Source organism: Pristiophorus japonicus, chromosome 1 (assembly GCF_044704955.1).
Source record: "Pristiophorus japonicus isolate sPriJap1 chromosome 1, sPriJap1.hap1, whole genome shotgun sequence".
NCBI lineage: Eukaryota > Metazoa > Chordata > Chondrichthyes > Pristiophoridae > Pristiophorus > Pristiophorus japonicus.
Genome location: NC_091977.1, coordinates 2,465,801 through 2,609,979, shown reverse-complemented (window position 1 = coordinate 2,609,979; position 144,179 = coordinate 2,465,801). Strand labels below are relative to the sequence as shown.

The window sequence follows — 144,179 nt, the reverse complement described above, 5'->3', positions numbered from 1 at the left end:
GGAACCAGGATGTTCAGGGCTGGGAACTCAACATCCAGCGATATTCAACATTCAGGAAGGATAGAATAAAAGGAAAAGCAGGTGGGGTAGCATTGCTGGTTAAAGAGGAGATTAATGCAATAGTTAGGAAGGACATTAGCTTGGATGGTGTGGAATCTATACGGGTAGAGCTGCAGAACACCAAAGGGCAAAAAACGTCAGTGGGAGTTGTGTACAGACCTCCAAACAGTAGTAGTGATGTTGGGGAGGGCATCAAACAGGAAATTAGGGGTGCATGCAATAAAGGTGCAGCAGTTATAATGGGTGACTTTAATATGCACATCGATTGGGCTAACCAAACTGGAAGCAATACGGTGGAGGAGGATTTCCTGGAGTGCATAAGGGATGGTTTTCTAGACCAATATGTCGAGGAACCAACTCGGGGGGAGGCCATCTTAGACTGGGTGTTGTGTAATGAGAGAGGATTAATTAGCAATCTCATTGTGCGAGGCCCCTTGGGGAAGAGTGCCCATAATATGGTGGAATTCTGCATTAGGATGGAGAATGAAACAGTTAATTCAGAGACCATGGTCCAGAACTTAAAGAAGGGTAACTTTGAAGGTATGAGGCATGAATTGGCTAGGATAGATTGGCGAATGATACATAGAAACATAGAAACATAGAAAATAGGTGCAGGAGTAGGCCATTCGGCCCTTCTAGCCTGCACCGCCATTCAATGAGTTCATGGCTGAACATTCAACTTCAGTACCCCATTCCTGCTTTCTCGCCATACCCCTTGATCCCCCGAGTAGTAAGGACTTCATCTAACTCCCTTTTGAATATATTTAGTGAATTGGCCTCAACTACTTTCTGTGGTAGAGAATTCCACAGGTTCACCACTCTCTGGGTGAAGAAGTTCCTCCGCATCTCGGTCCTAAATGGCTTACCCCTTATCCTTAGACTGTGACCCCTGGTTCTGGACTTCCCCAACATTGGGAACATTCTTCCTGCATCTAACCTGTCTAACCCCGTCAGAATTTTATATGTTTCTATGAGGTCCCCTCTCATTCTTCTGAACTCCAGTGAATACAAGCCCAGTTGATCCAGTCTTTCTTGATAGGTCAGTCCCGCCATCCCGGGAATCAGTCTGGTGAACCTTCGCTGCACTCCCTCAATAGCAAGAATGTCCTTCCTCAGGTTAGGAGACCAAAACTGTACACAATACTCCAGGTGTGGCCTCACCAATGCCCTGTACAACTGTAGCAACACCTCCCTGCCCCTGTACTCAAATCCCCTTGCTATGAAGGCCAACATGCCATTTGCTTTCTTAACCGCCTGCTGCACCTGCATGCCAACCTTCAATGACTGATGTACCATGACACCCAGGTCTCTTTGCACCTCCCCTTTTCCTAATCTGTCACCATTCAGATAATAGTCTGTCTCTCTGTTTTTACCACCAAAGTGGATAACCTCACATTTATCCACATTATACTTCATCTGCCATGCATTTGCCCACTCACCTAACCTATCCAAGTCGCTCTGCAGCCTCACAGCATCCTCCTCGCAGCTCACACTGCCACCCAACTTGGTGTCATCCGCAAATTTGGAGATACTACATTTAATTCCCTCATCTAAATCATTAATGTACAGTGTAAACAGCTGGGGCCCCAGCACAGAACCTTGCGGTACCCCACTAGTCTTAAGGGGTTGACTGTGGATGGGCAATGGCAGACATTTAGAGACCGCATGGATGAACTACAACAATTGTACATTCCTGTCTGGCGTAAAAATAAAAAAGGGAAGGTGGCTCAACCGTGGTTATCAATTGAAATCAGGGATAATATTAAAGCCAAGGAAGTGGCATACAAATTGGCCAGAAATAGCAGCGAACCCGGGGACTGGGAGAAATTTAGAACTCAGCAGAGGAGGACAAAGGGTTTGATTAGGGCAGGGAAAATGGACTATGAGAAGAAGCTTGCAGGGAACATTAAGACGGATTGCAAAAGTTTCTGCAGATATGTAAAGAGTAAAAGGTTAGTAAAGACAAACGTAGGTCCCCTGCAGTCAGAATCAGGGGAAGTCATAACGGGGAACAGAGAAATGGCGGACCAATTGAACAAGTACTTTGGTTCGGTATTCACTAAGGAGGACACAAACAACCTTCCGGATATAAAAGGGGTCAGAGGGTCTAGTAAGGAGGAGGAACTGAGGGAAATCCTTATTAGTCGGTAAATTGTGTTGGGCAAATTGATGGGATTGAAGGCCGATAAATCCCCAGGGCTTGATTGACTGCATCCCAGAGTACTTAAGGAGGTGGCCTTGGAAATAGCGGATGCATTGACAGTCATTTTCCAACATTCCATTGACTCTGGATCAGTTCCTATGGAGTGGAGGGTAGCCAATGTAACCCCACTTTTTAAAAAAGGAGGGAGAGAGAAAACAGGGAATTATAGACCGGTCAGCCTGACATCGGTAGTGGGTAAAATGATGGAATCAATTATTAAGGATGTCATAGCAGCGCATTTGGAAAGGGGTGACATGATAGGTCCAAGTCAGCATGGATTTGTGAAAGGGAAATCATGTTTGATAAATCTTCTGGAATTTTTTAAGGATATTTCCAGTCGAGTGGGCAAGGGAGAACCAGTTGATGTGGTGTATTTGGACGTTCAGAAGGCTTTCGACAAGGTCCCACACAAGAGATTAATGTGCAAAGTTAAAGCACATGGGATTGGGGGTAGTGTGCTGACGTGGATTGAGAACTGGTTGTCAGACAGGAAGCAAAGAGTAGGAGTAAATTGGTACTTATCAGAATGGCAGGCAGTGACTAGTGGGGTACCACAAGGTTCTGTGCTGGGGCCCCAGCTGTTTACACTGTACATTAATGATTTAGACGAGGGGATTAAATGTAGTATCTCCAAATTTGTGGATGACACTAAGTTGGGTGGCAGTGTGAGCTGCGAGGAGGATGCTATGAGGCTGCAGAGCGACTTGGATAGGTTAGGTGAGTGGGTAAATGCATGGCAGATGAAGTATAGTGTGGATAAATGTGAGGTTATCCACTTTGGTGGTAAAAACAGAGAGACAGACTATTATCTGAATGGTGACAGATTAGGAAAAGGGGAGGTGCAACGAGACCTGGGTGTCATGGTACATCAGTCATTGAAGGTTGGCATGCAGGTACAGCAGGCAGTTAAGAAAGCAAATGGCATATTGGCCTTCATAGCGAGGGGATTTGAGTACAGGGGCAGGGAGGTGTTGCTACAGTTGTACAGGTCCTTGGTGAGGCCACACCTGGAGTATTGTGTACAGTTTTGGTCTCCTAACCTGAGGAAGGACATTCTTGCTATTGAGGGAGTGCAGCGAAGGTTCACCAGACTGATTCCCGGAATGGCGGGACTGACCTATCAAGAAAGACTGGATCAACTGGGCTTGTATTCACTGGAGTTCAGAAGAATGAGAGGGGACCTCAAAGAAACGTTTAAAATTATGATGGGTTCAGACACGTTAGATGCAGGAAGAATGTTCCCAATTTTGGGGAAGTCCAGAACCAGGAGACACAGTCTCAGGATAAGGGGTAAGCCATTTAGGACCGAGATGAGGAGAAACTTCTTCACCCAGAGAGTGGTGAACCTGTGGAATTCTCTACCACAGAAAGTTGTTGAGGCCAATTCACTAAATATATTCAAAAAGGAGTTAGATGAAGTCCTTACTACTCGGGGGATCAAGGGGTATGGCGAGAAAGCAGGAATGGGGTACTGAAGTTGCATGTTCAGCCATGAACTCATTGAATGGCGGTGCAGGCTAGAAGGGCCGAATGGCCTACTCCTGCACCTATTTTCTATGTTTCGATGTTAATGGCACCGTGGCTGGCTCTGTTGCACAGGAGGGCAGGAAAAAGAGTGGGAGAGCGATAGTGATAGGGGATTCAATGGTGAGGGGAATAGATAGGCGTTTCTGCGACCGCAACCGAGACTCCAGGATGGTATGTTGCCTCCCTGGTGCAAGGGTCAAGGATGTCTCGGAGCGGGTGCAGGACATTCTAAAAAGTGAGGGAGAACAGCCAGTTATCGTGGTGCACATTGGTACCAACGACATAGGTAAAAAAAGGGATGAGGTCTTACGAAACGAATTTAAGGAGCTTGGAGCTAAATTAAAAAGTAGGACCTCAAAAGTAGTAATCTTGGGATTGCTACCAGTGCCACGTGCTAGTCAGAGTAGGAATTGCAGGATAGCGCAGATGAATATGTGGCTTGAGCAGTGGTGCAGCAGGGAGGGATTCAAATTCCTGGGGCATTGGAACCGGTTCTGGGGGGGTGGGACCAGTACAAATCGGATGGTCTGCACCTGGGCAGGACCGGAACCAAGGTCCTTGGGGGGGTGTTTGCTAGTGCTGTTGGGGGGGACTTAAACTAATATGGCAGGGGGATGGGAACCAATGCAGGGAGACAGAGGGAAACAAAAAGGAGGCAAAAGCAAAAGACAGAAAGGAGATGAGGAAAAGTGGAGGGCAGAGAAACCCAAGGCAAAGAACAAAAATGGCCACTGTACAGAAAAATTCTAAAAGGACAAAGGGTGTTAAAAAAACAAGCCTGAAGACTTTGTGTCTTAATGCAAGGAGTATCCGCAATAAATTGGATGAATTAACTGTGCAAATAGATGTTAACAAATATGATGTGATTAGGATTACGGAGACGTGGCTCCAGGATGATCAGGGCTGGGAACTCAACATCCAGGGGTATTCAACATTCAGGAAGGATAGAATAAAAGGAAAAGGAGGTGGGGTAGCATTGCTGGTTAAAGAGGAGATTAATGCAATAGTTAGGAAAGACATTAGCTTGGATGATATGGAATCGAGATGGGTAGAGCTGCAGAACAACAAAGGTCAAAAAACGTTAGTGGGAGTTGTTTACAGACCTCCAAACAGTAGTAGTGATGTTGGGGAGGGCATCAAACAGGAAATTAGGGGTGCATGCAATAAAGGTGCAGCAGTTATAATGGGTGACTTTAATATGCACATAGATTGGGCTAACCAAACTGGAAGCAATACGGTGGAGGAGGATTTCCTGGAGTGCATAAGGGATGGTTTTCTAGACCAATATGACGAGGAACCAACTCGGGGGGAGGCCATCTTAGACTGGGTGTTGTGTAATGAGAGAGGATTAATTAACAATCTCATTGTGCGAGGCCCCTTGGGGAAGAGTGCCCATAATATGGTGGAATTCTGCATTAGGATGGAGAATGAAACAGTTAATTCAGAGACCATGGTCCAGAACTTAAAGAAGGGTAACTTTGAAGGTATGAGGCATGAATTGGCTAGGATAGATTGGCGAATGATACTTAAGGGGTTGACTGTGGATGGATAATGGCAGGCATTTAGAGACCGCATGGATGAATTACAACAATTGGACATTCCTGTCTGGCGTAAAAATAAAAAAGGGAAGGTGGCTCAACCGTGGCTATCAAGCGAAATCAGGGATAGTATTAAAGCCAAGGAAGTGGCATACAAATTGACCAGAAATAGCAGCGAACCCGGGGACTGGGAGAAATTTAGAACTCAGCAGAAGAGGACAAAGGGTTTGATTAGGGCAGGGAAAATGGAGTACGAGAAGAAGCTTGCAGGGAACATTAAGGCGGATTGCAAAAGTTTCTATCGATATGTAAAGAGAAAAAGGTTAGTAAAGACAAACGTAGGTCCCCTGCAGTTAGAATCAGGGGAAGTCATAACGGGGAACAAAGAAATGGCAGACCAATTGAACAAGTACTTTGGTTCGGTATTCACTAAGGAGGACACAAACAACCTTCCGGATATAAAAGGGGTCAGAGGGTCTAGTAAGGAGGAGGAACTGAGGGAAATCTTTATTAGTCGGGAAATTGTGTTGGGGAAATTGATGGGACTGTAGGCCGATAAATCCCCAGGGCCTGATGGACTGCATCCCAGAGTACTTAAGGAGGTGGCCTTGGAAATAGCGGATGCATTGACAGTCATTTTCCAACATTCCATTGAGTCTGGATCAGTTCCTATGGAGTGGAGGGTAGCCAATGTAACCCCACTTTTTAAAAAAGGAAGGAGAGAGAAAACAGGGAATTATAGACTGGTCAGCCTGACCTCAGTAGTGGGTAAAATGATGGAATCAATTATTAAGGATGTCATAGCAGCGCATTTGGAAAAAGGTGACATGATAGATTCAAGTCAGCATGGATTTGTGAAAGGGAAATCATGCTTGACAAATCTTCTGGAATTTTTTGAGCATGTTTCCAGTAGAGTGGATAAGGGAGAACCAGTTGATGTGGTGTATTTGGACGTTCAGAAGGCTTTCGACAAGGTCCCACACAAGAGATTAATGTGCAAAGTTAAAGCACATGGGATTGGGGGTAGTGTGCTGACATGGATTGAGAACTGGTTGTCAGACAGGAAGCAAAGAGTAGGAGTAAATGGGTACTTTTCAGAATGGCAGGCAGTGACTAGTGGGGTACCGCAAGGTTCTGTGCTGGGGCCCCAGCTGTTTACATTGTACATTAATGATTTAGATGAGGGGATTAAATGTAGTATCTCCAAATTTGCGGATGACACTAAGTTGGGTGGCAGTGTGAGCTGCGAGGAGGATGCTATGAGGCTGCAGAATGACTTGGATAGGTTAGGTGAGTGGGCAAATGCATGGCAGATGAAGTATAATGTGGATAAATGTGAGGTTATCCACTTTGGTGGTAAAAACAGAGAGACAGACTATTATCTGAATGGTGAGAGATTAGGAAAAGGGGAGGTGCAACGAGACCTGGGTGTCATGGTACATCAGTCATTGAAGGTTGGCATGCAGGTACAGCAGGCGGTTAAGAAAGCAAATGGCATGTTGGCCTTCATAGCGACGGAATTTGAGTACAGGGGCAGGGAGGTGTTACTACAGTTGTACAGGGCCTTGGTGAGGCCACACCTGGAGTATTGTGTACAGTTTTGGTCTCCTAAATTGAGGAAGGACATTCTTGCTATTGAGGGAGTGCAGCGAAGATTCACCAGACTGATTCCCGGAATGGTGGGTCTGACCTATCAAGAAAGACTGGATCAACTGGGCTTGTATTCACTGGAGTTCTGAAGAATGAGAGGGGATCTCATAGAAACGTTTAAAATTCTGACGGGTTTAGACAGGTTAGATACAGGAAGAATGTTCCCAATGTTGGGGAAGTCCAAAACCAGGGGTCACAGTCTAAGGATAATGGGTAAGCCATTTAGGACCAAGATGAGGAGAAACTTCTTCACCCAGAGAGTGGTGAACCTGTGGAATTCTCTACCACAGAAAGTTGTTGAGGCCAATTCACTAAATATATTCAAAAGGGAGTTCGATAAAGTCCTTACTACTTGGGGGATCAAGGGGTATGGTGAGAAAGCAGGAATGGGGTACTGAAGTTGCATGTTCAGCCATGAACTCATTGAATGGCGGTGCAGGCTAGAAGGGCTGAATGGCCTACTCCTGCACCTATTTTCTATGTTTCTATGTTTCTATGTAACCCTGTCATAGTTCTGAGACGGAGGGGAAGGGGTGAGAGCAAAGATGCGGGAAATAGAACGGACAAGGTCGAGGGCCATGTCAATCACGGTGGAGGGGAATCCTCGGTTGAAGAAAAAGGAAGACATGTCAGAGGCACTCGTGTGAAAGGTGGCGTCGTCAGAGCAGGTGCGACGGAGACGGAGAAACTGGGAGAATGGAATGGAGTCCTTACAGGATGCGGGGTGGGAGGAAGTGTAGTCCAGGTAGCTGTGGGAGTCCGTGGGCTTATAGTGGATACTGGTCGATAGCCTATCCCCAGAGATGGAGACAGAGAAGTCGAGGAAGGGAAGGGTGGAAATTGAATGCAAAATGAATAAAATTTTCGAATTCAGGGCGAGAGCAGGAAACAGCACCAATACAGTCATCAATGTGACGGAGAAAGAGGTGAGGGAGGGGACCGGAGTAGGACTGGAACAAAGAATGTTCCACATATCCCATGAAAAGGCAGGCATAGCTAGGACCCATGTGGGTTCCAATAACAACACCTTTAATTTGGAGGAAGTGAGTGGAGTTGAAGGAGAAGTTGTTCAATGTGAGAACAAGTCCAGCCGGGCGGAGGAGGGTGGGGGATGGGGACTGGTTGGGCCTCTGCTCGAGGAAGAAGCGGAGCGCCCTCAGGCCATCCTGGTGGGGGATGGAAGTGTAGAGGGATTGGACGATGGTGAAAAGGAGATGGTTGGGGCTGGGAAACTGGAAACTGTTAAAGTAACAGAGGGCGTCGGAGGAGTCGTGGATGTAGGTGGGAAGATACTGGACAAGGGGAGAAAAAAATAGAGTTGAGATCGGAAGAAATAAGATCCATGGGCCAAGAAGAGGCTGAAATGATGGGTCTACCGGGGCAGTCCTGTTTGTGGATCTTGGGCAGGAGGTAGAAGTGGGCTGTGTGGGGTTGGGGAACTATGAGGTTGGTGGCTGTGGGTGGAAGATCTCCGGAGGAGATGAGATCAGGTACAGTCTGGGAAATGATGACTTGGTGTTCAGTAGTGGGGTCATGGTCCAGGGGGAGGTAGAAGGAGGTGTCAGAGAGTTGGCGATTAGCCTCTGCAAGGCAGAGGTCGGTTCTCCAACAACAAGAGTGCCACCTTTGTCAGCAGGTTTGATGACAAGGTTAGGGTTGGATCTGAGCGAGCGGAGTGCTGCAAGTTCAGAGGGAGGGAGGTTGGAGTGAGTGAGGGGAGCAGAGAGATGAAGATGGTCAATGTTCCATCGGCAGTTTGCAATGAAGAGATGTAGAGAGGGTCAGAGGCCAGAGAGAGGGGTCCAGGCAGAGTGAGAATTTTGAAAACGGGAGAAAGGGTCAGCTGTGCCGGGGGAAGACTCCTGGCCGAAGAGGTGGGCACAGAGATGAAGGCGGCAGAAAAAGAGTTCAGCATCGTGCCAAGCTCGAAATTCATTGAGGTGGGGCTAAAGGGAATGGAGCTCAGACCTTTGCTGAGGACTGATCATTCGGGATCAGAGAGGAGAAGGTCAGAGGGGATAGTGAAAACATGGCAGGGAGTGAGATTGGAAGAATGGATAAGATCAGAGGGAAGTGAAGAGGGAAGAAGGTTCTGGAAGGGCGTAGGTGTCCAAGAGTTGTTGAAGTTTACCATCCTTGACACCTGAAAGGAAGGACAAAAGCTATTTGTTAAAGTGCCGGATGAGACGAAGGATGAAATGGAACTGCGGACCAGGACAGCTGAGAGATCGAGTGAGTCTGTGCTGCTGAAGAGAGCGGTCGACAGTGTACATGTCGCGGTGTATAGTGTTGAGTGTGCGGCGAGAGCAGTAACAGCCATGACTTCATCTCATTTGTAATATTACCTGCATCTGTTATTAAAGGGCCCGCATTAACCGTGACTACCCTGATCTTCAAATATCATTGCAACTTTTTTGTGGTAATCATGATATCCCTCCCAACTTTCTTTTCATATTCCCTTTTTGCAGCTCTTACTATCATTGTCGTAGTGTTGGTCTTTATATCTCTCCCAGTCCCCTGGACCGACACTATTCTTTACACTTCTGTCTGCTCTTTCCTTTGGTTTGATGTTATCTCTCAGCTCTTTTATCAGTCAGGGCTGTTTTATTTATTAAGTAGAGTTCTTGCCACTTACGGTTATATACCGGTTCTGCATTAAACTAAATGATTTTTCAACATCTCCCACTGATCCTCTGTATTATTACCCAATGACAGTTTTGACCAGTTTTCTGTTTTTAGTCACTGCCTTATCCTGTTAAAGGAAATAAGAAATAGGAGCAGGAGTAGGCCATACGGCCCCTCGAGCCTGCTCCGCCATTTAATACAATCATGGCTGATCCGATCATGGACTCAGCTCCACTTCCCTTCCCGCTCCCCATAACCCCTTAACCCTTTATCGGTTAAGAAACTGTCTATCTCTGTCTTAAATTTATTCTGTTGTGTATCTGTAAAGCATGCACTCCCATGTTCCGCCACCAGGGAGCTCATCACCTGAAGTCCCAAGGCATCCCAGCATTCCTTGGGAGCACTGTATATAAGCCGGCCCCTAAGGCCTGTTCCTCACTCTGGAGTGTCTTATTAAAGACTGAGGTCACTGTTACTTTAACCTCCCTGTGTGCAGCCTCATCTGTGTTAGGAACACAATAACTGGCGACGAGAATACGAATCCAACGCAAAGATGCAACAAACTGTGGGCATCCTGGAGAAGTTCTCGGAGGGTGAGGACTGGGAAGCCTATGTCGAATGGCTAGACCAGTACTTGTAGCCAACGAGCTGGACGGAGAAGGAAGTGCTGCAAAAAGGAGAGCGGTCCTCCTCACAGTCTGCGGGGCACCGACCTACAGCCTCATGAAGAATCTTCTGGCTCCGGTGATACCCACAGATAAGTCATATGAGGAGCTGTGTACACTGGTTAGGGAGCATCTTAACCCGAGGGAGAGCGTGTTGATGGTGAGGTATCGTTCTGCATGTGCCAGCGATCTGAAGGTCAGGAAGTGGCGAGCTACATCGCCGAGCTAAGGTGACTTGCAGGACAATGTGAGTTTGATGGCTACCTGGAGCAAATGCTCAGAGACTTTTTTGTACTGGGCATTGGCCACGAGACTATCCTATGAAAACGTTTGACTGTAGAGACACTGACCCTCAGTAAGGCCATTGCGATAGCACAGGCGCTAATGTCCACCAGTGATAACACCAAACAAATCTCTCAGCACACAAGTGCGAGCAATGTTCATAAATTAGCTGGAACTGTGTTTGCGAGCAGAAATGTACAGGGCAGAACCCACAAGTCTGCAACTGCCAGCCGGCCTCAGGTGACCCAGATGACTCAGAATCCCCAACAAAGGATGAATTCAAGGCAATTCACACCTTGTTGGCGTTGTGGAGGCTTCCATTCAGCCGCTTCAAAGGGTATGTTTGCAAGAGCTGTGGAACAATGGGGCACCTCCAACGAGCTTGCAAACGAGCTGCAAACTCTACAAAATCTGCTATCCACCACGTGGCAGAGGAAGATCGGTCCATGGTGGATCAAAGCAATTTCGAGCATCAGAGAGAGGAGGCAGATGCTGAAGTACATGGGGTACACACATTTTCGATGAAATGTCTACCTATAATGCTAAACGTAAAATTGAATGGCTTACCCGTAGCCATGGAACTGGACACTGGCGCTAGCCAATCCATTCGAGTAAAAAGATGTTTGAGAGACTGTGGTGCAACAAGGCATTCAGACCAGCCTTGAGCCCCATCCACACGAAACTGAGAACGTACATCAAAGAGCTTATCACTGTCCTGGGCAGCGCCATGGTCAAGGTCACCTACGAGGGCACGTTGCATAAACTGCCACTCTGGATTGTCCCAGGCGATGGCCCCACACTGCTTGGAAGGAGCTGGCTGGGCAAAATCTGCTGGAACTGGGATGACATCCGAGCACTATCACATGTCAATGAGGCCTCATGTGCCAGGTTCTTAACAAAGTTCCTTCCCTTTTTTGAGCCAGGCGAGCAGTAGCTCACATGATGAGGTAGAGAATGGAAATCGAGCTGGACAGGCTGCAACGCGAGGGCATCATCTCCCCAGTGGAATTCAGTGAGTGGGCCAGCCCGACTGTTCCAGTATTCAAAAGTGATGGCACGGTCAGGATTTGTAGCGATTATAAATTAACTGTTAATCGTTTCTCGCGACAGGACCAATACATGCTACTTAAAGCAGACGACCTATTTGCGACGCTGGCAGGAGGCAAGACGTTCACCAAGCTCGACCTGACTTCGGCCTACATGATGCAGGAGCTGGAGTAGTCTTCGAAGGGTCTCACCTGCATCAACACGCACAAGGGACTGTTCATCGACAACAGATGCCGGTTTGGAATTCGGTCGGCTGCAGTGATCTTCCAGAGAAACATGGAGAGCCTACTCAAGTCGGTACCACACAACATCCTGGTCACGGGTCGGGACACTGCCGAGCACCTACAAAACCTGAAGGTGGTCCTCCAGCGACTGGATCGCGTAGGGCTGCGGCTGAAAAGGTCAAAATGCGTCTTCATGGCAACAGAAGTGGAGTTTTTGGGGAGAAAGATCGCGGCAGACAGCATTCTGCCCACAGACGCCAAGACAGAGGCTATCAGGAATGCGCCCAGGCCACAGAACGTCATGGCTACGGTCGTTCCTGGGACTCCTCAACTATTTTGGTGACTTCCTACCGGGGTTAAGCACCCTCTTAGAGCCCCTACATGTGTTATTGTGCAAAGGTAAGAACTAGGTATGGGGAAAAAAACAAGTAATTGCTTTTGAGAAAGCCAGAAACATTTTATGCTCCAACAAGCTGCTTGTATTGTATAACCCGTGTAATAGACTTGTACTAGCATGTGATGCATCGTCGTACGGAGTCGGGTGTGTATTACAACAAGCTAACGTTGTGGGGAAGTTGCAACCTGTCGCCTATGCTTCCAGGAGCTTGTCTAAGGCCGAGAGGGCCGACAGCATGATTGAGAAAGAGGCATTAATGTGTGTGTTCGGGGTAAAGAAAATGCATCAGTACCTGCATGGCATTAAATTTGAGCTGGAAACCGATCACAAGCCCCTCACATCCCTGTTCGCTGAAAACAAGGGGTTAAATACGAATGCCTCAGCCTGCATACAAAGTAGGGCACATGCGCTATCAGCATATAACTATATCATCCGCCACAGGCCAGGCACCGAGAACTGTGTAGATGCTCTCAGTCGGCTACCATTGCCCACCACGGGGGTGGAAATGGCGCAGCCTGCAAACTTGTTGATGGTCATGGAATTATTTGAAAATGATAAATCACCTGTCACGGCCCGCCAGATTAGGACTTGGACCAGCCAAGATCCTCTGCTGTCCCAAGGAAAAAACTGTGTATTGCATGGGAGCTGGGCCAGCATCCCCGTTGAAATGCAAGAGCTAATCAAGCCATTCCAGCAGCGAAAGGACAAGCTGTCCATTCAGGCAGACTGCCTGTTGTGGGGTAACTGCGTAGTGCTACCCAAAAAAGGCAGGGAGATGTTCATCTCGGATCTCCACAGCACACACCTGGGTATTGTAATGATGAAAGCGATAGCCAGATCCCACGTGTGGTGACCCGGTATAGATTCTGACTTCGAGTCCTGTGTACGCCAATGCAGCGTATGTGCTCAAGTGAGCAACGCGCCCAGAGAGGCACCACTAAGTTTGTGGTCCTGGCCCTCCAGACCATGGTCGAGGATCCATGTCAACTATGCGGGCCTGTTTCTCGATAAAATGTTCCTGGTGGTGGTGGATGCTTTTTCAAAATGGATTGAATGTGAAATAATGTTGGGAAGCACTGCCACCACCACCATTGAAAGCCTGAGGGCCATGTTTGCCACCCACGGCCTGCCTGACATACTGGTCAGTGACAACGGGCCATGTTTCACCAGTGCCAAATTTGAAGAATTTATGACTCGCAATGGGATCAAACATGTCACCTCGGCCCCGTTTAAACCAGCCTCCAATGGGCAGGCAGAGCGGGCAGTACAAACCATCAAACAGAGCCTTAAACGAGTCACAGAAGGCTCACTCCAAACCCGCCTGTCCCGAGTACTGCTCAGCTACCGCACGAGACTCCACTCGCTCACAGGGGTGCCCCCGGCTGAGCTACTCATGAAAAGGACACTTAAAGCCAGACTCTCGCTGGTTCACCCCAACCTGCATGATCAGGTAGAGAGCAGGCGGCAGCAACAAAATGTAAACGATGGTCGCGCCACTGTGTCATGGGAAATTGATCTGAATGACCCTGTATATGTGCTAAACTATGGACATGGTCCCAAGTGGATCGTGGGCACGGTGATAGCTAAAGAAGGGAGTAGGGTGTTTGTAGTCAGACTAGAAAATGGACAAATTTGTAGAAAGCACCTGGACCAAACGAGGCTGCGATTCACAGACTGCCCTGAACAACCCACAGCAGACACCACCTTTTTCGAACCCACAACACAAACCCAAAGGATCAACAACACCATGCCGGACCAGGACATCGAACCCATCACGCCCAACAGCCCAGCAAGGCCAGGCTCACCCAGCAGCCCTGCAGGGCCAACAACACGCCAGCCCAGCGAGGGCACAGCCAACACACCAGAACAGACATTTGTACCGAGGCGGTCCACCAGGGAAAGAAAAGCTCCCGACCGCCTCACCTTGTAAATAGTTTTCACTTTGACTTTGGGGGGAGGGAGTGATGTTGTGTATCTGTAAAGCATGCACTCTCATGTTCCGCCACCAGGGAGCTCATCTCCTGAAGTCCCAAGGGATCCCAGCATCCCTTGGGACCACTGTATATAAGCCGACACCTAAGGCCTGTTCCTCACTCTGGAGTGTCTTAATAAAGACTGAGGTCACTGTTACTTTAACCTCCCTATGTGCAGTCTCATCTGTGTTAGGAACACAATATATTCAATGTCCCAGTTTCCACAGCTCTCTGAGGCAGCAAATTCCACAGATTTACAACCCTCTGAGAGAAGAAATTCCTCCTCATCTCAGTTTAAAATGAGTGGTCTCTTATTCTAAGATTATATCTCCTAGTTCGAGTCTCCCCCATCAGTGGAAACATCCTCTCTGCAACCACCTTGTCAAACCCCCTAATAATCTTATACATTTCGATAAGATCACCTCTCATTCTTCTGAATTCCAATGAATAGAAGCCCAACCTTCTCAACCTTTCCTCATAAGTCAACCCCCTCATCTCCGGAATCAACCTGGTGAACCTTCTCTGAACTGCCTCCAAAGCAAGTATGTCCTTTCGTAAATATGGAAATCAAAACTGCACGCAGTATTTCAGATGTGGTCTCACCCATACCCTGTATAACTGTAGCAAGACTTCCCTGCTTTTATACTCCATCCCCTTTGCAATAAAGGCCAAGATCCCATTGGTCTTCCTGATCACTTGCTGTACCTGCATACTAACCTTTTGTGTTTCATGCACAAGGACCCCCAGGTCGCCCTGTACTCCAGCATTTTGCAATCTTTATCCATTTAAATAATAACTTGCTCTTTGATTTTTTTCTGTCAAAGTGCATGACCTCACACTTTCCAACATTATACTTCATCTGCCAAATTTTTGCCCACTCACTTAGCCTGACTATGTCCTTTTGCAGACATTGCTTTTCCTCTCATCCTTGTATCATCAGCAAACTTGGCTACATTACACTCAGTCCCTTCTTCCAAGTCCTTAATATAGATTGTAAATAGTTGGGGTCCCAGCACTGATCCCTGCGGCACCCCACTAGTTACTGATTGCCAACCCAAGAATGACCCGTTTATCCCGACTCTCTGTTTTCTGTTAGTTAGCCAATCCTCTATCCATATTAATATATTACTCCCAACCCCGTGAACCTTTATCTTGAGCAGTAACCTTTTATGTGGCACCTTGTCAAATGGTGGATTTACCAACATTTAGAATCATAATAACTGTGTTATGTTTCTCCTTTTCAAAGCTGACATTGAATTCCATTGTATTATGGTCATTGTTAGATAAAGGTTCTCTTACTGTTAGATTAATAAGTCTGGTTCATTACTCATTGCTAATGAGTATGTCCTGCCCCCTTTCATTCTAGAACATATTGCTCCAGAAATCTATTTTGAAAGTGCTCAAAACATTCACCTCCTTTCTGACTAGAACTACTCTGCTCTTCCCAACCTTGATGAAAATTAAAGTCTCCTATTAAAGCAGCTCTGCTTTTGCTACAAGCCTCTCCAATCTCTGAATTAATACATTCTGCCACTTCATTGCTGCTATCAGTAAATATCAATGACTTGGACTTGAATGTTGGGGGTATGATTAAGAAGTTTGCAGATGACACTAAAATAGACTGTGTGGTTGATAATGAAGAAGAAAGCTGCAGACTGCAGGAAGATATCAATGTACTGGTCAGTGGGCAGAACAGTGGCAAATGGAATTCAATCCGGAGAAGTGTGAGGTAATGCATTTGGGAAGGTCTAACAAGGCACGGGAATACACATTAAATGGTAGGACACTGAGAAGTGTAGAGGAACAAAGGGACCTAGGAGTGCAGGTCCATAAATCCATAAAGGTAGCAGGCCAGGTAGTTAAGGTGGTTAGGAAGGCATACGGAATACTTGCCTTTATTGGCCGAGGCATGGAATACAAGAGCAGGGAGGTTATGCTTGACCTGTATAAAACACTGGTTAGGCCACAGCTGGAGTACTGCATGCAGTTCTGGTCACCACATGACAGGAAAGATGTGATTGCACTAGAGAGGGTGCAGAGGAAATTTACAAGAATGTTGCCTGGACTGGAGAATTTTGGCTATGAGGAAAGATTGGAGATGCTGGGTCTGTTTTCTTTGGAACATAGGAGGCTGAGGGGAGACCTGATTGAGGTGTATAAAATTATGAGGAGCCTGGATAGAGTGGATAGGAAGGACCTGTTTCCCTTGGCAGAGGGGTCAACAACCAGGGGTCATAGATTTAAAGTAATTGCGGGAAGGTTTAGAGGGGATTTGAGGGGAAATTTCTTCACCCCGAGGGTGGTGGGGGTCTGGAACTCACTGCCTGAAAGGGTGGTAGAGGCAGAAACCCTCACTACATTTAGAAAATTCTTGGAAGTGCATTTAAAGTGCCGTAACCTACAGGGCTACGGACCAAGAGCTGGAAAGTGGGATTAGGCTGAATAGCTCTTGTTCGGCCGGCATGGACACGATGGGCCGAAATGGCCTCCTTCCGAGCTGTAAATTTCTATGATTCTATGATCAGGAGGCCTGTAGACAACTCCCATTGCAGCTTGGTCAATTCTAACCACAGAGTAACCGTGATTGATTTTCCTTATCTATTTCTGCTTTTACTAATGTTTTAATAGTATCTTTAATCGATAAGGCTTCACTTCGCCTCTTCCTGTGTCCCGATCCTTCCTAAAGATGGGAATTACACGTGTAGAATTCTAAGGAATGATTTTCAATCTGGTCAGATTTTTGTAGGTTTTATTTTAAAAATGAAACAGTGGTAAAAAACGGTAAGACCTATATAGAAATAGGCAGGATCCGTAATCCAGTGAATGTTCCCTTCTGGTTATCTCAAAGTCCTGTGAGTGACACACGGAGGTCTTTGCACTGAAGTGATAGATTCTGGTCAGAAGAACGAGGAGAAACAATATAAACTAAAAGGTACAATTCCACAGGGAGTGAATGAACAGAGGGACCTGGGGGTATATGGGCACAAATCATTGAAGGTGGCAAAGTGGTTGAGAAAATGGTTAAGAAAGCTTATGAGATCCTGGGCTTTAGAATTAGAGGCAGAGTGCAAAAGCAAGGACACTATGATATAAAACACCGGTTCGGCCTGTGCTGCAGTATTGTGTCCAATTCTGGGCACCGCACTTGAGGGAGGACGTGAAGGCCTTAGAGAGGGTGCAGAGGAGATTTGAAAATGTTTCCAAGGATGAGGGACTTCAGTTACGTGGGGAGACTGGAGAAGCTGGGGTTGTTCTCCTTGGAGCAGAGAAAGTTGAGAGGAGATTTGATCGAGGTGTTCAAAATCATGAGGGATCCGGACAGAGAGACAGAGAGAGAAACTGTTCCCATTGGTGGAAGGGTCGGGAACCAGAGGACACAGATTTAAGGTGATTGGCAGGAGAACCAAAGGCGAGATGAGGAAAAACGTTTTTACGCAGCGAGTGGTTCGGATCTGGAATGCGCTGCCTGAGAGGGTGGTGGAGGCAGACTCAATCATGGCTTTCAAAAGGGAGTTGGATAAGTAGCTGAAGTTCAACAATTTGCAGGGCTACGGGGAAAGGGCGGGGGAGGGGGACAAGCTGAAGTGATAGTTTTTTATTGGCATAGATCCATTACCTTGGATGCATTCCCGTAAATGGTTAAAAGAATGAAGTCCAAAGGAAAGGGAAATGTATTAGAAACATAGAAAATAGGTGCAGGGGTAGGCCATCCGGCCCTTCGAGCCTGCACCACCATTCAATAAGATCATGGCTGATCATTCCCTCAGTACCCCTTTCCTGCTTTCTCTCCATACCCTTGATACCTTTAGCCGTAAGGGCCACATCTAACTCCCTCTTGAATATATCCAATGAACCGGCATCAACAACTATCTGTGGCAGGGAATTCCACAGGTTAACAACTCTCTGAGTGAAGAAGTTTCTTCTCATCTCAGTCCTACATGGCTTACGCCTTATTCTTCGACTGTTTCCCAGAGTTCTGGACTTCCCCAACATCGGAAACATTCTTCCTGCATCTAACCTGTCCAGTCCTGTCAGAATTTTATTTGTTTCTATGAGATCCCCTCTCATCCTTCTAAACTCCAGTGACTACAGGTCCAATCGATCCAGTCTCTCCTCATATGTCAGTCCAGCCATCCCGGGAATCAGTCTGGTGAACCTTCGCTGCACTCCCTCAATAGCAAGAACGTCCTTCCTCAGATTAGGAGACCAAAATTGAACACAATATTCCAGGTGAGGCCTCACCAAGGCCCTGTACAACTGCAGTAAGACCTCTCTGCTCCTATTCTCAAATCCTCTAGCTATGAAGGCCAACATGCCATTTGCCTTCTTCACCACCTGCTGTACCTGCATGCCACCCTTCAATGACTGATGTACCATGACACCCAGGTCTCGTTGCACCTCCTCTTTTCCGAATCTGTCACCATTCAGATAATATTCTGTCTTCCTGTTTTTGCCACCAAAGTGGATAACCTCACATTTATCCACATAATACTGCATTTGCCATGTATTTGCCCACTCACCTAACCTGTCCAATCACCCTGCAGCCTCTTAGCATCCTCCTCACAGCTCACACCGCCACCCAGCTTAGTGTCATCTGCAAACTTGGAGATATTACATTAAATTCCTTCCTCTAAATCATTGATGTATATTGTAAATAGCTGGGGTCCCAGCACTGAGCCCATTGGTCACTGCCTGCCATTCTGAAAAGGATGCATTTATTCCGACTCTCTGCTTCCTGACTGCCAACCAGTTTTCTATCCACTTCAGTACATTACCCCCAATACCATGCGCTTTGATTTTGCACAACAATCTCTTGTGTGGGACCTTGTCAAAAGCCTTTTGAAAGTCAAAATACACCACATCTACTGGTTCTCCCTTGTCCACTCTACCAGTTACATCCTCAAAAAATTCTAGACAATTTGTCAAGCATGATTTCCTTTTCATAAATCCATGCTGACTTGGACCGATCCTGTCACTGCTTTCCAAATGCGCTGCTATTTCATCTTTAATAATTGATTCCAATCATTTTCCCCACCACCGATATCAGGCTAACCGTTCTATAATTCCCTGTTTTCTCTCTCTCCTTTTTAAAAAGTGGTATTACATTAGCTATCCTCCAGTCCATAGGAACTGATCCTGAGTTCAGGAGTCCGAGAAACGACCGCAGCTCCGTCACGTTCTGTGGTCTCGGTGTGTTCTTGATTGCCTCCGTCTTCGAATCGGTGGGCCTGATGCCGTCCGCCGCGATTCTTCTCCCCAGGAACTCCACTTCACGCACTTGGGAAACACACTTCGAGTATTTTAGCCTGAGCCCCACACGATTAAGCCGACTAAGAACCTCCTCCAGGTTCTGCAGGTGCTCGACGGTGTCCTGACCTGTAACCAAGATGTTGTCCTGGAAAACCATGGTGCACGGGACCGACTTCAGCAAGCTTTCCATGTTCCCCTGGAATATCACCATGGCCGATCGAATCCCAAACGGGCGTGTATTGTAAATGAAGAGACCTTTGTGCGTGTTGATGCAGGTGAGGCCCTTCGATGATTCCTTCAGCTGCTGTGTCATGTAGGCCGAGTTCAAGTCCAGCTTCGTGAACGTTTTTCCTCCTGCCAGCGTCGCAAATAGGTCGTCTGTCTTTGGTAGTGGGTATTGATCCTGCAGGGAGAAATGATTGATTTGTAAACACCACAGATTCTGACGGTGCCGTCTTCCTTGAGAACTAGAACAATCGGACTGGCCCACTCATTGAATTCGATCGGCGAAATGATGCCCTCTCGTTGCAGCCTGTCCAGCTTGATCTCCAGCCTCTCTCCCATCATGTATGCCTTGTGATGGATGGTTCACGCCCCCGGAATCAAGTGGATCTGCACTTTCGCTTCTTGGTACTTCTCGCTGGTTCGAACAGCGAGGGGAACTTGTTTTGGACCTGGGCATATGAAGTGTCATCGATGGACGAGAGCGCTCGGACGTCGTCCCAGTTCCAGCGTATCTTTCCCAGCGAGCTCCTGCCGAACAGCATGGGGCCATCGCCCGGTACCACCCAGAGTGATAAATTGTGCACCACTCCATCGTTGGAGACCTTTACAGTAGCACTGCCAATTACGGGAATCAGTTCCTTTCTGTACAAACTCAGTTTAGTACGAATGGGAGTCAGGACTGGCCTTGAGGCCTTTCAATTTATCGAAAGTCTTTTTACTCATTGTGGATTGGCTGTGACATCGGCCGGTCGGTAGGCCCTGTGAGGTCATCGAGTCGGTAGGCCCTGTGAGATCTGCGAGTCGGTAGGCCCTGTGAGGTCAGTGAGTCGGTAGGCCCTGTGAGGTCGGTGAGTCGGTAGGCCCTGTGAGGTCGGTGAGTCGGTAGGCCCTGTGAGGTCAGTGAGTCGGTAGGCCCTGTGAGGTCGGTGAGTCGGTAGGCCCTGTGAGATCTGCGAGTCGGTAGGCCCTGTGAGGTCAGTGAGTCGGTAGGCCCTGTGAGGTCAGTGAGTCGGTAGGCCCTGTGAGGTCGGTGAGTCGGTAGGCCCTGTGAGGTCGGTGAGTCGGTAGGCCCTGTGAGGTCGGTGAGTCGGTAGGCCCTGTGAGGTCAGCGAGTCGGTAGGCCCTGTGAGGTCGGTGAGTCGGTAGGCCCTGTGAGGGCGGTGAGTCGGTAGGCCCTGTGAGGTCAGTGAGTCGGTAGGCCCTGTGAGGTCGGTGAGTCAGTAGGCCCTGTGAGGTCGGTGAGTCGGTAGGCCCTGTGAGGTCGGTGAGTCGGTAGGCCCTGTGAGGTCGGTGAGTCGGTAGGCCCTGTGAGGTCGGTGAGTCGGTAGGCCCTGTGAGGTCAGTGAGTCGGTAGGCCCTGTGAGGTCGGTGAGTCGGTAGGCCCTGTGAGGTCAGTGAGTCGGTAGGCCCTGTGAGGTCAGTGGGTCGGTAGGCCCTGTGAGGTCAGTGAGTCGGTAGGCCCTGTGAGGTCAGTGAGTCGGTAGGCCCTGTGAGGTCAGTGAGTCAGTAGGCCCTGTGAGGTCGGTGAGTCGGTAGGCCCTGTGAGGTCAGTGAGTCGGTAGGCCCTGTGAGGTCAGTGAGTCGGTAGGCCCTGTGAGGTCAGTGAGTCGGTAGGCCCTGTGAGGTCGGTGAGTCGGTAGGCCCTGTGAGGTCGGTGAGTCGGTAGGCCCTGTGAGGTCCGTGAGTCGGTAGGCCCTGTGAGGTCATCGAGTCGGTAGGCCCTGTGAGGTCAGTGAGTCGGTAGGCCCTGTGAGGTCAGTGAGTCGGTAGGCCCTGTGAGGTCCGTGAGTCGGTAGGCCCTGTGAAGTCGGTGAGTCGGTAGGCCCTGTGAGGTCGGTGAGTCGGTAGGCCCTGTGAGGTCGGTGAGTCGGTAGGCCCTGTGAGGTCGGTGAGTCGGTAGGCCCTGTGAGGTCATCGAGTCGGTAGGTCCTGTGAGGTCGGTGAGTCGGTAGGCCCTGTGAGGTCGGTGAGTCGGTAGGCCCTGTGAGGTCAGTGAGTCGGTAGGCCCTGTGAGGTCGGTGAGTCGGTAGGCCCTGTGAGATCTGCGAGTCGGTAGGCCCTGTGAGGTCAGTGAGTCGGTAGGCCCTGTGAGGTCAGTGAGTCGGTAGGCCCTGTGAGGTCGGTGAGTCGGTAGGCCCTGTGAGGTCGGTGAGTCGGTAGGCCCTGTGAGGTCGGTGAGTCGGTAGGCCCTGTGAGGTCAGCGAGTCGGTAGGCCCTGTGAGGTCGGTGAGTCGGTAGGCCCTGTGAGGTCGGTGAGTCGGTAGGCCCTGTGAGGTCAGCGAGTCGGTAGGCCCTGTGAGGTCGGTGAGTCGGTAGGCCCTGTGAGGTCGGTGAGTCGGTAGGCCCTGTGAGGTCAGTGAGTCGGTAGGCCCTGTGAGGGCGGTGAGTCAGTAGGCCCTGTGAGGTCGGTGAGTCGGTAGGCCCTGTGAGGTCAGTGAGTCGGTAGGCCCTGTGAGGTCAGTGAGTCGGTAGGCCCTGTGAGGTCAGTGAGTCGGTAGGCCCTGTGAGGTCCGTGAGTCGGTAGGCCCTGTGAGGTCATCGAGTCGGTAGGCCCTGTGAGGTCAGTGAGTCGGTAGGCCCTGTGAGGTCAGTGAGTCGGTAGGCCCTGTGAGGTCCGTGAGTCGGTAGGCCCTGTGAAGTCGGTGAGTCGGTAGGCCCTGTGAGGTCGGTGAGTCGGTAGGCCCTGTGAGGTCGGTGAGTCGGTAGGCCCTGTGAGGTCGGTGAGTCGGTAGGCCCTGTGAGGTCGGTGAGTCGGTAGGCCCTGTGAGGTCGGTGAGTCGGTAGGCCCTGTGAGGTCATCGAGTCGGTAGGTCCTGTGAGGTCGGTGAGTCGGTAGGCCCTGTGAGGTCGGTGAGTCGGTAGGCCCTGTGAGGTCAGTGAGTCGGTAGGCCCTGTGAGGTCGGTGAGTCGGTAGGCCCTGTGAGGTCGGTGAGTCGGTAGGCCCTGTGAGGTCATCGAGTCGGTAGGTCCTGTGAGGTCGGTGAGTCGGTAGGCCCTGTGAGGTCGGCGAGTCGGTAGGCCCTGTGAGGTCATCGAGTCGGTAGGCCCTGTGAGGTCATCGAGTCGGTAGGCCCTGTGAGGTCGGTGAGTCGGTAGGCCCTGTGAGGTCAGTGAGTCGGTAGGCCCTGTGAGGTCGGTGAGTCGGTAGGCCCTGTGAGGTCAGCGAGTCGGTGGCCCTGTGAGGTCAGCGAGTTGGGAGTTCAGAGGCCTTGGAGGTCGGTGAGGTGAGTTGGTAAGTAGCTCTCTTTCTCTATTTCTTTTTAAGTAGATTTTAAACTAGATAAGTCGAACTAGAGGGATGGCAGTGCAGCTCAGTCCCGTGCAGTGCACATCCTGCAGCATGTGGGCAGTCCTAGATACTTTGCACAGCCTAGACAACCATGTGTGCAGGAGGTGTCTCCAGCTTCAACTGCTCGAACTCTGCATTTTGGAGGCTGAGAGCTACGTGGATAGAACGTTTCAGGAGGTGGTCACCCCGCAACTTAAAGGTGTGCAGGTAGAGGGGACCACCAGACATAGTAAGTGTGCTAGGCAGGTAGGACAGGAGTCCTCCCGTGACTCTATCTCGCTTTCAAACCAATATTCACTTCTGAGTATCGGCAAGGATGATGGTGCCTCTGGGGAGTGCAGCCAGAGCCCATTCCAAGGCACCACGGGTGGCTCAGCTGTACAGGGGGGAGGAACAAAGAACAAAAGAGCCCTAGTGATAGGGGATTCTATAGTTCGGGGAACAGACAGGCGTTTCCCCCGGATAGTTTTGTGCCTCCCTGGTGCCAGGGTTAAGGATATCACAGAGTGGACGCAGGGTATCCTGGGGGATGGAGGTTGGTAAACAGCTCGAGGTCGTGGTCCATATCGGGACCAACGACATAGGTAAATGAGGGATGAGGTCCTACAGGAAGAATTCAGGGAGCTAGGAAGAAAATTAAAGGGTAGGACCTGAAAGGTAGTAATCTCCGGGTTACTCCCGGTGCCACGTGCTGATGGGTATAAGAATAGAAGGATAGAGAGGATTGACACGTGGCTGGAAGGTTGGTGTAGGAGGGAAGGCTTTGAATTCTTGAGGTATTGGGACCGCTTCTGGGAGAGATGGGACTGTACAAACCGGACGGGTTGCACCTCAACAGCACCGGGACCAATATCCTCGCAGGGAGTTTTGCTCGTGCTGTGGGGAGAGTTTAAACTAGCTTGGCAGGGGGATGGGAACTTGAGAACAAATTCAAAAGGGAATGAAGTTAAGCAGAAATTGGATATCAAGAATCGAGAAAGCGAATGTGTAAGACTGCGGAAACAGGGCTTAGTAAGTAGTAAGCAAGGAGGTCTTCCTGTGCTGTGCTGAATAGTATAATGGCTTAATGCAAGGAATATGGTGAATAAGGCAGATGAGCTAAGAGCACAGGTAGATAATTGGGAGTATGACACTATAGCCATTACAGAAACATGGCTGAAAGAGGGGCAGGTTTGGCAGATCAATATTCCTGGCTATAGGATTTTTAGACAAGAGAGAAAGATGTGTAAAAAAGTGGGGGGGGTTCATGGTACTGATTAAAGAAACTATTACAGCGATGAGGAGGGATGATATGTTCGAGGAATCATCAAATGAGGCCATATGCATTGAATTGAAAAATAAAAAAGGGGGCGATCACACGGCTGGGTGTGTAGTATAGACCCCCAAACAGTGGGAGGGAGATAGAGGAGCAAATATGTAGGCAAATTGCTGTGAAGTCTAAAAACCACAGGGTAGTAATAGTAGGGGTTTTAACTATCCAGATATTGATTGGGACAAATTTAGTGTGAATTGTGAACGGTATAGAGGGTGCGGAATTCTTGAAATGCATTCAAGAGAACTTTTTTAGTCAGTATGTAGCAAGCCGAACACGGGAGGGGGTGGTCTTGGATTTAGTTTTGGGGAATGAAGCCGGGCAGGTTGAAGGGGTATTAGTGGGGGAGCACTTGGTGCCAGTGACCATAATTCAGTCAGGTTCAAGTTGGTTATGGATAAGGACAAGGATAGGCCTGGAATAAAAGTTCCAAATTGGGGAAAAGCTAATTTTACCAAGTTAAGGAGTGATTTGGCCACAGTGGACTGGAAACAGCTACCTGTGGGAAAATCAATGTCGGAACAGTGGGAGACATTCAAGGAGGAGATCCGGAAGGCTCAGGCCAAACATGTGCCCGAAAAGAGAAAGGCTGGTAAAAATAATTCTAGAGCCCCCTGGATGTCTGGGACTTAGAGGGGAGGATTAAGAAAAAAAAGGACGCTTATGTCATATACCAACGGCTAAATACTATAGATTCTTTAGAGGAATATAGAAAGTTAAAAGGCAAAATTAAAAAGGATATTAGGAATGCTAAGAGAGAGCACGAGAAATTCTTGGACAGTAAAATTAAGGAAAATCCTAAGATGTTCTATAAATATATTAAGAGTATGAGGGTAACTAAAGAAAGGGTAGGGCCTATTAGAGACCATGCTGGGTAATCTTTGTGTGGAGGTGGAAGATGTTGGCAGGGTTCTTAATGAAAACTTTGCATCTGTTATCACAAAGGAAAATGGTTTTCAGTATATGGGGTGTCGCAGTTGTGTGAGGCGGACTGTTTGGGCTGGGCGCTCTTTGTCTTTCCATCATTGTTCATAGGTTGATTTATAATATTTAGGGCTGCTGACCAAGGGCCGTGCGGCTCTTTGTCGGCCGGCACGGACACGGTGGGCCGAAATGGCGCGATAAATTTCTATGTTTTGATGTTTCTAAAGGGGCAATGCAGATACTGCTTACGAGGAGGAGTGTGATATTCTGGATGAAATAACTATCGTGAGAGAGGAAATGTTAAGGGGTTTAGCAGCTTCGAAAGTAGATAAGTCCCCAGGCCCGGGTGAAATGCATCCCAGGCTTTTGAGCGAAGTAAAAGAGGAAACAGCAGAGGCCTTTCCATCATTTTCCAGTCCTCTTTGGCTATGGGCATGGTGCCGGAGGATTGGAGGACAGGTAATGTAGTACCCTTGTTTAAGAAGGGAGAAAGGGATAGGCCGAGTAATTACAGGCCTGTCAGCCTAACCTCAGTGGTGGGACAATTATTGGAAAAAATCTTGAAAGACAGGATAAATCTGCATTTGGATAGGCAAGGATTAATAAGGGACAGTCAGCACGGATTTGTTAAGGGAAGATCGTGTTTGACTAAACTGATTGAATTTTTTGAGGAGGTAACCAAGCGGGTCAATGAGGGTAGTGCGCACGATGTAGTATATATGGACTTTAGCAAGGCTTTTGATAAGGTCCCACATGGTAGACTGGTCATGAAGATTAAAGCCCTTGGGATAAAGGGCAAAGTGACAAGTTGGATCCAAAAGTGGCTTGGAGGTAGGAAAAAAAGGTAATGATTGATGGGTGTTTTTGCGATTGGAAGGAAGTTTCCAGTGGAGTTCCGCAGGGCTCAGTACTGGGTCCCTTGCTTTTTGTGGTACATATCAATGATTTAGATTTGAATATAGGGAGTATGATTAAGAAGTTTGCAGACGACACAAAAATTGGCTGTGTGGTTGATAATGAAGTGGAAAGTCATGGGCTGCAGGAGGATATCAATCGACTGGTCAGGTGGGCAGAGCAGTGGCAAACATAATTTCATTCATAGAAGTGTGAGGTAATACACTTTGGGAGGGCTAATAAGGAAAGGGTATACACATTAAGTGGGAGGCCACTTAATAGTGTAGATGAACAAATGGACCTTGGAGTGCTTGTCCACAGATCCCCGAAAGTAGCAGGCCAGGTGGATAAGGTAGTTAAGAAGGCATACGGAATGCTTGCCTTTATTGGCCGAGGCATAGAATACAAGAGCAGGGAGGTTATGCTTAAATTATATAATAATTCCGTTAGGCCATAGCTGAAGTACTGCATGCAGTTTTGGTTGCTGTATTATAGGAGGGACGTGATTGCACTAGAGAGGGTGCAGAGGAGATTTACTAGGATGCTGCCGGGAATGGAGAATCTTAGTTATGAGGACAGATTGGATAGGCTGGGTTTGTTCTGATTCGAACAGAGGAGGTTGAGAGGAGACCTCATCGAGGTATACAAAATATTGAGGGGCCTGGACATAGTGGATAGTAACGGTCTATTCGATTGGTGGAGGGGGCTATTACAAGGAGGCATAGTTTTAAGGTGGTTGAGAGGGGATTTGAGGGGGCGCTTCTTTACACAGAGGGTTGTAGGGATCTGGAACTCACTGCCTGGAAGAGTGGTGGATGCAGAAACCTTCACCACTTTTAAGAGATGGTTGGATGGGCAATTAAAGTGCAGTAACCTGCAGGGTTACAGACCTAGAGCTGGTAATTGGGATTAGACTGGATGACCACTTGTTGCACGGTGCAGATATAATGGTAAGTACTGCAGGGAATCGAATACGGCCAGGGTGATCTCCTGGACTAGTTTCGATCAACTGGATGGGCCGGAGAGGAATTTTCGAAGGTTTTTTTCTCCCTAAATTGGCCTGGGTTTTTATCTGGTTTTTGCCTCTCCCAGGGGATCACATGGCTCCGGTTGGGGTGGAGTGTAGAATGTTTCAGTATAAGGAATGTCGCAGTTGTGTGAGGCGGACTGGTTGGGCTGGGTGCTCTTTGCCTTTCCGCCATTGTTTATAGGTTTATATGTAACCTTCAGGGCTGCTGACCGAGGGCCGTGTGGCTCTTTGTCGGCCGGCGCGGACACAATGGGCCAGAATGGCCTCATTCTGCGCTGTACATTTCTATGTTTCGAGGTTTCTTTATTTCTAACCCTTTATTTCCTTATCGCTCAAAAATTTGTCGATCTCCGACTTAAATTTATTCAATGACCCACCCTACACAGGTGAATTCCACAGAGTTACAACCATCTGAGAGAAGAAAATCCTCCTCAACTCAGTTTTAAATGGGTGAACCCTTATTCTGAGACAATGTCCCCTAGTTTTAGTTCCACTATGAGTGGAAATATCCTCTCTGCATCCACCTTGTCGAGCCCCCTCATTATATGATATGTTCCAATAAGAACACCTCTCATTGTTCTGAACTCCAATGTTTATCAGCACAAGCTACCCAACCTATCTCCATAAGTCAACTCCCTCATCTCCGGAGTGAACCGAGTGAACCTTCTCTGAAAAGCCTCCAATGCAAGTATATCCTTCCTTAAATACGGGACCAAAACTGTATGCACTACTCCAGGTATAGCCTCACCAATACCCTGTACAGTTGTAGCAGGACTGCTCTGCTTTTGCAATAAAGGCCAACATTCCATTTGCCTTCCTGATTATTACTGTACCAGCAAACCAACTTGTGTGTTTGATGCCAATTATATCATATTCATTAATTGCTGCCTGTGCAGTTAATTCGTCCACCTTATTACGAATACTCCTCGCATTGAGGCACAGAGCCTTCAGGCTTGTCTTTTTAACACACTTTGCCCCTTTAGAATTTTGCTGTAATGTGGCCCTTTTTGATTTTTCCTTGAATTTCTCTGCCCTCCACTTTTCTTTCTATCTTTTGCTTCTGTCCCCATTCTACTTCCCTCTGTCACTAAGGAGGACACAAACAACCTTCCGGATATAAAAGGGGTCAGAGGGTCTAGTAAGAAGGAGGAACTGAGGAAAATCCTTATTAGTCGGGAGATTGTGTTGGGGAAATTGATGGGATTGAAGGCCGATAAATCCCCAGGGCCTGATGGACTGCATCCCAGAGTACTTAAGGAGGTGGCCTTGGAAATAGTGGATGCATTGACAGTCATTTTCCAACATTCCATAGACTCTGGATCAGTTCCTATGGAGTGGAGGGTAGTCAATGTAACCCCACTTTTTAAAAAAGGAGGGAGAGAGAAAACAGGGAATTATAGACCGGTCAGCCTGACCTCAGTAGTGGGTAAAATGATGGAATCAATTATGAAAGATGTCATAACAGCGCATTTGGAAAGAGGTGACATGATAGGTCCAAGTCAGCATGGATTTGTGAAAGGGAAATCATGCTTGACAAATCTTCTGGAATTTTTTGAGGATGTTTCCAGTAGAGTGGACAAGGGAGAACCAGTTGATGTGGTGTATTTGGATTTTCAGAGGCTTTCGACAAGTTCCCACACAAGAGATTAATGTGCAAAGTTAAACATGGGATTGGGGGCAGTGTGCTGATGTGGATTGAGAACTGGTTGTCAGACAGGAAGCAAAGAGTAGGAGTAAACGGGTACTTTTCAGAATGGCAGGCAGTGACTAGTGGGGTACTGCAAGGTTCTGTGCTGGGGCCCCAGCTGTTTACATTATAAATTAATGATTTAGACGAGGGGATTAAATGTAGTATCTCCAAATTTGGGGATGACACTAAGTTGGGTGGCAGTGTGAGCTGCGAGGAGGATGCTATGAGGCTGCAGAGTGACTTGGATAGGTTAGGTGAGTGGGGAAATGCATGGCAGATGAAGTATAATGTGGATAAATGTGAGGTTATCCACTTTGGTGGTAAAAACAGAGAGACAGACTATTATCTGAATGGTGACAGATTAGGAAAAGGGGAGGTGCAGCGAGACCTGGTTGTCATGGTACATCAGTCATTGAAGGTTGGCATGCAGGTACAGCAGGCGGTTAAGAAAGCAAATGGCATGTTGGCCTTCATAGCGAGGGGATTTGAGTACGGGGCAGGGAGGTGTTGCTACACTTGTACAGGGCCTTGGTGAGGCCACACCTGGAGTATTGTGTACAGATTTGGTCTCCTAACTTGAGGAAGGACATTCTTGCTATTGAGGGAGTGCAGCGAAGGTTCACCAGACAGATTCCCGGGATGGCGGGACTGACATATCAAGAAAGATTGGATCAATTTGGCTTGTATTCACTGGAGTTCAGAAGAATGAGAGGGGATCTCATAGAAACGTTTAAAATTCTGACGGGTTTAGACAGGTTAGATGCAGGAAGAATGTTCCCAATGTTGGGGAAGTCCAGAACCAGGGGTCACAGTCTAAGGATAAGCGGTAAGCCATTTAGGACCGAGATGAGGAGAAACTTCTTCAACTAGAGAGTGGTGAACCTGTGGAATTCTCTACCACAGAAAGTTGTTGAGGCCAATTCACTAAATATATTTAAAAAGGAGTTAGATGTTGTCCTTACTACTAGGGGGATCAAGGGAAATGGCGAGAAAGCAGGAATGAGGTACTGAAGTTGCATGTTCAGCCATGAACTCATTGAATGGCTGTGCAGGCTCGAAGCGCCGAATGGCCTACTCCTGCACCTATATTCTATGTTTCTATGTCTCCCTGCATAGATTCTTATCCGCCTGCCATATTAGTTTAACCCCTCCCCAACAGCACTAGCAAACACTCCCCCGAGGACATTGGTTCCGGTCCTGCCCAGGTGCAGACCGTCCAGTTTGTACTGGTCCCACCTCCCGCAGAACCGGTTCCAATGTCCCAGGAATTTGAATCCCTCCCTTCTGCACCAGTCCTCAAGTCACGTATTCATCTGAGCTCTCCTGCGATTCCTACTTTGACTATCACGTGGCACTGGTAGCAATCCTGGGATTATTAACTTTGAGGTCCTACTTTTTAACTTAGCTCCTAGCTCCATAAATTCAGCTTGTAGGACCTCATCCCATTTTTTACCTATATCGTTGGTACCCATATGCACCACGACAACTGGCTGTTCACCCTCCCCCTTCAAAATGTCGTGCACCTGCTCCGAGGTCATCCTTGACCCTTGCACCAGGGAGGCAACATACCATCCTGGAATCTCGATTGCGGCCGCAGAAACGTCTATCTATTCCCGTTACAATCGAATCACCTACCACTATAGCTCTCCCACTCTTTTTCCTGCCCTCCTGTGCAGCAGAGCCACTCATGGTGCCATGAACTTGGCTGTTGCTGCTCTCCCCTGATGAGTCATTCCCCCTCAACAGTACCCAAAGCGGTGTATCTGTTTTGCAGGAGGATGACCGCAGGGGACCCCTGCGCTACCTTCCTTCCACTGCTCTTCCTGTTGGTCACCCATTCCCTATCTGGCTGTATACCCTGCAGTGTGGCCAACTCACTAAATGTTCTAAAGGTCCTACATAAAAGGTTACTGCGCACGATAAAAGTTCACGGGGTTGGGGTAATGTATTAGCATGGATAATGGTTTGGCTAACTAACAGAAAACAGAGAGTCGTGATAAATGGATCATTTTCCGGTTGGCAAACCATGACTAGTGCGGTGCCGCAGGGATCTGTGCTGGGTCCTCAACTATTTACAATCTATATTAATGACTTGTATGAGTGGACTGATTGTAATATAGCCAAGTTTCCTGATTAAACAAAAATGGGTGGGATTGCAAATTGTGAGGAGGACACAAAAAATCCGCAAAGGGATAAAGACAGGCTGAGTGAGTGGGCAACAATTTGGCAGCTGGAGAATAATGTGGGACAATGTGAGGTATAAAAAAATAGAGAAACAGAGAAACATAGAAAATAGGTGCAGGAGTAGGCCATCCGGCCCTTCGAGCCTGCACCGCCATTCAATAAGATCATTGCTGATCATTCCCTCAGTACCCCTTTCCTGCTTTCTCTCCATACCCCTTGATCAATTTAGCCGTAAGGGACATATCTAACTCCCTCTTGAATATATCCAATGAACTGACATCGACAACTCTCTGCGGCAGGGAATTCCACAGTTTAACAACTCTCGGAGTGAAAAAGTTTCTCCTCATCTCAGTCCGAAATGGCCTACTCCTTATCCTAAGACTGTGTCCCCTGGTTCTGGACTTCTCCAACATCGGGAACATTCTTCCCACATCTAACCTGTCCCGTCTCGTCAGAATCTTATACGTTTCTATGAGATCCCCTCTCCCTAACCCGAACCCTAACCCTAACCCTCTTCTAAACTCCAGTGTATAAAGGCCCAGTTGATCCAGTCTCTCCTCATATGTCAGTCCAGCTATCCCTGGAATCAGTTTGGTGAACCTTTGCTGCACTCCCTCAATAGCAAGAACATCCTTCCTCAGATTAGGAGACCAAAACTGAACACAATATTCCATGTGAGGCCTCACCAAGGCCCTGTATAATTGTAGTAAGACCTCCCTGCTCCTATACTCAAATCCCCTAGCTATGAAGGCCAACATGCCATTTGCTTTCTTCACCGCCTGCTGTACCTGTATGCCAACTTTCAATGACTGATGTACCATGACAACTAGGTCTTGTTGCACCTCCCCTTTTCCTAATCTACCGCCATTCAGATAATATTCTGCCTTCATGTTTTTGCCCCCAAAGTGGATAACCTCACATTTATCCACATTATACTGCATCTGCCATGCATTTGCCCACTCACCTAACCTGTCCAAGTCACCCTGCAGCCTCTTCGCGTCCTCCTCACAGCTCACACTGCCACCCAGCTTAGTGCCATCTGCAAACTTGGAGATATTACACTCAATAACTTCATCTAAATCAATAATGTATATTGTAAAGAGCTGGGGTCCCAGCATTGAGCCCAGCGGCACCCCACTAGTCACTGCCTCCCATTCTGAAAAGAATCCATTAATCCCGACTCTCTGCTTCCTGTCTGCCAACCAGTTCTCGAACCATGCCAATACACTACCCCCAATCCGATGTGCTTGGATTTTGCACACCAATCACTTATGTGGGACCTTGTCAAAGTGCTTTTGAAAGTCTAAATACACCACATCAACTGGTTCTCCCTTGTCCACTCTACAAGTTACATCCTCAAAAAATTCCAGAAGATATGTCAAGCATGATTTCCCTTTCATAAATCCATGCTGACTTGGACCGATCCTGTCACTGCTTTCCAAATGTGCTGCTATTTCATCCTTAATAATTGATTCCAATATGTTCCCCACTACTGGTGTCAGGCTAACCGGTTTATAATTACCTGATTTCTCTCTGTCTCCTTTTTTAAAAGGTGGTGCTACATTAGCTACCCTCCAGTCCATAGGAACTGATCCAGAGTCAATAGACTGTTGGAAAATGATCACCAATGCATCCACTATTTCTCGGGACACTTCCTTAAGTACTCTGGGATGCAGACTATCAGGCCCTGGGGATTTATCGGCCTTCAATCCCATCAATTTCCCTAACATAATTTCCTGACGAATAAGGATTTCTTTCAGTTCCTCCTTCTCACTAGACCCTCGGTCTCTCGTATTTCCGGAAGGTTATTTGTGTCTTCCTTAGTGAAGACAGAACCAAAGTATTTGTTCAATTGGTCTGCCATTTCTTTGTTCCCCATTATAAATTCGCCTGAATCTGACTGCAAGGGACCTACGTTTGTCTTCACTATTCGTTTTCTCTTCGCATACCTACACAAGCTTTTGCAGTCAGTTTTTATGTTCCCTGCAAGCTTACTCTCAAACTCTATTTTCCACCTCCAAATTAAGTACTCCCAGAGCACTTAAGGAAATGGCCCTAGAAATAGTGGATGCATTGGTAATCATTTTCCAACAGTCTCTCGACTCTGGATCAGTTCCTATGGACTGGAGGGTAGCTAATGTAACACCACTTTTTAAAAAAGGAGGGAGAGAGAAAACGGGTAATTATAGACTGGTTAGTCTGACATCAGTAGTGGGGAAAATGTTGGAATCTATTATTAAGGATGAAGTAGCAGCGCATTTGGAAAGTGGTGATAGGATCGGTCCAAGTCAGCATGGATTTATGAAAGGGAAATCAAGGGAGAACCAGTGGATGTGGTGTATTTGGACTTTCAAAAGGCCTTTGACAAGGTCCCACATAAGCGATTGCTGTACAAGTTCAAGGCACATGGTATTGGGGGTAATGTACTGGCAGGGATAGAGAATTGGTTGGCATACAGGAAGCAGAGAGTCGGGATAAACGGTTCCTTTTCGGAATGGGAGGCATTAACTAGTGGAGTACCGCAGGGCTCAGCGCTGGGACCCCAGCTCTTCACAATATACTTTCATGATTTGGATGAAAGAATTGAGATATCTCAAAGTTTGCAGATGATACGAAATTGGGTGTCGGTGTGAGCTGTGAGGAGGATGCTAAGATGTTGCAGGGTGACTTGGACAGGTTAGGAGAGTGGGCAAATGTATGGCAGATGCAGTATAATGTGGATAAATGTGAGGTTATCCACTTTGGGGGCAAAAACACGAAGGCAGAATATTATCTGAATGGCGGCAGATTAGGAAAAAGGGAGTTGCAACGAGACCTGGGTGTCATGGTACATCAGTCATTGAAAGTTGGCATGCAGGTACAGCAGGCGGTGAAGAAGACAAATGGCATGTTGGCCTTCATAGCGAGGAGATTTGAGTATAGGAGCAGGGAGGTCTTACTGCAGTTGTACAGGGCCTTGGTGAGGCCTCACCTGGAATATTGTGTTCAGTTTTGGTCTCCTAATCTGAGGATGGATGTTCTTGCTATTGATGGAGTGCAGCGAAGGTTCACCAGACTGATTCCCAGGGATGGCTGGACTGACATATGAGGAGAGACTGGATACTGGGCGTTTATACATTGGAGTTTAGAAGGATGAGAGTGGATCTCATAGAAACGTATAAGATTCTGACGGGACGGGACAGGTTAGATGCGGGAAGAATGTTCCCAATGTTGTGGAAGTCCAGAACCAGGGGACACAGTCTTAGGATAAGGGGTAGGCCATTTAGGACTGAGATGAGGAGAAACTTCTTCACTCAGAGAGTTGTAAACCTGTGGAATTCCCTGCCGCAGAGAGTCGTTGATGCCAGTTCATTGGATATATTCAAGAGGGAGTTAGATGTTGCCCTTACGGCTAAATTGATCAAGGGGTATGGAGTGAAAGCGGGAAAGGGGTACTGAGGTGAATGATCGGCCATGATCATATTGAATGGTGGTGCAGGCTCGAAGGGCCGAATGGCCTACTCCTGCACCTATTTTCTATGTTTCTATGTAAACCCTTTGTCCTACTCAGGTTTGCTGCTTTTTCTGGCCAATTTATATGCCTCTTCTTTGGATTTAACACTATCCCTAATTTCCCTTGTTAGCCACGGTTGAGCCACCTTCCCCATTTTATTTTGACTCCAGATAAGGATGTACAATTGTTGAAGTACAAACATGTGATCGTGAAATGTTTACCATTGCCTATCCACCATCAACCCTTTAGGTACCATTTGCCAGTCCATTCCAGCCAATTCACGTCTCATACCATCGAAGTTACCTTTCCTTAACTTCAGGACCCTAGTCTCTGAATTAACTGTGTCACTCTCCATCCTAATAAAGAATTCTACCATATTATGATCGCTCATTCCCAAGGGGCCTCGCACAACAAGATTGCTAATTAGTCCTTTCTCATTACACATCACCCAGTCTAGGATGGCCAGCTCTCTAGTTGGTTCCACGACATATTGGTCCAGAAAACCATCCCTAATACACTCCAGGAAATCCTCCTCCATCGTATTGCTACCAGTTTGGTTAGCCCAATCTATATGTCGATTAAAGTGGCCTATGATAACTGCTGTACCTTTATTGCCCATCCCTAATTTCTTGTTTGATGCTGTCCCCAACCTCACTACTACAGTTTGGTGGTCTGTACACAGCTCCCACTAGCATTTCCTGCCCTTTGGTATTCTGTAGCTCCACCCATATAGATTCCACATCATCCAGGCTAATGTCCTTCCATACTATTGCGTTAATCTCCTCTTTACCCAGCAATGCCACCCCGCCTCCTTTTCCTTTTTGTGTATCCTTCCTGAATATTGAATGCAACTTGATGTTGCGTTCCCAGCCTTGGTCACCCTGGAGCCATGTCTTCGTAATCCCAGTTACATCATATCCGTTAACAGCTATCTGCGCAGTTAATTCAGCCTCAATGCGAGGAGTATTCGGAATAAGGTGGACGAATTAACTGCGCAGACAGCAGTTAACGGATATGATGTAATTGGCATCACGGAGACATGGCTCCAGAGTGACCAAGGCTGGGAACTCAACATCCAGAGGTATTCAACATTTAGGAAGGATAGGCAGAGAGGAAAAGGAGGCGGGGTGGCATTGCTGGTTAAAGAGGAAATTAATGCAATAGTAAGGAAGGACATTAGCCTGGATGATGTGGAATCGGTATGGGTGGAGCTGCGGAATACCAAAGGGCAGAAAACGCTAGTGGGAGTTGTGTACAGACACCAAACAGTAGTAGTGAGGTTGGGGACAGCATCAAACAAGAAATAAGGGATGTGTGCAATAAAGGTACAGCAGTTATCATGGGCAACTTTAATCTACATATTGATTGGGCTAACCAAACTGGTAGCAATGCGGTGGAGGAGGATTGCCTGGAGTGTATTAGGGATGGTTTTCTAGACCAATATGTCGAGGAACCAACGAGAGAGCAGGGTGATGTGTAATGAGAAGGGACTAATTAGCAATCTTGTTTAATGAGGCCCCTTGGGGAAGAGTGACCATAATATGGTAAAATTCTTTATTAAGATGGAGAGTGACACAGTTAATTCGGAAACTAGGGTCCTGAACTTAATAAAAGGTTACTTCGACAGTATGAGGCTTCAATTGGCTTGAATAGATTGGTAAATGATACTTAAAGGGTTGACGGTGGATAGGCAATGGCAAACATTTAAAGATCACATGGTTGAACTTCAACAATTGTACATCTCTGTCTGGAGTAAAAAATAAAACGGGGAAGGTGGCTCAACCGTGACTAACAAGAGAAATTAAGGATAGTGTTAAAGCCAAGGAAGAGGCATATAAATTGGCTGGAGAAAGCAACAAACCTGAGGACTGGGAGAAATTTAGAATTCAACAGAGGAAGACTAAGGGTTGAATTAAGAGGGGGAAAATAGAGTACGAGAGGAAGCTTGCAGGGAACATAAAAGCTGACTGCAAAAGCTTCTATAAATATGTGAAGAGAAAAAGATTAGTGAAGACAAACATAGGTCCCTTGCAGTCGGATTCAGGGGAATTTATAATGGGGAACAAAGAAATGGCAGACCAATTGAACAAAGGGTTCTTTCTTCACGAAGGAAGACACAAATAACCTTCCGAATGTACTAGGGGACAGTGGGTCTAGTGAGAAGGAGGAACCGAAGGATATCCATATTAGGCGGGAAATTGTGTTCGGGAAATTGATGGGATTGAAGGCCGATAAATCCCCGGGGCCTGATAGTCTGCATCCCAGAGTACTTAGGGAAGTCGCCCTAGAAATAGTGGATGCATTGGTGATCATTTTCCAACATTCTATCGACTCTGGATCAGTTCCTATGGACTGGAGTGTAGCTAATGTAACACCACTTTTTAAAAAAGGAGGGAGAGAGAAAACGGTTAATTATAGACCAGTTAGCCTGACATCAGTAGTGGGAAAAATGTTGGAATCAATCATTAAGGATGAAATAGCAGTGCATTTGGAAAGCAGTGACAGGATCGGTCCAAGTCAGCATGGATTTACGAAAGGGAAATCATGCTTGACAAATCATATGGAATTTTTTGAGGATGTAACTAGCAGAGTGGACAAGGGAGAACCAGTGGATGTGGTGTATTTGGACTTTCAAAAGGCTTTTGACAAGGTTCCGCACAAGAGATTGGTGTGCAAAATCAAAGTGCCTGCTATTGGGTGTAATGTACTGACGTGGGTAGAGAACTAGTTGGCAGACAGGAAGCAGAGAGTCGGGATAAACGGATCCTTTTCAGAATGGCAGGCAGTGACTAGTGGAGTGCCACAGGGCTCAGTGCTGGGACACCAGCTCTTTACAATATACATTAACGATTTAGATGAAGGAATTGAGTATAATATTCTAAGTTTGCGGATGACACTAAGCTGGGTGGCGGTGTGAGCTGTGAGGAGGACGCTAAAAGGTTTCAGGGTGAATTGGACAGGTTAGGCGAGTGGGCAAATGCATGAGAAATGCAGTATAATGTGGATAAATGTGAGGTTATCCACTTTGGGGGTAAAAACATGAAGGCAGAATATTATCTGAATGACGGCAGATTAGGAAAATGGGAGGTGCAATGAGACCTTACTTGAATCTATTTTCCCAGTCCACTTTAGCCAACTCTGCCCTCATACCTTTGTTTTCTCCTTTATTTAAGTTTAGGACACTGGTTTGAGAACCAACTTTCTCATCCTCCCAACAGAATGTGAAATTCAACCACGTTATGGTCATTCATTCCACATCTAAGATAGCCTGCTCCATGGTTGGTTCCGCAACATGCCGTTCAAGGAAACTATCCAAGATACACTCTATCAACTCTTCCTCAAGGCTACCCTGGCCAATTTGCTTTGTCCAATTAATATGAAGGTTAAAATCGCCCATGATTATTTCCGTTCCTTTATTACAAGCCTCCATCTGCCACCATCTTATTGAATGCAGAGCAGGCTCGAGGGGCTCAATGGACTACCCCTGCTCCATTTATTATGCTCTTATGTTATAGTCGGACAAGCTCGAGAAAATCATGCAATCTGTTTTTCGTATTTTGTTAATAAATGTTATTAGAGTCGATGTTAATCTCCAAAGGGCCACAGCTGTTTCAAAAACGCAATTATACGTTTCTCGTGTGAGGAGTTTTTTCTGTCAGGTTTAGTTAGGAAATATCAGGTTCATTGCACAATCAGGATGTGTTACTGTTGGAGATTCGTCGGGGCAATAATGGAGGGTGAAACATTCGGCAATATTCCATGTGAGTGTTAATAGCCAATTGTCCAGGGGAATTAGCTCAAATGGTAGAGCGCTTGCTTTGCATGTGAGCGGTAGCGGGATCAATGCCTGCATTCTCCACTATTCTTTTAAAGACAAACGTCGGTCCCCTGCAGTCAGAATCAGGGGAAGTCATAACGGGGAACAAAGAAATGGCAGACCAATTGAACAAGTACTTTGGTTCGGTATTCACTAAGGAGGACACAAACAACCTTCCAGACATAAAAGGTGTCAGAGGGCCGAGTAAGGAGGGGGAACTGAGGGAAATCTTTATTAGTCGGGAAATTGTGTTGGGGAAATTGATGGGATTGAAGGCCGATAAATCCCCAGGGCCTGATGGACTGCATCCCAGAGTACTTAAGGAGGTGGCCTTGGAAATAGCGGATGCATTGACAGTCATTTTTCAACATTCCATTGACTCTGGATCAGTTCCTATGGAGTGGAGTGTAGCCAATGTAACCCCACTTTTTAAAAAAGGAGGGAGAGAGAAAACAGGGAATTATAGACCGGTCAGCCTGACCTCCGTAGTGGGTAAAATTATGGAATCAATTATTAAGGATGTCATAGCAGTGCATCTGGAAAATGGTGACATGATAGGTCCAAGTCAGCATGGATTTGTGAAAGGGAAATCATGCTTGACAAATCTTCTGGAATTTTTTGAGGATGTTTCCAGTAAAGTGGACAAAGGAGAACGAGTTGATGTGGTATATTTGGACTTTCAGAAGGCTTTCGACAAGGTCCCACACAGGAGATTAATGTGCAAAGTTAAAGCACATGGGATTGGGGGTAGTGTGCTGACGTGGATTGAGAACTGGTTGTCAGACAGGAAGCAAAGAGTAGGAGTAAACGGGTACTTTTCAGAATGGCAGGCAGTGACTAGTGGGGTGCCGCAAGGTTCTGTGCTGGGGCCCCAGCTGTTTACATTGTACATTAATGATTTAGACGAGGGGATTAAATGTAGTATCTCCAAATTTGCAGATGACACTAAGTCGGGTGGCAGTGTGAGCTGCGAGGAGGATGCTATTAGGCTGCAGAGTGACTTGGATAGGTTAGGTGAGTGGGCAAATGCATGGCAGATGAAGTATAATGTGGATAAATGTGAGGTTATCCACTTTGGTGGTAAAAACAGAGAGACAGACTATTATCTGAATGGTGACAGAATAGGAAAAGGGAAGGTGCAACGAGACCTAGTTGTCATGGTACATCAGTCATTGAAGGTTGGCATGCAGGTACAGCAGGCGGTTAAGAAAGCAAATGGCATGTTGGCCTTCATAGCGAGGGGATTTGAATACAGGGGCAGGGAGGTGTTGCTACAGTTGTACAGAGCCTTGGTGAGGCCACACCTGGAGTATTGTGTACAGTTTTGGTCTCCTAACTTGAGGAAGGACATTCTTGCTATTGAGGGAGTGCAGCGAAGATTCACCAGACTCATTCCCGGGATGGCGGAACTGACCTATCAAGAAAGACTGGATCAACTGGGCTTGTATTCACTGGAGTTCAGAAGAATGAGAGGGGACCTCATGGAAACGTTTAAAATTCTGACGGGTTTAGACAGGTTAGATGCAGGAAGAATGGTCCCAATGTTGGGGAAGTCCAGAACCAGGGGTCACAGTCTGAGGATAAGGGGTAAGCCATTTAGGACCGAGATGAGGAGAAACTTCTTCACCCAGAGAGTGGTGAACCTGTGGAATTCTCTACCACAGAAAGTAGTTGAGGCCAATTCACTAAATATATTCAAAAGGGAGTTAGATGAAGTCCTTACTACTCGGGGGATCAAGGGTTATGGCGAGAAAGCAGGAATGGGGTATTGAAGTTTCATGTTCAGCCATGAACTCATTGAATGGTGGTGCAGGCTAGAAGGGCTGAATGGCCTACTCCTGCACCTATTTTCTATGTTTCTATGTTTCTATGACAGTGGAGGCAACAAAACTAATATATTAGCGACTATTAGCAAGGTCATGGGAACTCTCTCAGATTGTGCAGGTCATCTTGTTCCTTGTTAACAGTAAACTTCAGGCTAAATTGATTCGCAGTTAAACATTCAAGATGGCCTTTATGTCAAGGTGTGCAGGTTTGGAGAAAAGGGACTTCACTTCTGTGTAGATTCTGGGCAAAGGCTCACACATCGCATGCTACCTCACCATGTTGGTATGACACGCTTTGCCTTCAACAACTCAATCCTGGCTGTCTCTTATTAATCCTTCTGAACCACAGGAGCAGATTTAAATTCTCATCTTAAAAAAACATAGAATGGATATTGTCTTTGGAAGGAAAACACTTGATTATCCGAATGATTGTTCTGTAAAATATTTTTAATTATTAAACCAGACACTAGCATTAACATTGTTTCCAACATTTGTTGGGACGTGTTGAGAATGTAAAGCTGAACTAACATGCATTCAGTCTAAACATCAACCCACACAAGCCTCAAGCCTTTAGTGCTCTCAGTTATCTCTTAGGTTTAACACCATTTTTTCATTGAAGTGCTCCCAAAACAACTTTCCATGGGAACAAATGCGCTTGTAGAACTGCAGCCTAATTGAATATTAAAAAGTGTTTCCCTCCCGCCCTGGTCTTGTTCAGCTTTAATCAGACAGACACTCATTCACATCAACATTTCCAGTTCAGGCCCGGCTTGTTGGGTTACATCTCCACAGTTCAACTTTGTCACCATTACTGCCGATAACGTGAAACATTAGGAATGGTTTACCTGAAAAGGATCAACAAGGTATTCGCTGTCCAGAGATCGGGATCATTTTGTTTACAGAACAATTAACCAAATAATAAATATATTCCAACTCTCACCCAGTGCCCAGTGCTTTCCCCTCAGCCCCAGGGTCCTGATCTGCCTGGGCCGGGCCTGGAGGTGCAGCACAACACAGCGTTAATGTAGATGATGCGGATGTTAATGTTTAGGTTTCCATTATATCTCCAGGTGGATATCCACAACATATCTTGTAGGATATCCTCTATATCTCCTGTAGCATGTCGACTATATCTTCTGTAGGATACCCAATAAGACTGCAGTGCGATATCCACCATATCTCATGGAGGATATCCTCGATATTTCCTGCAGGGTGCCCACTATATCTCCTGTAGGATATCCTCGATATTTCCTGCAGGATATCCACTATATCTCCTGTAGGATATCCTCGATATTTCCTGCAGGGTACCCACTATATCTCCTGTAGGATATCCTCGATATTTCCTGCAGGATACCCACTATATCTCCTGTAGGATATCCTCGATATTTCCTGCAGGATACCCACTATATCTCCTGTAGGTTATCCTCGATATTTCCTGCAGGATACCCACTATATCTCCTGTAGGATATCCTCGATATTTCCTGCAGGATATCCATTATATCTCCTGTAGGATATCCTCGATATTTCCTGCAGGATACCCACTATATCTCCTGTAGGATATCCTCGATATTTCCTGCAGGATACCCACTATATCTCCTGTAGGATATCCTCGATATTTCCTGCAGGATACCCACTATATCTCCTGTAGGATATCCTCGATATTTCCTGCAGGATACCCATTATATCTCCTGTAGGATATCCTCGATATTTCCTGCAGGATACCCACTATATCTCCTGTAGAATATCCTCGATATTTCCTGCAGGATTCCCACTATATCTCCTGTAGGATATCCTCGATATTTCCTGCAGGGTACCCACTATATCTCCTGTAGGATATCCTCGATATTTCCTGCAGGATACCCACTATATCTCCTGTAGGATATCCTCGATATTTCCTGCAGGGTGCCCACTATATTTCCTGCACGGTACCCATTATATCTCCTGTAGGATATCCTCGATATTTTCTGCAGGGTACCCACTATATCTCCTGCAGGGTACCCACTATATCTCCTGTAGGATATCCTCGATATTTCCTGCAGGGTACCCACTATATCTCCTGTAGGATATCCTCGATATTTCCTGCAGGATACCCACTATATCTCCTGTAGGATATCCTCGATATTTCCTGCAGGATACCCACTATATCTCCTGTAGGATATCCTCGATATTTCCTGCAGGATACCCACTATATCTCCTGTAGGATATCCTCGATATTTCCTGCAGGATACCCACTATATCTCCTGTAGGATATCCTCGATATTTCCTGCAGGATACCCACTATATCTCCTGTAGGATATCCTCGATATTTCCTGCAGGATACCCACAATATCTCCTGTAGGATATCCTCGATATTTCCTGCAGGATACCCACTATATCTCCTGTAGGATATCCTCGATATTTCCTGCAGGATACCCACTATATCTCCTGTAGGATATCCTCGATATTTCCTGCAGGATACCCATTATATCTCCTGTAGGATATCCTCGATATTTCCTGCAGGATACCCACTATATCTCCTGTAGGATATCCTCGATATTTCCTGCAGGATACCCACTATATCTCCTGTAGGATATCCTCGATATTTCCTGCAGGATACCCACTATATCTCCTGTAGGATATCCTCAATATTTCCTGCAGGGTACCCAATATATTTCCTGCACGGTACCCATTATATCTCCTGTAGGATATCCTCGATATTTTCTGCAGGGTACCCACTGTATCTCCTGTAGGATATCCTCGATATTTCCTGCAGGGTACCCACTGTATCTCCTGTAGGATATCCTGGATATTTCCTGCAGGGTACCCACTATATCTCCTGTAGGATATCCTGGATATTTCCTGCAGGGTACCCACTATATCTCCTGTAGGATATCCTCGATATTTCCTGCAGGGTACCCACTATATCTCCTGTAGGATATCCTCGATATTTCCTGCAGGGTACCCACTATATCTCCTGTAGGATATCCTCGATATTTCCTGCAGGATACCCACTATATCTCCTGTAGGATATCCTCGATATTTCCTGCAGGATACCCACTATATCTCCTGTAGGATATCCTCGATATTTCCTGCAGGATACCCACTATATCTCCTGTAGGATATCCTCGATATTTCCTGCAGGGTACCCACTATATCTCCTGTAGGATATCCTCGATATTTCCTGCAGGATACCCACTATATCTCCTGTAGGATATCCTCGATATTTCCTGCAGGATACCCACTATATCTCCTGTAGAATATCCTCGATATTTCCTGCAGTATACCCACTATATCTCCTGCAGGATATGCTCGATATTTCCTGCAGGATACCCACTATATCTCCTGTAGGATATCCTCGATATTTCCTGCAGTATACCCACTATATCTCCTGTAGGATATCCTCGATATTTCCTGCAGGATACCCACTATATCTCCTGTAGGATATCCTCGATATTTCCTGCAGGATACCCACAATATCTCCTGTAGGATATCCTCGATATTTCCTGCAGGATACCCACTATATCTCTTGTAGGATATCCTCGATATTTCCTGCAGGATACCCACTATATCTCCTGTAGGATATCCTCGATATTTCCTGCAGGATACCCACTATATCTCCTGTAGGATATCCTCGATATTTCCTGTAGGATACCCACTATATCTCCTGTAGGATATCCTCGATATTTCCTGCAGGATACCCACTATATCTCCTGTAGGATATCCTCGATATTTCCTGCAGGATACCCACTATATCTCCTGTAGGATATCCTCGATATTTCCTGCAGGATACCCACTATATCTCCTGTAGGATATCCTCGATATTTCCTGCAGGGTACCCACTATATCTCCTGTAGGATATCCTCGATATTTCCTGCAGGGTACCCACTATATCTCCTGTAGGATATCCTCGATATTTCCTGCAGGGTACCCACTATATCTCCTGTAGGATATCCTCGATATTTCCTGCAGGGTACCCACTATATCTCCTGTAGGATATCCTCGATATTTCCTGCAGGGTACCCACTATATCTCCTGTAGGATATCCTCGATATTTCCTGCAGGGTACCCACTATATCTCCTGTAGGATATCCTCGATATTTCCTGCAGGGTACCCACTATATCTCCTGTAGGATATCCTCGATATTTCCTGCAGGATACCCACTATATCTCCTGTAGGATATCCTCGATATTTCCTGCAGGATACCCACTATATCTCCTGTAGGATATCCTCGATATTTCCTGCAGGATACCCACTATATCTCCTGTAGGATATCCTCGATATTTCCTGCAGGATACCCATTATATCTCCTGTAGGATATCCTCGATATTTCCTGCAGGATACCCACTATATCTCCTGTAGGATATCCTCGATATTTCCTGCAGGATACCCACTATATCTCCTGTAGGATATCCTCGATATTTCCTGCAGGGTACCCACTATATTTCCTGCACGGTACCCATTATATCTCCTGCAGGATATCCTCGATATTTTCTGCAGGATACCCACTATATCACCTGTAGGATATCCTCGATATTTCCTGCAGGGTACCCACTGTATCTCCTGGAGGATATCCTGGATATTTCCTGCAGGGTACCCACTATATCTCCTGTAGGATATCCTGGATATTTCCTGCAGGGTACCCACTATATCTCCTGTAGGATATCCTCGATATTTCCTGCAGGGTACCCACTATATTTCCTGCACGGAACCCATTATATCTCCTGCAGGATATCCTCGATATTTTCTGCAGGGTACCCACTGTATCTCCTGTAGGATATCCTCGATATTTCCTGCAGGGTACCCACTATATCTCCTGTAGGATATCCTGGATATTTCCTGCAGGGTACCCACTATATCTCCTGTAGGATATCCTCGATATTTCCTGCAGGGTAACCACTATATCTCCTGTAGGATATCCTCGATATTTCCTGCAGGGTACCCACTATATCTCCTGTAGGATATCCTCGATATTTCCTGCAGGGTACCCACTATATCTCCTGTAGGATATCCTCGATATTTCCTGCAGGATACCCACTATATCTCCTGTAGGATATCCTCGATATTTCCTGCAGGATACCCACTATATCTCCTGTAGGATATCCTCGATATTTCCTGCAGGATACCCACTATATCTCCTGTAGGATATCCTCGATATTTCCTGCAGGATACCCACTATATCTCCTGTAGGATATCCTCGATATTTCCTGCAGGATACCCACTATATCTCCTGTAGGATATCCTCGATATTTCCTGCAGGATACCCACTATATCTCCTGTAGGATATCCTCGATATTTCCTGCAGGATACCCACTATATCTCCTGTAGGATATCCTCGATATTTCCTGCAGGATACCCACTATATCTCCTGTAGGATATCCTCGATATTTCCTGCAGGATACCCACTATATCTCCTGTAGGATATCCTCGATATTTCCTGCAGGATACCCACTATATCTCCTGTAGGATATCCTCGATATTTCCTGCAGGATACCCACTATATCTCCTGTAGGATATCCTCGATATTTCCTGCAGTATACCCACTATATCTCCTGTAGGATATCCTCGATATTTCCTGCAGTATACCCACTATATCTCCTGTAGGATATCCTCGATATTTCCTGCAGGATACCCACTATATCTCCTGTAGGATATCCTCGATATTTCCTGCAGGATACCCACTATATCTCCTGTAGGATATCCTCGATATTTCCTGCAGGGTACCCACTATATCTCCTGTAGGATATCCTCGATATTTCCTGCAGGATACCCACTATATCTCCTGTAGGATATCCTCGATATTTCCTGCAGGATACCCACTATATCTCCTGTAGGATATCCTCGATATTTCCTGCAGGATACCCACTATATCTCCTGTAGGATATCCTCGATATTTCCTGCAGGATACCCACTATATCTCCTGTAGGATATCCTCGATATTTCCTGCAGGATACCCACTATATCTCCTGTAGGATATCCTCGATATTTCCTGCAGGATACCCACTATATCTCCTGTAGGATATCCTCGATATTTCCTGCAGGATACCCACTATATCTCTTGTAGGATATCCTCGATATTTCCTGCAGGATACCCACTATATCTCCTGTAGGATATCCTCGATATTTCCTGCAGGATACCCACTATATCTCCTGTAGGATATCCTCGATATTTCCTGCAGGATACCCACTATATCTCCTCTAGGATATCCTCGATATTTCCTGCAGGATACCCACTATATCTCCTGTAGGATATCCTCGATATTTCCTGCAGGATACCCACTATATCTCCTGTAGGATATCCTTGATATTTCCTGCAGGGTACCCACTATATCTCCTGTAGGATATCCTCGATATTTCCTGCAGGGTACCCACTATATCTCCTGTAGGATATCCTCGATATTTCCTGCAGGTTACCCACTATATCTCCTGTAGGATATCCTCGATATTTCCTGCAGGGTACCCACTATATCTCCTGTAGGATATCCTCGATATTTCCTGCAGGGTACCCACTATATCTCCTGTAGGATATCCTCGATATTTCCTGCAGGGTACCCACTATATCTCCTGTAGGATATCCTCGATATTTCCTGCAGGGTACCCACTATATCACCTGTAGGATATCCTCGATATTTCCTGCAGGGTACCCACTATATCTCCTGTAGGATATCCTCGATATTTCCTGCAGGGTACCCACTATATCTCCTGTAGGATATCCTCGATATTTCCTGCAGGGTACCCACTATATCTCCTGTAGGATATCCTCGATATTTCCTGCAGGGTACCCACTATATCTCCTGTAGGATATACTCGATATTTCCTGCAGGGTACCCACTATATCTCCTGTAGGATATCCTCGATATTTCCTGCAGGGTACCCACTATATCTCCTGTAGGATATCCTCGATATTTCCTGCAGGGTACCCACTATATCTCCTGTAGGATATCCTCGATATTTCCTGCAGGGTACCCACTATATCTCCTGTAGGATATGCTCGATATTTCCTGCAGGATACCCACTATATCTCCTGTAGGATATCCTCGATATTTCCTGCAGGATACCCACTATATCTCCTGTAGGATATGCTCGATATTTCCTGCAGGATACCCACTATATCTCCTGTAGGATATCGTCGATATTTCCTGCAGGGTACCCACTATATCTCCTGTAGGATATCCTCGATATTTCCTGCAGGATACCCACTATATCTCCTGTAGGATATCCATTACCTCTCAGAACTCTGAAATGATTCTAAACACTAGAATACTTTGCACAGTCTGAACTACTGACCACACCACTTCATACTTTACAGGACCAGAAGGAAGGGCAGAATTTTCCACAGCAGTTAAACATTAGCAGGACTGACACTGGAACAGTCCATTGCTTACCCAGTGCCAGGTTGAGTGGCACTTATGTAAAGCGTGGTCGACAGGATCTGCCATGGGACCTGGTGTTGGACCTCCTCCTTACTGTGCTGGGTTACGGGGATTGGTGCAGGCCACCAGCTGAGCCAAGCTGCTCCCCTTAGCCACTCGACCACTTCTTGGGTGAACAAACCGCTATCTGCCGCTGCCCTCGACTGCCGCTGCAAATCACCTGGCCTCACTTCTGGGAAGGGGAAGGGTCAATGACATCAACCAGCCGACGGGAAATGATCCTGCAGCCAGCTTTTTGCTGGGTACCAGAGCTGTATATGCTGTGCCGAGCGCGAGTGAGGACATACATAAGTGAGGCTGGGAGGGGTCCTGAGGAACACCATCCGATTGTCTAGACAAGGGATGTCGCCATCTTAGTGCAGGCGGGAGACCAGCTGCTTTAGGCGGTGTGTTAGGGAACACCATCCTTTCCAGAGGATCCTGACAGATCGCCACTCCCCTCCCAGGGAGCCCTGTGTAGACAGTGTGTGAGTGAGTGTGATAATATTCACCATGAGGGAGAGTGGCTCGGACACAATGGGCCTGAAATTCCGGCCTCCCTGGGTCCAGATGGAATGTGCATGGACCCGCCAACGCCTTTAAAAAGCCAGTTTTTGGGGTGTGCTGTGCATCACTGAAAACTGGCTTTTCCGATCTGTCAAAGATTTCTCCATATGGATTCTCCATATCCCGGGGAGAAGAACATTTGTGTGGGTGAGATTGGGGCATTTGCCCAAATCATGCCCAGTGAATGTCCTTCAAACTCTTACACCAGGTAAAAGCAGGTCGAGAGATTATTTTTACCAGCAGAAGAGTTTTAAAACATATGAAAAATAAATTTAAATAGATATTTTTACAGTAAAAACCCTATCCACTGAGCTACATTTATTTTAAACCCTATTAAAACATGTTAAAAATATACCAAAATATATTTTTTCCCAAAACATTTAATTAACTTTAATTTCAATTCATTTTCAATATGTGAGGTGTTTTTTAATTTATTATATTGTGTTTTATTTTTTAGGGGGTTATTCTCATTGATAATAATGGGACACATAAAAGCGAGGTTCCCATTATTATCAATGAGAATACTGCAGAGTGATTGGTGGCCCAGGCCCATGTGACTCCAGCTTTACTGTATGTATGGGGAAGTCACTTTCCCGGACGCTACACATGAAATGAAGGCCTCAGACGGGAATCGAAGGCGTCTCCGGGACCACCAGGTGTTTTTGTAAAAAATGTTCCAGTCGGAGGCGTTTGTCGGAAGGTGCCTCCAACCGGAATTCCCCCCGCGACCCCCCCATTATCAGGCAGCATTGAGTTCTGAGGCTGGAAAGTCTCCACTGCTTCTTATCGTTTAATGAATTTTACAATTACAAGAAAGGGATATTTCACCACATTCCTAAACTGCTCCCGGAACTTAGTCTGTGTCACGGCATAAATACCAGTGTTTGTGCAACAACTCAGCTGCTGCAGCATGAATCCTATTTCATCGACAAACAGAGGTATACCTACATGACGTGTAATCCAACCAATCCGGTTTGCCACAACAACCAGCATATACACTGTCCATAACAGTATGAAATTCCCCGAGATAACAAACAGTGAAATGATGGATTTCATGCGACTCTCCATCTCGGGGTCTCTGGGACTCTCCCCACTGCTGTGACCACGGAGTCTCCTGCGGGCTCTACTGGCCTCTAAAATGTGTCTGACGGTGAGAGCATTGAGCAGCAGGATCAGAACAAATGGGACACATGGGGTTAGAATATAATGAAGGAGCTCGAATGCTGCCCAGCCCAGTGATGTATAATTAGTGATTTTGATATCACAAAACCAGGGTTTGTTGCTAAGCACATACCGACTTGTGAACATAAAATACCAGGGTATGTTCTTTAAACAGCTCAGCACAGTCACTGTTCCCAGAACCACAGCCGCCATTCTCTCGGTGCAATATTTAGTTTTCAGCTTTTGGCAACAAATGGCCACAAATCGATCAAAAGTGAAAGTGACGGTGAACCAGACAGAACAGTCTGTGGCTGCATAAAGCAGGGCGGCGTGGATATTACACAGGGGGATGGACCGGATGAAAAGAAACTGTTCCATATAACGAATCGGAATGTGCCTCAGTATCAGATCCAGGATCACGACCAGTAGATCCGCTGTTGCCATGGCCACCAGGTAGCGAGTGACACATTTGGAGAGTCCGCACTTTCCCCGGGACAGGATCACTATCGTCACTAGGTTCACTGTGAGGAAAGCAAATAACCAGGTAAATTAAACATCCGGCTGGGAGCAAGAGCAGAAGATTGATGGAATTCGGTCTGCAATCTGCAAATCATTAGCGACATGAAATGACATAATCTAATTCTAATACCTGAGGAACTGAATACAGGGTTTATTGCAATAATAATAAGGAATCAATAAATGAAATGGGGATCGAGACAACATGAAATTAACAGATGTTTGATCAATGAGAGATTAAATGATAGATCTAACTTTAGCCCAGCAGGCAACAACACCGCCCAAGGTAACAGGGACACAAGGGTCAAGAACCTCTGAGGAAGCCTCCGTGTGGCGGGATCAGTCAGCACCGAGAGCGATGCGATTCGCTTCTGTACCACTGTGTTGGCGGAGGGGGAGGGCGGGGGGGACCTGATTGAATTCTTGCTCCTGCTGAGGATATGGATTCTAATTAGAACTGAAAATGAGTGCAACAGAAATTAACATCTACTGCAATTTTGGCATGCAATAATTACAGGTCGTTCTACTTATAATGTATGAAGCTAATATGACGATGTTAAGGCATTAAATACAAGAGTACAATCGTTAGAAAGATAACTGGGCTGTAGTAAGTCTTTTGACCAATGAGCTTTCCATCTTTTTGTTGAAATTGTCGCTCATTGAAAGTAAGAATGTCCGAATAACAGAGCAAAGAATGGACTCTGAATAAAATAAATAGTTATCATTGACCAGGGAATGTCCAACTAAATGCGTTTTTTAGCATCGAAATCGGACAAATTATTCCACAAGTAAAGTGCTGCCAAATGTTTCTGTAAAGTATCTGAACACAAACGGATATGATTTATTCTTGCTTTCTTTCACATGTTGGTTTTCAACTTGTGCATATTATATTAGATGGAAAAATATCAAAGGATTGTGTTATCATGAATACTTCAGTTACAATCACTGGCATTCTTCATGCTGAATTAAAGCAGGGTACAATAGAGAATTACTCCGATTCTCACTGAGAGACCCACTGAGCTGTGGCAGATCTGCATGAGATTCAGTTGTAAACTCAAAACAAAGATTGCAAATAAATGTCTTGAAATCTGGCTCAATGAGCATTTTGTGAGAATGAAAATGATCCTGATAAATCTGGTCCAACCATCAGAAGCAGTGCAGTAATGCAACACTGGAGAATGTGTAAAATGAGGCACTGGCTGGAACTGAATGATTAGAAACATGGAACCACAGAAATTAGGAGCAGTGGTAGGACATTCGGCCCTTCGAGTCTGCACCGCCATTCAATATAATCATGGCTGATCCTCTATCTCAACACCATACCCCGTGTTTTCCCCGTAGCCCTGGATGTCTTTTATAGAAACAGAGAAAATAGGAGAAACATAGAAAACAGGAGATATTTCAGCCATTTAAAAATGTGTATATGATCTGTCAGGTTTGATCTTCAGACTTTGTGTAAGTAAACACGGCGAGCATTCGGTGCAAACAACAGAAACATACTGCGGATGATCAACGTCTGAAATAAATATAGAAAATCCGAGAGATAATCAACAGGTCAGGCAGCATCGGAGGAGAGAGAAACACAGTGACCGCTTCAGGTCAAAGACCTGTCGCCATTTGGTGACGTCCCTAAACTTAGAAATCCTTCTTCTGATATAATACAAATGAGCAGTGCAGCGAGCATTCTGAAATTCCGTAAATAAAGTGTCCTATCCGATACCTTTGCTTGAGCTGAACAGAGAACATTTTAAACTTAATGGCAGAATACAAATTACTGAATCAATAGCCGACAGCACGCCGATGACTGTGAATGACAACGAGAGAAATAAAGTTAAAATGATTTACAGAATGAATAGCCATATAAAGGGACTTCGCCACAACACCAACAACAGGGAGGGACCAGGGACACTAACAGTGAGGTACCAGGGACACTAACAGCGAGGTACCAGATACACTAACAGCGAGGTACCAGGGACACTAACAGTGAGGTACCAGAGACACTAACAGTGAGGTACCAGGGACACTAACAGCGAGGTACCAGGGACATGAACAGTGAGGTACCAGGGATAATAACAGTGAGGTACCAGGGACACTAACAGCGAAGAACCAGATACACTAACAGTGAGGTACCAGATACACTAACAGTGAGGTACCAGATACACGAACAGTGAGGTACCAGATACACTAACAGTGAGGTACCAGATACACTAACAGTGAGGTACCAGATACACTAACAGTGAGGTACCAGGGACACTAACAACGAGGTACCAGATACACTAACAGTGAGGTACCAGATACACTAACAGTCAGGTACCAGGGACACTAACAGTGAGGTACCAGGGACATGAACAGTGAGGTTCCAGATACACTAACAGTGAGGTACCAGGGACACTAACAGTGAGGTACCAGATAAACTAACAGCGAGGTACAAGATACACTAACAGTGAGGTACCAGGGACACTAACAGTGAGGTACCAGGGAGGTACCAGGGACACTAACAGTGAGGTACCAGGGACACTAACAGTGAGCTACCAGGGACATGAACAGTGAGGTACCAGATACACTAACAGTGAGGTACCAGGGACACTAACAGTGAGGTACCAGATACACTAACAGCGAGGTACCAGATACACTAACAGTGAGGTACCAGGGACACTAACAGTGAGGTACCAGATACACTAACAGTGAGCTACCAGGGACACTAACAGTGAGGTACCAGATACACTAACAGTGAGGTACCAGATACACTAACAGTGAGGTACCAGGGACACTAACAGTGAGGTACCAGGGACACTAACAGTGAGGTACCAGGGACACTAACAGTGAGGTACCAGATACACTAACAGCTAGGTACCAGGGACACTAACAGTGAGGTACCAGAGACACTAACAGTGAGGTACCAGATACACTAACAGCAAGGTACCAGGGACACTAATAGCGAGATACCAGGGGCACTAACAGTGAGGTTCCAGATACACTAACAGTGAGGTACCAGGGACACTAACAGTGAGGTACCAGGGACATTAACAGTGAGGTACCAGATACACTAACAGCTAGGTACCAGGGACACTAACAGTGAGGTACCAGGGACACTAACAGTGAGGTACCAGATACACTAACAGCGAGGTACCAGGGACACAAACAGCGAGGTACCGGGGACACTAACAGTGAGGTACCAGGGACACTAACAGTGAGGTACCAGATACACCAACAGTGAGGTACCAGATACACTAACAGTGAGGTACCAGATACACTAACAGTGAGGTACCAGACACACTAACAGTGAGGTACCAGACACACAACAGTGAGGTACCAGATACACTAACAGTGAGGTACCAGATACACTAACAGTGAGGTACCAGATAAACTAACAATGAGGTACCAGGGACACTAACAACTAGGTACCAGATACACTAACAGTTAGGTACCAGGGACACTAACAGTGAGTTACCAAATACACTAACAGCGAGGTACCAGATACACGAACAGTGAGGTACCAGATACACTAACAGTGAGGTAACAGGGACACTAACAGTGAGGTACCAGATACACTAACAGCGAGGTACCAGATACACTAACAGTGAGGTAACAGGGACACTAACAGTGAGGTACCAGATACACTAACAGTGAGGTACCAGATACACTAACAGTGAGGTACCAGATACACTAACAGTGAGGTACCAGATACACTAACAGTGAGGTACCCGATACACTAACAGTGAGGTACCAGATACACTAACAGCGAAGTACCAGATACACTAACAGTGAGGTAACAGGGACACTAACAGTGAGGTACCAGATACAGTAACAGTGAGGTACCAGATACACTAACAGTGAGGTACCAGGGACACTAACAGTGAGGTACCAGATACACTAACAGTGAGGTACCAGATACACTAACAGTGAGGTACCAGGGACACTACCAGTGAGGTACCAGATACACTAACAGCGAAGTACCAGATACACTAACAGTGAGGTACCAGGGACACTAACAGTGAGGTACCAGGGACACTAAAAGTGAGGTACCAGATACACTAACAGTGAGGTACCAGATACACTAACAGTGAGGTACCAGATACACTAACAGTGAAGTACCAGATACACTAACAGCGAGGTACCAGGGACACTAAAAGTGAGGTACCAGATACACTAACAGCAAGGTACCAGGGACACTAACAGCGAGGTACCAGATACACTAACAGTGAGGTACCAGGTACACTAACAGTGAGGTACCAGGGACAATAACAGTGAGGTACAAGGACACTAACAGTGAGGTACCAGATACACTAACAGTGAGGTACCCGATACACTAACAGTGAGGTACCAGATACACTAACAGCGAAGTACCAGATACACTAACAGTGAGGTAACAGGGACACTAACAGTGAGGTACCAGATACACTAACAGTGAGGTACCAGATACACTAACAGTGAGGTACAAGGGACACTAACAGTGAGGTACCAGATACACGAACAGTGAGGTACCAGATACACTAACAGTGAGGTAACAGGGACACTAACAGTGAGGTACCAGATACACTAACAGTGAGGTACCAGATACACTAACAGTGAGGTACCAGGGACACTAACAGTGAGGTACCAGGGACACTAAAAGTGAGGTACCAGATAAACTAACAGCGAGGTACCAGATACACTAACAGTGAGATACCAGATACACTAACAGTGAGGTACCAGATACACTAACAGTGAGCTTCCAGATACACTAACAGTGAGGTACCAGATACACTAACAGTGAGGTACCAGATAAACTAACAGTGAGGTACCAGAGACACTAACACTGAGGTACCAGATACACTAACAGCGAGGTACCAGGGACACTAATAGCGAGATACCAGGGGCACTAACAGTGAGGTTCCAGATACACTAACAGTGAGGTACCAGGGACACTAACAGTGAGGTACCAGGGACATTAACAGTGAGGTACCAGATACACTAACAGTGAGGTACCAGATACACTAACAGTGAGGTACCAGACACACTAACAGTGAGGTACCAGACACACTAACAGTGAGGTACCAGATACACTAACAGTGAGGTACCAGATACACTAACAGTGAGGTACCAGATACACTAACAATGAGGTACCAGATACACTAACAGTGAGGTACCAGATACACTAACAGTGAGGTACCAGATACACTAACAATGAGGTACCAGGGACACTAACAACTAGGTACCAGATACACTAACAGTGAGGTACCAGATACACTAACAGTTAGGTACCAGGGACACTAACAGTGAGTTACCAAATACACTAACAGCGAGGTACCAGATACACGAACAGTGAGGTACCAGATACACTAACAGTGAGGTAACAGGGACACTAACAGTGAGGTACCAGATACACTAACAGTGAGGTACCAGACACACTAACAGTGAGGTACCAGACACACTAACAGTGAGGTACCAGATACACTAACAGTGAGGTACCAGATACACTAACAGTGAGGTACCAGATACACTAACAATGAGGTACCAGGGACACTAACAACTAGGTACCAGATACACTAACAGTTAGGTACCAGGGACACTAACAGTGAGTTACCAAATACACTAACAGCGAGGTACCAGATACACGAACAGTGAGGTACCAGATACACTAACAGTGAGGTAACAGGGACACTAACAGTGAGGTACCAGATACACTAACAGCGAGGTACCAGATACACTAACAGTGAGGTAACAGGGACACTAACAGTGAGGTACCAGATACACTAACAGTGAGGTACCAGATACACTAACAGTGAGGTAACAGGGACACTAACAGTGAGGTACCAGATACACTAACAGTGAGGTACCCGATACACTAACAGTGAGGTACCAGATACACTAACAGTGAGGTACCAGATACACTAACAGTGAGGTACCCGATACACTAACAGTGAGGTACCAGATACACTAACAGCGAAGTACCAGATACACTAACAGTGAGGTAACAGGGACACTAACAGTGAGGTACCAGATACACTAACAGTGAGGTACCAGATACACTAACAGTGAGGTACCAGGGACACTAACAGTGAGGTACCAGATACACTAACAGTGAGGTACCAGATACACTAACAGTGAGGTACCAGGGACACTACCAGTGAGGTACCAGATACACTAACAGCGAAGTACCAGATACACTAACAGTGAGGTACCAGGGACACTAACAGTGAGGTACCAGGGACACTAAAAGTGAGGTACCAGATACACTAACAGTGAGGTACCAGATACACTAACAGTGAGGTACCAGATACACTAACAGTGAAGTACCAGATACACTAACAGCGAGGTACCAGGGACACTAAAAGTGAGGTACCAGATACACTAACAGCAAGGTACCAGGGACACTAACAGCGAGGTACCAGATACACTAACAGCGAGGTACCAGGGACACTAACAGTGAGGTACCAGGTACACTAACAGTGAGGTACCAGGGACAATAACAGTGAGGTACAAGGACACTAACAGTGAGGTACCAGATACACTAACAGTGAGGTACCCGATACACTAACAGTGAGGTACCAGATACACTAACAGCGAAGTACCAGATACACTAACAGTGAGGTAACAGGGACACTAACAGTGAGGTACCAGATACACTAACAGTGAGGTACCAGATACACTAACAGTGAGGTACAAGGGACACTAACAGTGAGGTACCAGGGACACTAACAGTGAGGTACCAGATAAACTAACAGCGAGGTACCAGATACACTAACAGTGAGATACCAGATACACTAACAGTGAGGTACCAGATACACTAACAGTGAGCTTCCAGATACACTAACAGTGAGGTACCAGATACACTAACAGTGAGGTACCAGATAAACTAACAGTGAGGTACCAGAGACACTAACAGTGAGGTACCAGATACACTAACAGCGAGGTACCAGGGACACTAATAGCGAGATACCAGGGGCACTAACAGTGAGGTTCCAGATACACTAACAGTGAGGTACCAGGGACACTAACAGTGAGGTACCAGGGACATTAACAGTGAGGTACCAGATACACTAACAGTGAGGTACCAGATACACTAACAGTGAGGTACCAGACACACTAACAGTGAGGTACCAGACACACTAACAGTGAGGTACCAGATACACTAACAGTGAGGTACCAGATACACTAACAGTGAGGTACCAGATACACTAACAATGAGGTACCAGATACACTAACAGTGAGGTACCAGATACACTAACAGTGAGGTACCAGATACACTAACAATGAGGTACCAGGGACACTAACAACTAGGTACCAGATACACTAACAGTGAGGTACCAGATACACTAACAGTTAGGTACCAGGGACACTAACAGTGAGTTACCAAATACACTAACAGCGAGGTACCAGATACACGAACAGTGAGGTACCAGATACACTAACAGTGAGGTAACAGGGACACTAACAGTGAGGTACCAGATACACTAACAGTGAGGTACCAGACACACTAACAGTGAGGTACCAGACACACTAACAGTGAGGTACCAGATACACTAACAGTGAGGTACCAGATACACTAACAGTGAGGTACCAGATACACTAACAATGAGGTACCAGGGACACTAACAACTAGGTACCAGATACACTAACAGTTAGGTACCAGGGACACTAACAGTGAGTTACCAAATACACTAACAGCGAGGTACCAGATACACGAACAGTGAGGTACCAGATACACTAACAGTGAGGTAACAGGGACACTAACAGTGAGGTACCAGATACACTAACAGCGAGGTACCAGATACACTAACAGTGAGGTAACAGGGACACTAACAGTGAGGTACCAGATACACTAACAGTGAGGTACCAGATACACTAACAGTGAGGTAACAGGGACACTAACAGTGAGGTACCAGATACACTAACAGTGAGGTACCCGATACACTAACAGTGAGGTACCAGATACACTAACAGTGAGGTACCAGATACACTAACAGTGAGGTACCCGATACACTAACAGTGAGGTACCAGATACACTAACAGCGAAGTACCAGATACACTAACAGTGAGGTAACAGGGACACTAACAGTGAGGTACCAGATACACTAACAGTGAGGTACCAGATACACTAACAGTGAGGTACCAGGGACACTAACAGTGAGGTACCAGATACACTAACAGTGAGGTACCAGATACACTAACAGTGAGGTACCAGGGACACTACCAGTGAGGTACCAGATACACTAACAGCGAAGTACCAGATACACTAACAGTGAGGTACCAGGGACACTAACAGTGAGGTACCAGGGACACTAAAAGTGAGGTACCAGATACACTAACAGTGAGGTACCAGATACACTAACAGTGAGGTACCAGATACACTAACAGTGAAGTACCAGATACACTAACAGCGAGGTACCAGGGACACTAAAAGTGAGGTACCAGATACACTAACAGCAAGGTACCAGGGACACTAACAGCGAGGTACCAGATACACTAACAGCGAGGTACCAGGGACACTAACAGTGAGGTACCAGGTACACTAACAGTGAGGTACCAGGGACAATAACAGTGAGGTACAAGGACACTAACAGTGAGGTACCAGATACACTAACAGTGAGGTACCCGATACACTAACAGTGAGGTACCAGATACACTAACAGCGAAGTACCAGATACACTAACAGTGAGGTAACAGGGACACTAACAGTGAGGTACCAGATACACTAACAGTGAGGTACCAGATACACTAACAGTGAGGTACAAGGGACACTAACAGTGAGGTACCAGATACACGAACAGTGAGGTACCAGATACACTAACAGTGAGGTAACAGGGACACTAACAGTGAGGTACCAGATACACTAACAGTGAGGTACCAGATACACTAACAGTGAGGTACCAGGGACACTAACAGTGAGGTACCAGGGACACTAACAGTGAGGTACCAGATAAACTAACAGCGAGGTACCAGATACACTAACAGTGAGATACCAGATACACTAACAGTGAGGTACCAGATACACTAACAGTGAGCTTCCAGATACACTAACAGTGAGGTACCAGATACACTAACAGTGAGGTACCAGATAAACTAACAGTGAGGTACCAGAGACACTAACAGTGAGGTACCAGATACACTAACAGCGAGGTACCAGGGACACTAATAGCGAGATACCAGGGGCACTAACAGTGAGGTTCCAGATACACTAACAGTGAGGTGGCAGGGACACTAACAGTGAGGTACCAGGGACATTAACAGTGAGGTACCAGATACACTAACAGCTAGGTACCAGGGACACTAACAGTGAGGTACCAGGGACACTAACAGTGAGGTACCAGATACACTAACAGCGAGGTACCAGGGACACAAACAGCGAGGTACCGGGGACACTAACAGTGAGGTACCAGGGACACTAACAGTGAGGTACCAGATACACTAACAGTGAGGTACCAGATACACTAACAGTGAGGTACCAGATACACTAACAGTGAGGTACCAGATACACTAACAGTGAGGTACCAGATACACTAACAGTGAGGTACCAGACACACTAACAGTGAGGTACCAGACACACTAACAGTGAGGTACCAGATACACTAACAGTGAGGTACCAGATACACTAACAGTGAGGTACCAGATACACTAACAGTGAGGTACCAGATACACTAACAGTGAGGTACCAGACACACTAACAGTGAGGTACCAGACACACTAACAGTGAGGTACCAGATACACTAACAGTGAGGTACCAGATACACTAACAGTGAGGTACCAGATACACTAACAATGAGGTACCAGATACACTAACAGTGAGGTACCAGATACACTAACAGTGAGGTACCAGATACACTAACAGTGAGGTACCAGATACACTAACAGTGAGGTACCAGATACACTAACAGTGAGGTACCAGACACACTAACAGTGAGGTACCAGACACACTAACAGTGAGGTACCAGATACACTAACAGTGAGGTACCAGATACACTAACAGTGAGGTACCAGATACACTAACAATGAGGTACCAGGGACACTAACAACTAGGTACCAGATACACTAACAGTGAGGTACCAGATACACTAACAGTTAGGTACCAGGGACACTAACAGTGAGTTACCAAATACACTAACAGCGAGGTACCAGATACACGAACAGTGAGGTACCAGATACACTAACAGTGAGGTAACAGGGACACTAACAGTGAGGTACCAGATACACTAACAGCGAGGTACCAGATACACTAACAGTGAGGTAACAGGGACACTAACAGTGAGGTACCAGATACACTAACAGTGAGGTACCAGATACACTAACAGTGAGGTAACAGGGACACTAACAGTGAGGTACCAGATACACTAACAGTGAGGTACCCGATACACTAACAGTGAGGTACCAGATACACTAACAGTGAGGTACCAGATACACTAACAGTGAGGTACCCGATACACTAACAGTGAGGTACCAGATACACTAACAGCGAAGTACCAGATACACTAACAGTGAGGTAACAGGGACACTAACAGTGAGGTACCAGATACACTAACAGTGAGGTACCAGATACACTAACAGTGAGGTACCAGGGACACTAACAGTGAGGTACCAGATACACTAACAGTGAGGTACCAGATACACTAACAGTGAGGTACCAGGGACACTACCAGTGAGGTACCAGATACACTAACAGCGAAGTACCAGATACACTAACAGTGAGGTACCAGGGACACTAACAGTGAGGTACCAGGGACACTAAAAGTGAGGTACCAGATACACTAACAGTGAGGTGCCAGATACACTAACAGTGAGGTACCAGATACACTAACAGTGAAGTACCAGATACACTAACAGCGAGGTACCAGGGACACTAAAAGTGAGGTACCAGATACACTAACAGCAAGGTACCAGGGACACTAACAGCGAGGTACCAGATACACTAACAGCGAGGTACCAGGGACACTAACAGTGAGGTACCAGGTACACTAACAGTGAGGTACCAGGGACAATAACAGTGAGGTACCAGAGACACTAACAGTGAGGTACCAGATACACTAACAGTGAGGTACCCGATACACTAACAGTGAGGTACCAGATACACTAACAGCGAAGTACCAGATACACTAACAGTGAGGTAACAGGGACACTAACAGTGAGGTACCAGATACACTAACAGTGAGGTACCAGATACACTAACAGTGAGGTACAAGGGACACTAACAGTGAGGTACCAGATACACGAACAGTGAGGTACCAGATACACTAACAGTGAGGTACCAGATACACTAACAGTGAGGTACCAGGGACACTAACAGTGAGGTACCAGGGACACTAACAGTGAGGTACCAGATAAACTAACAGCGAGGTACCAGATACACTAACAGTGAGATACCAGATACACTAACAGTGAGGTACCAGATACACTAACAGTGAGCTTCCAGATACACTCACAGTGAGGTACCAGATACACTAACAGTGAGGTACCAGATAAACTAACAGCGAGGTACCAGATACACTAACAGTGAGGTACCAGGGACACGAACAGTGAGGTACCAGGGACACTAACAGTGAGGTACCAGGGACATGAACAGTGAGGTACCAGATACACTAACAGTGAGGTACCAGATACACTAACAGTGAGGTACCAGGGACACTAACAGTGAGGTACCAGATAAACTAACAGCGAGGTACCAGATACACTAACAGTGAGGTACCAGGGACACTAACAGTGAGGTACCAGGGACACTAACAGTGAGGTACCAGATACACTAACAACGAGGTACGAGATACACTAACAGTGAGGTACCAGATACACTAACAGTGAGGTACCAGGGACACTAACAGTGAGGTACCAGGGACATGAACAGTGAGGTACCAGATACACTAACAGTGAGGTACCAGATACACGAACAGCGAAGTACCAGGGACACGAACAGTGAGATACCAGATACACTAACAGTGAGGTACCAGGGACACTAACAGTGACGTACCAGGGAGGTACCAGGGACACTAACAGTGAGGTACCAGGGACACTAACAGTGAGGTTCCAGATGCACTAACAGTGAGGTACCAGGGACACTAACAGTGAGGTACCAGATACACTAACAGTGAGCTACCAGGGACACTAACAGTGAGGTACCAGATACACTAACAGTGAGGTACCAGGGACACTAACAGTGACGTACCAGGGAGGTACCAGGGACACTAACAGTGAGGTACCAGGGACACTAACAGTGAGGTTCCAGATGCACTAACAGTGAGGTACCAGGGACACTAACAGTGAGGTACCAGATACACTAACAGTGAGCTACCAGGGACACTAACAGTGAGGTACCAGATACACTAACAGTGAGGTACCAGATACACTAACAGTGAGGTACCAGGGACACTAACAGTGAGGTACCAGATACACTAACAGTGCGGTACCAGGGACACGAACAGTGAGGTACCAGGGACACTAACAGTGAGGTACCAGGGACATGAACAGTGAGGTACCAGATACACTAACAGTGAGGTACCAGGGACACTAACAGTGAGGTACCAGATAAACTAACAGCGAGGTACCAGATACACTAACAGTGACGTACCAGGGACACTAACAGTGAGGTACCAGATACACTAACAGTGAGGTACCAGATACACTAACAATGAGGTACCAGGGACACTAACAACTAGGTACCAGATACACTAACAGTGAGTTACCAGATACACTAACAGTTAGGTACCAGGGACACTAACAGTGAGGTACCAGATACACTAACAGCGAGGTACCAGATACACGAACAGTGAGGTACCAGATACACTAACAGTGAGGTAACAGGGACATTATCAGTGAGGTACCAGATACACTAACAGAGAGGTACCAGATACACTAACAGTGAGGTACCAGATACACTAACAGTGAGGTACCAGATACACTAACAGCGAAGTACCAGATACACTAACAGTGAGGTAACAGGGACACTAACAGTGAGGTACCAGATACACTAACAGTGAGGTACCAGATACACTAACAGTGAGGTACCAGGTACACTAACAGTGAGGTACCAGGGACACTAACAGCGAGGTACCAGGGACACAAACAGTGAGGTACCAGATACACTAACAGTGAAGTACCAGATACACTAACAGCGAGGTACCAGGGACACTAAAAGTGAGGTACCAGATACACTAACAGCAAGGTACCAGGGACACTAACAGCGAGGTACCAGGGACACTAACAGTGAGGTACCAGATACACTAACAACGAGGAACGAGATACACTAACAGTGAGGTACCAGATACACTAACAGTGAGGTACCAGGGACACTAACAGTGAGGTACCAGATAAACTAACAGCGAGGTACCAGATACACTAACAGTGAGGTACCAGGGACACTAACAGTGAGGTACCAGGGACACTAACAGTGAGGTACCAGATACACTAACAACGAGGTACGAGATACACTAACAGTGAGGTACCAGATACACTAACAGTGAGGTACCAGGGACACTAACAGTGAGGTACCAGGGACATGAACAGTGAGGTACCAGATACACTAACAGTGAGGTACCAGATACACGAACAGCGAAGTACCAGGGACACGAACAGTGAGATACCAGATACACTAACAGTGAGGTACCAGGGACACTAACAGTGACGTACCAGGGAGGTACCAGGGACACTAACAGTGAGGTACCAGGGACACTAACAGTGAGGTACCAGATGCACTAACAGTGAGGTACCAGGGACACTAGCAGTGAGGTACCAGATACACTAACAGCGAGGTACCAGATACACTAACAGTGAGGTACCAGATACACTAACAGTGAGGTACCAGATACACTAACAGTGAGGTACCAGGGACACTAACAACGAGGTACCAGATACACTAACAGTGAGGTACCAGATACACTAACAGTGAGGTACCAGGGACACTAACAGGGAGGTACCAGGGACATGAAGAGTGAGGTTCCAGATACATTAACAGTGAGGTACCAGGGACACTAACAGTGAGGTACCAGATAAACTAACAGCGAGGTACCAGATACACTAACAGTGAGGTACCAGGGACACTAACAGTGAGGTACCAGGGAGGTACCAGGGACACTAACAGTGAGGTACCAGGGACACTAACAGTGAGGTACCAGGGACATGAACAGTGAGGTACCAGATACACTAACAGTGAGGTACCAGGGACACTAACAGTGAGGTACCAGATACACTAACAGCGAGGTACCAGATACACTAACAGTGAGGTACCAGGGACACTAACAGTGAGGTACCAGATACACTAACAGTGAGCTACCAGGGACACTAACAGTGAGGTACCAGATACACTAACAGTGAGGTACCAGATACACTAACAGTGAGGTACCAGGGACACTAACAGTGAGGTACCAGATACACTAACAGTGCGGTACCAGGGACACGAACAGTGAGGTACCAGGGACACTAACAGTGAGGTACCAGGGACATGAACAGTGAGGTACCAGATACACTAACAGTGAGGTACCAGGGACACTAACAGTGAGGTACCAGATAAACTAACAGCGAGGTACCAGATACACTAACAGTGAGGTACCAGGGACACTAACAGTGAGGTACCAGATACACTAACAGTGAGGTACCAGATACACTAACAATGAGGTACCAGGGACACTAACAACTAGGTACCAGATACACTAACAGTGAGGTACCAGATACACTAACAGTTAGGTACCAGGGACACTAACAGTGAGGTACCAGATACACTAACAGCGAGGTACCAGATACACGAACAGTGAGGTACCAGATACACTAACAGTGAGGTAACAGGGACACTAACAGTGAGGTACCAGATACACTAACAGAGAGGTACCAGATACACTAACAGTGAGGTACCAGATACACTAACAGTGAGGTACCAGATACACTAACAGCGAAGTACCAGATACACTAACAGTGAGGTAACAGGGACACTAACAGTGAGGTACCAGATACACTAACAGTGAGGTACCAGATACACTAACAGTGAGGTACCAGGGACACTAACAGTGAGGTACCAGGGACACTAACAGCGAGGTACCAGGGACACAAACAGTGAGGTACCAGATACACTAACAGTGAAGTACCAGATACACTAACAGCGAGGTACCAGGGACACTAAAAGTGAGGTACCAGATACACTAACAGCAAGGTACCAGGGACACTAACAGCGAGGTACCAGATACACTAACAGCGAGGTACCAGGGACACGAACAGTGAGGTACCAGGGACATTAACAGTGAGGTACCAGATACACTAACAGCTAGGTACCAGGGACACTAAAAGTGAGGTACCAGATACACTAACAGCGAGGTACCAGGGACACAAACAGCGAGGTACCGGGGACACTAAAAGTGAGGTACCAGGGACACTAACAGTGAGGTACCAGGGAGGTACCAGGGACACTAACAGTGAGGTACCAGGGACACTAACAGTGAGGTACCAGGGACATGAACAGTGAGGTACCAGATACACTAACAGTGAGGTACCAGATACACTAACAGTGAGGTACCAGGGACACTAACAGTGAGGTACCAGGGACATGAACAGTGAGGTTCCAGATACACTAACAGTGAGGTACCAGGGACACTAACAGTGAGGTACCAGATAAACTAACAGCGAGGTACCAGATACACGAACAGTGAGGTACCAGGGACACTAAAAGTGAGGTACCAGGGAGGTACCAGGGACACTAACAGTGAGGTACCAGGGACACTAACAGTGAGGTACCAGGAACATGAACAGTGAGGTACCAGATACACTAACAGTGAGGTACCAGGGACACTAACAGTGAGGTACCAGATACACTAACAGCGAGGTACCAGATACACTAACAGTGAGGTACCAGGGACACTAACAGTGAGGTACCAGATACATTAACAGTGAGCTACCAGGGACACTAACAGTGAGGTACCAGATACACTAACAGTGAGGTACCAGATACACTAACAGTGAGGTACCAGGGACACTAACAGTGAGGTACCAGATACACTAACAGCTAGGTCCCAGGGACACTAACAGTGAGGTACCAGAGACACTAACAGTGAGGTACCAGATACACTAACAGCGAGGTACCAGGGACACTAATAGCGAGATACCAGGGGCAATGACAGTGAGGTTCCAGATACACTAACAGTGAGGTACCAGGGACACTAACAGTGAGGTACCAGGGACATTAACAGTGAGGTACCAGATACACTAACAGCTAGGTACCAGGGACACGAACAGTGAGGTACCAGGGACACTAACAGTGAGGTACCAGATACTCTAACAGCGAGGTACCAGGGACACAAACAGCGAGGTACCGGGGACACTAACAGTGAGGTACCAGGGACACTAACAGTGAGGTACCAGATACACTAACAGTGAGGTACCAGATACACTAACAGTGGGGTACCAGATACACTAACAGTGAGGTACCAGATACACTAACAGCGAAGTACCAGATACACTAATAGTGAGGTACCAGATACACTAACAGTGAGGTACCAGATACACTAACAGCGAGGTACCAGGGACACGAACAGTGAGATACCAGATACACTAACAGTGAGGTACCAGATACACTAACAGTGAGGTACCAGGGATACTAACAGTGAGGTACCAGGGAGGTACCAGGGACACTAACAGTGAGGTACCAGGGACACTAACAGTGAGGTACCAGGGACATGAACAGTGAGGTACCAGATACACCAACAGTGAGGTACCAGGGACACTAATAGTGAGGTACCAGATACACGAACAGTGAGATACCAGATACACTAACAGTGAGGTACGAGATACACTAACAGTGAGGTACCAGATACACTAACAGTGAGGTACCAGATACACTAACGGTGAGGTACGAGGGACACTAACAACGAGGTACCAGATACACTAACAGTGAGGTACCAGATACACTAACAGTCAGGTACCAGGGACACTAACAGTGAGGTACCAGGGACATGAACAGTGAGGTTCCAGATACACTAACAGTGAGGTACCAGGGACACTAACAGTGAGGTACCAGATAAACTAACAGCGAGGTACCAGATACACTAACAGTGAGGTACCAGGGACACTAACAGTGAGGTACCAGGGAGGTACCAGGGACACTAACAGTGAGGTACCAGGGACACTAACAGTGAGGTACCAGGGACATGAACAGTGAGGTACCAGATACACTAACAGTGAGGTACCAGGAACACTAACAGTGAGGTACCAGATACACTAACAGCGAGGTACCAGATACACTAACAGTGAGGTACCAGGGACACTAACAGTGAGGTACCAGGGAGGTACCAGGGACACTAACAGTGAGGTACCAGGGACACTAACAGTGAGGTACCAGGGACATGAACAGTGAGGTACCAGATACACTAACAGTGAGGTACCAGGAACACTAACAGTGAGGTACCAGATACACTAACAGCGAGGTACCAGATACACTAACAGTGAGGTACCAGGGACACTAACAGTGAGGTACCAGATACACTAACAGTGAGCTACCAGGGACACTAACAGTGAGGTACCAGATACACTAACAGTGAGGTACCAGATACACTAACAGCGAGGTACCAGGGACACTAATAGCGAGATACCAGGGGCACTAACAGTGAGGTTCCAGATACACTAACAGTGAGGTACCAGATACACGAACAGTGAGGTACCAGGGACATTAACAGTGAGGTACCAGATACACTAACAGCTAGGTACCAGGGACACTAACAGTGAGGTACCAGGGACACTAACAGTGAGGTACCAGATACACTAACAGCGAGGTACCAGGGACACAAACAGCGAGGTACCGGGGACACTAACAGTGAGGTACCAGGGACACTAACAGTGAGGTACCAGATACACTAACAGTGAGGTACCAGATACACTAACAGCGAAGTACCAGATACACTAATAATGAGGTATCAGATACACTAACAGTGAGGTACCAGATACACTAACAGTAAGGTTCCAGATACACTAACAGTGAGGTACCAGATACACTAACAGTGAGGTACCAGGGACACTAACAACGAGGTACGAGATACACTAACAGTGAGGTACAAGATACACTAACAGTGAGGTACCAGGGACATGAACAGTGAGGTACCAGATACACTAACAGTGAGGTACCAGGGACACGAACAGTGAGATACCAGATACACTAACAGTGAGGTACCAGATACACTAACAGTGAGGTTCCAGATACACTAACAGTGAGGTACCAGATACACTAACAGTGAGGTACCAGATAAACTAACAGCGAGGTACCAGATACACTAACAGTGAGGTACCAGGGACACGAACAGTGAGGTACCAGGGACACTAACAGTGAGGTACCAGGGACATGAACAGTGAGGTACCAGATACACTAACAGTGAGGTACCAGGGACACTAACAGTGAGGTACCAGGGACATGAACAGTGAGGTACCAGATACACTAACAGTGAGGTTCCAGGGACACTACCAGTGAGGTACCAGGGACACGAACAGTGAGATACCAGATACACTAACAGTGAGGTACCAGATACACTAACAGTGAGGTTCCAGATACACTAACAATGAGGTACCAGATACACTAACAGTGAGGTACCAGATAAACTAACAGCGAGGTACCAGATACACTAACAGTGAGGTACCAGGGACACGAACAGTGAGGTACCAGGGACACTAACAGTGAATACCAGGGACATGAACAGTGAGGTACCAGATACACTAAAAGTGAGGTACCAGGGACACTAACAGTGAGGTACCAGATAAACGAACAGCGAGGTACCAGATACACTAACAGTGAGGTACCAGGGACACGAACAGTGAGGTACCAGGGACACTAACAGTGAGGTACCAGGGACATGAACAGTGAGGTACCAGATACACTAACAATGAGGTACCAGATACACTAACAGTGAGGTACCAGATAAACTAACAGCGAGGTACCAGATACACTAACAGTGAGGTACCAGGGACACGAACAGTGAGGTACCAGGGACACTAACAGTGAATACCAGGGACATGAACAGTGAGGTACCAGATACACTAAAAGTTAGGTACCAGGGACACTAACAGTGAGGTACCAGATAAACGAACAGCGAGGTACCAGATACACTAACAGTGAGGTACCAGGGACACTAACAGTGAGGTACCAGGGACACTAACAGTGAGGAACCAGATACACTAACAACGAGGTACGAGATACACTAACAGTGAGGTACCAGACACACTAACAGTGAGGTACCAGGGACACTAACAGTGAGGTACCAGGGACATGAACAGTGAGGTACCAGATACACTAACAGCGAGGTACCAGATACACTAACAGTGAGGTACCAGGGACACGAACAGTGAGATACCAGATACACTAACAGTGAGGTACCAGATACACTAACAGTGAGGTTCCAGATACACTAACAATGAGGTACCAGATACACTAACAGTGAGGTACCAGATAAACTAACAGCGAGGTACCAGATACACTAACAGTGAGGTACCAGGGACACGAACAGTGAGGTACCAGGGACACTAACAGTGAATACCAGGGACATGAACAGTGAGGTACCAGATACACTAAAAGTGAGGTACCAGGGACACTAACAGTGAGGTACCAGATAAACGAACAGCGAGGTACCAGATACACTAACAGTGAGGTACCAGGGACACTAACAGTGAGGTACCAGGGACACTAACAGTGAGGAACCAGATACACTAACAACGAGGTACGAGATACACTAACAGTGAGGTACCAGACACACTAACAGTGAGGTACCAGGGACACTAACAGTGAGGTACCAGGGACATGAACAGTGAGGTACCAGATACACTAACAGTGAGGTACCAGATACACTAACAGCGAGGTACCAGGTACACGAACAGTGAGATACCAGATACACTAACAGTGAGGTACCAGATACACTAACAGTGAGGTTCCAGATACACTAACAGTGAGGTACCAGATACACTAACAGTGAGGTACCAGATAAACTAACAGTGAGGTACCAGATGCACTAACAGTGAGGTACCAGATACACTAACAATGAGGTACCAGGGACACTAACAACTAGGTACCAGATACACTAACAGTGAGGTACCAGATACACCAACAGTTAGGTACCAGGGACACGAACAGTGAGGTACCAGATACATTAACAGCGAGGTACCAGATACACGAACAGTGAGGTACCAGATACACTAACAGTGAGGTACCAGATACACTAACAGTGAGGTACCAGGGACACTAAAAGTGAGGTACCTGATACACTAACAGTGAGGTACCAGATACACTAACAGCGAAGTACCAGATACACTAACAGTGAGGTACCAGGGACACTAACAGCGAGGTACCAGATACACTAACAGCAAGGTACCAGGGACACTAACAGCGAGGTACCAGATACACTAACAGCGAGGTACCAGGGACACTAACAGTGAGGTACCAGGTACACTAACAGTGAGGTACCAGGGACAATAACAGTGAGGTACCAGGGACACTAACAGTGAGGTACCAGATACACTAACAGCGAGGTACCAGGGACACTAACAGCGAGGTACCAGATACACTAACAGCGAGGTACCAGGGACACTAACAGTGAGGTACCAGATACACTAACAGTGAGGTACCAGGGACACTAACAGTGAGGTACCAGATACACTAACAGTTAGGTACCAGGGACACTAACAGTGAGGTACCAGGGACACTAACAGTGAGGTACCAGATACACTAACAGCGAAGTACCAGATACACTAACAGTGAGGTACCAGATACACTAACAGTGAGGTACCAGATACACTAAGAGTGAGGTACCAGGGACACTAACAGCGAGGTACCAGATACACTAACTGTGAGGTACCAGGGACACTAACAGTGAGGTACCAGATACTCTCACAGTGAGGTACCAGGGACACTAACAGTGAGGTACCAGATACATTAACAGTGAGGTACCAGATACATAACAGTGAGGTACCAGGGACACTAACAGTGAGGTACCAGGGACACGAACAGTGAGGTACCAGATACACTAACAGTGAGGTACCAGATACACTAACAGTGAGGTACCAGATACACTAACAGCGAAGTCCCAGAGACACTAACAGTGAGGTACCAGATACACTAACAGTGAGGTACCAGGGACACGAACAGTGAGGTGCCAGATACACTAACAGCGAGGTACCAGAGACACTAACAGTGAGGTACCAGATACACTAACAGCGAGGTACCAGATACACTAACAGTGAGGTACCAGATACACTAACAGCGAGGTACCAGGGACACTAAAAGTGAGGTACCAGGGACACTAACAGTGAGGTACCAGATACACTAACAGTGAGGTAACAGATACACGAAAAGCGAAGTACCAGATACACTAACAGTGAGGTACCAGGGACACTAACAGCGAGGTACCAGATACACTAAAAGTGAGGTACCAGATACACTAACAGCGAGGTACCAGGGACACAAAAAGTGAGGTACCAGATACACTAACAGTGAGGTACCAGATACACTAACAGTGAGGTACCAGATACACTAACAGCTAGGTACCAGATATACTAACAGCGAGGTACCAGGGACACTAAAAGTGAGGTACCAGGGACACTAACAGTGAGGTACCAGATACACTAACAGTGAGGTAACAGATACACGAAAAGCGAAGTACCAGATACACTAACAGTGAGGTACCAGGGACACTAACAGCGAGGTACCAGATACACTAAAAGTGAGGTACCAGATACACTAACAGCGAGGTACCAGGGACACTAAAAGTGAGGTACCAGATACACTAACAGTGAGGTACCAGATACACTAACAGTGAGGTACCAGATACACTAACAGCTAGGTACCAGATATACTAACAGCGAGGTACCAGGGACACTAAAAGTGAGGTACCAGGGACACTAACAGTGAGGTACCAGATACACTAACAGTGAGGTAACAGATACACGAAAAGCGAAGTACCAGATACACTAACAGTGAGGTACCAGGGACACTAACAGCGAGGTACCAGATACACTAAAAGTGAGGTACCAGATACACTAACAGCGAGGTACCAGGGACACTAAAAGTGAGGTACCAGATACACTAACAGTGAGGTACCAGATACACTAACAGTGAGGTTCAGATACACTAACAGCGAAGTACCTGATACACTAACAGTGAAGTACCAGGGACACTAACAGTGAGGTACCAGATACACTAAGAGTGAGGTACCAGGGACACTAACAGCGAGGTACCAGATACACTAACTGTGAGGTACCAGGGACACTAACAGTGAGGTACCAGATACTCTCACAGTGAGGTACCAGGGACACTAACAGTGAGGTACCAGATACATTAACAGTGAGGTACCAGATACATAACAGTGAGGTACCAGGGACACTAACAGTGAGGTACCAGGGACACGAACAGTGAGGTACCAGATACACTAACAGTGAGGTACCAGATACACTAACAGTGAGGTACCAGATACACTAACAGCGAAGTCCCAGAGACACTAACAGTGAGGTACCAGATACACTAACAGTGAGGTACCAGGGACACGAACAGTGAGGTGCCAGATACACTAACAGCGAGGTACCAGAGACACTAACAGTGAGGTACCAGATACACTAACAGCGAGGTACCAGATACACTAACAGTGAGGTACCAGATACACTAACAGCGAGGTACCAGGGACACTAAAAGTGAGGTACCAGATACACTAACAGTGAGGTAACAGATACACGAAAAGCGAAGTACCAGATACACTAACAGTGAGGTACCAGGGACACTAACAGCGAGGTACCAGATACACTAAAAGTGAGGTACCAGATACACTAACAGCGAGGTAACAGGGACACTAAAAGTGAGGTACCAGATACACTAACAGTGAGGTACCAGATACACTAACAGTGAGGTTCAGATACACTAACAGCGAAGTACCTGATACACTAACAGTGAAGTACCAGGGACACTAACAGTGAGGTACCAGATACACTAACAGTGAGGTACCAGATACACTAACAGTGAGGTACCAGGGACACTAACAGTGAGGTACCAGATAAACTAACAGCGAAGTACCAGATACACTAACAGTGAGGTACCAGGGACACTAACAGTGATGTACCAGATACACTAACAGTGAGGTACCAGATAAACTAACAGCGAAGTACCAGATAAACTAACAGTGAGGTACCAGATACACGAACAGCGAGGTACCAGGGACACTAACAGCGAGGTACCAGATACACTAACAGTGAGGTACCAGGGACACTAACAGTGAGGTACCAGATACACTAACAGTTAGGTACCAGGGACACTAACAGTGAGGTACCAGGGACACTAACAGTGAGGTACCAGATACACGAACAGCGAGGTACCAGGGACACTAACAGCGAGGTACCGGGGACACTAACAGTGAGGTACCAGATACACTAACAGTGAGGTACCAGATATACTTACAGTGAGGTACCAGATACACTGCCAGTGAGGTACCAGGCACACTAACAGTGAGGTACCAGATACACTAACAGCGAGGTACCAGGGACACGAACAGTGAGGTACCAGATACACTAACAGTGAGGTACCAGATACACTAACAGTGAGGTACCAGGGAAACTAACAGTGAGGTACCAGATACACTAGCAGTGAGGTACCAGGGACACTAAAAGTGAGGTACCAGGGACACTAACAGTGAGGTACCAGATACACTAACAGTGAGGTAACAGATACACGAAAAGCGAAGTACCAGATACACTAACAGTGAGGTACCAGGGACACTAACAGCGAGGTACCAGATACACTAAAAGTGAGGTACCAGATACACTAACAGCGAGGTACCAGGGACACAAAAAGTGAGGTACCAGATACACTAACAGTGAGGTACCAGATACACTAACAGCTAGGTACCAGATATACTAACAGCGAGGTACCAGGGACACTAAAAGTGAGGTACCAGGGACACTAACAGTGAGGTACCAGATACACTAACAGTGAGGTAACAGATACACGAAAAGCGAAGTACCAGATACACTAACAGTGAGGTACCAGGGACACTAACAGCGAGGTACCAGATACACTAAAAGTGAGGTACCAGATACACTAACAGCGAGGTACCAGGGACACTAAAAGTGAGGTACCAGATACACTAACAGTGAGGTACCAGATACACTAACAGTGAGGTTCAGATACACTAACAGCGAAGTACCTGATACACTAACAGTGAAGTACCAGGGACACTAACAGTGAGGTACCAGATACACTAACAGTGAGGTACCAGATACACTAACAGTGAGGTACCAGATACACTAACAGTGAGGTACCAGGGAAACTAACAGTGAGGTACCAGATACACTAGCAGTGAGGTACCAGGGACACTAAAAGTGAGGTACCAGGGACACTAACAGTGAGGTACCAGATACACTAACAGTGAGGTAACAGATACACGAAAAGCGAAGTACCAGATACACTAACAGTGAGGTACCAGGGACACTAACAGCGAGGTACCAGATACACTAAAAGTGAGGTACCAGATACACTAACAGCGAGGTACCAGGGACACAAAAAGTGAGGTACCAGATACACTAACAGTGAGGTACCAGATACACTAACAGCTAGGTACCAGATATACTAACAGCGAGGTACCAGGGACACTAAAAGTGAGGTACCAGGGACACTAACAGTGAGGTACCAGATACACTAACAGTGAGGTAACAGATACACGAAAAGCGAAGTACCAGATACACTAACAGTGAGGTACCAGGGACACTAACAGCGAGGTACCAGATACACTAAAAGTGAGGTACCAGATACACTAACAGCGAGGTACCAGGGACACTAAAAGTGAGGTACCAGATACACTAACAGTGAGGTACCAGATACACTAACAGTGAGGTACCAGATACACTAACAGCTAGGTACCAGATATACTAACAGCGAGGTACCAGGGACACTAAAAGTGAGGTACCAGGGACACTAACAGTGAGGTACCAGATACACTAACAGTGAGGTAACAGATACATGAAAAGCGAAGTACCAGATACACTAACAGTGAGGTACCAGGGACACTAACAGCGAGGTACCAGATACACTAAAAGTGAGGTACCAGATACACGAACAGCGAGGTACCAGGGACACTAAAAGTGAGGTACCAGATACACTAACAGTGAGGTACCAGATACACTAACAGTGAGGTTCAGATACACTAACAGCGAAGTACCTGATACACTAACAGTGAAGTACCAGGGACACTAACAGTGAGGTACCAGATACACTAAGAGTGAGGTACCAGGGACACTAACAGCGAGGTACCAGATACACTAACTGTGAGGTACCAGGGACACTAACAGTGAGGTACCAGATACTCTCACAGTGAGGTACCAGGGACACTAACAGTGAGGTACCAGATACATTAACAGTGAGGTACCAGATACATAACAGTGAGGTACCAGGGACACTAACAGTGAGGTACCAGGGACACGAACAGTGAGGTACCAGATACACTAACAGTGAGGTACCAGATACACTAACAGTGAGGTACCAGATACACTAACAGCGAAGTCCCAGAGACACTAACAGTGAGGTACCAGATACACTAACAGTGAGGTACCAGGGACACGAACAGTGAGGTGCCAGATACACTAACAGCGAGGTACCAGAGACACTAACAGTGAGGTACCAGATACACTAACAGCGAGGTACCAGATACACTAACAGTGAGGTACCAGATACACTAACAGCGAGGTACCAGGGACACTAAAAGTGAGGTACCAGGGACACTAACAGTGAGGTACCAGATACACTAACAGTGAGGTAACAGATACACGAAAAGCGAAGTACCAGATACACTAACAGTGAGGTACCAGGGACACTAACAGCGAGGTACCAGATACACTAAAAGTGAGGTACCAGATACACTAACAGCGAGGTACCAGGGACACAAAAAGTGAGGTACCAGATACACTAACAGTGAGGTACCAGATACACTAACAGTGAGGTACCAGATACACTAACAGCTAGGTACCAGATATACTAACAGCGAGGTACCAGGGACACTAAAAGTGAGGTACCAGGGACACTAACAGTGAGGTACCAGATACACTAACAGTGAGGTAACAGATACACGAAAAGCGAAGTACCAGATACACTAACAGTGAGGTACCAGGGACACTAACAGCGAGGTACCAGATACACTAAAAGTGAGGTACCAGATACACTAACAGCGAGGTACCAGGGACACTAAAAGTGAGGTACCAGATACACTAACAGTGAGGTACCAGATACACTAACAGTGAGGTACCAGATACACTAACAGCTAGGTACCAGATATACTAACAGCGAGGTACCAGGGACACTAAAAGTGAGGTACCAGGGACACTAACAGTGAGGTACCAGATACACTAACAGTGAGGTAACAGATACACGAAAAGCGAAGTACCAGATACACTAACAGTGAGGTACCAGGGACACTAACAGCGAGGTACCAGATACACTAAAAGTGAGGTACCAGATACACTAACAGCGAGGTACCAGGGACACTAAAAGTGAGGTACCAGATACACTAACAGTGAGGTACCAGATACACTAACAGTGAGGTTCAGATACACTAACAGCGAAGTACCTGATACACTAACAGTGAAGTACCAGGGACACTAACAGTGAGGTACCAGATACACTAAGAGTGAGGTACCAGGGACACTAACAGCGAGGTACCAGATACACTAACTGTGAGGTACCAGGGACACTAACAGTGAGGTACCAGATACTCTCACAGTGAGGTACCAGGGACACTAACAGTGAGGTACCAGATACATTAACAGTGAGGTACCAGATACATAACAGTGAGGTACCAGGGACACTAACAGTGAGGTACCAGGGACACGAACAGTGAGGTACCAGATACACTAACAGTGAGGTACCAGATACACTAACAGTGAGGTACCAGATACACTAACAGCGAAGTCCCAGAGACACTAACAGTGAGGTACCAGATACACTAACAGTGAGGTACCAGGGACACGAACAGTGAGGTGCCAGATACACTAACAGCGAGGTACCAGAGACACTAACAGTGAGGTACCAGATACACTAACAGCGAGGTACCAGATACACTAACAGTGAGGTACCAGATACACTAACAGCGAGGTACCAGGGACACTAAAAGTGAGGTACCAGGGACACTAACAGTGAGGTACCAGATACACTAACAGCGAGGTACCAGGGACACAAAAAGTGAGGTACCAGATACACTAACAGTGAGGTACCAGATACACTAACAGTGAGGTACCAGATACACTAACAGCTAGGTACCAGATATACTAACAGCGAGGTACCAGGGACACTAAAAGTGAGGTACCAGGGACACTAACAGTGAGGTACCAGATACACTAACAGTGAGGTAACAGATACACGAAAAGCGAAGTACCAGATACACTAACAGTGAGGTACCAGGGACACTAACAGCGAGGTACCAGATACACTAAAAGTGAGGTACCAGATACACTAACAGCGAGGTAACAGGGACACTAAAAGTGAGGTACCAGATACACTAACAGTGAGGTACCAGATACACTAACAGTGAGGTTCAGATACACTAACAGCGAAGTACCTGATACACTAACAGTGAAGTACCAGGGACACTAACAGTGAGGTACCAGATACACTAACAGTGAGGTACCAGATACACTAACAGTGAGGTACCAGGGACACTAACAGTGAGGTACCAGATAAACTAACAGCGAAGTACCAGATACACTAACAGTGAGGTACCAGGGACACTAACAGTGATGTACCAGATACACTAACAGTGAGGTACCAGATAAACTAACAGCGAAGTACCAGATAAACTAACAGTGAGGTACCAGATACACGAACAGCGAGGTACCAGGGACACTAACAGCGAGGTACCAGATACACTAACAGTGAGGTACCAGGGACACTAACAGTGAGGTACCAGATACACTAACAGTTAGGTACCAGGGACACTAACAGTGAGGTACCAGGGACACTAACAGTGAGGTACCAGATACACGAACAGCGAGGTACCAGGGACACTAACAGCGAGGTACCGGGGACACTAACAGTGAGGTACCAGATACACTAACAGTGAGGTACCAGATACACTTACAGTGAGGTACCAGATACACTGCCAGTGAGGTACCAGGCACACTAACAGTGAGGTACCAGATACACTAACAGCGAGGTACCAGGGACACGAACAGTGAGGTACCAGATACACTAACAGTGAGGTACCAGATACACTAACAGTGAGGTACCAGGGAAACTAACAGTGAGGTACCAGATACACTAGCAGTGAGGTACCAGGGACACTAAAAGTGAGGTACCAGGGACACTAACAGTGAGGTACCAGATACACTAAAAGTGAGGTACCAGATACACTAACAGCGAGGTACCAGGGACACAAAAAGTGAGGTACCAGATACACTAACAGTGAGGTACCAGATACACTAACAGCTAGGTACCAGATATACTAACAGCGAGGTACCAGGGACACTAAAAGTGAGGTACCAGGGACACTAACAGTGAGGTACCAGATACACTAACAGTGAGGTAACAGATACACGAAAAGCGAAGTACCAGATACACTAACAGTGAGGTACCAGGGACACTAACAGCGAGGTACCAGATACACTAAAAGTGAGGTACCAGATACACTAACAGCGAGGTACCAGGGACACTAAAAGTGAGGTACCAGATACACTAACAGTGAGGTACCAGATACACTAACAGTGAGGTTCAGATACACTAACAGCGAAGTACCTGATACACTAACAGTGAAGTACCAGGGACACTAACAGTGAGGTACCAGATACACTAACAGTGAGGTACCAGATACACTAACAGTGAGGTACCAGATACACTAACAGTGAGGTACCAGGGAAACTAACAGTGAGGTACCAGATACACTAGCAGTGAGGTACCAGGGACACTAAAAGTGAGGTACCAGGGACACTAACAGTGAGGTACCAGATACACTAACAGTGAGGTAACAGATACACGAAAAGCGAAGTACCAGATACACTAACAGTGAGGTACCAGGGACACTAACAGCGAGGTACCAGATACACTAAAAGTGAGGTACCAGATACACTAACAGCGAGGTACCAGGGACACAAAAAGTGAGGTACCAGATACACTAACAGTGAGGTACCAGATACACTAACAGCTAGGTACCAGATATACTAACAGCGAGGTACCAGGGACACTAAAAGTGAGGTACCAGGGACACTAACAGTGAGGTACCAGATACACTAACAGTGAGGTAACAGATACACGAAAAGCGAAGTACCAGATACACTAACAGTGAGGTACCAGGGACACTAACAGCGAGGTACCAGATACACTAAAAGTGAGGTACCAGATACACTAACAGCGAGGTACCAGGGACACTAAAAGTGAGGTACCAGATACACTAACAGTGAGGTACCAGATACACTAACAGTGAGGTACCAGATACACTAACAGCTAGGTACCAGATATACTAACAGCGAGGTACCAGGGACACTAAAAGTGAGGTACCAGGGACACTAACAGTGAGGTACCAGATACACTAACAGTGAGGTAACAGATACATGAAAAGCGAAGTACCAGATACACTAACAGTGAGGTACCAGGGACACTAACAGCGAGGTACCAGATACACTAAAAGTGAGGTACCAGATACACGAACAGCGAGGTACCAGGGACACTAAAAGTGAGGTACCAGATACACTAACAGTGAGGTACCAGATACACTAACAGCGAGGTACCAGATGCACGAATAGTGAGGTACCAGGTACACTAACAGAGAGGAACCTGATACACTAACAGTGAGGTACCAGGGACACGAACAGTGAGGTACCAGATACACTAACAATGAGGTACCAGATACACTAACAGTGAGGTACCAGATATACTAACAGCGAGGAATCAGATACACTAACAGTGAGGTACCAGATACACTAACAGTGAAGAACCAGATACACTAACAGTGAGGTACCAGGGACACTAACAGTGAGGTACCAAATACACTAACAGCGAAGTACCAGATACACTAACAGTGAGGTACCAGGGTCACTAACAGTGAGGTACCAGATACACTAACAGTGAGGTACCAGATACACTAACAGTGAGGTACCAGAGACACTAACAGTGAGGTCCCAGATACACTAACAGTGAGGTACAAGATACACTAACAGTGAGGTACCAGGGTCACTAACAGTGAGGTACCAGATACACTAACAGTGAGGTACCAGATACACTAACAGTGAGGTACCAGATACACTAACAGTGAGGTACCAGATACACTAACAGCGAGGTACAGATACACTAACAGCGAGTTAACAGATACACTAACAGCGAGGTACCAGATACACTAACAGCGAGGTACCAGGGACACTAACAGTGAGGTACCAGATACACTAACAGTGAGGTACCAGGGACACTAACAGTGAGGTACCAGGGACACTAACTGCGATGTACCAGATACACTAACAGTGAGGTACCAGATACACTAACAGTGAGGTACCAGATACACTAACAGCGAGGTCCTCGATACACTAACAGTGAGGTACCAGATACACTAACAGTGAGGTACCAGGGACACTAACAGTGAGGTACCAGATACACTAACAGTGAGGTACCAGATACACTAACAGTGAGGTACCAGATACACTAACAGCGAGGAACCAGATACACTAACAGTGAGGTACCAGATACACTAACAGTGAGGTACCAGATACACTAACAGTGAGGTACCAGGGACACTAACAGTGAGGTCCCAGATACACTAACAGCGAGGTACCAGATACACTAACAGTGAGGTACCAGATACACTAACAGTGAGGTACCAGATACACTAACAGCGAGTAACCAGATACACTAACAGTGTGGTACCAGGGACACTAAAAGTGAGGTACCAGATACACTAACAGTGTGGTACCAGATCCACTAACAGTGAGGTACCAGGGACACTAAAAGTGAGGTACCAGGGACACTAACAGCGAGGTACCAGATACACTAACAGTGAGGTACCAGATACACTAACAGCGAGGTACCAGATACAGTAACAGTGAGATACCAGATACACTAACAGCGATGTACCAGGGACACTAACAGCGAGGTACCAGATACACTAACAGTGAGGTACCAGATACACTAACAGTGAGGTACCAGGGACACTAACAGTGAGGTACCAGATAAACTAACAGCGAGGTACCAGATACACTCACAGTGAGGTGCCAGATACACTAACAGCGAGGTACCATATACAATAACAGTGAGGTACCAGATACACTAACAGTGTGGTACCAGATACACTAACAGCGAGGTACGAGGGACACTAACAGTGAGATGCCAGATACACTTACAGCGAGGTACGAGGGAGACTAATAGTGAGGTGCCAGATACACTAACAGCGAGGTACCAGGGACACTACAAATGAGGTACCAGGGACACTAACAGTGAGGTACCAGGGACACTAACAGTGAGGTACCAGGGACACGAACAGCGAGGTACCAGATACACTAACAGTGAGGTACCAGGGGCACTAACAGTGAGGTACCAGATACACTAACAGTGAGGTACCAGATACACTAACAGCCAGGTACAGATACACTAACAGCGAGGTACCAGATACACTAACAGTGAGGTACCAGATACACTAACAGTGAGGTACCAGATACACTAACAGTGTGGTACCAGGGACACTAACAGCGAAGTACCAGATACACTAACAGTGAGGTACCAGATACACTAACAGTGAGATACCAGATACACTAACAGTGAGGTACCAGATACACTAACAGTGAGGTACCAGATACACTAACAGTGAGGTACCAGATACACTAACAGTGAGGTACCAGGGACACTAACAGTGAGGTACCAGATACATTAACAGTGAGGTACCAGATACACTAACAGTGAGGTACCAGATACACTAACAGTGAGGTACCAGATACCCTAACAACGAGGAACCAGATACACTAACAGCGAGGTACCAGATACACTAACAGTGAGGTACCAGATACACTAACAGTGAGGAACCAGGGACACTAACAGTGAGGTACCAGATACACTAACAGTGAGGTACCAGATACACTAACAGTGAGGTACCAGAGACACTAACAGTGAGGTACCAGATACACTAACAATGAGGTACCAGATACACTAACAGTGAGGTACCAGATATACTAACAGCGAGGAATCAGATACACTAACAGTGAGGTACCAGATACACTAACAGTGAGGAACCAGATACACTAACAGTGAGGTACCAGGGACACTAACAGTGAGGTACCAGATACACTAACAGCGAAGTACCAGATACACTAACAGTGAGGTACCAGGGTCACTAACAGTGAGGTACCAGATACACTAACAGTGAGGTACCAGATACACTAACAGTGAGGTACCAGGGACACTAACAGTGAGGTCCCAGATACACTAACAGTGAGGTACAAGATACACTAACAGTGAGGTACCAGGGACACTAACAGCGAGGTACCAGATACACTAACAGTGAGGTACCAGATACACTAACAGTGAGGTACCAGATACACTAACAGCGAGGTACAGATACACTAACAGCGAGTTAACAGATACACTAACAGCGAGGTACCAGATACACTAACAGCGAGGTACCAGGGACACTAACAGTGAGGTACCAGATACACTAACAGTGAGGTACCAGGGACACTAACAGTGAGGTACCAGGGACACTAACTGCGATGTACCAGATACACTAACAGTGAGGTACCAGATACACTAACAGTGAGGTACCAGATACACTAACAGCGAGGTCCTCGATACACTAACAGTGAGGTACCAGATACACTAACAGTGAGGTACCAGGGACACTAACAGTGAGGTACCAGATACACTAACAGTGAGGTACCAGATACACTAACAGTGAGGTACCAGATACACTAACAGCGAGGAACCAGATACACTAACAGTGAGGTACCAGATACACTAACAGTGAGGTACCAGATACACTAACAGTGAGGTACCAGATACACTAACAGTGAGGTACCAGGGACACTAACAGCGAGGTACCAGATACACTAACAGCGAGGAACCAGATACACTAACAGTGAGGTACCAGATACACTAACAGTGAGGAACCAGATACACTAACAGTGAGGTACCAGATACACTAACAGTGAGGTACCAGATACACTAACAGTGAGGTACCAGGGACACTAAAAGTGAGGTACCAGGGACACTAACAGCGAGGTACCAGATACACTAACAGTGAGGTACCAGATACACTAACAGCGAGGTACCAGATACAGTAACAGTGAGATACCAGATACACTAACAGCGATGTACCAGGGACACTAACAGCGAGGTACCAGATACACTAACAGTGAGGTACCAGATACACTAACAGTGAGGTACCAGGGACACTAACAGTGAGGTACCAGATAAACTAACAGCGAGGTACCAGATACACTCACAGTGAGGTGCCAGATACACTAACAGCGAGGTACCATATACAATAACAGTGAGGTACCAGATACACTAACAGTGTGGTACCAGATACACTAACAGCGAGGTACGAGGGACACTAACAGTGAGATGCCAGATACACTAACAGCGAGGTACGAGGGAGACTAATAGTGAGGTGCCAGATACACTAACAGCGAGGTACCAGGGACACTACAAATGAGGTACCAGGGACACTAACAGTGAGGTACCAGGGACACTAACAGTGAGGTACCAGGGACACGAACAGCGAGGTACCAGATACACTAACAGTGAGGTACCAGGGGCACTAACAGTGAGGTACCAGATACACTAACAGTGAGGTACCAGATACACTAACAGTGAGGCACCAGATACACTAACAGTGAGGCACCAGATACACTAACAGTGAGGTACCAGATACACTAACAGCCAGGTACAGATACACTAACAGCGAGGTACCAGATACACTAACAGTGAGGTACCAGATACACTAACAGTGAGGTACCAGATACACTAACAGTGTGGTACCAGGGACACTAACAGCGAAGTACCAGATGCACTAACAGTGAGGTACCAGATACACTAACAGTGAGGTACCAGATACACTATCAGCGAGGTACCAGATACACTAACAGTGAGATACCAGATACACTAACAGTGAGGTACCAGATACACTAACAGTGAGGTACCAGATACACTAACAGTGAGGTACCAGATACACTAACAGTGAGGTACCAGGGACACTAACAGTGAGGTACCAGATACATTAACAGTGAGGTACCAGATACACTAACAGTGAGGTACCAGATACACTAACAGTGAGGTACCAGATACCCTAACAACGAGGAACCAGATACACTAACAGCGAGGTACCAGATACACTAACAGTGAGGTACCAGATACACTAACAGTGAGGAACCAGGGACACTAACAGTGAGGTACCAGATACACTAACAGTGAGGTACCAGATACACTAACAGTGAGGTACCAGAGACACTAACAGTGAGGTACCAGATACACTAACAACGAGGAACCAAATACACTAACAGCGAGGTACCAGATACACTGAAAGTGAGGTACCAGATACACTAACAGTGAGGTACAAGATACACTAACAGTGAGGTACCAGATACACTAACAGTGAGGTACCAGATACACTAACAGCGAGGTACCTGATACACTAACAGCGAGGTACCAGATACACAAACAGTGAGGTACCAGGGACACTAACAGCGAGGTACCAGATACACTAACAGTGAGGTACCAGGGACACTAACAGCGAGGTACCAGGGACACTAACAGCGAGGTACCAGATACACTAACAGTGAGGTACCAGATACACTAACAGTGAGGTACCAGGGACACTAACAGCGAGGTACCAGATACACTAACAGTGAGGTACCAGGGACAGTAACAGCGAGGTACCAGTTACACTAACAGCGAGGTACCAGATACACTAACAGTGAGGTACCAGGGACACTAACAGTGTGGTCCCAGATACACTAACAGTGAGGTACAAGATACACTAACAGTGAGGTACCAGGGACACTAACAGCGAGGTACCAGATACACTAACAGTGAGGTACCAGGGGCACTAACAGTGAGGTACCAGATACACTAACAGTGAGGTACCAGATACACTAACAGTGAGGTACCAGATACACTAACAGCGAGGTACAGATACACTAACAGCGAGTTAACAGATACACTAACAGCGAGGTACCAGATACACTAACAGCGAGGTACCAGGGACACTAACAGTGAGGTACCAGATACACTAACAGTGAGGTACCAGGGACACTAACAGTGAGGTACCAGGGACACTAACTGCGATGTACCAGATACACTAACACTGAGGTACCAGATGCACTAACAGTGAGGTAACAGATACACTAACAGCGAGGTCCTAGATACACTAACAGTGAGGTACCAGATACACTAACAGTGAGGTACCAGGGACACTAACAGTGAGGTACCAGATACACTAACAGTGAGGTACCAGATACACTAACAGTGAGGTACCAGATACACTAACAGCGAGGAACAAGATACACTAACAGTGAGGTACCAGATACACTAACAGTGAGGTACCAGATACACTAACAGTGAGGTACCAGGGACACTAACAGTGAGGTCCCAGATACACTAACAGCGAGGTACCAGATACACTAACAGTGAGGTACCAGATACACTAACAGTGACGTACCAGATACACTAACCGCGAGGAACCAGATACACTAACAGTGTGGTACCAGGGACACTAAAAGTGAGGTACCAGATACACTAACAGTGTGGTACCAGATACACTAACAGTGAGGTTCCAGGGACACTAAAAGTGAGGTACCAGGGACACTAACAGCGAGGTACCAGATACACTAACAGTGAGGTACCAGATACACTAACAGCGAGGTACCAGATACACTAACAGTGAGATACCAGATACACTAACAGCGATGTACCAGGGACACTAACAGCGAGGTACCAGATACACTAACAGTGAGGTACCAGATACACTAACAGTGAGGTACCAGGGACACTAACAGTGAGGTACCAGATAAACTAACAGCGAGGTACCAGATACACTCACAGTGAGGTACCAGATACACTAACAGCGAGGGACCATATACAATAACAGTGAGGTACCAGATGCACTAACAGTGTGGTACCAGATACACTAACAGCGAGGTACGAGGGACACTAACAGTGAGATGCCAGATACACTAACAGCGAGGTACGAGGGACACTAACAGTGAGGTGCCAGATACACTAACAGCGAGGTACCAGGGACACTACAAATGAGGTACCAGGGACACTAACAGTGAGGTACCAGGGACACTAACAGTGAGGTACCAGGGACACGAACAGCGAGGTACCAGATACACTAACAGTGAGGTACCAGGGGCACTAACAGTGAGGTGCCAGATACACTAACAGCGAGGTACCAGGGTCACTACAAATGAGGTACCAGGGACACTAACAGTGAGGTACCAGGAACACTAACAGTGAGGTACCAGGGACACGAACAGCGAGGTACCAGATACACTAACAGTGAGGTACCAGGGACACTAACTGCGATGTACCAGATACACTAACAGCGAGTTAACAGATACACTAACAGCGAGGTACCAGATACACTAACAGCGAGGTACCAGGGACACTAACAGTGAGGTACCAGATACACTAACAGTGAGGTACCAGGGACACTAACTGCGATGTACCAGATACACTAACAGTGAGGTACCAGATACACTAACAGTGAGGTACCAGATACACTAACAGCGAGGTCCTAGATACACTAACAGTGAGGTACCAGATACACTAACAGTGAGGTACCAGGGACACTAACAGTGAGGTACCAGATACACTAACAGTGAGGTACCAGATACACTAACAGTGAGGTACCAGATACACTAACAGCGAGGAACCAGATACACTAACAGTGAGGTACCAGATACACTAACAGTGAGGTACCAGATACACTAACAGTGAGGTACCAGGGACACTAACAGTGAGGTCCCAGATACACTAACAGCGAGGTACCAGATACACTAACAGTGAGGTACCAGATACACTAACAGTGAGGTACCAGATACACTAACAGCGAGGAACCAGATACACTAACAGTGTGGTACCAGGGACACTAACAGTGGGGTACCAGATACACTAACAGTGAGGTACCAGGGACACTAAAAGTGAGGTACCAGGGACACTAACAGCGAGGTACCAGATACACTAACAGTGAGGTACCAGATACACTAACAGCGAGGTACCAGATACACTAACAGTGAGATACCAGATACACTAACAGCGATGTACCAGGGACACTAACAGCGAGGTACCAGATACACTAACAGTGAGGTACCAGATACACTAACAGTGAGGTACCAGGGACACTAACAGTGAGGTACCAGATAAACTAACAGCGAGGTACCAGATACACTCACAGTGAGGTACCAGATACACTATGTAGTGGAGGGTAGCCAATGTAACCCCACTTTTTAAAAAAGGAGGGAGAGAGAAAACAGGGAATTATAGACCGGTCAGCCTTACCTCAGTAGTGGGTAAAATGATGGAATCAATTATTAAGGATGTCATAGCAGTGCATCTGGAAAATGGTGACATGATAGGTCCAAGTCAGCATGGATTTGTGAAAGGGAAATCATGCTTGACAAATCTTCTGGAATTTTTTGAGGATGTTTCCAGTAAAGTGGACAAAGGAGAACCAGTTGATGTGGTATATTTGGACTTTCAGAAGGCTTTCGACAAGGTCCCACACAAGAGATTAATGTGCAAAGTTAAAGCACATGGGATTGGGGGTAATGTGCTGACGTGGATTGAGAACTGGTTGTCAGACAGGAAGCAAAGAGTAGGAGTAAACGGGTACTTTTCAGAATGGCAGGCAGTGACTAGTGGAGTGCCGCAAGGTTCTGTGCTGGGGCCCCAGCTGTTTACATTGTACATTAATGATTTAGACGAGGGGATTAAATGCAGTATCTCCAAATTTGCGGATGACACTAAGTTGGGTGGCAGTGTGAGCTGCGCGGAGGATGCTATTAGGCTGCAGAGTGACTTGGATAGGTTAGGTGAGTGGGCAAATGCATGGCAGATGAAGTATAATGTGGATAAATGTGAGGTTATCCACTTTGGTGGTAAAAACAGAGAGACAGACTATTACCTGAATGGTGACAGATTAGGAAAAGGGAAGGTGCAACGAGACCTGGGTGTCATGGTACATCAGTCATTGAAGGTTGGCATGCAGGTACAGCAGGCGGTTAAGAAAGCAAATGGCATGTTGGCCTTCATAGCGAGGGGATTTGAATACAGGGGCAGGGAGGTGTTGCTACAGTTGTACAGGGCCTTGGTGAGGCCACACCTGGAGTATTGTGTACAGTTTTGGTCTCCTAACTTGAGGAAGGACATTCTTGCTATTGAGGGAGTGCAGCGAAGGTTCACCAGACTGATTCCCGGGATGGCGGGACTGACCTATCAAGAAAGATTGGATCAATTGGGCTTGTATTCACTGGAGTTCAGAAGAATGAGAGGGGACCTCATAGAAACGTTTAAAATTCTGACGGGTTTAGACAGGTTAGATGCAGAAAGAATGTTCCCAATGTTGGGGAAGTCCAGAACCAGGGGTCACAGTCTGAGGATAAGGGGTAAGCCATTTAGGACCGAGATGAGGAGAAACTTCTTCACCCAGAGAGTGGTGAACCTGTGGAATTCTCTACCACAGAAAGTAGTTGAGGCCAATTCACTAAATATATTCAAAAGGGAGTTAGATGAAGTCCTTACTACTCGGGGGATCAAGGGTTATGGCGAGAAAGCAGGAAGGGGGTACTGAAGTTTCATGTTCAGCCATGAACTCATTGAATGGCGGTGCAGGCTAGAAGGGCTGAATGGCCTGCTCCTGCACCTATTTTCTATGTTTCTATGTTTCTAACAGCGAGGTACCATATACAATAACAGTGAGGTACCAGATACACTAACAGTGTGGTACCAGATACACTAACAGCGAGGTACGAGGGACACTAACAGTGAGATGCCAGATACACTAACAGCGAGGTACGAGGGAAACTAACAGTGAGGTGCCAGATCACTAACAGCGAGGTACCAGGGACACTACAAATGAGGTACCAGGGACACTAACAGTGAGGTACCAGGGACACTAACAGTGAGGTACCAGGGACACGAACAGCGAGGTACCAGATACACTAACAGTGAGGTACCAGGGGCACTAACAGTGAGGTACCAGATACACTAACAGTGAGGTACCAGATACACTAACAGAGAGGCACCAGATACACTAACAGTGAGGTACCAGATACACTAACAGCCGGGTACAGATACACTAACAGCGAGGTAACAGATACACTAACAGCGAGGTACCAGATACACTAACAGTGAGGTACCAGATACACTAACAGTTTGGTACCAGGGACACTAACAGCGAAGTACCAGATACACTAACAGTGAGGTACCAGATACACTAACAGTGAGGTACCAGATACACTAACAGCGAGGTACCAGATACACTAACAGTGAGGTACCAGATACACTAACAGTGAGGTACCAGATACACTAACAGTGAGGTACCAGATACACTAACAGTGAGGTACCAGATACACTAACAGCGAGGTACCAGATACACTAACAGTGAGGTACCAGGGACACTAACAGTGAGGTACCAGATACACTAACAGTGAGGTACCAGGGACACTAACAGCGAGGTACCAGTTACACTAACAGTGAGGTACCAGATACACTAACAGTGAGGTACCAGGGACACTAACAGCGAGGTACCAGATACACTAACAGTGAGGTACCAGGGACAGTAACAGCGAGGTACCAGTTACACTAACAGCGAGGTACCAGATACACTAACAGTGAGGTACCAGGGACACGAACAGCGAGGTACCAGATACACTAACAGTGAGGTACCAGGGACACTAACAGCGAGGTACCAGTTACACTAACAGCGAGGTACCAGATACACTAACAGTGAGGTACCAGGGACACTAACAGCGAGGTACCAGTTACACTAACAGTGAGGTACCAGATACACTAACAGTGAGGTACCAGATACACTAACAGCGAGGTACCAGATGCACTAATAGTGAGGTACCAGATACACTAACAGAGAGGAACCTGATACACTAACAGTGAGGTACCAGGGACACTAACAGTGAGGTACCAGATACACTAACAGTGAGGTACCAGATACACTAACAGTGAGGTACCAGATACACTAACAGCGAGGAACCAGATACACTAACAGTGAGGTACCAGGGACACTAACAGTGAGGTACCAGATATACTAACAGCGAAGTACCAGATACACTAACAGTGAGGTACCAGATACACTAACAGTGAGGTACCAGGGACACTAACAGTGAGGTACCAGATATACTAACAGCGAAGTACCAGATACACTAACAGTGAGGTACCAGGGTCACTAACAGTGAGGTACCAGATACACTAACAGTGAGGTACCAGATACACTAACAGTGTGGTACCAGATACACTAACAGTGAGGTACGAGGGACACTAACAGTGAGATGCCAGATACACTAACAGCGAGGTACGAGGGACACTAACAGTGAGGTGCCAGATACACTAACAGCGAGGTACCAGGGTCACTACAAATGAGGTACCAGGGACACTAACAGTGAGGTACCAGGAACACTAACAGTGAGGTACCAGGGACACGAACAGCGAGGTACCAGATACACTAACAGTGAGGTACCAGGGACACTAACAGTGAGGTACCAGATACATTAACAGTGAGGTACCAGATACACTAACAGTGAGGTACCAGATACACTAACAGTGAGGTACCAGATATACTAACAGCGAGGTACCAGATACACTAACAGTGAGATACCAGGGACACTTACAGTGAGGTACCAGATACACTAACAGTGAGGTACCAGGGACACTAACAGCGAGGTACCAGTTACACTAACAGTGAGGTACCAGATACACTAACAGTGAGGTACCAGGGACACTAACAGCGAGGTACCAGATACACTAACAGTGAGGTACCAGGGACAGTAACAGCGAGGTACCAGTTACACTAACAGCGAGGTACCAGATACACTAACAGTGAGGTACCAGGGACACGAACAGCGAGGTACCAGATACACTAACAGTGAGGTACCAGGGACACTAACAGCGAGGTACCAGTTACACTAACAGCGAGGTACCAGATACACTAACATTGAGGTACCAGGGACACTAACAGCGAGGTACCAGTTACACTAACAGTGAGGTACCAGATACACTAACAGTGAGGTACCAGATACACTAAACGCGAGGTACCAGATGCACTAATAGTGAGGTACCAGATACACTAACAGTGAGGTACCAGGGACACTAACAGTGAGGTACCAGATACACTAACAGTGAGGTACCAGATACACTAACAGTGAGGTACCAGATACACTAACAGCGAGGAACCAGATACACTAACAGTGAGGTACCAGATACACTAACAGTGAGGTACCAGATACACTAACAGTGAGGTACCAGGGACACTAACAGTGAGGTCCCAGATACACTAACAGCGAGGTACCAGATACACTAACAGTGAGGTACCAGATACACTAACAGTGAGGTACCAGATACACTAACAGCGAGGAACCAGATACACTAACAGTGTGGTACCAGGGACACTAACAGTGTGGTACCAGATACACTAACAGTGAGGTACCAGGGACACTAAAAGTGAGGTACCAGGGACACTAACAGCGAGGTACCAGATACACTAACAGCGAGGTACCAGATACACTAACAGTGAGATACCAGATACACTAACAGCGATGTACCAGGGACACTAACAGCGAGGTACCAGATACACTAACAGTGAGGTACCAGATACACTAACAGTGAGGTACCAGGGACACTAACAGTGAGGTACCAGATAAACTAACAGCGAGGTACCAGATACACTCACAGTGAGGTACCAGATACACTATGTAGTGGAGGGTAGCCAATGTAACCCCACTTTTTAAAAAAGGAGGGAGAGAGAAAACAGGGAATTATAGACCGGTCAGCCTTACCTCAGTAGTGGGTAAAATGATGGAATCAATTATTAAGGATGTCATAGCAGTGCATCTGGAAAATGGTGACATGATAGGTCCAAGTCAGCATGGATTTGTGAAAGGGAAATCATGCTTGACAAATCTTCTGGAATTTTTTGAGGATGTTTCCAGTAAAGTGGACAAAGGAGAACCAGTTGATGTGGTATATTTGGACTTTCAGAAGGCTTTCGACAAGGTCCCACACAAGAGATTAATGTGCAAAGTTAAAGCACATGGGATTGGGGGTAATGTGCTGACGTGGATTGAGAACTGGTTGTCAGACAGGAAGCAAAGAGTAGGAGTAAACGGGTACTTTTCAGAATGGCAGGCAGTGACTAGTGGAGTGCCGCAAGGTTCTGTGCTGGGGCCCCAGCTGTTTACATTGTACATTAATGATTTAGACGAGGGGATTAAATGCAGTATCTCCAAATTTGCGGATGACACTAAGTTGGGTGGCAGTGTGAGCTGCGCGGAGGATGCTATTAGGCTGCAGAGTGACTTGGATAGGTTAGGTGAGTGGGCAAATGCATGGCAGATGAAGTATAATGTGGATAAATGTGAGGTTATCCACTTTGGTGGTAAAAACAGAGAGACAGACTATTACCTGAATGGTGACAGATTAGGAAAAGGGAAGGTGCAACGAGACCTGGGTGTCATGGTACATCAGTCATTGAAGGTTGGCATGCAGGTACAGCAGGCGGTTAAGAAAGCAAATGGCATGTTGGCCTTCATAGCGAGGGGATTTGAATACAGGGGCAGGGAGGTGTTGCTACAGTTGTACAGGGCCTTGGTGAGGCCACACCTGGAGTATTGTGTACAGTTTTGGTCTCCTAACTTGAGGAAGGACATTCTTGCTATTGAGGGAGTGCAGCGAAGGTTCACCAGACTGATTCCCGGGATGGCGGGACTGACCTATCAAGAAAGATTGGATCAATTGGGCTTGTATTCACTGGAGTTCAGAAGAATGAGAGGGGACCTCATAGAAACGTTTAAAATTCTGACGGGTTTAGACAGGTTAGATGCAGAAAGAATGTTCCCAATGTTGGGGAAGTCCAGAACCAGGGGTCACAGTCTGAGGATAAGGGGTAAGCCATTTAGGACCGAGATGAGGAGAAACTTCTTCACCCAGAGAGTGGTGAACCTGTGGAATTCTCTACCACAGAAAGTAGTTGAGGCCAATTCACTAAATATATTCAAAAGGGAGTTAGATGAAGTCCTTACTACTCGGGGGATCAAGGGTTATGGCGAGAAAGCAGGAAGGGGGTACTGAAGTTTCATGTTCAGCCATGAACTCATTGAATGGCGGTGCAGGCTAGAAGGGCTGAATGGCCTGCTCCTGCACCTATTTTCTATGTTTCTATGTTTCTAACAGCGAGGTACCATATACAATAACAGTGAGGTACCAGATACACTAACAGTGTGGTACCAGATACACTAACAGCGAGGTACGAGGGACACTAACAGTGAGATGCCAGATACACTAACAGCGAGGTACGAGGGAAACTAACAGTGAGGTGCCAGATACACTAACAGCGAGGTACCAGGGACACTACAAATGAGGTACCAGGGACACTAACAGTGAGGTACCAGGGACACTAACAGTGAGGTACCAGGGACACGAACAGCGAGGTACCAGATACACTAACAGTGAGGTACCAGGGGCACTAACAGTGAGGTACCAGATACACTAACAGTGAGGTACCAGATACACTAACAGAGAGGCACCAGATACACTAACAGTGAGGTACCAGATACACTAACAGCCGGGTACAGATACACTAACAGCGAGGTAACAGATACACTAACAGCGAGGTACCAGATACACTAACAGTGAGGTACCAGATACACTAACAGTTTGGTACCAGGGACACTAACAGCGAAGTACCAGATACACTAACAGTGAGGTACCAGATACACTAACAGTGAGGTACCAGATACACTAACAGCGAGGTACCAGATACACTAACAGTGAGGTACCAGATACACTAACAGTGAGGTACCAGATACACTAACAGTGAGGTACCAGATACACTAACAGTGAGGTACCAGATACATTAACAGTGAGGTACCAGATACACTAACAGTGAGGTACCAGATACACTAACAGTGAGGTACCAGATACACTAACAGCGAGGTACCAGATACACTAACAGTGAGGTACCAGGGACACTAACAGTGAGGTACCAGATACACTAACAGTGAGGTACCAGGGACACTAACAGCGAGGTACCAGTTACACTAACAGTGAGGTACCAGATACACTAACAGTGAGGTACCAGGGACACTAACAGCGAGGTACCAGATACACTAACAGTGAGGTACCAGGGACAGTAACAGCGAGGTACCAGTTACACTAACAGCGAGGTACCAGATACACTAACAGTGAGGTACCAGGGACACGAACAGCGAGGTACCAGATACACTAACAGTGAGGTACCAGGGACACTAACAGCGAGGTACCAGTTACACTAACAGCGAGGTACCAGATACACTAACAGTGAGGTACCAGGGACACTAACAGCGAGGTACCAGTTACACTAACAGTGAGGTACCAGATACACTAACAGTGAGGTACCAGATACACTAACAGCGAGGTACCAGATGCACTAATAGTGAGGTACCAGATACACTAACAGAGAGGAACCTGATACACTAACAGTGAGGTACCAGGGACACTAACAGTGAGGTACCAGATACACTAACAGTGAGGTACCAGATACACTAACAGTGAGGTACCAGATACACTAACAGCGAGGAACCAGATACACTAACAGTGAGGTACCAGGGACACTAACAGTGAGGTACCAGATATACTAACAGCGAAGTACCAGATACACTAACAGTGAGGTACCAGATACACTAACAGTGAGGTACCAGGGACACTAACAGTGAGGTACCAGATATACTAACAGCGAAGTACCAGATACACTAACAGTGAGGTACCAGGGTCACTAACAGTGAGGTACCAGATACACTAACAGTGAGGTACCAGATACACTAACAGTGTGGTACCAGATACACTAACAGTGAGGTACGAGGGACACTAACAGTGAGATGCCAGATACACTAACAGCGAGGTACGAGGGACACTAACAGTGAGGTGCCAGATACACTAACAGCGAGGTACCAGGGTCACTACAAATGAGGTACCAGGGACACTAACAGTGAGGTACCAGGAACACTAACAGTGAGGTACCAGGGACACGAACAGCGAGGTACCAGATACACTAACAGTGAGGTACCAGGGACACTAACAGTGAGGTACCAGATACATTAACAGTGAGGTACCAGATACACTAACAGTGAGGTACCAGATACACTAACAGTGAGGTACCAGATATACTAACAGCGAGGTACCAGATACACTAACAGTGAGGTACCAGGGACACTTACAGTGAGGTACCAGATACACTAACAGTGAGGTACCAGGGACACTAACAGCGAGGTACCAGTTACACTAACAGTGAGGTACCAGATACACTAACAGTGAGGTACCAGGGACACTAACAGCGAGGTACCAGATACACTAACAGTGAGGTACCAGGGACAGTAACAGCGAGGTACCAGTTACACTAACAGCGAGGTACCAGATACACTAACAGTGAGGTACCAGGGACACGAACAGCGAGGTACCAGATACACTAACAGTGAGGTACCAGGGACACTAACAGCGAGGTACCAGTTACACTAACAGCGAGGTACCAGATACACTAACATTGAGGTACCAGGGACACTAACAGCGAGGTACCAGTTACACTAACAGTGAGGTACCAGATACACTAACAGTGAGGTACCAGATACACTAACAGCGAGGTACCAGATGCACTAATAGTGAGGTACCAGATACACTAACAGAGAGGAACCTGATACACTAACAGTGAGGTACCAGGGACACTAACAGTGAGGTACCAGATACACTAACAGTGAGGTACCAGATACACTAACAGTGAGGTACCAGATACACTAACAGCGAGGAACCAGATACACTAACAGTGAGGTACCAGATACACTAACAGTGAGGTACCAGATACACTAACAGTGAGGTACCAGGGACACTAACAGTGAGGTACCAGATATACTAACAGCGAAGTACCAGATACACTAACAGTGAGGTACCAGGGTCACTAACAGTGAGGTACCAGATACACTAACAGTGAGGTACCAGATACACTAACAGTGAGGTACCAGGGACACTAACAGTGAGGTCCCAGATACACTAACAGTGAGGTACAAGATACACTAACAGTGAGGTACCAGGGACACTAACAGCGAGGTACCAGATACACTAACAGTGAGGTACCAGGGGCACTAACAGTGAGGTACCAGATACACTAACAGTGAGGTACCAGATACACTAACAGTGAGGTACCAGATACACTAACAGCGAGGTACAGATACACTAACAGCGAGTTAACAGATACACTAACAGCGAGGTACCAGATACACTAACAGCGAGGTACCAGGGTCACTAACAGTGAGGTACCAGATACACTAACAGTGAGGTACCAGGGACACTAACAGTGAGGTACCAGGGACACTAACTGCGATGTACCAGATACACTAACAGTGAGGTACCAGATACACTAACAGTGAGGTACCAGATACACTAACAGCGAGGTCCTAGATACACTAACAGTGAGGTACCAGATACACTAACAGTGAGGTACCAGGGACACTAACAGTGAGGTACCAGATGCACTAACAGTGAGGTACCAGATACACTAACAGCGAGGAACCAGATACACTAACAGTGAGGTACCAGATACACAAACAGTGAGGTACCAGATACACTAACAGTGAGGTACCAGGGACACTAACAGTGAGGTCCCAGATACACTAACAGTGAGGTACCAGATACACTAACAGTGAGGTACCAGGGACACTAACAGTGAGGTCCCAGATGCACTAACAGCGAGGTACCAGATACACAACAGTGAGGTACCAGGAACACTAACAGTGAGGTACCAGATATTCTAACAGCGAGGTACCAGGGACACGAACAGTGAAGTACCAGAGACACTAACAGTGAGGTACCAGCGGCACAATCAGCGAGGTACCAGATACACTAACAGTGAGGTACCAGGGACACTAACAGCAAGGTACCAGAGACACTAACAGTGAGATACCAGGGACACTAACAGTGAGGTACCAGATATTCTAACAGCGAGGTACCAGAGACACTAACAGTGAGGCACCATAGAAACATAGAAACATAGAAAATAGGTGCAGGAGTAGGCCATTCGGCCCTTCTAGCCTGCACCGCCATTCAATGAGTTCATGGCTGAACATGCAACTTCAGTACCCCATTCCTGCTTTCTCACCATACCCCTTGATTCCCCTCGTAGTCAGGACTTCATCTAACTCCTTTTTGAATATATTTAGTGAATTGGCCTCAACAACTTTCTGTGGTCGAGAATTCCACCGGTTCACCACTCTCTGGGTGAAGAGATTCCTCCTCATCTCGGTCCTAAATGGCTTCCCCCTTATCCTTAGACTGTGTCCCCTGGTTCTGGACTTCCCCAACATTGGGAACATTCTTCCTGCATCTAACCTGTCTAACCCCGTCAGAATTTTAAACGTTTCTATGAGGTCCCCTCTCATTCTTCTGAACTCCAGTGAATACAAGCCCAGTTGATCCAGTCTTTCTTGATAGGTCAGTCCCGCCATCCCGGGAATCAGTCTGGTGGACCTTCGCTGCACTCCCTCAATAGCAAGAATGTCCTTCCTCAGGTTAGGAGACCAAAACTGTACACAATACTCCAGGTGTGGCCTCACCAAGGCCCTGTACAATTGTAGCAACACCTCCCTGCCCTTGTACTCAAATCCCCTCGCTATGAAGGCCAACATGCCATTTGCTTTCTTAACCGCCTGCTGTACCTGCATGCCAACCTTCAATGACTGATGTACCATGACACCCAGGTCTCTTTGCACCTGCCCTTTTCCTAATCTGTCACCATTCAGATAATAGTCTGTCTCTCTGTTTTTACCACCAAAGTGGATAACCTCACATTTATCCACATTATACTTCATCTGCCATGCATTTGCCCACTCACCTAATCTATCCAAGTCGCTCTGCAGCCTCATAGAATCCTCCTTGCAGCTCACACTGACTCCCAACTTAGTGTCATCCGCAAATTTGGAGATACTACATTTAATCCACTTGTCTAAATCATTAATGTACAGTGTAAACAGCTGGGGCCCCAGCACAGAACCTTGCGGTACCCCACTAGTCACTGCCTGCCATTCTGAAAAGTCCTCATTTACTCCTACTCTTTGCTTCCTGTCTGACAACCAGTTCTCAATCCATGTCAGCACACTACCCCCAATCCCATGTGCTTTAACTTTGCACATTAATCTCTTGTGTGGGACCTTGTCGAAAGCCTTCTGAAAGTCCAAATATACCACATCAACTGGTTCTCTCTTGTCCACTCTACTGGAAACATCCTCAAAAAATTCCAGAAGATTTGTCAAGCATGATTTCCCTTTCACAAATCCATGCTGACTTGGACCTATCATATTACCTCTTTCCAAATGCACTGCTATGACATCCTTAATAATTGATTCCATCATTTTACCCACTACCGATGTCAGGCTGACCGGTCTGTAATTCCCTGTTTTCTCTCTCCCTCCTTTTTTAAAAAGTGGGGTTACATTGGCTACCCTCCACTCCATAGGAACTGATCCAGAGTCAATGGAATGTTGGAAAATGACTGTCAATGCATCCACTATTTCCAAGGCCACCTCCTTAAGTACTCTGGGATGCAGTCCATCAGGCCCTGGGGATTTATCGGCCTTCAATCCCATCAATTTCCCCAACACAATTTCCCGACTAATAAGGATTTCCCTCAGTTCCTCCTCCTTTCTAGACCCTCCGACCCCTTTTATATCCGGAAGGTTGTTTGTGTCCTCCTCAGTGAATACCGAACCAAAGTACTTGTTCAATTGGTCCGCCATTTCTTTGTTCCCCGTTATGACTTCCCCTGATTCTGACTGCAGGGGACCTACGTTTGTCTTTACTAACCTTTTTCTCTTTACATATCTATAGAAACTTTTGCAATCCGTCTTAATGTTCCCTGCAAGCTTCTTCTCGTACTCCATTTTCCCTGCCCTAATCAAACCCTTTGTCCTCCTCTGCTGAGTTCTAAATTTCTCCCAGTCCCCGGGTTCTCTGCTATTTCTGGCCAATTTGTATGCCACTTCCTTGGCTTTAATGCTATCCCTGATTTTCCTTGATAGCCACGGTTGAGCCACCTTCCCTTTTTTATTTTTACGACAGACAGGAATGTACAATTGTTGTAGTTCATCCATGCGGTCTCTAAATGTCTGCCATTGCCCATCCACAGTCAACCCCTTCAGTATCATTCGCCAATCTATCCTAGCCAATTCACGCCTCATACCTTCAAATTTACCCTTCTTTAAGTTCTGGACCATGGTCTCTGAATTAACTGTTTCATTCTCCATCCTAATGCAGAATTCCACCATATTATGGTCACTCTTCCCCAAGGGGCCTCGCACAACGGATTGCTAATTAATCCTCTCTCATTACACAACACCCAGTCTAAGATGGCCTCCCCCCTAGTTGGTTCCTCGACATATTGGTCTAAAAAACCTTCCCTTATGCACTCCAGGAAATCCTCCTCTACCGTATTGCTTCCAGTTTGGTTAACCCAATCTATGTGCATATTAAAGTCACCCATTATAACTGCTGCACCTTTATTGCACGCACCCCTAATTTCATGTTTGATGCCCTCCCCAACATCACTACTACTGTTTGGAGGTCTGTACACAACTCCCACTAACGTTTTTTGTCCTTTGGTATTCTGCAGCTCTACCCATATAGATTCCACATCATCCAAGCTAATGTCCTTCCGAACTATTGCCTTAATTTGCTCCTTAACCAGCAATGCTACCCCACCTCCTTTTCCTTTTATTCTATCTTTCCTGAATGTTGAATACCCCTGGATGTTGAGTTCCCAGCCCTGATCATCCTGGAGCCACATCTCCGTAATCCCAATCACATCATATTTTTTAACATCTATTTGCACAGTTAATTCATCCACTTTATTGCGGATACTCCTTGCATTAAGACACAAAGCCTTCAGGCTTGTTCTTTTAACACCCTTTGTCCTTTTAGAATTTTGCTGTACAGTGGCCCTTTTTGTTCTTTGCCTTGGGTTTCTCTGCCCTCCAATTTTCCTCATCTCCTTTCTGTCTTTTGCTTTTGCCTCCTTTTTGTTTCTCTCTGTCTCCCTGCATTGGTTCCCATCCCCCTGCCATATCAGTTTAAATACTCCCCAACAGCACTAGTAAACACTCCCCCTGGGACATTGGTTCTGGTCCTGCCCAGGTGCAGACCGTCCGGTTTGTACTGGTCCCACCTCCCCCAGAACCGGTTCCAATGCCCCATGAATTTGAATCCCTCCCTGTTGCACCACTGCTCAAGCCACGTATTCATCTGAGCTATCCTGCGATTCCTACTCTGACTGTCACGTGGCACTGGTAGCAATCCCAAGATTACTACTTTTGAGGTCCTACTTTTTAATTTAGCTCCTACCTCCTTAAATTCGTTTCGTAGGACCTCATCCCTTTTTTTACCTATGTCGTTGGTACCAATGTGCACCACGACAACTGGCTGTTCTCCCTCCCTTTTTAGAATGTCCTGCACCCGCTCCGAGACATCCTTGACCCTTGCACCAGGGAGGCAACATACCATCCTGGAGTCTCGGTTGCGGCCGCAGAAACGCCTATCTATTCCCCTCACCATTGAATCCCCAATCACTATTGCTCACCCACTCTTTTTCCTGCCCTCCTGTGCAGCAGAGCCAGCCATGGTGCCATGAACTTGGCTGCTGCTGCCCTCCCCTGATGAGTCATCCCGCTCAACAGTACCCAAAGCAGTGTATCTGTTTTGCAGGGGGTTGACCACAGGGGACTCCTGCACTACCTTCCTTGCACTGCTCTTCCTGTTGGTCTTCCATTCCCTATCTGGCTGTGGACCCTTTCCCTGCGGTACGACCAACTCGCTACACGTGATACTCACGTCATTCTCAGCATCGTGGATGCTCCAGAGTGAATCCACCCTCAGCTCCAACTCCGCAACGCGGTCTGTCAGGAGCTGGAGGCGGATACACTTCCCGCACACGTAATCGTCAGGGACACTGGAAGTGTCCCTGAGTTCCCACATGGTACAGGAGGAGCATAACACCCGACCGAGCTCTCCTGCCATGACTTAACCCTTATATACACTTAAATTGGCAACAACAATATTAAAAGTTACTCACTGATATAGAAGAGAAAAAAGAAAAACTACTCACCAATCACCAGCCAATCACTTACCCTCTTGGCTGTGACGTCACCTTTTGATTTCTTTCTACTTCTTTTTTGCCTTCTCCCTGTAGCTGCACAAGTCCCGCCTTTTATAGGCCTCTCCACGCACCTCCTCGACTCTGCTCCCAACTGCCGCCGATGCTAGCCCCGGACTCCCTGCTCTGCCTTTTATAGGCCTCACCCCGCACCTCCTCGACGCTGCTCCCGACTGCCGCCGACACCAGATACACTAACAGCGAGATACCAGTTACACTAACAGCGAGGTACAAGGGACACTAACAGCGAGGTACCAGATACACTAACAGTGAGGTACCAGATACACTAACAGTGAGGTACCAGGGACACTAACAGCGAGGTACCAGATACACTAACAGTGAGGTACCAGGGACACTAACAGCGAGGTACCAGATACACTAACAGTGAGGTACCAGATACACTAACAGTGAGGTACAAGGGACACTAACAGCGAGATACCAGTTACACTAACAGCGAGGTACAAGGGACACTAACAGCGAGATACCAGATACACTAACAGCGAGGTACCAGGGACACTAACAGCGAGGTACCAGATACACTAACAGTGAGGTACCAGATACACTAACAGTGAGGTACCAGATACACTAACAGCGAGGTACCAGATACACTAACATCGAGGTAAGAGATACACTAACAGCGAGGTATAAGGGACACTAACAGTGAGGTACCAGATACACTTACATCGAGGTACCAGTGTGAATGTTTGACAATGTATAGAGACAGTGAAATTGAACAAAGGATTCATGGCGGAATAGCTTTAACAATGTCAGACTGCAAATGTTACAACATTGATACAACTAACAGACTGACTCAAGGTCTTGCTAAGTCACACCAGTAAACTTGAAACAATAACCAGAGTGAGAAAGGCTTTGAAAGGCTCTTTGTGTAAAAACAGCCCATACTGATGTCGGCTCATGAGTGGACAAAGGGAAGGAGGGATCAAAGGGGATAGGCTGAACTGAATGTCACTCTAATTGTATCTTGTACTGAAAATGTATAACCGTTGCGACTTTACAATGTAACGGCACTTGTCCGAGGGAAGTGGGCGCACTCTGAGGGAGAGCATTCCTTCTTTCGGATAAGTCCCAGCCGGTGAAACAAAAGAATAAAGACTGCTTTGTTATAAGCTTCTTTGGTGTTCGCCTCATTGTATTCGCTGAAACAGATTGAGGGAAAAGAATCCAGAATCAACATTTGGTGTCAGAAGTGGGATCTCAATGGACGACTGCTGAAAAGTTGAGAATTAAGAGCCAGACTAGCCTTGGACGAGACGGGAGGAAAGTGGCCACTGGAGTGAGTATACTTTAAATACCACTGCAGTTTCCTTCAGTTTCAAAAGTCTGAGGAAAGTTTGGCCACTCGCTGGATCTCAGGTAGTGTCTGAACGAGATCCAGGACAATCTGGCGAATACATTTTAAACTTAGAATAGGGAAGGTTAGGGAAATCGCGCAGCGACACGAACCGGGCGGCGACTCGGAAGGATAGGTTAGAATGGGTAAATCTGGAACCTTGAACAAATTAATCGCGCGGTGACGCGAACAGGAAAACCGGACGGCGACTCGGAAGGATGAACAATCGCGCGGCGACGTGAACCGCGGAGGTTAGGGAATTACGTAAAATTAAGCCTCGGGGCGACGAGGGACTGTGTAAATTTAAAATTGTACTTATTCCAGGTACGGCGTCGATCTTGTATATCACTTGGTCCGCCTAGGCTCTGGATAAGATAACTTATTCCACCGCGGGGCGATGTTGGGACAATCGGGGCTAATTAGGACCTTGATCCTACGCGGGGTGACGCGAGGATGGGTAATTTAGATAAAACGACGAATTCTCTGAAAGGTCATGGATCCAAAAATAAAGCCGGCCAAAACAATTAACAGGAAAGAAGAGGTACTTTTGTGAACGTCTGTTTTAAATGAGAAGTGCTTGTGTGATTTTGACTGTGGATAAGAAAGCCTGTTTGGGAAACCGGGGAGTTGTGGTTGTTTTAGCATCACCCACTTTTTCAAACAGAATGAAAGTTTTTCTTAACCCTTCGTAGTGTTGTCCTGTATGTGGGAAGTTTTAAGAGTGTGAACCTCATTGAATTACATATATTCGGATGATAAGTTACGGAGCTAGGAAATGCACAAAGGATAGGTTTGTTGAGTAAAAGATAAAAAAATACATGGTCCCGGTGGTTGAAAAAAAAAGAATGTATTTGACATTCTCACTTACTTGTCGAAAGAAAATGCAATGATTGATGACATTGGGTTGAAAGACATAAATTTAGTCTCGGAATGAGATAAAGAATGCCTTTTAAAAAAAAAAGCTTCTAAGCTCAAAAAAAGTTTTAACTAAAGATTGAAATTACAAAGTTTGAATTGGGATTTTGAGAAATTCAGAGAAGGCACAGCAAAATACTGAGGTGGATTCAAAAAAAAAATTATTATATTAAATCTGCAGTTTAGAAGAGACAGTATAACACGACCTTGAGGCTGGAACAATTGAGATAATGAAAAGCAGCCCTCAGCCTATGTGCCAGACTTCCCTCTAGTTATGGAAAAGACGAAAAAAAAGACGCAACCTTGAAAGAAAACAAATTTAATGAATTTGAAAGAAAAAGTGTCTTCGAATGTCTGAGGTTTTAAATTAACAAATTTACCAAGACCCGAGCCCTCTGTGTAAAATACAAAACCTAATTTGAAGAAAAGAGATCTTAAAAGAAAAAAAAAACGTAACCTACTAAATAGGTGCTGAAAGGAAAAAAAATGTTCTGAGATTTTAAATTATAAGAAAGTTCCACTGCAGTTTGAAAAGATGCATCACTTCTGTCAAGTTGGCAGGAAAATACCATTAAATTAGGATTCTCATTGACAGAAGGAGGACATGTTAAAATCGTAGACGTCTTAAAGAAAGAGTGCACGCACGAGAAATGTACTAAGAGTTCCACTCGGACCTCTGAAAAAGGTATCGACAGACTACGTAGTCAAATGGTTGGCTTTGCATTGACCGAGGCTGATGACGAAATTGAATTTCAGTAAACAAATAGCTATTAAAATGTGTGGTCTCGTTTTAAATTATTAAAAAAAAATCTTTGGCAAGTACTCGAATTAGGAGTTAAAAAAATTGGAGTTTAATCTAAATGCTCCCTTTCCTGATGAGAAGACTTTTATTATGACGGCTTTACTAATGATTTCTGCTGTTTAACGGATTCCTAATTTCTCAGCAAGTTTTGAAGGCACAAAGACTTTTTTTTCAGATGATTATGTGAAGTTACGTAATGACATCAGGTCTTCTTACAAACCTGTAAAGGAGTTAACCCTTTCCATTGACAGCCGTTTTATACTGAACATTATTAATTTGGATTTCTTAATAGAAAAAAGACTCACCTAACAGAGGAAACAAAAATAAAAACAGAACTAGCTTATGTAATAATACTTGCCTGATAAATACTCAAACAAAACAAATTGAAGAGCTAAAAGGCTAAGATAAATAGCTGAAAGAGATCCACAAACCCAACCTAACCCTGACCTCCGATTTCACGGAGTGACCTCGACATGCATGAGTCAAACTAAAAAAACCTTGCAAAAGATAAGTTAGCCTCAGAAAAACCAATGCCAACTATCCAAGATGTCATTAAAGCACAGGAGGACGCTCCTGAAAAAGATAAACTGTTGTGGAAAGATTATGGATGTACTTATGACAATGTCTCTAAACTCTGGACCACTCCCGCGGAACAGACTTGCATGTCTGACGAGTTGGCCTTATGGGTTATTGAATGTATGCACTTTGCTACTCATTGTGGAGCAAGGACAACAAGTGACACGCTTTTGGCCACTTGGTGGCACCCTAGACTCCAGGCTCTGGCCCAGAACATCAGTAGTCGCTGCCTTGTTTGCCAACAGCATAATCCATGGAAGGGAGTCCCCTGTGATTGGGGTAAGACGCCCCTACCAGAAGGTCCCTTTGAGACCTTGCAGTTGGACTACATTGAGTTGCAAAGAGTTCAGTGTTACAAATATGTGTTAGTAATAGTAGATGTGTTCAGCAAATGGATTGAAGCTTACCCTACCCTGGACAATAAGGCTCAAACTGTTGTTAAGGTGTTAATGAGGGAAATTGTTCCTAGATATGGTATCCCAGCTCGACTGAGTTCCGATAATGGCCCTCACTTTATTGGCCAAGTTAACAAAGAATTCTGTTCCCAGATGCGCATTAACCAGCAGCTGCATTGTGCCTACCGACCCCAAGCTGCGGGATTAGTTGAACGTGCTAATCAACTCGTAAAACCAAGCTTGCAAAACTGGTAGCATCAACCGGACTCAATTGGCTTAAACTCCTTCCCATAGCCCTATTCCAGATCCGAACCACTCCCACCGGTAAGGCTAGAAATTGACCCCCGCTGAGGTCATTTATGGTAGGCCCCTTAGGACCCCCTGGAATCAGAATGTTCCCTCCACTGTCCAGTTCCACCACATGACTGAGGAAATGACCACCTATGTTCTTTCCCTGACTCAGGCTCTGCAAATAGCCCACAACCAGGTCCGAGATGCTCACCTCGACCTCCCAGTTTTACCCAAATCATCCCTCGTGGCACCAGGGAAGTACGTCCTGATGGATTCGGAAGGGATTAGAGCCACGATGGGAGGGGCCTTTTCAGGTGTTACTTACTACCCCCACTGCAGCTAAGGTTGAGGGGAGAAGTGCCTGGGTTCACCTGCACCACTGCAAGCTCACCACCCTCTAAAAAACCTATTTTACTGGTTATTCTAACTCCTGTTTCTGTTCCAGACTTCCTCTTCTCCATAGCTGAATAAAGTTCTTTCTAGGAGCGTCCTGACTAGCCGAATGGGTCCAGAGGAGAACAGTTTGAACTCCTACCCGTAGTGATAGACAACCAGCTACACCGACGGTGACCTGAGAAGAGAGGCGAGAAAACGGAACTCTTTGAATCAGCAAAATATTCGGACTATTTATCCTTGTCCATAGAGACGCTACAAGAAACATTTTGTTCCCGAGTAATAAGATGAAACTGTGTCTGTGTGCCACAGACTGTATAGTAGCTTTGGTGTACGACAGGTGTGGTGCATGGGAGGGGAAACTGAAGCGAGATCTCCATGTAAACACCTTTTTGTACATGTCTTATGTTTATGCGTGAAATGGGAACTTTTCTAGATGCTGGATGTGTTCACATATTCCAAAACATTCCAAAGGGGGAATTCCTTTACGCCCCGTTCCACTGACCCTAACTGAGACTGTCAGGTGGCTTCTGAGCTAGACTAGCATGAGAGGAGGGGGGCCAATACGAAAGATGAAAGGCGGGTCAAGATGTTGGTCTGGGACCAACCAGACTTTCAGCTGCGAGGCGGCCTGCCCTTCGGAGCTTTCCCCCAACTGTGAAAGAGATAATAATGATACTTGCTTCTCACGTATCCCTCTTGCTTTCAAAGATTGCAATCTAACAGGTATCGTCAGAGGGATCACGGAGGGCAGGAGGAGCATCATACCATTACCATGTGGACAATCACGGGGACGTCACTAAGTGGGAGAGTGCTGGGTACCCCATTAGTCAAACGTTCCAGGGATGGTACCAGCCACCCTACCACCGTAAAAAGGAACCCCCATTCTTAGTCCTGACCAATACCTCGGGGATCGGGAGGCCAACCGGGGCCATATGTTTAACCCGAAATGACACCAGTAGCAAGGGACATGTCATAGGGTACAGCGATTGCCCACCCAACCTCAACATCACAACAGGTGCACGAGTCACTATCCTCTCTCACCTTCCGAATAGCACAGGTGGAGGTCTGTGGGCCCAGTCTTGGGACCCCAACACAATATACATAGAGGCAGCGTATAACGGCACGTATTTTGTGTGCGGGCATAGGGTATATCCCTGGTTGCCTAAGCGATGGACAGGGTCCTGCTATCTGGGATATGTGGTGCCATTTGTGCGGCAAACACATACCCTGGCGGAAGTACATGCCTCCAGCCGACACAGGCGAGCCCTCACCCCCGATGAAAGATTCTTTGGGATCATGATGTTCCCATTCAGGATAGGTCGCACCATGGATGAAGTACAGAACCTAGAGAGGGTATTGGAACAGATAGCTAACTATACTGCCGAAGCTCTGGAGGACATCATGGCCGAAATGGTAGCAATAAGGACCGTAGCATTACAAAACCGAATGGCCCTCGATTATCTGTTAGCTGAGAAAGGGGGATCGTGTGCCCTGATAGGATCTGAATGCTGCACTTACATCCCCGATAATTCAGAAAACATAACCAATCTCGCAGATCACATAAGAAGAGAGGTAACGAAGTTATCCACGCCAGCAGGAGGATCTAGCTGGTTTGATTGGCTATTAGGTGGATCTTGGGGATCCTATCTAATGCATGGGGCAATTATTCTCATCGTAGAAATAATTACTGTTGCTTGATTATTGGTTGCTTTAACCTTTGTTGTAAAGTCATGATGGCAAGGTTAGCAAACCCTCTTGTGGCCAGGGGCTCCCGGGTTATGATCCAGCAAACTAAAGACCGACTCGACAAGGAGGATCAGGAAAGATAGTGCGAACGGCTGAATGCGATACTCCTGGAATAGTCACCAGGGTTATCATGGAAATTTAAAAGGGGGATATGTGAACGTTTGAAAATGTATAGGGACAGTGAAATTGAACAAAGGATTCATGGAGGAATAGCTTTAAGAATGTCAGACTGCAAATGTTACAACATTGATACAACTAACAGGCTGACTCAAGGTCTTGCTAAGTCACACCAGTAAACTTGAAACAATAACCAGGGTGACAAAGGCTCTGTGTAAAAACAGGCCATACAGCTGTCGGCTCATGAGTGGATAAAGGGAAGGAGGGATCAAAGGGAATAGGCTGAACTGAATGTCACTCTAATTGTATCTTGTACTGAAAATGTCTAACCATTGCGACTTTACAATGTAACGGCACTTGTCCGAGGGAAGTGGGCACACTCTGAGGGAGAGCATTCCTTCTTTCGGATAAGTCCCGGCCGGTGAAACAAAAGAATAAAGACTGCTTTGTTATAAGCTTCTTTGGTGTTCGCCTCATTGTATTCGCTGAAACAGATTGAGGGAAAAGAATTCAGAATCAACACCAGGGACTCTAACAGTGAGGTACCAGATACACTAACAGTGAGGTACCAGATACACAAACAGCGAGGTACCAGATACACTAACAGTGAGGTACCAGATACACTAACAGCGAGGTACCAGATACACGAACAGTGAGGTACCAGGGACACTAACAGTGAGGTACCAGGGACACTAACAGTGAGGTATCAGGGACACTAACAGCGAGGTACCAGGGACACTAACAGCGAGGTACCAGGGACACTAACAGTGAGGTACCAGATACACTAACAGTGAGGTATCAGGGACACTAACAGCGAGGTAACAGGGACACTAACAGCGAGGTACCAGATACACTAACATCGAGGTAAGAGATACACTAACAGCGAGGTACCAGGGACACTAAAAGTGAGGTACCAGATACACTAACAGTGAGGTACCAGATACACTAACAGTGAGGTACCAGATACACTAACAGTGAGGTATCAGATACATTAACAGTGAGGTACCAGATACACTAACAGTGAGGTACCAGGGACACTAACAGTGAGGTACCAGGGACACTAACAGTGATGTACCAGATACACTAACAGCGAGGTACCAGGGACACTAACAGTGAGGTACCAGATACACTAACAGTGAGGTACCAGATACACAAACAGCGAGGTACCAGATACACTAAAAGTGAGGTACCAGATACACTAACAGCGAGGTACCAGATACACTAACAGTGAGGTATCAGGGACACTAACAGCGAGGTACCAGGGACACTAACAGCGAGGTACCAGGGACACTAACAGTGAGGTACCAGATACACTAACAGTGAGGTATCAGGGACACTAACAGCGAGGTACCGTATACACTAACATCGAGGTAAGAGATACACTAACAGCGAGGTACCAGGGACACTAAAAGTGAGGTACCAGATACACTAACAGTGAGGTACCAGATACACTAACAGTGAGGTACCAGATACACTAACAGTGAGGTACCAGGGACACTAACAGTGAGGTACCAGGGACACTAACAGTGATGTACCAGATACACTAACAGCGAGGTACCAGGGACACTAACAGTGAGGTACCAGATACACTAACAGTGAGGTACCATGGACACTAACAGTGAGGTACCAGGGACACTAACAGGAAGGTACCAGAGACACTAACAGTGAGGTCCCAGGGACACTAACAGCGAGGTACCAGGGACACTAACAGCGAGGTACCAGATACACTAACAGCGAGGTACCAGGGACACTAACAGCGAGATACCAGATACACTAACAGCAAGGTGCCAGATACACTAACAGCGATGTACCAGGTACACTAACAGTGAGATACCAGAAACACTTACAGTGAGGTACGAGATAAACTAACATCGAGGTACCAGGGACAATAACATCGAGGTTCCACGGACAATAACAGCGAGGTACCAGGGACACTAACAGCGAAGTACCAGATACATGAACAGTGAGGTACTAGATACACTAACAGTTAGGTACCAGATACACTAACAGTGAGGTACCAGATACACTAACAGCGAGGTACCAGGGACACTAACAGTGAGGTACCAGGGACACTAACAGCGAGGTACCAGATACACTAACAGTGAGGTACCTGATACACCAACAGTGAGGTCCCAGGGACACCAACAGTGAGGTACGAGATACACTAACAGCAAGGTACGAGATACACTAACAGCGAGGTACCAGGGACGCTAACAGCGAGGTACCAGGGACACTAACAGTGAGGTACCAGGGACACTAACAGTGAGGTACCAGGGACACTAACAGTGAGGTACCAGATACACTAACAGCGAGGTACTGGGGACACTAACAGCGAGGTACCAGATACACTAAAAGCGAGATAACAGTGTAGTGTAACAAAATTTGCAGATGACACAAAGATTAGAGGGAAAGCGGGTTGTGTCGAGGACACAGAAATGCGGCAAAGATATTTAGATAGATTAAGCGAATGGGCTAAGGTTTGGCAGATGGAATACAATATCGGAAACTGTGAGGTCATCCACCTTGGAAATAAAAATAGTAAAAGGGAATATTATTTGAATGGGGAGAAATTACAACATGCTGAGATGCAGAGGGACCTGGGGGTCCTTGTGCATGAATCCCAAAAAGTTATTTTGCAGGTGCAGCAGGTAATCAGGAAGGTGAATGGAATGTTGGCCTTCATTGCGAGAGGGATGGAGTACAAAAGCAGGGAGGTCCTGCTGCAACTGTACAGGGTATTGGTGGGGCCGCACCTGGAGTACTGCGTGCAGTTTTGGTCACCTTACTTAAGGAAGGATATACTAGCTATGGAGGCGGTACATAAACGATTCACGAGGCTGATTCTGGAGATGAGGGGGTTACCTTATGATGATAGATTGAGTAGACTGGGACTTTATTCGTTGGAGGTCAGAAGGATGAGGGGTGATCTTATAGAAACTTTTACAAAAATGAAAGGGATAGACAAGATAGAGGCAGAGAGGTTGTTTCCACCGGTCGGAGAGACTAGAACTCGGGGGCACAGCCTCAAAAAACGGGGGAGCCAATTTAAAACCAAGTTGAGAAGGAATTTCTTCTCCCAGTGGGTGGTGAATCTGTGGAATTCTCGGCCCAAGGAAGCAGTTGAGGCTAGCTCATTGAATGTATTCAAATCACAGATAGATAGATTTTTAACCAATAAGGGAATTACGGGTTATGGGGAGCGGGCGGGTAAGTGGAGCTGAGTCCACGGCCAGATCAGCCATGATCTTTTTGAATGGCGGAGCTGGTTCGAGGGGCTAGATTGCCTACTCCTGTTCCTAATTCTTATGTTCTTATGTTCTTATGTTCTAACAGTGAGGTACCAGATGCACAAACAGCGAGGAACCAGGGACACTAACAGCGAGGAACCAGGGACACCAACAGCGAGGTAAAAGATACACTAACAGTGAGGTACCAGATACACTAACAGCGAGGTACCAGGGGCACTAACAGCGAGGTACCAGATACACTAACAGTGAGGTACCAGATACACTAACAGTGAGGTACCAGATACACTAACAGTGAGGTATCAGATACATTAACAGTGAGGTACCAGATACACTAACAGTGAGGTACCAGGGACACTAACAGTGAGGTACCAGGGACACTAACAGTGATGTACCAGATACACTAACAGCGAAGTACCAGGGACACTAACAGTGAGGTACCAGATACACTAACAGTGAGGTACCAGATACACAAACAGCGAGGTACCAGATACACTAAAAGTGAGGTACCAGATACACTAACAGCGAGGTACCAGATACACTAACAGTGAGGTATCAGGGACACTAACAGCGAGTTACCAGGGACACTAACAGCGAGGTACCAGGGACACTAACAGTGAGGTACCAGATACACTAACAGTGAGGTATCAGGGACACTAACAGCGAGGTACCGTATACACTAACATCGAGGTAAGAGATACACTAACAGCGAGGTACCAGGGACACTAAAAGTGAGGTACCAGATACACTAACAGTGAGGTACCAGATACACTAACAGTGAGGTACCAGATACACTAACAGGGAGGTGCCAGATACACTAACAGTGAGGTACCAGATACACTAACAGTGAGGTACCAGGGACACTAACAGTGAGGTACCAGGGACACTAACAGTGATGTACCAGATACACTAACAGCGAGGTACCAGGGACACTAACAGTGAGGTACCAGATACACTAACAGTGAGGTACCATGGACACTAACAGTGAGGTACCAGGGACACTAACAGGAAGGTACCAGAGACACTAACAGTGAGGTCCCAGGGACACTAACAGCGAGGTACCAGGGACACTAACAGCGAGGTACCAGATACACTAACAGCGAGGTACCAGGGACACTAACAGCGAGATACCAGATACACTAACAGCAAGGTGCCAGATACACTAACAGCGATGTACCAGGTACACTAACAGTGAGATACCAGAAACACTTACAGTGAGGTACGAGATAAACTAACATCGAGGTACCAGGGACAATAACATCGAGGTTCCACGGACAATAACAGCGAGGTACCAGGGACACTAACAGCGAAGTACCAGATACATGAACAGTGAGGTACTAGATACACTAACAGTTAGGTACCAGATACACTAACAGTGAGGTACCAGATACACTAACAGCGAGGTACCAGGGACACTAACAGTGAGGTACCAGGGACACTAACAGCGAGGTACCAGATACACTAACAGTGAGGTACCAGATACACCAACAATGAGGTCCCAGGGACACTAACAGTGAGGTACGAGATACACTAACAGCAAGGTACGAGATACACTAACAGCGAGGTACCAGGGACGCTAACAGCGAGGTACCAGGGACACTAACAGTGAGGTACCAGGGACACTAACAGTGAGGTACCAGGGACACTAACAGTGAGGTACCAGATACACTAACAGCGAGGTACTGGGGACACTAACAGCGAGGTACCAGATACACTAAAAGCGAGATAACAGTGTAGTGTAACAAAATTTGCAGATGACACAAAGATTAGAGGGAAAGCGGGTTGTGTCGAGGACACAGAAATGCGGCAAAGATATTTAGATAGATTAAGCGAATGGGCTAAGGTTTGGCAGATGGAATACAATATCGGAAACTGTGAGGTCATCCACCTTGGAAATAAAAATAGTAAAAGGGAATATTATTTGAATGGGGAGAAATTACAACATGCTGAGATGCAGAGGGACCTGGGGGTCCTTGTGCATGAATCCCAAAAAGTTATTTTGCAGGTGCAGCAGGTAATCAGGAAGGTGAATGGAATGTTGGCCTTCATTGCGAGAGGGATGGAGTACAAAAGCAGGGAGGTCCTGCTGCAACTGTACAGGGTATTGGTGGGGCCGCACCTGGAGTACTGCGTGCAGTTTTGGTCACCTTACTTAAGGAAGGATATACTAGCTATGGAGGCGGTACAGAAACGATTCACGAGGCTGATTCTGGAGATGAGGGGGTTACCTTATGATGATAGATTGAGTAGACTGGGACTTTATTCGTTGGAGGTCAGAAGGATGAGGGGTGATCTTATAGAAACTTTTAAAAAAATGAAAGGGATAGACAAGATAGAGGCAGAGAGGTTGTTTCCACCGGTCGGAGAGACTAGAACTCTGGGGCACAGCCTCAAAAAACGGGGGAGCCAATTTAAAACCAAGTTGAGAAGGAATTTCTTCTCCCAGTGGGTGGTGAATCTGTGGAATTCTCGGCCCAAGGAAGCAGTTGAGGCTAGCTCATTGAATGTATTCAAATCACAGATAGATAGATTTTTAACCAATAAGGGAATTACGGGTTATGGGGAGCGGGCGGGTAAGTGGAGCTGAGTCCACGGCCAGATCAGCCATGATCTTTTTGAATGGCGGAGCTGGTTCGAGGGGCTAGATTGCCTACTCCTGTTCCTAATTCTTATGTTCTTATGTTCTTATGTTCTAACAGTGAGGTACCAGATGCACAAACAGCGAGGAACCAGGGACACTAACAGCGAGGAACCAGGGACACCAACAGCGAGGTAAAAGATACACTAACAGTGAGGTACCAGATACACTAACAGCGAGGTACCAGGGGCACTAACAGCGAGGTACCAGATACACTAACAGTGAGGTACCAGATACACTAACAGCGAGGAACCAGGGACACTAATATCGAGGTACCAGATACACTAACAGTGAGGTACGAGGGACACTAGCTGCGAGGTACCAGGGACACTAACAGCGAGGTACCAGGGACACTAACAGCGAGGAACCAGATTCACTAACAGTGAGGTACGAGGGACACTAGCTGCGAGGTACCAGGAACACTAACAGCGAGGTACAAGGGACACTAGCTGCGAGGTACCAGATACACTAACAGTGAGGTACCAGGGACACTAACAGCGAGGTACCAGGGACACTAACAGCGATGTACCGGGGACACTAACAGCGAGGTACCAGATACACTAACAGTGAGGTACCAGGGACACTAACAGCGAGGTATCAGATACACTTGCAGCGAGGTACCAGATACACTAACAGTGAGGGACCAGATACACTAACAGCGAGGTACCAGATACACTAACAGTGAGGTACCAGGGACACTAATAATGAGGTACCAGGGACACTAACAGCAAGGTACCAGGGACACTAACAGCGAGATACCAGGGACACAAACAGCGATGTACCGGGGACACTAACAGCGAGGTACCAGATACACTAACAGTGAGGTACCAGGGACACTAACAGCGAGGTATCAGATACACTTGCAGCGAGGTACCAGATACACTAACAGTGAGGTACCAGATACACTAACAGCGAGGTACCAGGGACACTAACAACGAGGTATCAGATACACTAACAGTGAGGTACCAGGGACACTAATAATGAGGTACCAGGGACACTAACAGCAAGGTACCAGGGACAATAACAGTGAGGTAACAGGGACACTAACAGTGAGGTACTGGATATGCTGACAGTGAGATACCAGATACACTAACAGCGAGGTACCAGGGACACTAACAGCAGCGAGGTTGTGGGAGGTGGGTAAATGACACTAATAGTCATACAGGGAAATGCGAATTACAGGATTAATTGCTGGATCCGAATTCCAAGAGGAATCCCAACAACAGTGAAGGAGGGATAGTAAATGACAAAAACAGTAATGCTGTGAAATTTAATTGATAGAATGAAAGCTGGATACAGAGACTAACCAGGGACACCAACAACACCGAGGATGTGCCAGTATTTTTAAACAACAACACGTGTATTCGCAAAATGCAACAACTTGACAGGCAGAATACCATGAATAACTGATTATTCCCTGGTATATCGCAAGAATGATATTGGACTGAAACATGGTTGATATAATTAATAACTGAAAATAGCTACTTACTAGGAACACCAGCAGCAGCGAGTAGAGGATAGTAAATATATTGTATTTCAAACAGTGCTATTCTTATCTTCGCTTCAAGAAGCCATCTATCAAGAATGAATTGCAAATCATCAGTAATGGGAGGCGGTGGTGGGGCGGGAGGCACAACCATGACTACCCTTCTGTGAGTCACTTCTGGTATCTGTGCTGGAGGCAACGCGCTGATTGTGTGAGGTGAAACATTGAAGGGAGGTCCTTCCATAGAGCAGAGGGAAATCCCCGAATGACATCATTAGGCGTCACTGTAACTGACATTAATTACAGTCATTGAACAAACAGACTAATTGAACCATTGTCACCACAGTACTTTACTGCAACTTCATCTAGCTCACCGTATTGTACACAGTTTTACATTAAAAGTGAGATAATATGTGATTCTTCACCCACCCATAAAATACGGAGGACAGAGAGAACAGAATTTATATTCCTGTATTGAATTAAAACTGAGAATAAAAGATGAGAAAGTGACAGAAACAAAGGGAGGGATAAAAGATGAAAAGACGGATTGCAGCAATCTTGTTCTCTGATGCATTGGATCCCAGGCCATCAGGCTAAACACAATCCCAATCAATAAATGTTCCCAAATGGCATCTGAGAGATGATCGCTGTAATGGGATCAATGGGACTTGCGTACATGACACAGATCCAGCCTCAATCCAGGAATTCCATTCCTAAGGCCCGCTAGATTATAGTGCTTCCACTTCAGTCTCGGAATTTCATTCCCGGGACATTCTATATTGTCTGACACTCGAACAAGAACAACAGGTTATTTGTGAAGAATGACCTTACCCAGTCAAGCGTCTCATTTATCGAGGGGAGGAATAATAAAAGGAGCAAAGGTTTTATCCCATGGAATCAAAGGAAATTGCTTAAAATATTAACCATTGAGATAAATACCGTGTAAATATCTCAATACTCCATGAAACGCTCTCAAAACATTGAAGTCTCACCTAATCGTAATCTTATTCTGAGAACCATATCTAGCAGTCAACATTCTGGATTCTCCCAACACCATCCCAGTCTAGGTCCTCTTCCACCGCCCCAGGGAAGTTGGGTCACATTTTTGTGCAGTCGGAAAGGATTGGCTCTGAGATTCCAAACATTGACTCTGGACCACATGAGTTCTTATGGAATTAGGTCAAACAATTAGGACAAGGAAACCCCATGCTGTTTACCACATATCGCCCTCCCTCAGTTGAGGAATCAGCACTCCTCCATGTTGAACAACACTTGGAAGAAGAATTGAGAGTAGCAACGTCAGAGAATGTACCCTGAGTTGCAGATTTCAATGTCCATCGCCAAGACTGGCTCAGTAGATCCACTACTGACAGAGCCAGCCGAGTCCTGAAGGACATAGCTGCCAGACTAGGCATGCAGCACATGGTGAGAGAACCAACACCAGGGGAACACATACTTGAACTCATCCTCCCCAGTCTACCTCTAGCAGACATTATTGGTATGTTGGTGTCATTGGTAAGGCCAGCATTTATTGCCCAACCATAACTGACCTTGCATCACTGCAGTCCATGTGTTGAAGGTTCACTCACAATGCTGTAAAGGATGGAGTTCCAGGATTTAGACCGAGCAGCGATGAAAGAACGTCGATATATTTCCAAGTCTGGATGGTGTGTAACATCGAGGGGAACTGGCAGGTGGTGGTGTTCCCATGTGCCTGCTCCCCTTGTCCATCTAGATGGTAGAATTTGAGTATTTGGGAGGTGCTGCCAAAGAAGCATTGGTGAGTTGTCACAGTGCGCCTTATAGATGGTCTACACTACAGCCACGGTGCGACAGTGGTGGAGGGAGTGAATGATTAAGGGGTTGGATGGGATACAAATCATGCGGGCTGCTTTGTCCTTGATGGTGTTGAGCTTCTTGAGTGTTTTTGGTGCTGCACTCATCCAGGCAATTGGAGCATATTCCATCACACTCCTGACATGTGCCTTGTAGATGGAGGAAAGCCTTGGGGATTCGAGAGTGATGCAGAATAATCTGCATCTGATGTGTTCCTATTACCAAGGTTTGGTTCATCCAGTTAAGTTTCTGGTCAATGGTAACCCCCAGGATGTCGACGATTGGGGGATTCAGCGATGGAAAGCCCGTTGAATATCAGTGGGAGGTGGTTAGACTCTCGCTTGTTGGAGATGGTCATTGCCTGGCACTTGTGTGGTGTGAATATAACTTGCCACTTTACAGCCCGAGCTTGAATGTTGTCCACGTCTTGCTGCATGTGGCATGGACTGCATCATTTTCGGAGGAGTTGCGAACGGAACTGAACATTGTGCAATCATACCCACTTGTGACATTATGATGGAGGGAGGGTCATTGATGAAGCAGCTGAAGATGGTTGAGCTTAGGACACTGCCCTGAGGAACTCCTGCAATGATGTCCTGGGGCTGTGATAATTGACCTACAACCACCACAACCATCTTCCTTTGTTCTAGCTGTGACTCCAGCCAATGGAGAGTTTCCCCCCTGATTCCCATTGACTTCAATTTTACTAGGGCTGCTTGGTGCCACACTCAGTCAAATGCTGCCTTGATGTCAAGGGCAGTCACTCTCACCTTACCTCTGGAATTCAGCTCTTTAGTCCATGTTTGGACCAAGCCTGTAATGGGGTCTGGAGCCGACTGGTCCTGGCGGTACACAAACTAGCTTCTGTGAGCAAGGCTATTAGTGAGTAAGTGTCATTTGATTGTACGGTTGATGAGACCTTCTATCACTTTGCTGATTATTGAGAGTAGACTGATGGAGTGGTAATTGTCTGGATTGGATTTGTCCTGCTCTTTGTGGACAGGACATACCTGGGCAGATTTCCACATTGTCGGAGAGACGCCAGTGTTGTAGCTGTACTGGAACAGCTTGTCTAAAGGCACGGCTACTTCTGGAGCACAAGTCTTCAGCACGACTTTCGGGAAGTTTTCAGGTCCCATAGTCTTTGCTGTATCCAGCGCACGCTGCTGTTTCTTGATATCACCAGGAGTGAAGACTGGCTTCTGTGATGAGTTTACCTCTGGAGGAGGATGACATGGATAATCCACTCTGCATTTCTGGCTGAAGATGGTTCTACACGATTCAGCCTTGTCTTTTGCACTTGTGTGCTGGGCTCCATCATCATTGAGGATAGGGATATTCATGGAGCTTCCTCCTCCCGTTAGTTGTTTAATGGTCCACTATCATTCCCAGCTGGATTGGCAGGACTGCAGATCTTTAATCTGATCCATTAATTGTGGGATGACTTAGCTTTGTTAGTAGCATGCTGCCTCCGCTGGTTAGCATGCATGTAGTCCTGAGTTGCAGCATCACCAGCTTGGCACCACGTTTTTAGGTACAGCTGGTGCTGCTCCCAGCATGCACCTCTGAACACCGCATTGGACCAGGGTTGATCCGCTGGCTTGATGGTAACGATAGAGTTAGATATATGTCGGTCCATGAGATTATAGATTGTGCTGGAATAACATTGTGCTGCTGGTGATGGCCCACAATGCCTGATGGATACCCAGGTTTTAGCTGCTAGATCAGTTCCGAATCTATTCAATTTAGCACGGTGGTAGTTGCACACAAGACGATTGAATATTACCTCAGTCTCCACAAAGACTGTGCGCTGATCACTGCTATCAATGCAGTCATGGACAGATGCATCCGCGACAGGTAGATTGGGGAGGCCGAGGTCAAGTAGGTATTTTTCTTGTGTTGGTTCTTTCACCACCTGCTGCAGGCTCGGTTTGGCAATTATGCCCATGAGGACTGGGCCAGCTCGGTCAGTAGTGGTGCTACAGAGCCACTCTTGATGATGGACATTGAAGTCCCCCACCCACAGTACATTCTGTGCCCTTGATACTCTCAGTGCTTCTTGCAAGTGGTGTTCAACACGATTCACAGGCTGATGGAGGGCGGTAGAAGACTGTAAGCTGGTGATGGATCTGTACTTACAGAGACTTCCCACTGGTATCACATCGTGGGTCTGCACTTACAGACATTCAATGTCAGAGTCAAAAGTGCTTCTGATCTCACATATATTCCATTGGGAGAGTCATAGAACGGGTCTGTATTTATAGGGATTCAATATCGGAGTCACACTGTATATCTGCTCAGGATGACTAGTTACAGTAACTATACAGGGGAGTCACAACGTCGGTCTGTACTTACAGCGACTACACAGGGGTCACAGAGTGGGTCCGTACTTACAGCGAGTACACAGGGGTCACAGAGTGGGTCTGTACTTACAGCGAGTACACAGAGGTCACAGAGTGGGTCTGTACTTACAGCGAGTACACAGGGGTCACAGAGTGGGTCCGTACTGACAGCGAGTACACAGGGGTCACAGAGTGGGTCCGTACTGACAGCGAGTACACAGGGGTCACAGAGTGGGTCTGTACTTACAGCGAGTACACAGAGGTCACAGAGTGGGTCTGTACTTACAGCGAGTACACAGGGGTCACAGAGTGGGTCTGTACTTACAGCGAGTACACAGGGGTCACAGAGTGGGTCTGTACTTACGGCGAGTAAACAGGGGAGTCACAGAGCAGGTTTGTAGGCACGGAGACTTCACAGTGGAAGTGACAGAGTGATACTGTACGGACAGATTCACTGTGGGAATCACACATTGGCTCTGTCCTTCGAGACTTAACAGCAGGGGTGACAGGCTGGTACTGTACAGGTTCACTCTGGGAATCACAGAGTGGCTCTGTACATACAGAGACTCTACAGTAAGAGTGACAGGCTGGTGTTGTACAGTACCAGTCTGTCACTCCTGCTGTTGAGTCTCTGTAAGTACAGCCCCGCTCTGTGATTCCCACAGTGAATCTGTATAAATGTGAGGTTATCCACTTTGGTGGCAAAAACACGATGGCAGAATATTATCTGAATGGTGGCAGATTAGGAAAAGCGGAGGTGCAACAAGACCTGGGTGTCATGGTACATCAGTCATTGAAAGTTGGCATACAGGTACAGCAGGCGGTGAAGGCGGCAAATGGCATGTTGGCCTTCATAGCGAGAGGATTTGAGTACAGGAGCAGGGAGCTCTTACTGCAAATGTAGAGGGCCTTGATGAGGCCTCACCTGGAATATTGTGTTCAGTTTTGATCTCCTAATCTGAGCAAGGACGCACTTGCTATTGAGGGAGTGCAGCGAAGGTTCACCAGACTGATTCCAGGGATGGCTGGACTGACCTATGAGGAGAGACTGGATCAACTGGGCCTTTATACATTGGAGTTTAGAAGGATGAAAGGGGATCTCATAGAAACGTACAAGATTCTGACGGGACTGGACAGGTTAGATGTGGGAAGAATGTTCCCGATGTTGGGGAAGTCCAGAACCAGGGGACACAGTCTGAGGATAAGGGGTCGGCCATTTAGGACTGAGATGAGGAGAAACCTCTTCACACAGAGAGTTGTTAACCTGTGGAATTCCCTGCCGCAGAGAGTCGTTGATGTCAGTTCATTGATATATTCAAGAGGGAGTTAGATATGGCCCTTACGGCTAAAGGGATCAAGGGGTATGGAGAGAAAGTGGGAAAGGAGTCCTGAGGTGAATGATCAGCCATGATCATGTTGAATGGTGGTGCAGGCTCGAGGGGCCGAATGGCCTACTCCTGCACCTATTTTCTATGTTTCTATGTACAGAATCACTGTGGGAATCACAGATTGGGTCTGTACTTACAGAGACCCCAAGTGGGAAGCCACAGAGATGCACTGTGTTTACAGAGATTCAATATCGGTGTCACAGAATGTGTATATGCTAATATTGACACCAAAGGCGTTCACTGAGTACAGAGACTGCAGAGGGCGACGAACAGAGTGGATATATAATTACAGAGACTACGGAACGGAAGTCACAGAGTGGGTGTATAATTAGAGAGACTACAGAGGGGGAGTCACATAGTGGGTATATAAATGCAGAGACTGCACAGGGCAAGTCACAGATTGGGTCAGTACTTACAGAGAATCTGCAGGGGGAGTCACCGAGTCAATCTGTACTGACAAATACTCCACAAGGGAGTCACAGAGTGGGACTGAAATTACAGCGTCTCCACAGCGGACACGAATCGGTCTGTATGCACGGAGACTCCACTGTGATAGTGGCAGAGTGGCACTGCACGTAAAAATGCATCGTGGGAATCACAGAATGGGCCAATACCTGCAGAGAATACACAGGAGCACAGATTGGTTCTGTAATTACACAGACCCTACAGGGGGAGACACAGAGTGTGTATATACTTACAGAGTTACACTCCGTGAATCACTGCTTGGCTCTGCACTTACAGAGAGTCCACAGGGGACTTACAGAGCTGGTTTTATTTACAGGTAAAACACAGTTGTGTCATAGAGTGGGGCTGTATGTTCAGATTCACTGTAGAAATCACAGAATGGATTTCTACTTATAGAGACTCCACAGGTGTAACCATAGAGGGGTCTGTACTTACAGAGATTCACTGTGGGACAAAGGAAGTGTCTCCGTACTAACAGGGCATGCACAGAGGAGCCAGAACGGGTCTGTGTTCAGAGTGACTCGAGAGTACGAGTCACAGAATGCATCTACACTTATGGATGCTCCACAGGGGAGTCACAGAGTGGGTCAGTACTTACAGAGACTACACAGGGGGAATCACAGAGTGGGTCAGTACTTACAGAGACTACACAGAGTGAATCACAGAGTGGGTCTGTACTTACAGAGACTACACAGAGTGAATCACAGAGTGGGTCATTACTTACAGAGACTACACAGAGTGAATCACAGAGTGGGTCATTATTTACACAGACTACACAGGGGGAATCACAGAGTGGGTCAGTGCCTACAGAGACTACACAGGGGGAATCACAGAGTGGGTCAGTACTTACAGAGACTACACAGGGGGAATCACAGAGTGGGTCAGTACTTACAGAGACTACACAGGGGAATCATAGAATGGGTCAGTACTTACAGAGACTACACAGGGGGAATCACAGAGTGAGTCTGTACTTACAGAGACTACACAGGGGGAATCACAGAGTGGGTCTGTACTTACAGAGACTAAACAGGGGGAGTCACAGAGTGGGCCAGTACTTACAGAGACTACACAGGGGGAGTCACAGAGTGGGTCAGTACTTACAGAGACTACACAGGGGGAGTCATAGAGTGGGTCTGTACTTACACAGACTACACAGGGGGAGTCACAGAGTGGGTCAATATTGTAGAAACTCTAGAGGTGTATAAGTACAGGAGTGCAATTAAAAAATATACCAGTTAAACATCAGAGAGCATGAAATAATGTTGGCAAGTAGAATCAGGGAAATCCCAGAGATGTTTTATAAATACATTACGAGCAAAAGGATAACTAGAGAAAGAGTGGGGCCTATTCGAGACCATAAAGGAAATCTGTGTGTGGAGGCACAAGACGTGGGTATGATTCTTAATGAATACATTGCATCTGTTTTCACAAAAGAGAGGGACATTGCAGACTTTGCAAGGAGGGGGATGTGTGAAATATTGGACGAGATACAAATAGTCAGAAAGGAAGTATTAAGGGGCTTAGTAGCTTTGAAAGTTGATAAATCCCCAGGCCCAGATGAAATGTGTCCCAGGCTGTAAAGAGAAGCAAAAGAGGACATAGCAGAGGCTCTTACCATCATTTCCCAATCCTCTCTGGCTGCAGGGCTGGTGCCAGAGGACTGGAGGATGCTACTGTTGTACCTTTGTTTAAAAAGGGAGAATGGAATAGAGCAAATAATTACATGCCAGTCAGCCTAACATTGGTGTTGGTTCAATTATTGGAACCATCCTAAGGGACAGGATAATTCTGCATTTGAAAAGACATGGATTAATCATGAGCAGTCACCATGGATTTGTTAAGGGAAGGTCATGTCTGACTAACGTGATTGAATTTGTCGAGGAGTTAACCAAGTGTGTCGATGAGGGCAGTGCGTATGGTATAGCATATATGGATTTTAGCAAAGCATTTGATCAGGTCCCACATGGCAGACTGGTGACAAAAGTAATAGCCCACGGGATCCCAGGGAACTGTGGCAAGTTGGATCTAAAATTGTCTCAGAGGCAGGAATAAAAGGGTCATGGCTGATGGGTGATTTTGTGTCTGGACGCCTGTATCCAATGGGGTTCCACAGGGCTCTGTGCTGGGTCCCTTGCTTTTTGTGGTATATTTTAATGAATTTGACTTTGACTTTAACATTGGGTGTTTGATGAAGAAGTTTGAAGTATTAAACTGACATAGGCCGTGTGGTTGATAATGAAGAAGAAAGCTGTGGATTGCAGCAATATATCAATATATTGGTCAGGTGGGCAGAACAGTGATAAATTGAATTCAATCCAGATACCTGTGAGACAATGCATCTGTGGAGCTCCAACAAGGCAAAGGAATACAAAATAATCGGTACGACATGGAAAAGTGTAGAGGAATAAAGGGACATTAGACTCACAGAAGGTAGCATGCCAGGTAGATAAAGTGGATTAGAATTCACATGGAATACTTACCTTTATTAGTCGAGGCATGGAATACAAGAGCAAGGACGTTATGCTTGAACTGTATAAAACACTGGTTAGGCCACAGCTGGAATACTGTTTGCAGTTCAGGTCACCACATTACAGGAACGATGTGATTGCACTGGAAATGGTGCAGAGGAGATTTACAAGAATGTTACCTGTACTGGAGAATTTTGGCTATGAGGAAAGCTTGGAAATGTTGGGTCTGTTTTCTTTGGAACAGAGGAGGCTAAGGGGAGATCTGATTGAGGTGTATAAAATTATGAGGGGCCAGGATAGAGTGGATAGGAAGGACCTGCTTCCCTTGGCAGAGGGGTCAACAACCAGAGGTCATAGATTTCAAGTAATTGGTGGGTGGTTTAGAGGAGATATTAGGGAAACATCTCTACCCAGAGGGTGGGGCAAGTCTAGAAATCACTACCTGAAAGGGTGGTAGAGGCAGAACAAACACTTGGATGTGCACTTAAAGTGTCGTAACTTACAGGGTTACGGACCAAGAGCTGGAAAGTGGGATTAGGCTGGATAGCTCTCGGTCAGCCGGAGCAGACACAATGGGCCGAAATGGCCTCCTTCCGTGCTGTAAATTTCCATGATTTTATGATTCTATGATACACTGCTTTCATCTCTAACTGTTGAGTAATTGCTCCTCGTGCCTCGGTGGTGATAGGGTACTGTCTGTGAAGAGGGAAATCTCCCTCCTCCAGCATCACCTCAACCTTCATTTGTCCGCCGCACCCTGTTTCAATTTCCCGCTGTCCTTTCACACGTGCCTGGATCAGGGTATGGCTACCCCTTTCCTGAATGAAGGGTCCTAAAGTAATGAGATATATGGTTGAGGCACGGAATTCTTATATCTGTCGTCCCTCACCTGGGGCATCTACCCCCGACCTCACCAACTGAATCGACGTATCATTCCTTGCTCTGACTTTTGCTTCCTTTTCCTGATTCTTCAATCTTTTTTTATTGTTCTAATTATTTATCCAGTCTATCGCTGTCCTCTATCAACTGACGGGTCAGGATCCAGACACAACCTAGTCCTGCTACTTTCAAGAAATTCCTCATGGAATTCATGTACTCAGGTCCTTCTGCCTTCCATCGCTGTAACACCTGTCTCAATCCATGACTGGGATACTCTCTGATACTAATGTCCTACCATTGTCAATCATATACCAATACTCTCATCCACACCCCAGGCAGCTACTTCCAGAACTACTAAAGTGGGTACGAGTGAATATAATCTCTCGATGTGTATCATCACCATAATGACACATCAATTCAATTACTTCCCAAACTTTTCAGAACTGGAATATACGTTTCCCTGCTTTCCGAGCTCCTTCCCCTGGTAATAATGCAAGCCACTTTATCAACTGCGGCCTTGAGTGAGCAACAAATATCACAAATATTATTCCACCAAGCAGAAACCTGAAAGTTGTTTGAAAAGCTACCATTTTCCCCAGTGATTCCCTAAAGCTCGCAGAATTGTGTGCACCCTCTGTTTCTCAGATATATCCCCTGACTGCCTACATCTCCGTAGAGCGATGTGATCGGGGCCCAGGAGATGCAAGAGTTCAGAGCCCAGAAGAGGCGGGGGCCCTGGGGCAGCAAGGGCCAGCCCACACTGTGACATGTGTGTGCACTAGGTCCACGCAGCAGAGCAGGTCTCCAGTCGTCTTGGTTAACCCTTGCCACTGGACCAAGACCTAGTTCTGTCAAGCCTGTGTGGTGGCTGGTGTACAACAGCCATCTCACGTTAAAACATCCACGCACAGGCATCTTCCACCCTTCAGGATGTAGATTGGGATCTGGAATATTAGGTCCTTCATTGAAACACCTGTGAACACATCCCTTTTCGACGTGGAAGCAAGTCATCCTCGTTTCGAGGGACTGCCTATGATGATGATGACATCTCAGAGTATTACACCTTCATTGGGCAAACGTATTAAGAAACATAGAAACAGAGAAACATAGAAAATAAGTGCAGGAGTAGGCCATTCAGCCCTTCGAGCCTGCACCGCCATTCAAAGAGTTCATGGCTGAACATATAACTTCAGTAGCCCATTCCTGCTTTGTCGCCATACCCCTTGATCCCCCTAGTAGTAAGGACTTCATCTCACTCCTTTTAGAATATATTTAGTGAATTGGCCTCAACAACTTTCTGTGGTAGAGAATTCCACAGGTTCACCACTCTCTGGGTGAAGAAGTTTCTCCTCATCTCGGTCCTAAATGGCTTACCACTTATCCTTTGTTTGTGACCCCTGGTTCTGGACTTCCCCAACATTGGGGACATTCTTCCTGCATCTAACCTGTCTAAACCCATCAGAATTTTAAACATTTTGATGAGGTCCCCTCTCATTCTTCTGAACTCCAGTGAATACAAGCCCAGTTTATCCAGTCTTTCTTGATAGGTCAGTCCCGCCATCCCGGGAATCAGTCTGGTGAACCTTCGCTGCACTCCCTCAATAGCACGAATGTCCTTCCTCAGGTTAAGAGACCAAAACTGTACACAATACTCCAGGTGTGGCCTCACCAAGGCCCTGTACAACTGTAGCAACACCTCCCTGCCCCTGTACTCAAATCCCCTCACTATGAAGGCCAACATGCCATTTGCTTTCTTAACCGCCTGCTGGAGCCTGCATGCCAACCTTCAATGACTGATGTACCATAACACCCAGGTCTCGTTGCACCTCCCCTTTTCCTAATCTGTCAGCATTCAGATAATAGTCTGTCTCTCTGTTTTTACCACCAAAGTGGATAACCACACATTTATCCACATTATACTTCATCTGCCATGCATTTGCCCACTCACCTAACCTATCCAAGTCGCTCTGCAGCCTCATAGCATCCTCCTCGCAGCTCACACTGCCACCCAACTTAGTGTCATCCGCAAATTTGGAGATACTACATTTAATCCCCTCGTCTAAATCATTAATGTACAGTGTAAACAGCTGGGGCCCCAGCACAGAACCTTGCGGTACTCCACTAGTCACTGCCTGCCATTCTGAAAAGTCCCAATTTACTCCTACTCTTTGCTTCCTGTCTGACAAGCCGTTCTCAATCCATGTCAGCACACTACCCCCAATCCCATGTGCTTTAACTTTGCACATTAATCTCTTGTGTGGGACCTTGTCGAAAGCCTTCTGAAAGTCCAAATATACCACATCAACTGGTTCTCCCTTGTCCACTCTACTGGAAACATCCTCAAAAAATTCCAGAAGATTTGTCAAGCATGATTTCCCTTTCACATATCCATGCTGACTTGGACCTATCATGTCACCTCTTTCCAAATGTACTGCTATGACATCCTTAATAATTGATTCCATCATTTTACCCACTACTGAGGTCAGGCTGACCGGTCTATAATTCCGTGTTTCCTCTCTCCCTCCTTTTTTAAAAAGTGGGATTACATTGGCTACCCTCCACTCGATAGGAACTGATCCAGAGTCAATGGAAGGTTAGAAAATGACTGTCAATGCATCCGCTATTTCCAAGGCCACCTCCTCAAGTACTCTTGGATGCAGTCCATCAGGCCCTAGGGATTTGTCGGCCTTCAATCCCATCAATTTCCCCAACACAATTTCCCGACGAATAAGGATTTCCCATAGTTCCTCCTCCTTACTGGACCCTCTAACCCCTTTTATATCCGGACCGTTGTTTGTGAGGGATTCAAATTCCTGGGACATTGGAACCGGTTCTGGGAGAGGTGGAACCAGTACAAACTGGATGGTCTGCACCTGGGCAGGACCGGAACCAATGTCCTAGGGGGAGTGTTTGCTAGTGCTGTTGGGGAGGAGTTAAACTAATATGGCAGGGGGATGGGAACCAATGCAGGGAGACAGAGGGAAAAAGGAGACAAAAGCAAAAGACAGAAAGGAGATGAGGAAAAGTGGAGATCCTGAAGCATTGCAGGTCCCACCCCACTAAGTAAAGCTCTCATGTCTTGCAACTTTACCCCTTCTCGCCCCTGGGTTCTTGCTTTTTGCAACATAGCGAGGTGAGTCCATGATCAGATCAGACATGATTGTATTAAATGGCAGAACAGGCTCGAGGAGACGTATGGCCTACTCCTGTTCCTATTTCTATGTTCTTATGTTAAGTTGCAATGGGAGGAGTTGCGTCTGGAGCATAAACACCAGCACAGGCTAGTGGGGCCGAATGGCCATATTCTCTGATGTATATTCTGTGTAATATAATCCTCTGAACTACAGCCCAGCTCTGCCTGTTTACCTATTGACGAGGCTCTCACTCTAGGAGCTGCTAAATGATTGCTGCACTAAATAGCTGCAGTGACCCTTTACAGAAGAGCTCAGACAGAGTGCAACAAGCTCGTAGTGCTGTCCCAAAAGACACTGTGGGAACTGTAAATCAGAAATAGAGCCATGTCCTAAACACAGTGCTTGCCCTACCGCTGGGTGTATTATCAGATCACCAGCCATCCCTAATGTAAATCAGTGGTTGCAAGTCTGGGACTAAACATTACATTCCTGGACTGGAAACACTGGGACCTGCCTCTGGGCTGCTCTCAGTTGTTCTGTTTTTAATTAATTACATAAGTGAGAAGACCGGATATTTCACCGCTGCAAGATTTCTAAATCTCTGACATTAGATTGACAGTGAGACGATTTTTTAAAACAATTCGAACAGTTTATTAAAAACACACACATGCACATCAGCAGTCGTCAGTTACTTCGTTACAACAGATACAATGTGGTTATAATAATAACGGTACACTTTACTTCCCTCTGGCTGGCTGGTTGAATACACGGCCTGTTGTTTCGGCTGCTCTGTGAGCGGGTGTTTTCCCCTGTGTCCAGGAAAGAAAGAAGAGACAGAAAAGTATTTGGCTGAGTTCTTATACTCCTGAAGTCCATTGTCCCTTTGGAAGTCTCAGAATTGGACCTTGGTTCAAGGGCCGTTCCTTATTGGCTCTCCTCACACATGTGGCTATCTGGAGGCCCAGCCATCCCTTGATTAGATTAAATTAATGGCTTTCCAATTAACACAATACACATAAACAATGCTGGAAGCCTGTGAGCTTCCATTTTGTTTCCCACACTGCAGCCTTTCCGTATAATCGACACTTTTAACATTTAGGCAACTTCAGTACCACATTCCTGCTTTCTCTCCATACCCCTTGATTCCTTTAGCCATACTGGCCATATCTAACTCCCTTTTGAATGTATCTAACGAACTGGCCTCAACAACTTTCTGTGGTAGAGAATTCCACAGGTTCACAACTCTCTGAGTGAAGAAGTTTCTCCTCATTTCGGTCCTAAATGGCTTACCCCTTATCCTTAGATTGTGACCCCTGGTTCTGGACTTCCCCAACATCAAGAACATTCTTCCTGCATCAAACCTGTCCCATCCCGTCAAAATTTTATATATTTCTCTTAGATCCCCTCTCATTCTTCTAAATGCCAGTGAATATAAGCCCAGTCGATCCAGTCTTTCTTCATATGTCAGTCCTGCCATCCTGGGAATCAGTCTGGTGAACCTTCGCTGCACTCCCTCAATAGCAAGAATGTCCTTCCTCAGATTAGGAGACCAAAACCGCACACAATACTCCAGGTACGGTCTCACCATGGCCCTGTACAACTGCAGCAGTTACAATAAAGGGAGATAAAACAGAAAGACCATTCATTTGAACCCCTGCGGCTTCTAAACATTCTTTAATGGGATACTCATAGGCAGTCCCTCGGGATCGAGGAAGACTTGCTTCCACTCTTAGCATGAGTTCTTAGGTGGCTGAACAGTCCAATACGAGAACCACAGTTTCTGTCACAGGTGGGACAGTCGTTGAGAGAAAGAGTGGGCAGGGAGCCTGGTTTGCCACACGCTTCTTCCGCTGCCTGCGCTTGATTTCTGCATCCTCTCGGCGACGATACTTGAGGAGCTCAGCGCCCTCCCGAATGCACTTCCTCCACTGAGGGCGGTCTATGGCCAGGGACTCCCAGGTGACAGTGGGGATGTTGCACTTTATCAGGGAGGCTTTGAGGGTGTCCTTGTAACGTTTCCTCTGCCCGCCTTTGGCTCATTTGCCGTGGATGAGTTCCGAGTCGAGCGCTTGCTTTGGGAGTTTTATGTCTGGCATGCGAACTACGTGGCCTGCCCAGAGAAACTGATAAAGTGTGGTCAGTGCTTCAATGCTGGGGATGTTGGCCTGGTTGAGGACGCTAATGTTGGTGCGTCTGTCCTCCCAGGGGATTTGCAGGATCTTGCGGAGACATCGCTGGTGGTATTTCTCCAGCGACTTGAGGTGTCTGCTGTACATGGTCCATGTCTCTGAGCCATACAGGAGGGCGGGTATTACTACAGCCCTGTAGACCATGAGCTCGGTGACAATGGGATACTAACAAGTGAAGAGATTACAAAATGAAGTTCTCATGATCGCTTCATTAATAAACACAGGTTCTTAATCTCTGTTACAGAGTTGGTCAATCCACGCAGAGCAGTGTCTTACAGTATTAAGATAGACAGAGCAATGATCCGAAATACACTCTTTCCCTTTTAGAATGTTTAATTAAACAGAACACAGACAAAGTATGTAGAAACGCTAAATCTATTGATTTCAACATTAGATAATATGGCGATGAAGTAAAGGGATGTTTATATCGCGATGAGAAGCACTTTCAACATGTTCACACTGTTGGAGAAGTTAAAGGCCATTCTCTCAGATTTAATGCAGAATGTTTCCCTCTCGGCTGTGTCACGCCTCAGGACATCTCAGTCGGGAAGTTCAATTGACTTTTACCTGAAATGTAAAAAAAAACGCATTCAGAGAGAGACAGAGACCGAGATAAAGAGGGTTAAAACAATAGCCACCAACACACAACACAAACAAATGTAGTATGTTTTCACTCCGCAGAATATGCTCTCTGCTATTTAACGACAACACGCCATTCATTTAAATAATAAATGAAGAGCATGTTCTCTGATATTGTCAGTGTCCTTCACTGCAGTAAATACACCCCCCATTATCAGAGAATAGGATTAAATACAGCCAGTATAAAGGGGTATTTACTGTAACAGTAAATACACAGAATGTTCTGATACTTTCAGTATCACTGAGGGTTGAACACACTGCCCATTAACACCCAGCAGAGCCCACCCGGGATTGCACTCTCTCCAGCAACGCTCTGACCGGCTTGCCGGAGCTGTTGTGAGATTTTGAGGCACACAGTCACTGGCCTTCGCTGGCGGAATGTCCGGGATTGCGAATGTGTCACAAGGAACGTCGTCATGGTTACCAGGTGTGGGAGGAACCGGTAAACCGGGATCAGTGCGGGTCTGAGAGCTGAATGCTATAGGGAGAGACAGATAATGTATTAATGGTGGCACTAAAACCAGGATCAGTGCGGGTCATCGATGTGTGTCAATAGGTAGATTTGTCGATCTGTGATAATTGTTACCCACACCCCGGGCTGTGTTTTACCGCTGGGTGACAGCAGACGAGGTGAATCTAATATGGGAGAATCGGGCGGTTGAGATTGAGCACTGAAAGGATTCCGGGTGGGGGTGTTAACAAGGGAGATACTACACACTGAGCAGCATCAGCATCTATTTTCTACATCAGCTTCAGCTTTGTTTGTTGTCATTTTCTGGAATCACAACATTCACTGTCCCTTGCAATGGTATTCAAACAGCGCCAGTCCATTCCTACACAGAGGGCTGGTGACTGTGGGACTGAGAGAGATTCTACTCACCGAGAGTGGAGACATCACCGCCGGCACTGCCCAGTGAGACATCATCAGGCCCGCCGCCCAGCAGCAAGTGACCAGCGAGTGTCAGTGACTCCAGTCTCCACATCATCATAATCTCCCGGACCCGGGCCTGGGAGCAAAGGGAGATTTCCACTGACACCAAACGCTAGCTCGGAGTATCCGGAATGATCTTATTATAAACCAATCTACCCGGGCCTGGCAGGGCGGGAGAGTGCACCAGTTGTGGTCTCCCGGTGAAGTGGTGTTAGCTGGCGGGCAATGGGTGGACCATGTCATGTCCAGATAGTTTACCCTCCGTCTTAAAGTCTCACATATCCCACTGAATCACCCACCCAAACTGCACCACATTTCACTGTTCACACAGAGCCGTTTGGGGAAACCGATTGAACGGAATGTTTCAGTCATCACACTACTGCTTCCAATCCACATGGTGTTGTTTCAAATCCAAAATATTTCCAGAATATCTCCAACTACAATCACTCTCCACTGGGGCTCTTTCGGCGAATAAGCTCCGATATCTGGAGGTGTTGGTTTTTAATTATCGGTAGTGTGAGCTCCAAAAAAGAGATTGTCGGAAGTAAACTTGTACCCACCCTGAATACTGGAGGAGTTCCTTTGAGGATTTTCTGATCCCGGATCAGTGTCACTCCAAATGTCACTGGTTTAATAATCAATATGATTGAGGGAGACGTTAGAACCAGACACTGTCAAACACAAAAATAGATGGTTATTGAAACATCGGATCAGACAATATAAAACTTCATCGTCCCTGCGACAAGATCCTGGAATGTGCTAACTGACACCATTGTGGGAGATGGTTCACCACAAGGCCTGAAGTGGTCCAGGGGGAAGACCCACCTCCGCCTTATCTGGGCAACTCGGGCTGGTCTAGAAATGTCGGCCTCCCAGCGATAGGACACAATAATACACAGTCCAGCCCGTTCGTACAGGTAATATCTCAGGTATCAGAGCAGAACAATAGCGTGTAAAATACCGGTTTATACAGAGAGAGTGAGCGGGGTTTCCTGATCCAGATCCCCCTCAGCCCCCCACCACCAACTCTTTCATTTTCAGAGACTCTAAACCCGCCCGCGGTCACTTCAGAATGGGCCCCCCCCGGACCTCCCCCCACAAAGCGGCTGTCGCTTCCTAAAGGCAGCGTCTCAGTTTGAGCTTGGTTAATTGGAGTAAAATGAAAGGTGAGGAACAGAAAGTCCAAGGGCAGTAAACACAATAAATATTATCAAGGATAAGTGACAGTGAAGGGATGAAGATGGCTCCAGTCGGTTTGTGACTTCAGCGACTCTGCTGGCGATTTAAAACCGGCCGGAAAACCCGTTCTTTGAGCAATACCGAGCGCTGGGATTGTCCCAAACCCATTGCGGGACACACTGTACACACGGGCACAGAGACACTGTCACTGTGATAGGACTCCTTCACCTGGGGCCAGTGAGCGGGCTGCTGATCCTCATCACTCAGTACATTGACCATTAAAAGGGATCATTAAGGAGGCGACCTTTGTCCCGTGAGGATTCGGTATCAGACAGAAACTACAGACCTGAACCCTGGGACTGAGCGCAATCCTCGCCGGCTGGAATAGTCTCAATCACTTCACAGATTGCTTGGTACAATCCAACAGGTGACTCCCTGCCGCCAGTGACAGCACCTGTTGGAGGGAGGGCGGGAGATTAACATTCTGTTGCAATACACACGCGTTTCACATGAATTCATCTGCGAATAATCCAAACCACAGAGATGGTGATAGTCAAGGGGCAACATCAGTTAGTGTGAATGTGAAGGAGTTGTGCTGTGTGTGTTTCCGTGTGTGTGTCTCTGTACAGACACATGTTCAGCACCAGCAGACTGCGGACAATTGCATTAGAAACATAGAAACAAAGAAAATAGGTGCAGGAGTAGGCCATTTGGCCCTTCTAGCCTGCACCGCCATTCAATGAGTTCATGGCTGAACATGAAACTTCAGTACCCCATTCCTGCTTTCTCGCCATACCCCTTGATCCCCCTCGTAGTAAGGACTATATCTAACTCCTTTTTGAATATATTTCATGAATTGGCCTCAACAACTTTCTGTGGTAGAGAATTCCAGAGGTTCACCACTCTCTGGGTGAAGAAGTTTCTCCTCATCTCGGTCCTAAATGGCTTACCCCTTATCCTTAGACTGTGACCCCTGGTTCTGGACTTCCCCAACATTGGGAACATTCTTCCTGCATCTAACCTGTCTAAACCCATCAGCATTTTAAACGTTTCTATGAGGTCCCCTCTCATTCTTCTGAACTCCAGTGAATACAAGCCCAGTTGATCCAGTCTTTCTTGATAGGTCAGTCGCGCCATCCCGGGAATCAGTCTGGTGAACCTTCGCTGCACTCCCTTAATAGCAAGAATGTCCTTCCTCAGGTTAGAAGACCAAAAATGTACACAATACTCCAGGTGTGGCCTCACCAAGGCCCTGTTCAACTGTAGTAACACCTCCCTGCCCCTGTACTCAAATCCCCTCGCTATGAAGTCCAACATGCCATTTGCTTTCTTAACCACCAGCTGTACCTGCATGCCAACCTTCAATGACTGATGTACCATGAAACCCAGGTCTCGTTGCACCTCCCCTTTTCCTAATCTGTCACCATTCAGATAATAATCTGTCTCTTTTTTTTACCACCAAAGTGAATAACCTCACATTTATCCACATTATACTTCATTTGCCATGCATTTTCCCACTCAGCTAACCTATCCAAGTCGCTCTGCAGCCTCGTAGCATCCTCCTCACAGCTCACACTGCCACCCAACTTAGTGTCATCCGCAAATGTGGAGATACTACATTTAATCCCCTCGTCCAAATCATTAATGTCCAGTGTAAACAGCTGGGGCCCCAGCACAGAACCTTGCGGTACCTGACTAGTCACTGCCTGCCATTTTGAAAAGTACCCATTTACTCCTACTCTTTGCTTCTTGTCTGACAACCAGTTCTCAATCCATGTCAGCACACTACCCCCAATGCCATGTGCTTTAACTTTGCACATTAATCTCTTGTGTGGGACCTTGTCGAAAGCCTTCTGAAAGTCCAAATATACCACATCAACTGATTCTCCCTTGTCCACTCGACTGGAAACATCTTCAAAAAATTCCAGAAGAGTTGTCAAGCATGATTTCCCTTTCACAAATCCATGCTGACTTGGACCTATTATGTCACCTCTTTCCAAATGTGCTGCTATGACATCCTTAATAATTGATTCCATCATTTTACCCACTACCGATGTCAGGCTGACCGGTCTATAATTCCCTGTCTTCTCTCTCCCTCCTTTTTTAAAAAGTGGGGTTACATTGGCTACCCTCCACTCGATAGGAACTGATCCAGAGTCAATGGAATGTTGAAAAATGATTGTCAATGCATCCGCTATTTCCAAGGCCACCTCCTTAAGTACTCTGGGATGCAGTCCATCAGGCCCTGGGGATTTATCGGCCTTCAATCCCATCAATTTCCCCAACACAATTTCCCGACTAATAAGGATTTCCCTCAGTTCCTCCCCCTTACTCGACCCTCTGACCCCTTTTATATCCGGAAGGTTGTTTGTGTCCTCCTTAGTGAATACCGAACCAAAGTACTTGTTCAATTGGTCCGCCATTTCAATGTTCCCCGTTATGACTTCCCCGGATTCTGACTGCAGGGGACCTACATTTGTCTTTACTAACCTTTTTCTCTTTACATATCTATAGAAACTTTTGCAATCCGTCTTAATGTTCCCTGCAAGCTTCTTCTCGTACTCCATTTTCCCTGCCCTAATCAAACCCTTTGTCCTCCTCTGCTGAGTTCTAAATTTCTCCCAGTCTCCGGGTTCGCTGCTATTTCTGGCCAATTTGTATGCCACCTCCTTGGCTTTAATACTATCCCTGATTTCCCTTGATAGCCACGGTTGAGCCACCTTCCCTTTTTTATTTTTATGCCAGACAGGAATGTACAATTGTTGTAGTTCATCCATGCGGTCTCTAAATGTCTGCCATTGCCCATCCACAGTCAACCCCTTAAGTATCATTTGCCAATATATCCTAGCCAATTCATGCCTCATACCTTCAAAGTTATCCTTCTTTCAGTTCTGGACCATGGTCTCTGAATTAACTGTTTCATTCTCCATCCTAATGCAGAATTCCACCATATTATGGTCACTCTTCCCCAAGGGGCCTCGCACAACAAGATTGTTAATGGCGGAGCAGGCTTGAGGGGCTAGATGGCCTACTCCTGTTCCTAATTCTTATGTGTTTATGTTCTTATGAATTTTAATATACACTGTTACTTATTGAGCTTGAGTCTTTGGAAGGAAAGCTGGTCCATCTGTTGGATGTTCTGTGAAGTTAAATTTGAAATAAAAACAGCCCTGTGCAATGAGAACAATTTTATTGACCTACTGGCAGTGGTTGCATAGAAACATAGAAATATAGAAAATAGGTGCATAAGTAGGCCATTCGGCCCTTCGAGCCTGCACCACCATTCAATAAGATCATGGCTGATCATTCACCTCAGTACCCCTTTCCTGCTTTCTCTCCATACCCCTTGATCCACTTAGCCATAAGGGCCACATCCAGCTCCCTCTTGAATATATCAAATGAACTGGCATCAACAACTCTCAGCGGTAGGGAATTCCACAGGTTCACAACTCTCTGGGTGAAGAAGTTTCTCCTCATCTCAGTCCTAAATGGCTTACCACTTATCCTTAGACTGTGTCCCCTGGGTCTGGACTTCCCCAACATCAGGAACATTCTTCCTGCATCTAACCTGTCCAATCCCATCAGAATTTTATATATTTCCATGAGATCCCCTCTCATCCTTCGAACCCCCAGTGAATAAAGGCCCAGTCGATCCAGTCTCTCATCATATGTCAGTCCTGCTACCCCAAAAACTGAAATGTGACTGAAATTCTGATTTTGATTGAAAAGCCAGGGGAGAGCGCGATCGCAGTGACACACTGCCACAAATTTTACAGTCGAATATCCCGCATTTGGGGCCATCGCAAGCGTCAGCACACCCCAAGTGCAATGGGTGAGCCTCGTCCTGGGAGCACCTTTTTGTTTCTCAAAAATATACTTTATTCATCCAAAAATGTTCACAATACATTGGAAAATAGTTCACTACCTTGCGGTCAGCAATTCCATACAATTCGATTGGACGCTGACAGCAGTTCCATACAATGCACTAGCGTACATTTCATTTCAAGTTACAGTTTAGTACAATCCGTAAATCACGTTACATGTAGTACTGAGCAAATAAGGGTATTACATGGAGCAGGTAAGGACAGGTTTACATTACATTCCAGGATACATTTCAATACCGATCACCAATCACGTTACATGTAGCACTATGCAGATGAAAGCAGTACACCGAACGGATGAGAATATATTTACATTTCTTTACAAGTTACTAAACAGTGCAGAGACTTTCATTATACATGGTACAACACAGGTGTTTTTCAGTACATGGTCCTCAATCTATACAAGCAGGTGAACAAGTACAGCCCGATCAGGTCTGGAGTCAGGCAAGGCTGTCCCCTCTCCTCTGTCTTGTTTGTGTGTTGTATCGAGCCCTTTGCCGGGTCCATCAGGAAGGATGCGGGCATTAGAGGGGTGATGATCCCAGGCAGCGGAGGTGCTCAGGTCAAGACCTCCCTGTACATGGACGACGTCACCATCTTTTCCTCTGATCCACAGTTTGAACTGGCCTCGGGGGCAAAGGTTAATCACAGCAAAAGCGAGGCCATGTTCTTTGGGAGCTGGGCCGACCAATCCTTTATTCCCTTCACCATTAAGCCAGATTACCAGAAGCTGTTGGGAATATGGTTCGGAGCAGATGGGGCGTGCACCAAAAACTGGGAAGAGTGTATCGCTAAAGCCAAACAAAAACTGTGATGGTGGAAGCTGTGCTCCCTCTCCGTTTCAGGAAAGAACCTGGTCATCAGGAGTGAAGTTCTCTCGGTGTTGTTGTACGTGGTGCAGGTCTGCCCCATACCCTGCTCCTGTGCTGTGGCAGTCACCCGGGCCGTCTTCCATTTCACCTGGAGATCGAAAATGGACCATGTCCACAGAGACACGATATACAAATCTCAGGACAAGGGGGGAAAGGACATTCTGAATGTGGCCTTCATCTTGATGGCCACCTTTGTGTGCAGCTGCATCAAGCTGTGCATAGACCCTTGGTACACAAACACCAAGTGTCACTACGTGCTGAGATTCTATCTGTCCCCGGTGTTGTGAAGGATGGGTCTGGCCAGGCTGCCGTGGAACGCTCCAACCAGTTGGACCATGTCTCAGCACCTATGCTTCGTGGAAACATTTTTCAAGAAAAACACCTTTGACCACAAGGCCATAAAGCAGTGGTCAGCACGCAAGGTCCTGGATGCCCTACGGAAGAAGGAGATGATGGATCCTGTCGGGTGGTTCCCCGAGCAGACTGATGAACTCGTTTGGAAGAATGTCTCATCACCAGAGCTTTCACACAAGCACCAAGACGTAGCTTGGTTGGTGGTGAGGAGGGCCCTACCTGTCAGATCCTTCATGCACAGCTGGGGTTTCAGAGACACGGCACTCTACCCCAGAGTTGGCTGTGGTGCGGACTGTCATCTATCTCCTTTGGGATTGCCCCTTTGCAAGGCAGGTCTGGATGGAGATGCAGTGGTTGCTGTTGAGGTTCATCCCAAGCAGCTCCGTAACACAGGACTCTGTGCTCTACGGGCTGTTCCCAGGGACACACACCGAGACAGACATCATCTGCTGCTGGAGGGCCATCAACTCAGTGAAAGACGCACTTTGGTCTTCCCGAAACTTGCTGGTCTTCCAGAGCAAGCAGATGTCCACGTCTGCGTGTTGCAGACTGGCACAATCCAAGATCCAGGAGTACGTGCTGAGGGTCACACTAACAATTGGTGCAGTCGCCGCAAAGGCACGGTGGGGAAGGGCCACAGTTTAAAGTCCTTCCACCACGGTAAACCCAGGGGCTGGAATCAGACCCACCTCGGGCTGTACTTGTAAACTTGTTGAATACATAGAGCACCATGATCTGAAAAACACCTGTGTTGTGCCATGTATAATGAAAGTTCTGCACTGTTTAGTAACTTGTAAAGAAATGTAAATGTATTCTCATCCGTTCTGTGTACTGCTTTCATCTGCACAGTGCTACCTGTAACGTGATTGGTCATCGGTATTGAAATGTATCCCGAAATGTAATGTAAACCTGTCCTTACCTGCTCCATGTAATACCCTTATTTGCTCAGTACTACATGTAACGTGATTTACGGATTGTACTAAACTGTACCTTGAAATGAAATGTACGCTAGTGCATTGTATGGAATTTCTGTCAGCGTCCATCGAATTGTATGGAATTGCTGACCACAAGGTAGTGAACTATTTTCCGATATTTTGTGAACATTTTATATGAATAAAGTTTATATTTTGAAAAAAAAAAAGTGCAGCCCGAGGGGGTCTGATTCCATCCTCTGGGTTTACCGTGACGGAAGGGCCTTAAACTGTGGCTCTTCCCCATCGTGCCTTTGTGACGACTGGACCTGTTATGTCTTTAATACCCTAATGACTAACTCCACGGGGTCGAGTATTGTACTTGAGCTGTTGTGACCTTAGTCCCATTTATTGTAACTCCAGAGTGAGACACAAGCATGGTGGGCAGCCTTTTATACTGGGCCCTGCACACCTGTACAGGTGACCCTCAGGTCTCCCACCGCAGTGCCCTCTGGTGGCACACCTGATGTGACTATACAGTTAGTATACATGGTCTACATACATGACATCACTTCCCCCCAAGTCTTTAATGCAAATTGACTCGTACATTGACGGTGACCTGGGCTTTGCTCTTCCTGGTTGACCATTGGAGGGTCACTTCCAGCTTGGGTGGGTTGGTAGTGAGATTTGTTGCCAGTGGAGGTCCCCGTGGTTTCTGGTTGTGAGTCCATGACTACTCCATTCTCCCCCGCCCCCACACACAGATCATGCTGATGGCCCATTACATGCAAGTTGCATTCAAGTTCATCACATGGGTTTTACATTTACATCTTGGTACATTTGTTGGGTTTCTTTTTGTGTGGTACATTTACATGATCAGTACAGGTATATCAGTACAGGTACACAAGGACAGTCTAGTTCCAGCACGGCTGGATGAGATCCGGGTCGTCTGGTGGTGGAGCAGCGCCCCATGCTAGTGGGTCTGTGGGCGAGGTGAGCTCATTTTGCTCGAGTTGCCGGAGCTCAGGGCTCTTGCCGTTACTCCTAGTGTCGGGCAGGCCCAAAGACAGCTGATGTGTCTGTGACCTCCCTGTCTTTTCGTTTGCACAGTTGCTGCTACTCCCTGGGGAGCGGTCTGAGCGAGTGAGCGTTTTGTCTCAGCGACGGTGGGACTGCCTCGTCTTGTCTAGCAGTTCACAGGGGACTGCTGACTCACTTTCCTTGAGGGCACCGTTGTGAGCACTCTCTAGTTTGGGATCCTGGCTGGTCCAGGTCCCGTCCGGAGGAGCAGTTGCGGGTGACTCTTTGCTCTTGGGCATTGTTGTGGTGGCGAGTGGGTTTGTGGGATGTGCCTTTTCCACCCGGGTGGTGGGAGACGGTAGCTGACTGTGAGCATCGGTGAGTTTACTGTTTCTGACCCGTGGTAGTTCATGCCATCGGGTGCCTGCAATGTTAAACCGATCTGAGGCAGGGTATCACTACTGGTGCTTCTGCTCTCTGTGGCTTGTCTACTTCTGTCAGATGTGGGGACACTTTATGATACAGCGTTCTGGTCCCGGGGACGCAGGCTACAGCATTGGGTAGCTCGCTCGACCTGTATCCGACCGTTAGGTATTCGCCCGCTACACATTGGCTGATTGCAATTTGCACCTAACATCGCTCAACAACATTTTGCTCGTTACAGCTGGATTTTTACATTGGTTACCAATTTCAAGCAGTTCATTCAAAAATGGCGGGTTGCTGGCCTCCTTTAAAATGGCCTTACTACTTTTACCCCGATTGTCTTCCTTGCATTGAACCACGTGTCGCTGCTCCATTAACTCTGCACCTCGTGGTTTGGACGCCATCGTTTCCCTGCCCATGATGTCGACTGCCGCAATCTTCTTTCCCAGGGATTCTGCCACTGAAGCTGAGAAGACACCCTCAGATTCAATCTTGCTTCCCAGAAGTCCTGCCACTGAAACCGGAAGGTATGTTCGGGTTGTCTTGGCTGGAACATCGCCACGCAGTTGTGATGAGCAGTCTGTGCCTCGGGGACTGCGTGGATCTGCTCTCCGATGCCTGGTCCAACCGAAGGTGGGGGCTTGCTCTGCCTCTGAGCACGGAGAATGTCGATCACTGGAGGGATGAAGTCTTCCCAGTTCCAATGAATCTTCTCCATCCATCTTTATCCAAGTAGCATTGGTCCATCACCTGAAACAATCCACAATGGTAAACTGTGCACCGCACCATCATGAGTTATACTTACATCCACACTAACAACAACTGATATCAGTTCCTTGGTGCAGGGGTGCAGCTTTGCCTGAACCGGGACCAGCTTGGGTCATTCAGCTTGATCGTTCCATAGCCTCTCAAAGGCTTCCTGGCTCATTGCTGACTGATTCGCCCCCGTGTCCACTTCCATGGAGACTGGAACGCCATTTATCTCAACTTTCATTATCACTGGAGGACAATCTGTGATGCAGGTATATACTCCATATACTTCGTCCTGGGACTGAGCTGCCTCTCTAGCCATCTCTTCATAATCCACGCTGGATTCACAGCCATCTGCTGACTCCTCTTCCACGTGGTGAGTCACAGCTCTTTTGCACATTCGCTGGAGGTGGCCCTTTGTTTTATGTCTTGGATAAAGAGTCAGACTAGATACTGCAAGCTCAAAGTAAGTGTGACCGTAGTCCTTCATTGCAGATCTCAGAATGTCTCTCCAGCCTGTGAGGCCTCCTTATATATAGGTGCTCCCAAGCAATTGTGGGATCTCTTGGGACTCCGGGGGATGATCCCTCTGGTGGTTAGACATGGTAATAACATGGTTACCGACATAACAATACTCCCCCGCCAAAGTCAATAGTGTAACTATTTACAATGTGAGTCGATCTGGGGCCTTCCTATCCCTGGTTGATCGTCTCCATGCAAATGCTGGTTTTGGTGAGTTGTTTGTTGGGCCTTTGCTGGGCTGCTGTGCAGCTGGCCTTGCTGGACTGCTGGGAGAGGTGAGCCTTGCTGGGCTGCTGCGGGTTATGGGTTCTGCTTCGTGGACAACCACTAGGTCGGTTCCCACATTTGTGTGTTGGAGGGTCGATAAAGTTTGAGTCTATTGTGGATTGTTCTGGATAGTCCATAAATCTGGGTTTGGTTTGGTCCAAGTGTTTTCTGCAGGTGAGTCCATTTGCGAGTTTGACCACAAACACCCTACTCCCCTCTTTGGCCAAAACAGTGCCAGCAATCCACTTGGGACCTTGTCCATAGTTCAACACAAATACAGGAGCATTTACTTCAATTTTGCGTGACACATTTGCGTGATCATGATATGTATTCTGTTGAAGCCGCCTGCTCTCTACCTGTTCGTGTAGATCAGGGTGGACTAATGAGAGCCTTGTCTTAAGTGTCTTTATCATGAGCAGTTCAGTGGGAGGGACTCTGGTGAGCGAGTGGAGTCTTCAGTGGTAACTAAGCAGGACTCGGGATAAGCGAGTCTGCAGTGAGCCTTCAGTTACCCTTTTCAAACTCTGCTTGATTGTTTGAACTGACCGTTGGACGCTAGTTCAAACAGGGCAGACATGACATATTTGACCCCATTGCGGGTCATGAATTCCTTGAATTTGGCACTGGTAAAGCACGGCCCATTGTCACTTACAAGGACATCAGGCAGGCCGTGCATGGCAAACATGGCCCGTAGGCTTTCAATGGTGGCAGCGGACATGCTTGCTGACATTATCACGCATTCAATCCATTTGGAGTACGCATCTACAAGCACTAACATTTTTTCCAAGAATGGGCCTGCATAGTCGACATGAACACTGGACCACGGTTTGGAGGGCAAGGACCATAAACTTAGTGGCGCCTCCCTGGGTGCATTGCTGAACTGGGAACATGTATTACATTTGTGCACACAGGACTCTAAGTCTGCATCGATACCGGGCCACCACACGTGGGATCTGGCTATCACTTTCACCATTACAATGCCTGGGTAGGTATTGTGGAGATCATTAATGAAAGTGTCCCTGCCCTTTTTTGGCACAACTACCCGATTGCCCCATAGGAGGCAGTCTGCCTGCATAGACATTTCATCTTTGAGCCGCTGGTACAGCTTTATTTCTTCCTGTATCTCTAACGGGACACTAGACCAACTCCCGTCGAGCACACAGATTTTTACTAAGGACAGTAAGGGATCCTGGCACGTCCAGGTTCTAATCGGTCGGGCAGTTACAGGTGATTGCTCACTCTCGAATGCTTCCATTACCATAACAAAACTGCAGGCTGTGCCATCTCCACCCCGGTGGTGGGCAATGGCAGCCTACGGAGAGCATCGGCACAGTTTTCTGTGCCTGGCCTGTGGCGGATGGCGTACTTGTAGGCGGACAACGTGAGCGCCCATCTCTGGATGCAGGCCGATGCATTCGTATTTATCCACTTAGTTTCAGAAAAGAGGAATATAGAAACATCGAAATATAGAAAATAGGTGCAGGAGTAGGCCATTCGGCCCTTCGAGCCTGCACCGCCATTCAATAAGATCATGACTGATCACTCCCTCGGTACCCATTTCCTGCTTTCTCTCCATATCCCTTTATCCCCTTAGCCGTAAGGGCCATATCTAACTCCCTCTTGAATATATCCAATGAACTGGCATCAACAACTCTTTGCAGCAGGGAATTCCACAGGTTAACAACTCTGAGTGAAGAAGTTTCTCCTCATCTCAGTCCTAAATGGCCTAACCCTTATCCTTAGACTGTGTCCCCTGGTTCTGGACTTCCCCAACATCGGGAACATTCTTCCCGCATCTAACCTGTCTAGTCCAGTCAGCATCTTATACGTTTCTATGAGATCACCTCTCATCCTTCTAAAATCCAGTGAATAAAGGCCCAGTTGATCCAGTCTCTCCTCATATGTCAGTCCAGCCATCCCTGGAATCAGTCTGGTGAACCTGCGCTGCACTCCCTCAATAGCAAGAACGTCCTTCCTCAGATTAGGAGACCAAAACTGAATACAATGTTCCAGGTAAGGCCTCACTAAGGCCCTGTACAACTGCAGTAAGACCTCCCTGCTCCTATACTCAAGGGGGATCAAGGGGTATGGCGAGAAAGCAAGAATGGGGTACTGAAGTTGCATGTTCAGCCATGAACTCATTGAATGGCGGTGCAGGCTAGAAGGGCCGAATGGCCTACTCCTGCGCCTATTTTCTATGTTTCTATGTTTTTATCCCCTAGCTATGAAGGCCAACATACAATTTGCCTTCTTCACCGCCTACTGTACCTGCATGCCATCTTTCAATGAATGATGAACCATGACACCCAGGTCTCGTTGCACCTCCCCTTTTCCTAATCTGCCGCCATTGAGATAATATTCTGCCTTTGTGTTTTTGCACCCAAAATGGATAACCTCACATTTATCCACATTATACTGCATCTCCCATGTATTTGCCCACTCACCTAACCTGTCCAAGTTACCATGCATCCTATTAGCGTCCTCCTCACAGCTCACACCGCCACCCAGTTTAGTTTTGAGATATTACACTCAATTACTTCATCAAAATCGTTAATGTATATTGTGAAGAGCTGGGGTTCCAGATCTGAGCCCTGCGGCACTCTACTAGTCACTGCCTGCCATTCTAAAAAGGACCCGTTGAACCCAACTCTCTGCTTCCTGTCTGCCAATCAGTTCTCTATCCACATCAGTACATTACCCCCAATACCATG

General features: G+C 46.6%; 1 protein-coding gene across 1 annotated transcript; it reads right to left on the bottom strand.

Moving 5' to 3' along the window:
* Nucleotides 1-48,864: 48,864 nt before the first annotated feature.
* Nucleotides 48,865-118,197, bottom strand: LOC139261614 (probable G-protein coupled receptor 139). Its single transcript, XM_070877075.1, has 3 exons — nt 117,865-118,197; nt 107,013-107,130; nt 48,865-49,763 (listed from the first exon to the last, which is right to left on the bottom strand). The coding sequence occupies exons 1-3, from the start codon at nt 118,195-118,197 to the stop codon at nt 48,865-48,867; spliced, it is 1,350 nt and encodes a 449-aa protein (XP_070733176.1).
* Between the last annotated feature and the right edge of the window lie 25,982 nt (nt 118,198-144,179).

Bases quoted from the DNA above. Each gene is read 5' to 3' on its own strand.
- LOC139261614 (XM_070877075.1), bottom strand. From the start codon at position 118,197: ATGAATATCCCTATCCTCAATGATGATGGAGCCCAGCACACAAGTGCA. The intron at 107,131-117,864 runs GTATGTCCTGTC...TACCCTCTCTAG, and splicing joins CAATGTGGAAATCTGCCCAG to GTTCTGTACTTCATCCATGG. The intron at 49,764-107,012 runs GTATGTGTTTGC...CTTTCCTCACAG, and splicing joins AGGCATGTACTTCCGCCAGG to TGAACCTAGTGACGATAGTG.